General features: G+C 36.3%; 4 protein-coding genes across 5 annotated transcripts; 1 reads left to right on the forward strand and 3 right to left on the reverse strand.

Annotated features, from left to right (window-relative positions):
• Positions 1–8,818: 8,818 nt before the first annotated feature.
• On the reverse strand, positions 8,819–50,332 carry LOC126815864 (transcription factor LBX1). Its single transcript, XM_050541860.2, has 2 exons — positions 49,164–50,332; positions 8,819–10,315 (listed from the first exon to the last, which is right to left on the reverse strand). Exons 1-2 carry the CDS (start codon positions 49,645–49,647, stop codon positions 9,843–9,845), a joined length of 957 nt encoding a protein of 318 aa, XP_050397817.1. The 5' UTR covers positions 49,648–50,332; the 3' UTR covers positions 8,819–9,842.
• A 64,435-nt stretch (positions 50,333–114,767) lies between these two features.
• Positions 114,768–122,066, reverse strand: LOC126815861 (uncharacterized). 2 transcript variants are annotated; one of them, XM_050541858.1, is made up of 4 exons: positions 121,978–122,066; positions 120,399–120,484; positions 119,030–119,079; positions 114,768–116,991 (listed from the first exon to the last, which is right to left on the reverse strand). In XM_050541858.1, exons 2-4 carry the CDS (start codon positions 120,472–120,474, stop codon positions 116,065–116,067), a joined length of 1,053 nt encoding a protein of 350 aa, XP_050397815.1. In that variant the 5' UTR covers positions 120,475–120,484; positions 121,978–122,066; the 3' UTR covers positions 114,768–116,064. The 2 variants fall into 2 exon arrangements, with proteins under 2 accessions (XP_050397815.1, XP_050397814.1); XM_050541857.1 differs by having other exon boundaries at positions 121,964–122,050.
• A 920-nt stretch (positions 122,067–122,986) lies between these two features.
• On the forward strand, positions 122,987–129,560 carry LOC126815860 (uncharacterized). Its single transcript, XM_050541856.2, has 4 exons — positions 122,987–123,154; positions 123,736–123,821; positions 124,949–124,998; positions 127,051–129,560. The coding sequence occupies exons 2-4, from the start codon at positions 123,746–123,748 to the stop codon at positions 127,975–127,977; spliced, it is 1,053 nt and encodes a 350-aa protein (XP_050397813.1). The 5' UTR covers positions 122,987–123,154; positions 123,736–123,745; the 3' UTR covers positions 127,978–129,560.
• Positions 129,561–133,883: 4,323 nt separating this feature from the next.
• On the reverse strand, positions 133,884–135,037 carry LOC126815302 (uncharacterized). The gene has a single exon (XM_050540871.2). It carries the CDS (start codon positions 135,029–135,031, stop codon positions 134,273–134,275), a length of 759 nt encoding a protein of 252 aa, XP_050396828.1. The 5' UTR covers positions 135,032–135,037; the 3' UTR covers positions 133,884–134,272.
• Positions 135,038–144,179: the final 9,142 nt, after the last annotated feature.

Consider the following 144,179-nt stretch of genomic DNA (forward strand, 5'->3'; position numbering starts at 1 on the left):
TTGGGTCGAGTGGACGTTAAACCCTATTTCTCTCGCTCGCTCTCCCTCATCAGTTCGGGGAAGATTAATTGTGACATTTCTACGTGTTGTCACGTACCATTATATCTGTCTTAACATTTTAAGTTTTTTTCTAGTCACCTTCCCTGGCGACAAACAAAAACTTAATTAGTATTTAATTATGATATTTTTTAAAGAAAAAACTATCTTTTTTTATTTTGAAAAGCACATTTTTCAGTCATTAATATTTAATTATTACCATTGCGTAAGAAAACACATCCGTCTGGGTCTTTTTTTTTTTAAATTTCTAGAATCATTACATATATAAAAATCCCAATATGTTGGATAATCATGCCCTGGGGATAAATGTTATAATACTCAATTTTATTCTTAAAGATACATTATGCAAGAGCGGAGTCTGAAGGGTTTTTTTTCTGACTTTAAATGGTTTATAAATTATTATTGAGAAATGTATTCACATCAAAAATATCCATCTATCAACTCTGTATGCTCATAATAAAGTAATTTGACTTATAGGAACTATTATAACAAGAACGGTTAGCTATTTATCTAAACCTTACATATTGCGTATTCAATTTACTCCCAGGTAAGGTTTTCGTCGTTTTACTCGCGTCACTCGAGTCGACTCCATTGCCGAGTTTACCCGGGTGAAACATCCCGAACGGTCCGTGTAGTCACGTGACATCAAAACAGCTACGACGTCAGTATGTAATCGAGAGACAGGCTTTTTTGCGTATAGGACGCCATTTTGTCACGTGACAAACCCTTTTACTCTCCGCTCAACGGGGAGTAAACGGGTTAGTCACGTGATGCGACTCGAGTCAGTCATGTGACCAACTCGGTTCAAAACGCAAACGGTCTGGTGTCGACTCGAGTGACTCGGGTGAACAACGAAAACCTTACCTCAGTGTAGTAAAAACAAGTAAAACGAAATTTTGAACTATAAAAAACGAAACGAAATAGAATCTGTGTTTTGATCAGATTGATATTATATTGTCTTGAGTATAATTTTGGTCCATAACAAATGTCAAATTTAAGAATTCTCTCAAACAATTTTTTTTTTTTTTTTTTTTTTTTTTTTTTTTTTTTGTGACAAAACGCGAGCATTGTAGTAGTCCAAATAGAATATTAACATAGCATTTGAAGTCCAAATATAATAGTTCAGTTAAAAATATTTAGATCTCAATATTTCAAATTATATCAATATATCTACAGTGGTTAGGAACTGTGTGGTATGGTTTTATTCAATCTTGAGTGGAAGCAATATTTTTTTAGTTCGAGGATCACGTGGAGGGCCTGACAAGGACAGCTGTCTAGTCGTTCGGAAAAACCGAGGTCCCTTGTACACATTGGCGTGCACGTAAAAGATCCCTTGGCAGTTGGAATTCGATATAAGAGTAGGCCGTAGCGCCGCTGCCCGGGCAAAATTTCCCTCATAGCACACTGTATGGCGTATGCCCGTCTTCATTAGCCCAGGTTAGGAGCAGAACAGTAGGACGTCAAACCCGATTTCATTTCATATTTTTTTTAGTTCCGAACTCCCGAAAATGATAGTGAACTGGAAGATGAATTGTACAAAATTTGAAACAATTCATCTTATATAGCTAAGCTAGTATTAAACTCAATGTAATCTCCAAATATTACAGATATTTGTCACAACAAAAATTTACTCCGAGTTGATATTTTTGCTTTGATGTTAAAGAAAAAAGCTATAATATATAATGAATAAGCTACGACAGGCGAGAGAGAGAGAGAGAGAGAGAGAGAGGGTTTAACGTCCATTCGACACAAACTAGGTCATTTCGAGACTAACACATGGTTCAATTTTATTTCAATTATTCGCTTGCGCGTAGGGGTCTTTAGCAGTGGGAGGAAACCGGGGGACCCAGAGAAAACCCACGAGATTGGACAGGCGACCATACTCCTTGTCGTGTACAACTGGGGATTCGACTGATATTCCTTTAAGAGATTCAACTTTCACAATATTGTATTTTGCAATCCCTGAATTGGACTGATACATTTTTCGATAAATATGGCGCATCCTGGATGTGTCCAAAAACAAATCGTCGCAAACCGATTTATTTACGGACGATAGAGTTAATGTCTCAATGATCGCTGAAAATCTTGCAGGGGAGATTTTCATATTGGTCAATATGACAAAAGACCATTAAATTTCTTAAAATATATTTTTAATTTCATAAGTATTGTTAACATAATATAAGTCATTTGTAGACATCCGTCTTCATTAGCCCAGGTTAGGAGCAGAACAGTAGGACGTTAAACTCCATTTCATTTCATTTTGTAGACATTTTTAAATGATTTGTAATGCACACAATTCTCTTTCCATTGACTTCAATGTTAAATCAATGACATTTTTTTTTCAAATTTTCCGATGAACACAATATGTCGCAATCATCAGATAAAATATTGAAAAGGTGAACGTATTAGGTTAAAAAGCACAAGCGGTATATGTTTCCCACACGAAAATGTCCATTTTGGATAAGAATTTTCTCTTTTGCTTTTTATTTTCTACTTTCTACTGCAGATCGCATTTTGAACCTGATACCCCGCCATAGGGGTTGACCATTCCGATTTTTTGCTAGGCGATCATCCTCATTCATGTATTTTTCTTTCTTGATCTTTCCGCTCCAAAATCATGATATTCACCACCTATTGCAGCAGATGGAAAATCATGATATTCACCACCCATTGCAGCAGATGAAAATTCAAGCATTCTTCTTCGATTTTATACCAAAATTTCAACAAAAATGCTATGCAAAAGGGAAGAAGGAAGAAATACTATATCTAGACGCACGTACAAATCGCCAGATTGAACTTGTTCCACTTATCCTTAAGCGAACATTTTTTTCTGTTGGGCTAAGCGTATCGTACCTAATAAAGCGTGTAATTAAGTCTAACGCATCCACAGGGTGCTGACGTGCTGGTAATTTATCTGTGAAGCAGTTTGTCTATTTACAAGGCGTCTCTCTGATAAAATTGAGACAATAAAGAAACATGGATGAATATATTACTCTATTAGCGATAACCAACTACCATCATACTCTGTCCCGAGCGACAACAACATAATTTAAAGCACTAAATCCGCACAAAAACATCGACTTCAAAACGACGCTATCACCACTTCCTGTCACGATCCCAGCATGCACGAGACGGGAGATCGACCTTTGACCCCTATATCTCGCGTTAACGATTCATGACGTCATGACTATTAGGCGATCAAAAGAGAACGTAATTCTTTTTTCTAATTTAGAGGAAAAAATTTGAAAATACGAAAATATGATGAAACGTCTGAATGCGATTGTGGCGTGATATTCTAGATGGATGCTGACAAGTATTTTAATATTTCAGAAGTTATTTAATTTATCTATAGTGCTATCTTTGTTAATATCCATTAAGGAATAGTTTCATGGCGAGCAGAGGGCTTGTTTAAATCATTTCACCCAAGTTGATATCCTAACAGCCAGATAAAAGAACAAGATTTCTCTCGCAAAAATTGTTTTTTATAATATAATTATTGAAATTTGTGGAGTTATTTCAAGTTTCTTATGAACATATTAAATATCATCTAAAATAGCGGATTGTGTTTATATGATATAAAGCGATGGGGGGGGGGGGGTAACGTCCTAACATGGCTGGGAGCCACGGGGGCTACGTGAGTAAGACACTGGCTCGCTAACCTGGAGGTCGCGGGTTCGCTTCCAGTGTTGGCCGAGTCAGTTCGTCAGGATTTTCCTGCGTGTTTTCCCCTTGTCAGTGGTACAGGCTGACAAGTACAGATGTCTAGTCGTTCGGATGGGACGAAAAACCTGAGGTCATGTGTAAATAATCCCTTGGCAATTTGAATTCGATATAGGAGCAGGCCGTGGTGCCGCTGTCCGGGGGCAAAATTTCCCTCATAGCACACTGTATGGCGTATGCCCGTCTTCATTAGCCCAGGCGGAGCAGATCAGTAGGACGGTAAACTCCATTTTATTTCATTTTTTCATAACAGGCCATATGACATGCAGTGTAGAACGCTGTGCCTTAACAGCTCGGTAATCAGAAAGTTCCGGGTTCGAACCCGGTGTTGGCCGAGAAAGTTTTGGGCGATTTTCCAGTCAGGGTTTCTCTTGTCAGTGATGCATGACGGAGAGCCTTAAGACGAAGAGCGTCTAGTCGTGCGGATAAGGGGAAACACCGATTTCCTGTGTACCCCAGTCTGTTTGCCCTAGACCATCAGAACATAATGCATGGCACTTGCCCGGCTTCATTGGCCTGACTTAGAGCAGAAAACTAGGAGTTAAATCCTATTTCATTTCACTTCATATATTATTTATGAGATATCGTTCTCCATTTTTAATGCTTCTGATCACTTATGTGCCTGCCTTTATTTGTTCAACTGAAAGGCAGTAAGAATATATATATATATAGGTCTATGGTACTCCCATAAAACACCTAAGCTTCATCCCAACTACTTCATAAACATTGACAATATTTCTCTACCGTTTGATGTTGATTGGTTAATTACCAAGGAATCCTACCATCAAAGTTTACCCCCCTATTAGTCGCTTACGATCTTAACGAAAACTACATTTAACACCGCTTATAACATTAATAAATCTATCATTAGTGTTTTGGGCTAGATTATGGCCCTATTGAAATTGATGGCTGACAAAGGATGTGCTGTTAATAAATCATTTAACGTCTCGCACTGCACGGCGTAGACTTTAAGTGTTATTGGTCTGTTGATATTAAAGGGAGAGAGAGAGAGAGAGAGAGGGGGGGGGGGTTAACGTCCACTTCACACAAACTAGCTAGGTCATTTCGGGACTAACACATGGTTTAATTTTATTTCAAAAATTCGCTTACGCGTAGGAGTGTTTAGCAGTGGGAGGAAACCGGAGATCCCGGAGAAAACCAACGAGGTTGGACAGGCGACCCTACTCCTTGTCACGTACAACCGGGGAATCATTAAAGGAAACATTTATAGAAAAATAAAGAAGTGAAATTGGGTTTAACGTCCTACTTTTCTTCACCAACCGGGTTAATGGAGACGGACATACGCCATTTGGTGTGCTATGAGGGAACCTTTGCCCGGGCAGCGGCGTGTCCGCATGCTCTTTATTAAATCTAAGGGTTCTTTCACTACATGCCGCCGTGTACATGTGTCTTCTGTTTTCGGTCCATTCGAACAACTAGACCCTTTTCTTGCCGGAACATCAATGCTCTACCACTGACCACGCTGAAAACCCTTCGAGAAACTTTCTTGACCAGCCTCCTGGTCAGTGAGACAACGCCTTACTCGCTGAGCTAACATAGCCCCATCTACAGCGCACATGCTACACCATACTGTCATTTAAAACGTTTTAGAATGGACCGTATAGATGGACAGGCAACGGGTCCCTTTTCTGCCGCTCGCGCGAGACACGACGAGCTCTCCATGTCAACTGTAAACCAACCGACGATAGCAGGAAAACGCGTTTGCGGCCGTCCAATTTCCAAAATTGCCTTGGTGGGGTGGGGTGGGGGAGGGATCCCTACATCGAGCCTGTAAGTGATTAACGATAATAAACGATCTGCGCCACATATTCAAACAGTCATATCTTCGCCCAGAATAAAGTAATTTGAATGAAATTTTCAAAATATTAATTTTAAATTATCTATTTTTGAACTATTACAACAAGAAGGGACAGCGCTGCATCTAAATTTGGCATAATGCACCTTTAAGTTTCTGAATTTCACTTTAAGTTTTCTGTCTTTATAGAAATGGTTTAAAGGTTGATCATGTAAGCCTGGATGTAACTGTATATAATAATATGCTGTAATTAAATAGCCGATGGTGTAATTTAATTACAAACCAAACAGCCCATCAGCCCTTTTTATACGCCATTGTGTGTGTGGTAAACTAGACCCCATCATAACACAGCTGCCAATGACTTCCACGCTCTTTATTATCAACTCAAATCCATCCACTAGGCGCATAATGATAGGTTCATGTTACATGTAAATACATCTTTTATGACAATGATTTCTATTGGCTGGAAAGACAAACTCAAAATCACACTATAAGGAATTAAAGTGCTATATGTTTGCGCGGTGTTTTCGATGAATTTGTTTGTCATTAATGGAAGCCATTTAGAAATACATAATTCAAAATTTGTTTATCTTCTTGAAATCATTCCCCATAAATATTTTCTGATCGCTATTCTAAATCTTCTCACATAAAAGAGCAGTTTGTCCGAATAACAAAGGTAAAGATCGTACGTCATTTAAGATGGCGGTGTAATAAAAGAAGTACAGTGAATAAACAACTCCGCAGTAAATTAAAGGGAACAGGGAGTGAATTACAATTGCCGTGGCTATTCTTTTCATCTCCTTCTCCACATAATAAACCAAGGGTATAATTTGAAATCATTATACTCCTTTATTAGCCACGGTTCATTTCCACAATAACTGTCGTTCCCCGCCCGTGACGGCTGTTTTAACTGGTTAAACGATTGTGATGTCATAGGGTGGGATTTATGGTTGACCCCTGACCCCACGTGTATGGTGTAAAATGGCGTTGATTGTATTTTGACGTGACTGTTTGATGTTTAATAAAAGGAGCCACATATTAGAGAGGAAACCGATCCGCCCAACACGCGTGTCTTAAATAATTGCCTTTAAGGAGTTATCAGTTATTAGTGTCGTTAGAATCTTGAAAAGTTTTCGTACAGAGAATGGAACGAGGTTTAACGCCTCGCCAATACGTTGTCATTCTCAAACATAGTATCCTCGTACCGGTTTGCGTGCACGTTAAAGACGGCTTCACAGATGTCCAAACTAAACTTCAAGCATAATAGTAATTGTGTTCTCAATGTAGTGCACTTAAAAGAGCCTTAACAGTTGGAGAGAGAGAGTGGGGGGGTATTTTCACTCGACACAAACTAGGTCATTTCGGGGCTAACATATGGTTCAGTTCAATTTTATTTCAATAATCCGCTTGCGCGTAGGGTCTTTAGCAGTGGGGGGGGGGGCGGAAGACCTGGAGAAGACCCACGAGACTGGACAGGAGATCCTACTCCTTGCCAAGTACATTCGGGATGTAACGAGATATTGCAGCTCTTCTACTTAAAGGAAGAATTGGAAGTTATACAATCAAAAATAAAACTATCTTTTACTAAATAAAAAAATAGCACAACCAATAGAATACAAACATAATAAGAACACGTGATGAAATAGAATTAAATTATTTAACCATCACGAGAAGAAAGAAAACAAGAGAATAATCATCTTTCCTATTGAGAAGAGTTCAAGTTGGATATCTGTTGAAATATTTTAATTTTCTAAACAGCTTTATGTGGTGAATAACTTCACTGCTTTATAGCTTCGTGGGTCATCGCGTTGATAACTCGCCTTAAATCATAGAGTAAGTTGAGAACTTTTAGCTGTCAAGTTAAGTGAAATAGCAGAGATTTTAAGCCTCGTTACTGACATAATTTAGACAATAATACTCTTGTTGCATGCACACGGTTTAATTTAATTTACTTGCCCATTCTTTAATAGATTTACCATTCATAGCAACCAGTCACGCGTTAATATTCAGCTCATAGTTACATCCACTTCCGGTTATGTTTAACGTTACGAGAGAGATAACGTTTTGTTGTTTCATGAAGAGAACTGATGTGTAAGGATTGGTTCGGTTTTATTAACTGTGGTGAGATTGTTTTTAGACTAACATGTGAATGTTTGATTTCCTGCTACAGCCAGATTCCAATTACAAGATAAGTCCCAACCCTCCTCCCCACTCTTAAGAAAATTTAGAAAAATTGTAGGTACCGGTCGGCTACCCCATCCGAGTCCCTTTGACATTCTGAAAACTTCTTAAATTGGGCCGAATATATTCCCCTTTCAGAATTTCTTCAATGATTTTTTTCTTTGGCAAAATTCTATGGTTAATATGAAAGTTTACGAGGGTAAGTAGTGGGGCAAGAGATAGGAGTGGCGCATGAGTATCTGAACTCGCAAACTCACTGTCACCACGGCTAAATCTATTTATCAAGGCCAGCGCAATTTTGTCAAGGTCGCTGAGATGTATATATGAAAAGTTGACAACAGCCAGTCAGTCTTACTAGAAAATATTAGATTCTCTGAAAAACAGCCACGGGGTGTGCAAAAGACAAATACGTGCGGTTATCCCTAAAAGGCAGCCTCGTGTGGCGTAAGGGGAGCTTGTGTGTTGATCTAATTTTTAACGGTTCTGAGAACATTGAGAGAATGAAACGTCCTGAAGATTCTGCGATTAAACGGCGGAAAAATAACTTGACAAAAGATAATCTAGGAATTGCTTAGGCTTCGACAAATACCAAGTGATAAGCACGGCTGATAGAAGAAAATCTCTCGGCATGGAGAGGGATTTAAAGCAAACCTTATGATATGGGACGGTACACTGAGGCCCTGTGCACATGTTGGTGTGCATTAAAAGATACCCAGACAGTTGGAATTTGCCGCTGTCTGGGCAAAATTTCTCTCATCGCACACTACACATGTCTGTCATCGTTAGCCGGGTTGGTTGCGGAATAGAAAGCCGCAAAACCCCATTATATGTTTATATCGTCTGTATTTAATCACAGAAGCAGACGACTTCCAAATTATGCCCATATCGGGAGTTGGAATATCGTTTTATTATGCTTTTATGCTTATTAGACACATTTTGTTGACACCCGGGCAGATTATAGTCAAGTCCAAGGCATCTCCACACCCCGGCGATTCACCCCACTCACATCTCCCACAAAAACAACAAAGACAATTATTCTTTTAGTTTATACTATTATTTCATAAATACTAGTTTACCCATAATACACTAAACATAAGTATCAACGGCTACAGTTTTGGGATTTACATGTAGGCATACTTGTGGTGGTACTCGATTCAACGTTCCAGGAATTCGATTGGATCAATTTCTCCAATATGACATTCGAGACAACAAGCATGCGCTAACTGAACAACCGAATATCTCAACCAATCAGCGAAGCTGAAACACGTTCAACATGTTTCACTGCGTTACGACTCTGCTCAAAACACTTCTACTGGGACTGACAGACCTGTGTCATTTGATTGAAATTGTGTCAGTTCGGAACTTTCGGCTATCTCAACGGTAACCTAAGTCTACACACGTGCCAAACTTTCAGGGAAACAAATCGGCTATCTTGCTAACATATTCGATTATTTGAACCAACTGCAAATAATTGAGTTGATCATTGAAAATATTTTTAATTTAAAAAATGAGACTTGTTTAATTACTTCACGTCGATTGACAAGTGCAATGTCTATACACAGTTCATAAAATACACCAAGTCTTATTTTTGGAGACTCTTCGCTCCATTCCATTGATTTACGTTTCACTGCGATAAACCTCGACACAATTCCTAATATAAGAATTGTCATTATTTGGTCGGGCTTTTATGGTTTGTTTATATTTCCAGGATACACACACGGTTTCCGTATTTGACATCAATTTCTTTAGTACATTTCTAGAAACTAAAATGAATAAATAGTCATCAATGCCCTTATCATTGGTCATTTTAAAAACACAAACCTTGGCTCACAGTTTTCAATTTGACCTTGAGTCATAATGTCAATAATGATAACACAATTTTTGATCCTGACGTCATAGTATTCATCTGATGAATATTCTTAAACATTCTTAACCCACATCGAAATTAGCCAAGTTAGATGCTAGTTAGTGGTCGGCACTTTAAAAGGTCGACACTTTAAAATTCAACGTCATCACTAATTGTTACTATAAATACACTATGCACAATGTCACATGATTAACACGTGATTCACGTTGTTTGCTCGTCACTCATATCAATGTCTTCCTCATCATCTTCAGAGGCTTCGTGGTGTACCTTCGAGGGACTTTTTTCAGAACATGGGTTACTGGATGTAGGCGAGCGACTACTATGACTAGGACTACGCGACGCGATTATCAGGGTATCAGTAACTTTAGAAATATCAACATCTAACGGAAGTGACGGGTCTATAGATTTAGTAGCTGTGACGTCATTCTTCAACTCTTCCAAATCTCGTTTCAATTTTGCGCGCCTGTTCTGGAACCACGTGATCACTTGCGCATTTGTTAGTCCAAGGTTCTGCGCAATTTCATCCCGATCCGCAGGTGTAAGGTATTTTTGATATAAAAATCTTTTTTCCAGTTCATAAATTTGTTGATTTGTAAACGCCGTTCGTGATTTTCGTCGTTTTTTCGGGGGTTGATTTTTCCCAAACAAAGCCGACTGTTCTCTTCTTTTAGCTTCTGTAATGAGAAAAAAATATTATAAGGTAAAGTTTTCATCGGAAATAAACACAACAATCTATCTTAACATGTTGAAAATAGGCCTATCATGTCGTGCAATAGGCCTAACATACAATTCAATCTTATTAGGCCTAATCCGGTATGATAGGCCTATTGGGGTTGAATGGTGTATTAGGCCTATTGGGGTTGACTGACATGTCAGGTCTGTACGTGTTAGGCCTATTGTGTTTGAATGGTATGTTAGATCTATTGACGTAGGCCTAGTGTGTTTGAATGGTGTGTTAGGCCTATTGGGGTTGACTGGATTGCTAGGCATATTAAAAGCGGGATTAAGTACACTTTGTTTTTTTAAAAAAGGAGAACAAAATCGACATAAAAACAAAATAAATCTGACAGGAACCATCACGTTCTTTCTAAAAAAAGACACGTAACACGTCATAAACTTTACATAATTATCTACCACTTGTTTGTTTTGCATGTTAATTAATTCTAAATTATGAATTAAAAGACGGCGTTGAACTAAATAATTCATAGTTTTGTCTTTAAGAAACGCGTGTACGTCTGTGGTAATCACCATTGTCGACTAAACGCCTAATCTATCATCCTACACGTACAAACAAACATGGCGGCTCCTTAGAACTTGAAACAGACGTGTCATGTAGGACATGCGCAGCGGGTAAAAACGACTGTTAGGATCTGTCAGAGATGAAAGCGGTGTATTGAAGCTCGCGGGTATAATCTGTCAGTAGATATTGTACTTATTATACACCTATCATGACTGTAACACGGTGAAACAACTAACAGGGATATTAAACACGGTTCTGCGTTAAATAATGCATAACTCGTAGATAATTACATCGTGAGATGCATCTTCATCTTGCTTTACCGAACCGCAGTAGTTGATTAGCTAAGGATAAGAATTTCGACTAGATGTTTCTGTTCAAGTCCCGGCATGGATCGAGAACATGTCGCGGGAATTTGCAACTCCTGTTGCCAAATAACCCTCTTATCGGTGGACAGTTTCCGTCACAGAGGTTAAATATGTATGCTAACTATTGCTAATAGAAGCCAACTGCTAGGTTCGGGGATTAAAACACTGTGACTGAAACGTAATAAATTTCCTGTTATCATTGTCTATAAAATCGAGCTAGTTGAGTGGATTGGGTAGTACATTCTCCACTAGAATGAATGTCCCAGCCCAATTTCAGCGTGGATCAAGAATAACCTTAGTCCTGTGTTTTATGCAACCAAAACCTCCTGGTTAGCGCAGCTCCCCACAAGTTAGGGGTGACTGTCGTTAGACTAGGACGAGAACCGAGGTACCGTCTTTAAATTATACTTGCAACCAATTGCTGTATTAATGCAGGGTTATGATATGATAAATTTGGTCTTAAATATGTTATATTTTTCTATTTCCATGTGAATATTGTTTTCTGTTTGCATGCAAAATTTTTTTGTTGTTTCCATGTGAAAATTTTTTGTTGTTTCCATGTGAATATTTTCTGTTGTTTCCATGTAAATATTTTATCTGTTTCCATGTAAGTATTTATTGCTGTTTCCCTGTGAATAATTTTTTACTATTTCTCTGAGTATATTTGCTGTTTCTATGTTGTACAGTTATTTTTTTTTAATTATATTTTTTTATTTCCATGTGAATATTGTTTTCTGTTTCCATGTGGAATTTCTTTGCTGTTTCCATGTGAATATTTTGTACTATTTCCATATGAATATGATGTGATGTTTCCATGTAAATATATTTTTGTTGTTTCCATGTTTCAACTTCAAGGTGAATATAATATACTGTTTCGGTTGAATATTTTTTACCGTTTCCATGTGAATATCTTTTTAATATTTCCATGTGAATATTTTTTTTAATATTTCCATGTGAATATTTTTTTTTAATATTTCCATGTGAATATTTTTTTAATATTTCAATATGAATATGTTGTGGCGTGTCCATGTGAATATTTATTTTCCTATTTCCATGTGAATACTTTCTACTGTTTCCATGTGAATATTTTGTACTATTTCCATGTGAATATTTTGTACCGTTTCCATGTGAATATTTTGTACTTTTACCATATGATTATTTTTTTTTTTACTGCTTCCATGTTCCAGATGAATAATTTTACTGTAAACATTTGAATATTTTTTATTGTTTCAATGTTCCATGTGATTTATTGTTTACTGTATACATTTGAATACTTTTCTTTCTGTCACTGTTTCCATGTGAATATTCATTTTACATTGTCCATCCGAATGGTTCCATGTGAATATTCCATGTGAGGTCTCGAGTACACATTGGTGTCCACGTAAAAGAACCCTGATAGTTGGAACTCGGTGACATGACGTATGAAATAGCACATCAAATCAACCCACGTTAAAGGGACAATAACAGTCTTGCTGGCTTGACAGCTCCAGAAAATAAAAAACAGCCTTATTCTAAGTACTAGATGTGTTAGTGTCCTACCTGTTGTGTAAATTATCAATTAAATCCTATTTTACTTGTCCAGAGGGTTCAAAAATATTTTTAAATTCAAGTCACATTTGAAAAGCTTTACGTCAGGTTTTTAAAATTATTTAGTTGAATTTTTCCAATTTTTTAAATTAGGTGTGTTAAGATGAAATTTGTATCATCAATTAATTGGAATATTGTAAAATAGTACAATTTGTTTACCAGAATAAAGATTGGGACATATTATTCAGTTACAACAAGAGTGGTATTGAGCCTTTAATAGTTTATTTTGACACTAAATGAAACAGGTGTAGTTCTTTTAAATCATTTCCAGAAGAAACCATTCACAATTAAAAAATCATTATTCTGAAGACTTATCGTTTAGTTCGAAAGATTTAAGTGTGTACCGGAAGTGATGTACTGTAGGCTACATATTTTATTCTTTTGCTGTCTACTTCAATTTGAAAAGTGTGTAAATGAAATCATATTCATACGCTAATTGGAGAAAGCATTTAGAATATTTTCTGTTACTGAGCCAATTATCCGCAATTATAAATTCGGTGTCAGTCAATTAATAATTAACGACTAATGTTTATTTAGATTGCTAAATTGGTTCTAAAAGCGTCTGGGTGTTCAGGGTGATAATCTATGCCATTAAAATGATAACACCCCAATTCCACGTGGACTGCACGAGACAAACTCTCCCCGGGGCTCCATTATGACGAATGCAGTTTTCAGTTCAATTTCATAGTTTCGCATTAAAATGGCAGATTAATAAATATATATAATATATACCGAATTAAAATCAAAACGTCCCATTTTATTTGGTTTATGATTAGCACGGAAAAAAATAATGGATTTTAAATACTGTAATTCTAAAATACCCAAACTTACCACTCTTCTTATAACTGAATAATATGACCCAATCTTTATTCTGGTCAACAAATTGCACTATTTTACAATATTCCAATTAATTGATGATACAAATTTCATCTTAACGCATCTAATTTTAAAAAAAATGGAAAAATTCAACTAAATGATTTGAAAAGCCTGACGTAAAGCTTTTCAAATGTGACTTGGATTTAAAAATATTTTTGAACCCTCTGGACAAGTATAATAGGATTTAAAGGTTAATTTACACAACAGATAGGACACTAACACATCTAGTACTTAGAATAAGGCTATTTTTTTATTTTCTGGAGCTGTCAAGCCAGCAAGAGTGTTATTGTCCCTTTAATAATCAACAAATGTAAAATCTGACAAATCTAAATTAGCCTTTTGCTTTTCCATTCTAAATTAACTAATTTAATCTCGCTGAAATCTTTTGATGGCCTTTTTCGAATTCGTTTAAACCCAAGCTGGGAGATTATCTATCTTCGATGTTTTGAGTTTCTTTTATTAAATAAATTATAAATAATAAAAGTTTACGTCCATTTTCGCATTGAAATGAAATAAAATGGGGTTTAACGTCCTACTGTGCTGCTCCGACTGGGATAATGAAGACGTACGTACACCATACATTGTACTATGGGGGACATTTTGCCCGGTCATCGGCGCTATGACCTACTCTTAAATTGAATTCTAACTGCCAACGGTTCTTTTACGTCTACGCCAATGTGTAAGCGGGTTTTCGTCCCATCCGAACGACTATACGTTGTCCCTTACCAGTCCCTCTGTCCTGCGGCCCTGACAAGGAGGAACCACGCCGTAAAATACAGATCAATCTTTTCGGCCAAAGCAGGGATCGAACACGGGACCTCCCGATTAGCGAGCCTACATATTACTGACTGCGCCACCGTGGACCCCCTTCGCATGGATTAAACTGTGAAAATTAGAAGTTTTCCGAAAAACGCAAATGGAGATCAGCAACTTTAACTAATAAACTATAGCATGGGCTTGAGGACTTTTCATTCTAAATTAACTTACACATTTTCAAGACCACCACCCCCCACCCACACAAAAAACGATTGTAAAACTATTAATTTATGCCATATTGTAATTTAGGGGGGAAGTTATTGTAAAAATATTAAATTATCCCATGATGATTTAGAGGGAGAAGTTATTGTAAAGCTATTAAATTATACTGTATTGTGATGAGAACATTCTAGGGTAATGTAAATTAAGATTGATGGGAATACTGGCCCGCCATATTTTAATAAAATGTTGAACTATGCTGACTATTAACATGATTTATTATATTTTAACACGAAATATCAAACTAAAATGGTGTCCATCCTTTTATTTATTATAGTGATATAGTTGTTGTAAAATCTGAACCCAGATTATGTTGATGTCTAAAACTATGTAGACCAGTGGCCTTCAACTATCTTCGTCGCGTTTACCTCTGGCAAATTTAAGAAAGTAAATTTACCCACTCTGTTTTGTTCAGTATTTTGAGTTCACACTTCTACCTTTATAAAGCAACCGATAAAGGTTGGAATTTTAAAATACTGTTTTAAACATTATTTTTTTAAGTTCAGTTTATAATAGAGGGCTAAAAATATTTTCTTCCCAAATTTCCTTCCTTTTTTTTAAAATTAAACATACATCATTAAGAGCTAACTCTGCCTTTTGCGTGTCTTTCTTTAGGCCTCAACTGTTATTTAAATTATTAGCCAATCAAAACTGAAGTATCTACTGAAATTGGATTTTATCTTAGTTAAAATTTCGTTAAACAGGCCCCTAATTTTATCTAATCTGTGCAACTGACCACCACAAGACGAAACCCTATTAGGAATCAGGAGGCATCGCTATCTTACACGGTTGTCTTATTTTCGAAGCACGGACTTTTCATTTCGAAGCACGGACTTTTCATTTAGAAGCACGGCCGAGCTCCGTGCCACGTTATTTTGGGCCCTGAATACCCGAGGGCCTCTGTACGGATTCGACCGTGACTTTACCAAAGTTAAAACAATTAAACAGTCTAGACCTAAAAGAAATCGTAAACTAAGTTTTAATTTTCACGTTTTACCTACTAAATTTTGATTCATTGTAGAAATAATAGCTCGTAATGTACCCATTTATCATTTATAAAATATCATTTATCATTCATAAAGTATCATTTAAAATCTCATAAAATATACTTTAAAATACGTATTTGAAGAATACGTGTTTTGTTCTGTGAAATGATCTATAAAGGTATTAAACATTTATTATCGTCATGGTGTTAGTTATAGCAAGGCAGAATCTCATTTGCAATGATAATATAAAAATAAATAATAGATAATACCTTTATGTTAAGTTTGATTCCTTCTTATATACATATAATTATTTGTTTTTTCTACAACAATCATTGTTCTCTGCTATCTTTTGTTTTTAAGTTGTAATCTTATAATATCTCAAGGACGAGTTTTATATTTTATTTCAAATAACTTAAATTAAATATATCTAAACAACTGTAATATTTACATAACTGTAGTTATGTAGTATATAATGTCAAACAACTGCAGTCACACAGTTGGTAATATCTAAACAACTGCAGTCACACGGTGGGTAATATCTAAGCAACTGCAGTTACACAGTGGGTAATATCTAAACAACTGCAGTCACACAGTGGGTAATATCTAAACAACTGCAGTTATATGATGTATAATAACTAAACAATTGCAGTTACGTAGTATATAATATTAAACAACTGCAGTCACAGAGTGGGTAATATCTAAACAACTGCAGTCACAAAGTGGGTAATACCTAAACAACTGCAGTTATATGGTGTATAATAACTAAACAACTGCACTTGTTCCGTGTATAATATCTAAATAACGGCATTTATACATTGTAGACCTATAATATTTAAACAACTGTAGTTATACAGTGAATGATATCTAAACAACTTTAGTTATTCAGTGTGAAATATCTAAACAAATGTAGTTACACACGTAAGTGTACAACAGCTAAACAACTACAGTTCTACAGCGAAATATGTATAAACAACTGCAGTTCCACAGTGTATAATTACTAAACAACTGCAGTTATACAGTGTTAGCGGTAGACTTTATATACGTCAACCACAATCATGCTTAGTAATGTATTAAATACTTTAAAAAGATGACAATTAATAGTATACTGCCCATGGCCATACCAAACGCGATAAAACGATGAATAAATTTACATAAGGTGGATAATAAAATCTTTTGTCTAGTTGACAGAAATAAATACCATATTATGATGTGTAGGAGAAAGTAGGAAATCTCTAAAACTACATTCACGATTTTTAAACATAAACACATAAAACAGGTGTGAGAATATAAAAATGTTTTTTTGAATTTATAAAGAGGCTGCTACGTAGTGAAATAAATTAAATGTTAAAGGGAGTATTGCTCTATTCTTTGGAATATAAAATATAATAGGCTGCTAGTGAAATAACATAAACGTTAAAGGGCGTATGGCTCTATTTTTGGAACCGTAAAATAGACGAAAATGGGTCTAAAAGCACAAAATAATGCAATATGAATGTACATAAAGATATATATATATTTAATTTTTAAAACATGTATTGTAATTTCTAATCTATTATGTTCGGTGAACTACGTGAACAGTAGAAATTGAACGACAGTCATGTCATTTACGTCTACTTCAACATTTTTTTAAAATTATTGTTTTGTCGTTTGTGAATCAGCCAGTACTAATTCCTTCCGCGTTGTCTTGTAGGATATGTTTTTCGTTGTTTATTACAAATGGTGCTCGAAACCATAGAGTATACTTGTCTGCGATATCACTTCGGTGGAAGCGGGCGTTAAATCAAAGCCATTTCATACACACACACACACACACACACGCATAGAGTAAACGACTCTTGTGGGAAATACTGAGTTAGGGGTTTAGCTCCTTTAATTGAATGGAATGAAATTGTGTATAACATCCAACTTTTATGAAGACGGGCCTACACCATGTTGTTTGCAGTGAGAGAAACGTTGGTTGGAAAGCGGCGTTACGGCCTACGCTTATTTCGAATTCCAGCTTTCAATGGTTCTTTTGCATGCAGCCACCCAAACGACTAGAAGTTGGTTTACCCTCCCGGAGATCCACGCTGCACCACTGCTAAGGTGAAGCCATCCCGGAAAATCCCAATGAACTTTTTCGGCAAACATGAAGATAGAACCCGAGACCTCCGGCTTAGTGTGCCGACGCCTTACCAAAAAAAATACAAATTTGAATTTAACATATATACAAAAAAGAGCAGGTGTTATAATGGTCTTCAAGACATGTTGACAATCTCCCGCCTCTAGCATCTTTATGTCATATCATAGACACCAACACCAGATTGTCATAGATCGCATTACAACTTTAAACCTTAAACTACAACCAACCACTGTTCCTTTATTATAGGCAACTTAACACAGACAATAACAACGTTTGCTTTAATAACTCATCACTATATTTACTAATTAATTGACGTAATAAGCATTCCATACACAACTTGTAGTCTATATTTAGATATAAACTTATCTGGTTACTTCCCTTGAGGGCGCCAAATGACACGTGCAGTTTTCCAGCTCGCGAGCGACTATTTTGATACGCAGCTAATGGATGCTAATCGTCCAATAATCTGATTGACAGTAATGACTACCTGTCAGTCTAAATTCAATTTAAACAATGCACCGTTTAAAATGGTCGTCTTAAATTTAATGCCATTTAAAACTGTGTGTAATTCTGTGATACTGTGTCTCTTGTTTGTCCGTCTGTCTTCTCTTTTCAACTTCGCTTCTGGAGCTCACCAAAATAATCCACCGTAAACCTGTCAGTCGACACAATTAATTTGAGAGAAATCTTACTAAATTAAATTATATGGTTTGAGATTCAATTCCAACAACCATAATTTAGTCTACACCAAATACGAATTTTCTAAAGGTACATATTCTAAAGGTAGAAAACTAAACCTTTCTCAGACTCCCACTCAGTGGAGCTACGTTGGTTCCGTCAGTAAACCACTGGCTCACTACCAAGGAGGTCCAAGGTACGGTCCCGTTGTTAGCAAAGAAAGCTGCTAGTTTTTTTTCAGCGGTGGTTTACCATTGTCTGTGGTGCAGAACGGAGGGCTTGGTAAAAAAAAAACAAAAAAAAACCCCAAAGTCTACCTGTTCGGATGGTACGAAAACGTTGATGTGCACGTAAAAGAACACTTCATAGTTGGAATTCGACGATGAGTAGGCGAAAATGCCACTGCCAGAGCATAATTGGCCTTCATAGTACAATGTGTAACGTATACCAGCCTTCATCATCCCGGTAGGGGCAAATAGGTGGGTCGTTAAACTCCATTTCACGCCCCACCCCCACTCTATCTTAGCGCTAAATGCTTTGGATATCTTAGCTGTAGGTCTAAATAGTTGACAAGTCTGATGTAAAACAAGAAAGCGATAAAATTCAGTTAGAAATTAAAACCGGCTACATTACAAAAGATTAAAAATCCCAACGATTTCTAGATCTGACGTGAACAGCTTTTATGTGACTTTATGGTCGTTTAAACATTTAATCACCATTTCAGACAAGTCATTCGTGTTAGAAATGAAACAGGGCTAATGAAGTCGAGAAGTGGTATGATGAAATGAAATGAAATGAAATGGGGTTTAACGTCCTACTGTTCTGCTCCTATACTGGGCTAATAAAGACGGGCATACGTCATACAGGGGCGATGAGGGAAATTTTGCCCGGAAAGCGGCACTATCGCCTACTCTTATATCGAATTCCAACTACCAAGGGATCTTTTACGTGCATTCCAATGTATACACGGGACCTCGGTTTTCCGTATCATCCGAAGGACTAGACAGCTGTTCTTGTCAGGCCCTCCGTTCCGCACCACTGACAAGGGGAAACCACGTCGGAAAATCCGGATGAACTTTCTCGGCCAATGCAGGGATCGAACACCCGCTCTCCAGACTAGAGAGCCAGCGTCTTACCCACTTAGCCACCGTGGCTCCCAAGTGGTATAAGGTGTTCTATAGAGAATATAATGGAATGGGGTTTAATGTCCTGTAAAAACAATATTCAGCTCATTTTGAGACTAACTCGACCAGAATGTTCCGAGTTCGAATCCCGCCGTGGGTCTAGAAGTCTGATTCTCACTTGCCACGGGTGGTGTATCAATGACACTGACAAAGAAGTGTAACGAGTCGTTTGGGAGGGACAAAGTCCGAGGAACAAATTTGGATTTTATCTTAGTTAAAATTTCGTGAAACAGGCCCCTGTATTCGTCCCATTTTTTTTTTTTTTTTTTATATATATAAATAGTTTCATTCATAGATTTTAAATGCTGACCTCCCTTTTTAAAGCTCCTAAGTTAAAAATTTGCCCTGTCATTTTATTCCATGAAAGGTAATCTATGATAGCCATCAGTTATTATAATTTATGTATTCAAGTTTGAAAATTTCACAATAGAGTATAAAGTCGTTGTATTATAAACGTCTTTGCAAGCGTGAAACTACTTGAAAATAGACGTGAAAAGATTTTATGATGTTATATTAGATAATAATTACATACTAGTAAATCTCTGTAAATAATTATATATCACAACATATGATCATTGTATAACTAGTAAATCTTTTCATATCCTGTAATTATCATGATTTGACGCCATTTTCCACGATAAATCGACGAGAATAACAGATCATAGAACAAAAACCAAATATTGATGCAACATTAAATATACATTATGTAAGATTTAGATAAAGAACTGGCCGTTCTTGCTATAATAGTTCAAAAATAGATAATGCAAAATGAATATATTGAAAATTTCATTTAAATTACTTTATTCTGAGCGACGTCATCACTGTTTTTTGTTTTGACGAGATGTGTGCATTGATTTTTTATTATCTTAACCACGGTGTTGATTATACGATGCTTACTTATTCCCCCCCCCCTTCTCCATTTTTAAATTAAATCATTAAATGGCCGAACCTTTCTAATCCACTTAAAATCGGGGCCATCCGATGGCACCGAGAGTTGATAATGGTCTTGTCATGTTAACAAATATATGCCCAATTATTAATTCATATAACATTTAAGGCCTAAAACAAGACTTGCAATAGGCAGATTTAGCTCTTACATAATGTATGTTTAAGTGATGCCTCTTGATATGGTAATATTAAGGGATTTATTTTTCAAGACCGCGATCTAGAATCAATTCATATAACTGTATTGAGGGGGACTCTATTTCCTTCCAGCGCTTCCTGTTTGATTGTAATACCACTGCGATGTATGTTAATATATTAATGGTTTTAACGACTATGATTTTTACAGATGTAAAATCGCTTACGACCAATCCGGTCGTTTGATGTAAAAATTATAGCTCTCCAGTTGACGGGTAATAAAAATAATATTGCTCTGGCGATATGCACAGGCGTGAAATATTGTTGATAACGGCCCAGTACAGAGTCTAAAAGGTGTTGATATAACATACTGGTTTCTGACAAACATCTTTCAATATGTACATGTATATATAAATATTTTCTCTGGTCATCAAACAGATTTATTGGTATGCTGATAGTCGACTTTAAGGCCACGTCAACTCCTCCAGAGTTATTCATTTCTAATGGTGGTTTTCGTCCACAGAGGTCTCGACCACATAGGTTAAGGCAACAGGATAAATGGGTGATTATCGGTTAAGGTTTGAGGATACGGTTAGGTTTTGAGTTAAGGTTGCAAAATCTCGGTGGGCGAAACGTCGTACATTCCAAACGTTATTTGGGCATCCAACCAATTAAGAATTAGAGTTTTCGAACGTTGTATTTGAGAAAGGCTTGCGGAAAGATTTAATAGGTTTGTAAATAACTATACTAAGTATAATACACATTGAATATAAATTACATCATAATACACAATGAATATATCCCATATTGAATATAAATTGCGTATACAATACACATTAAATATATTCCATATTGAATATAAACAGCATATCATAATACACATTGAATATATTCCATATTGAATATAACTTGTGGATATCATAATACACATTGTATATATGATACAGTCAGTTATTGTATAATTATAACACACACTGACACCTGCATTATTATTATAAATATCACATTTTATTTTATGATCAGTAGTGGAATACCGCGTTTTATCAGTGAAATAAAAGTGTTATTCCACTGGCTAGCAGTAGCCCATGTTGTTTTTACCTAAAATGGTTGTAAAATCATAAAATAAATAGAACATTTGTCGTTTTGTCGTGAATAACATATTTTATTTCATCTCTAAGCAAGAAAACGTTTATATTTTCACTCATGCTACGCATTCGTGAAAATATAAGTTTTCTTGCTTCTCGATGAAATAAAATATGTTATTCACTCTAAAACGACAAATATCCTCTATATATTTATTATCTTGCATAGTGTATTTAAATATACATTATATATCACAGTACAGTTTGTTCATATTATAATACACATTGTATATAAATACCACGTGTTATACATTATATTATAATACATTATATATATTATATTGCATATTGTCTTTTAAATATACGTATATCATAGGAAAGTTTGTTTATATTATAATATACATTGTATATAAATATCACGTGTTATACATTATATATTATATATCGTATATATAAATTATAGTATAGTATAATATAATACAATTGCATAGATTATAATATTGTTTAAAGTCAGTAATTGTATCAAGTATTATAATACACATTGTATATTATAATATTGTTTAGTCAGTAAAATATGATTTAATCTACGACATCCTCCTTAACTCCATCACTTCATCTCCATCATCATAAATCTATCAGCCTCACATCATCTCACCTGTATTAACTACATTATTTATCCTACCTGTAAGCCTACCTGACGTATCAGCGTTAACATCAAAGAGAGGTCGTGGACGGTACCTTGTCACTAGGTACACGCTACACGTATTAATATAAACATAAGACAAGGTATTTAACACCTCATTTACATAATCTTGTTTCACCCTTGTTTTTTTCTAAGACAGTTTGTGCTTGCTAACTGACATCTTTTCGCAGTAATATTAAAGACAATGGGTGTTTGCGCTATACACGCTAACATACATTTACAGTAACATTAAATACGTGCCTGATAACATATATTTACAATAATATTAAAGACAACACGTGCTTGCTAACATCTATTTGCAGTAAATGGGATAAAGTGATAACAGCGCACAACTTTATACATATTATATACATTTTGTAACCTATTTTAAGAAAATCTTATAACTTGGCAGCTATGAATGTTTTGTTTTGTTTTGTTTTGTTTTGTTTTGTTTTGTTTTGTTTTGTTTTGTTTTGTTTTATTTATTTTATTTTATTTTATTTTATTTTATTTTATTTTATTTTATTTTCCCTTTCAGTTATTATATGTTAAAAATTAACATACTAATTTTAAAAAATGATTTTTTTTTAATCCAATTTATACTTAATTTTATTATTTTATGAATAAATTAAATTTGTTTACATTATTCATAAATAATTCCACCATTATAAGGACTTTATAGTGTTTTTCTAGGGAGTGGAACCAAACGGGGATCGAAATTATAGATGTTATTGAGTATATCTAGACCAATAATAGTAATACGACAGAGTGCCTGGTGATTTCAGTGGGATGCTGAAATGTTATGTTCTTCCGAAACTTTGAAACCCGTTTTCTCTGAATCGACTTTTGTGGTGGACACAGAGCAGTCTAGTTCTCAGGGGCACATCATACGCAGTGTGTTTTGAAAATATTATAACTATTTTAAAGCACGGGCGACATTAAACATATTATCTAAATTATCAATTATACATTAATTAACTTATCCAGACCATAATCAACTCTCGATGGCTTCGCTAGCCTGCGATATTTTCTGGATTAGAATCCTATCTGGTGCTTAAGGCTCATTGATAATTAAATCAAGACTATTTTTTTATCGTACAGACTTTAGTAATGATGATCGAGGCTAGAACCAAAATTCAATCCCTAAAATCTCGGTTCAGAGTGGATCAATTTGACTGAAATTTTCAGCAAATTCCCGTTACATTATCTAGTTTTTTAATTATTATAGTGAGAACTGCCAGCTCTTTATTAATCTCCCATAATGTATCTTTAATATGCAACATTTGAATACACACTCAGGAGTTTTAGTAACTTTTTACATTTTTTTAGAGCACATGAAAGTTAATGTCAACAATTTGTCGTGTATTTTGTATTTATGCACATTTCACTAGATGACAGACCGGACAGAAGATGGACACGAAATGAACAAAACAACGTCATAAATATCCACCCGTCAACGAGCCCAACAGTCTCACCTATGTCGGTTGAGGTGTTACATCTCTTTGATGTCCGTAAACAAGGTATTAATTTATATAAATGCTTATAATGTATAATCATATTTCATTCTAACTAGACCTACTTGTCTTTCGTTTTGTTTCTTTTCACTAGGATATGTCAATCATAAACTTGCACACAACCCGTACAAAGAAAATGGCGAGCCTTTAATCTTCCCTTTGTTTCCGATTATTAGAGTAATTTATTTAGACTATAATAGGGTTCGGTGATATTTATGTACTTGGATTTCCGTTCCTGAATTCACAAAATTCTTTACGACTTCTTTTTTAACTGCTTGTGCAAATTAGACTTTCGGGAAATACACAAATTTGAAATGAAATTGGGTTTAACGTCGTACTGTTCTGCACCAACGGGCCTAATGGAGACGGACATACAAGGGCTATTAGCTGGTTCGTTCCCGGTGTTGGTCGAGAATGTTCCTCGTGGAGGACGAGGAGACTGGCAAAGACAGTATCTAGTCGTTCGGATGTGACCAAAAAAAAAAGGTCCCGGATACATATCAGCGTGCAGGTAAAAGAACCCTTGGCATTAGGATGAGGTCCGGGCAAAATTTCCCTCATCGCACAGTTTGGTGTCAGTCCGTCTTCATTAGCCCAGAAAGGTTAGGCTTTAAATCCCTTTTTTTTCGATCCCTGCTATGGCCGAGAAAGTTCATCCCGATTTTCCGGCGTGGTTTCCCCTTGTTAGTGATGCAGGACGGAGGGCCTGACAAGGGCAGCTGTGTAGTCGTTCGGATGGGACGAAAACCCGAGGTCCCGTGTACACATTGGCGTGCACGTAAAAGATCCCTTGGCAGTTGGAATGCGATATAAGAATAGGCCGTAACGCCGCTTCCCGGGCAAAATTTCCCCCATAGCACACCGTATGGCGTATGCCCGTCTTCATTACCCCAGGTTAGGAGCAGACCAGTAGGACGTTAAACCCCATTTCATTTCCTTTATTTTCTTTCCATTTGCATCCCACGATTGCCCATTGCCACGAAAACTGTTTACAATTTGAGTTCTAAAAGTGTTTAAAGGGCATGTTTACAATAAATGATCGTGGTAGCACGTCGCATGTTTTACCACGGACTGACAGCCAGTCTGTCAAACTCAGGAGGAATCTGTACCCAATCGGCCCCTACCAGATGTTTACCTCCAGATTTCTGGGACATTTTTAACATTTTGTATTTCCACCTCGCACGAGTACAACCTGGTTGTAACTGATTTAGTCAGAGAGATAACATTACTAACAGTCAATCATGTTTATATACTAAACTATGAAAAATGGAAAATGACAACTTCGTTAAGGTTCAGTAAAAATCTGGACTTGTGGAACCGAGAAACGAAACAGTAGTGAAATACTCGTGTCGATTGTGGGTTGTTTGTGTCGGCTACTTTAACAGAGTAAATAAACTAGAGGGAGAAGTTTGGAATCGTTGGAGTTTGAAATGAGTTTATATGTTTAGATAAATAAACAATCAAATATCTAAACGACAGAGTCAAGTTATCTAAACACAATTGTTGACTATTCGAAATATCCAAACGTATCAAACGTTCTTGAAAATAAAACTCGTTCACTACTTAACTTATTGTATGTTAGATAGCAAGATGACAAAAGCTGTTAGCTATTCATGCTTTCCAAATGAACGAGGAGTGGTATTGAATGATCTTGAAAAAATGGAAAGATATTTTGTTGAATATTACAATATTAAATTTCAATCAAAAATGTTTTAGCTATGCGAATTACCCAATCTGATTAAAACACAAATCCTATTTCGTTTCGTGTTTATAATACAAAATGTCGTTTACTCTTCTTTAATTCATTTTTCTGCTAATGAAGATGGGCATACACCATGCAGCAGCGCTACGGCCTACTCTTATTTCGAATTCCAACTTCCAAAGGTTTTTTTACGTGCTCTCCGTCCTACAGCAATATTATCAAGCGGGCACCGGAACTCCCCCCACCGCCTTTCAAACAGTCATGAACACATAAATAAATGGTCATACTCAGTTATAACCGTTTAATTCCCCCAGTCAAAACGATCCCGGGTGGTAAAAGAAAGCTAGCAGTTGTTTACAACTAAACGCAAAGAGCAGCCAAATGTTTCCACTTATCAACAACTAGTATATGGACAACTCATCTTAAAAGACAAAAAGGGGAGTTAATTAGCGCGCGCTAATTTGTCATCGTTGATTGGATATCAAAGTCGATCCATCAAACATGTTCAACCTTTAAGCATGTTTTCTTTCCGGAGTCAAATAAACGGAACGAAATAACTCCGCCATTGATTAATTTTCGCTCAGTCGACGTCTGATGAGTTTCCAATATGGCCGTCAGACAAATAGCGCGTTTAAATTAGCTTCACTTAAAAGGAGTTCTAATTACCAGGCATTATCTCCCTGATTAATTTTGACAGTTGTTGAGCGGTGATCAAGGTAAATAAAGAACGAGTTACTTCCCCCGGATCAGCAATGGGCCTTTGTTAAGTATCTGAGGTTGTGATTAGCATCGGTTCAAGTATCGCGGACTAATACTCCCTACCAGATTGAATATCATTAACCGGATTTACTTGTCGTTTCGTTTCTTGTCAAAGTTATATTTTGTAATTGACCATATCAACATGGCGAATGTAGTTGTCACTCATTGTTTAAAAACATAGACACATGCTTTTTTTCTATTCTCAACGGATTTTTGTGTGGCTTCGTTTGATATTCCATATTTCATTTTCTCGCCATATGAAGAAGGCCGAACATATGCGTCAATCATGCTTTCAAAAGTGTATTTTCCTTTTTGAGTAGAGATTTGCTTGTCTTTTTGGAAGGTGTTTTGACGATTTCAAGTAGCCTTTGTTCATGATCTGATCCATAGCTACAAATGTCTAACATAGCCTAACAAAAGTTACTGTATTTCTCTGATTGTACGAAAATACAAGAAGTTGTCCCCATTGTGATTTCGTTAATTTAGCTATAATAAATGACTTGGTTCTTACACTGCAGGGCCTGGTAAGGAAAAGTGTCAAGTCGTTTGGGTGGTACGATAAAACAAGGTACAGGGTACATGTTGGCGTGCACCTAAAATATTCCTAGGCAGATGGAATTCGATAAGAATAAATACTTCCGTCTTCATTATTCCGGTTGGTGCAGAAAAGTATAGAACGTTAAACCCCATTTCATTTCATTTATTCTTCCTCTTTTGTAACTGGTACCTCTTCTCGCCGTTTTATAAGTTTACATGTAATCCAGTTTAAACAAACAATATTCCGATTAATCAATAAAAACCAAACATGTCCAGTATTTCCAAGATGTTAAAACATTACTATATTATAAGCTTATTGAATCTAGCTGACCTCCACATTTTTTCTCAAAAACAACATTTGAAAACTCTTATTCTTAAATTGGTTGGCTACCAATAATCGCGTTTGTTTACAACAGGTAACACTACATTCTGCACACTATCTACTTTATTCTTCGAGAATAGATCTCTGCCCTAAATGGCCGCCATATTCAAAAATTAGTATGTTTTGTAATGCGTTTCACATCTGTCACACACATGCAAAAACTAAAATAAATTTTTCAATTATATTAAATGGAAGCAGAAAAAATACCCATCAAAATTTCTCGAAGTATACATAGTATACAAGTATTTAGGATTTAAAATGTCGGTCAACTAGCTTATGCCTGTTCGCAAGTGGAGCTAACTGCAGACAGACAGTCTAAGTTTAGTATGGTAACGCTTTAGAGAGATACACAATGCATTATTCAAGACTGTTGAATTGTTAGAATTTCTTAAATCTTAGAATTTCTTAAATCTTAGAATTTCTTAGTTCTAAGAATTACTTAGTTCTTAGAATTACTTAGTTCTTAGAATTACTTAGTTCTTAGAATTCTTAGAATTACTTAGTTCTTAGCATTATTTAGTTCTTAGAATTACTTAGTTCTTAGAATTCTTAGTTCTTTGAATTACTTAGTTCTTAGAATTACTTAATTCTTAGAATTTTAATTCTCAGAATTTCTAGAATTTTTAAATTAATATAAATATTCAACAATAATAATTAAGTTGATTAAAAGCTGATAAACGACAACAAATTTTAATCATTCCGGCAGTATTCCTGAGATAAATCAGGCCGTGTAATAAATTTACTTTTAAAATAAGAAATAAATAATAAAGATTATATACTCGACAACCAATCAAAAAACATTTTATATATATAAACAATTTTCTCTAATTAAATTATTAAATTAAATCCGTCGCAATTAACCCGGCTCTGTCGGAAAAGTAGGACGTAAAACCCCATTGCACTTTTTTTTTCTTTTTTTTCCCATTTCATTAAATTACCCCCCCCCCCCCGTCGTTATAAACATAACAGAACCCTTGACAGTTGGAATTCGATGAAGATTACGCGAAAATATCGCAGCCCGGGCAAAATTCTCTCATTGCGCACTGTATGGCGAATGCCCGTCTTTATTACCCCGGTCTCAGTACTGTAGGAACATAAACCCAATTTAATTTCGCTGGAGTTCACGTGTTATATAAACTCATTAATTTTTTTGTCTTCATCAATAAATAAGATATCATACAGGTGAAAACGTCTGTTTGATGTTACAGAAATTGATAATTTAGTTTCAGGTAAAAAAAAATATAATAATTTAAAAATCATTACATAGATTATTTCAATTATTAGACGTTGATTAGATGGAACAAAACTTAATCAATTTTCAGATTAATAAAATATAGAATTATCTTTCAACAAAAATATAAATAGGTAAAACATTTCAACATTTAATATTTGGTGTTAAACGAGACAATAAACAATTATAAGAAATGGAATGAAATGGGGTTTAACGTCCTACTTTTCTGTATCAACCAGGGAAATGAAGACCGGCATACACCACTGGTGACATGTTACACGACGTCGATTTCCAACTTTACGTGTACAGCCACGTAGAGCGATGTTTACGTTTACTTTAAGTTCGTCTAATTCCAACTGCCAAAAGTTTTTCGTCCCATCCGAACGAATAGACCGTGTTCCTTGCCATGCCCTTTGCCTTGCACCTCTGAGCCACCGTGGCTCCAACAATTATTATGAGAAGATTCTTTAAACATACATTATGCAAGAGTTAAATATGCCTATTGCCGGTCTTTCTTTAGGCCTGAAATGTTATCTAAATTATTAATTAGACATTAATTAACTTATCCAGGCCATAATCAACTCTCGATGGCATCGGATTTCTCCGATATTAAATAGATTAGAACAGTTCAGCCATATTTTGATTTAAGTTAAAAATGGAGGAGCGAGACTTAGCTTCGAACAACCAGTACGGCGGTTGAAATTATTGCACACGTCTTGTCAAACCTTCAAAGGCTAATATCTTCGCTCGCAATAGAGAAATTTGAATGAAATATTCAAATTATTCATTTTACATTATCTATTTCGATCTATTATAGCAAGAATGGCCAGCTCTTTATCTAAATCTTACATTATGTATCTTTAATAAAATTACGAGTGAATGCTATCATAGAACAAAAAGAGAGAGAGAGAAATGGGGTTTAACGTCCACTCGACACAAACTAGGTCATTTCGGGAGTAACATATGGTTTAATTTTATTTCAATATTTAGCAGTGGGAGGAAACCGGAGGACCCGGAGAAAACCCACGAGGTTGGACAGGCGACCCTACTCCTTGTCACGTACAACCGGGGATTCGAAACCACGCCAGTTGACTCAATGACAGGCTTTATGATACAGCGCGCGCACGTGCTAACCATTCGGCCATCCAACCCCCCCCCCCCCCCATAGAACAAAAAACATCAATAGTAAAATGTAATATGACAACATTTAATTATTCATATTAAACCTAGATACCCGACAAGGTGAATCACCACTTAGAAATGAAATGGGGTTTAACGTCCTACCTTTCTGCGCCGACTGGGCTAATGAAGACGGACTACTTATAAGAAGATTTTCTAATTAAAATTAGAGGTGAAGTGGGAACAGATTTTGACGGTAAAAATTATCTAAAAGGTAATTCTGTTCGCTCAAGTGGGAGAAAAAAAATATTTGTTATAAATTGAACATCCATGACCGGTTGGCTTGGGTATAAATGAATTATGGTTAAATATAAACTTTAAGAAGGGAAGGGGAGGAGTCCTTCTATTCATTTAGGATAGTAATTTAGAAAAGCGTCTAAAGCTAATAGAAAATCTGCGCAGGCTTTTAAATAAAATGATAAGTTGTTGTAAGTAGTAGTTAATAGGTATTGGCTGGTAATTAATGTTTTGAGAAAAAGTTGATGAAGTGAATCAACAAGCTGTCTATTCATTAGATAGATATGGTAAGTAATAAGTGGGGTATATACAGACTGTGATATATGAACTGTGGTATATAAACTGTGGTATAAGTAGGTATATTAATATGTATGTAATTAACGTATATATATCAAGTAGAAAGATGATATATTTAATTATCAGAATCAAAGACGAGAAATTTTCTGTGTTAATTACACACGGTAAAAAACACTAATGAGTTAATTAGAGAATTTTGTACTCATGATAAACGATGCTTCGTCGATATTTTGGAGACTAACACATGCTTATTTATTTTAAAACAAAAAACAATTCATTCATTCTTCCATGTAAAATAAAGTAATCTCTGTAAATTACCATAGCTGGGAGGGGATTCCCCCACCCGTCCGACTAATGGAGACGGGCATACGCCATGCGGTGTGCTATAACGATGGATATTTTGACCTGACCACGGCGCTACTGTTCTTAACTTGAAGTCTAAACTCCGGCGAATCTTTAACGCGAAACCTCCGGTTTTCGATTTTCAACCGTCATGAAATCTTTAAAGTTATGTCAATGGTATACGCGATATCTCCGGTTTTCCGTCCTATCTAAAGAACTAGACGCGCATCACTGACAAGGGGATACCGGGCTTTTAAATACCAATGCACTTTCTCGGCAAACACCGGGTTCGAACCCGATACGTCCTAGTTAACGAATCAGCGAATTATTCACCGAGCCACCTTGGTTCCAATAACTGTATATTAATAAGACAGTAATTAGTATCCGTTGAAGAGCAGCGATGATGTTTCTACTTACAAAATCTAACACGAGATAAGTTTACTTTATACATAGAAAGCTAAAACCAACTCCACCGCCATCTTGTCAGTGGTAAACTTCGAAGTGAATAGACGTGTAATTTTCCGCCACACTGATAATGGCTTTAACATAAACGTTGTACCTAGAGCTTTAAAGTAACAAGTCAGAGAGAGAGAGAGAGAGAGAGAGAGAGAGATGGGGGGGGGGCTAACATGAGGTTTAACATCCACTCGACATGTTTAGGTAACATAAATGTTGTACCTAGAGCTTTAAAGTAACAAGTCAGAGAGAGAGAGAGAGAGGGGGGGAGAGAGAGAGAGAGAGAGGTGGGGGGCTAACATGAGGTTTAACATCCACTCGACAAAAATTAGGTCTCGTTTTGGGGCTAGAAAATGGGATCGTGTGGGGGCGGGAGGGGCGGAATGAAACAAATATGAAAAGTGGCGAGAGAGCAGGCGAGAGCTATGCAAGCACTAGAGTATTTTAAAATCTTAAAATCTAAAGACGGATCTTTACCGTACGCCACGTGATGCCCGTGTAGATACAACTAGGTGTTATAACAAAAATATACCACAGTCTGTTAAACACTCACTTTTAACATTTTTCTACTAAAACTAAAAACTATTTTCTTTTTTGAAAAAAATATCTCCATTTCACTAATTACAACTTTTAACACACGGCTCCTGTCGACTTGATTCTTAAAAAACACAACTAAACGATATGAACCTCCTGACCTAACAAATCAGCTTTATTTCATAACTCGACAGAACTCATTAACACTATTTTTTTCTTGGGGATAGTTATAGCAAGGATGAAGGAACCGAAAATACAAAAACACACGTGCATTCGCTGTTCGTGTTGTTGAATTATCAATATCGCATGGAATAAATTATTTGTTATTCCCTAATGAATTTTTATTAACATTTGAAAAGTTTATTTTTTTCTGTAAATCCGTATCCTCTATATTCTTTATTCAGAAAACGATATGATCTATACTAATAAGCCCCCCCCCCCCCCCAAAAAAAAAAAAATAAATAAATAAATACCCAACAAACAAACACGAAACAAACAAAACAAAAACAGAGAGACAAAACAAAAACTAAAAGAGACTGAGACTTCTAAATAAATACCAAACAAACAAAGCCGAAACAAACAAAACAACCAAGATAAAAAAAAAAACCAGGGAGACAAAACAAAAACTAAAAGAGACTTTTCAAATAGATTAAAATATTTTTTTCATTTATTTATTCCTTTTAAAAAATAATAAAGAAAAGTTAAATATTTATTTCACTTAAAGCAGAAATATTTGTCAGCGATAATTACATCATAACCATCATCGTTTTTAGTTAAGTTATATCTTTTTCTGTTACTTGTCGGTTTCAATATGAATTATGACATAACTCCGTTGTCACTTAATTTCTATAAACTTTCTGTTGAAACATAATATATAATCTCAAATCAGATTAGGCTGTTAAATGTATATTTATGTTTTAAATCTCGTGTCTTTTTCTTGTCAAAACTCATAAAAATTTACATAAATCAAATAATTAATTCCCTTTACTCTGTAAAATATTAATTTAGGTTGTCTTCGCGGATTTTACATTTTTTAAGGCTTTGAGTGTATAAATCATTCGGCTAATTCTAATATTTTGCCTGTTAGGATATGAAATATGTTTGTAAATCGGCAATCTACGAGATTTTTGTACTCAGAATAACAAGCTCGTTAATAAGTGTTCGGTCTCTTATCGCTCTCTGGAAAATGAAAAATAAATTTTCAAATGAAGTCGTCTTTGTAGCTCATCAAGATTCCTGGGATTGAAAGTAAAAATGCGAGGAATTCTGAATGTTGTTGTGTTTGAAGTGAGTTATATTATAGAATATGACAGCATGGAATGACAGTCGACTGCCACTCGGTACAACCTCGTCTAATATACCACATGTGGTAGACTCATGGTATATGCCCATTTAAAGAACTTCTCTTACTTAGAATTTCCAAACAAATAGAATATAATTTCCAGTTTTCAATTATGTTTACAAAAATTAAGGTCTATAAGATAATCTGTAAGGTTAATTGGATAAAAAATAAATCTGAAAATAAAGTTATTATATTTCAAAATGTATGCATTATATCACAGAAACTATTCACTGCATCATTGGTGCAGAAAGCAGAGCGAAAGTAGGACTTAAAACCACATTTCATGTCAAAACATTCATTTCTCTTCAAATCGATAATGGCGGCCAGGGTACACGTTCATTACATGTTAACCATGAGTCAGGAACCCAAGTACCATCAACTCTACGTTTGCTCACCAACATACCAACATCTTAGATCTCAAAATCCCACTGGAGGTTAAAATCTTTTGAACTTTGATAATTAAACGCCATTTTCTTCCAGGCGTGTCATCACAGACTAGTCTATAACCACTTCAAGAACGTGAAATTTATTTCCAGAAAGACTGTACACCCCCCTCCCCCTCTCTCTCACTTTCTCTGGTTAATTTGATCAGTAAAATACTTAAAACAATTAATTTCTGGTTCCACCAAATTCAATAATGATAGGAATTACACAATCACAAGATACGTATTCAGGATATGAAAATTGTATGGAATTTCACCTGCAAAAATTGTATGGAATTTCACCTGCAAACATTGTCCTTATTTCTTCTGAAATAAAGCTTTATTATCTAAATTCAAACATACTTGGCTGCATGGTTCAAAAACTTTTAACTCCAAATTTTAAAGTTTTGAAATTAAAAAATCTTCCACACATCTTTTATTTGGTTATTTATTTATTAAGAAATGAAATGAAATGAAATGGGGTTTAACGTCCTACTGTTCTGCTCCTATACTGGGCTAATGAAGACGGGCATACGCCATACAGTGTGCTATGAGGGAAATTTTTCCCGGGCAGCGGCACTATCGCCTACTCTTATATCGAATTCCAACTGCCAGGGGATCTTACGTGCATTCCAATATATACACGGGACCTCGGTTTTTCGTATCATCCGAAGGACTAGACAGCTGTCCTTGTCAGGCCCTCCGTCCTGCATCACTGACAAGGGGGAACCACGCCGGAAATTATTTATTAAGACCCTGAAGAATAGAAAATTAATTCTGAGGAACTCAACGATCATTTGGACTAGGCATCATGCTTCAATCATTTGGACTAGGCATCATGCTTCAATCATTTGGACTAGGCATCATGCTTCAGTAATTTGGACTAGGCATCATGCTTCAATAATTTGGACTAGGCATCACGCTTCAATAATTTGGACTAGGCATCACGCTTCAATAATTTGGACTAGGCATCACGCTTCAATAATTTGGACTAGGCATCACGCTTCAATAATTTGGACTAGGCATCATGCTTCAATAATTTGGACTAGGCATCACGCTTCAATAATTTGGACTAGGCATCATGCTTCAATCATTTGGACTAGGCATCACGCTTCAATAATTTGGACTAGGCATCATGCTTCAATAATTTGGACTAGGCATCATGCTTCAGTAATTTGGACTAGGCATCATGCTTCAATCATTTGGACGAGGCTTCATTGCTAGGTAAAGCCAAAAGAATTACGTCGGTCCGTAATAAACAGTGTCTTGTATTAATCCAGGCCAATGAAATTATACCACTGAAGTCCATTGTGTCGAAATGAAAGAAAAAATAAAAACTCGGTTTTAACGCAAATTTATTGAATTAAGGGTAAAAGCTAATCTTCTATAAAAAAAAAATAAAAAAATAGAGAATAAAATACACAATGAAGACATTTTAAATTTTATTTGTCTAAAAAGAATGAAAATTAAAAAATGGAATCGATAAGCTCGTTTGTTTTTGTTTTTTTTCAGTGTGTGTTTATCCTGCAGTCTCAATTAATTTGAAAAGGTAAGACAAACTATGTGAATAGTTACAATAAGAAGTGATATCGGGTGTTCACTATTTATATATATGTATCTAATATATATTTTTAAAAAATTTGTCAGCAATAATTGAGGCGGTGATCAAATGAGACATCAAAGCAAAAGACCATTTTGATTTTGCTAAATATTTTCTAAGAGATGTGAAATAACAGTCATGTTAGTGTAAATTATTTTCTAGAAAATGGGAAATAACCTTTATGTTAGTGTAAAATAATTTCTAGGAAATGTGATATAACGGTTATGTTATTGTAAAATAGTATTTAGTAAATGTTAAATGACGGTTAAGTTATTGTAAAATATGAAAATACCATTTTGATTTCGCAAAATATTTTCTATAAAATGTGAAATAACCCCCTTTATATTAGTGTAATATATTTTCTAGGAATTGTGATATAACAGTTATGTTATTGTAAAATAGTAATTAATAAATGTTAAATAATGGTTAAGTTATTGTAAAATGTGAAATAATGGTTGAGTTAGTTTAAAATATTATCTAGTAAATCTGAAACATCGGGAAATGTCAGTGTAAACTATTTTCTAGTAAATGTGAAATAACCGTTATGTAATGTACAGATATTTAATGAAGTGACTATTGTATCACCATGGTGATTAATCTCAATATCATAAACATGTGAATAGCATAATATGTTTATTTAGCTTTTATCCTGATTATATCAGCGCAATAACTTCCATTTAATCGTCTACAAACAAACTCATACACCGTTATTTCCTTTAATCGGTAGTACATATATTCACAGACAAGCTACAGGATGATAAAAACATCTGATCATTAACTCCTAGTTTCAAAACATAAATTATTCATAAGAATATCTTTCTAACATCTGATTACGACTTCATATTTTCTAAACGAACACGAACTCAGAATTTCAAAAAGCAATTTATAACATGAAAATCTTTAAAACATGTGAACAGGGGAATCATAATTTTCAAAGTAAAACACGTGTTTTAAAAATTATCTCATCTTCATAAATTATGACTTGCTATTTAGACGTCATTTGTGACGCAATAACAAGCGCGAGAGAAGGAGATTTAAGTACTGGTAACACTGTAGAATTTTAATAAGCTGGTGGGGGGGGGGATTATTTAAGGCCTGCTCGACCTGTACGATTTTGAACACGAAGTAAAGTAAACAGAGATTAAGGTACCGGTTACACCGTGCGAATTTTAATAAACAATTAAGATGTCGAAATAAAATTAAAACCAGTTCCTACTACAGAACTTGATCCTAGACAAATTTATTCACTAATTAAATCATACGACATTTGACAAATCTATACTTGTTGAATATTCTGTTTTAAATACGCGAAAAGAAATTACAAAATCGGAGACGAAATATCGTACCGTGTACCCAGAACTTAATGCTCACGTTTCTAAGAGATCTAAAGTAGAGACGGAAAATACATCACGTTCTAATTTACAACAGATGAATTCATTACATCTACACTTCTATTATGAAACATTCTTTGAGAAAAAACATGGTCGTAATAGATCAACGCTTTTTCTGCCTCGTTTTCGATTAAGTACACGCGAGATTTTAAGAGAATGTAAGAGAATGTAGATTATGAGGAGGGGTGATTAGTTTTCAAGCTGATCTCCAGCAAGTTTTTAGCCAACCTTTCATCAATAAAGTGTAGAAAGGAACTGAAGATTTCGGCTATGTTTTGCTAGTCAGTTGAGAATAGTTGTGTAACAGTATACCACTCCATCAAAGAGTTGTTACAAAGCCTGTCCTGATTATAACATTAGAAGACAGCATTCCACAAGATTTTAGAAAATTAATTTAGCGTATCCCCACTTTATCAGCTGGTGTTTCATGAGGGGTTATTCTTGTCAGTGAGTACAAGTTGGGTGTAAATTATTTACTTGGATTCGCACCAGTCTTCTATAAACATATATCCATGTACAATTAGTTGTGAAAGGGAAATTATTAGCTTACCTATACGTCACAACATCGGTATAAGTGATTCGTGTATATTCGTAAAGCCCAGAGCGTAAACAGGCCAAATTCATCCCAACGTAAAACAAGATTGGATTTTTGACTCAAGAAAATAAAACCTACATCACTTTGCCTCGCCCGAATTCGGTTCTCGGTCGGATCATGTCACACGAAAATCATGTTGCTGGAAACGCTCGGAACAGAAGAGAGAGTTTAACGTCCACTCCACACAGACTAGGTCATTTCGGGACTAACATATGGTTTAATTTTATTTCAATAATTCGCTTGCGCGTAGGAGTTTTTAGCAGTGGGGGGGTAGCCGGAGGACCCGGAGAAAACCCACGAGGTTGGACAGGCAACCCTACTCCTTGTCACGTACAACCGGGGTTTCGCAATATCAAAGGTTTCTGAAATATAGCCTACCCATGAGGTAGAACGAATAGTCCGATTCATACTCCAAAGCGTCAATTTCTTTGATGAAAATTATTTTTTAGTTATGATTTAGTTCATGCAGTTAATAATTATTTTCTAATGTTTCCGTAATTTTTGTTAATATACTTATGCCTTCTTATGGGCCCTATGCCTTATATAAAATGTGTAAACATCATCAAAGGAGTGATAACTGCTGATTTTGCACGAGGAACAAAATCCAGTGAGGTTCACAAAAACTCGTAGGTATATTGTTTTTCATAAGGGCGCCAAAAACTCTAAACTCATGTCACAAAGCGCGCCATTGGGTCCCCCACACTTTACCCTGAACGTCACTGAGAACATATCAATGCTGGATTTTAAGCCCTCTGTAAATTCCTATTACTTTCTTACAATCGTAATTTTATTTGATTCGTAAAATAATCAAAGTGGCAATAAAATCATTAACGAAAAACTAATGTTTTTACTCTGTGATTCCTGCCGTAATACGTCATCAAATCATTCAACAATCACTGCGCTGCCAAATAGGATGTGACGTAATATCTGTCATGGCGTTATGTGGTTGTAATTTGTTAATTAGTGTTTGGCAAGCCGGTTGATGGATGAGATTGATATGTTAATGTGGACCCAACACGAGTTAAAATTGGCGTTAAATTACTTAATAGTTTTATTGTTAGACTATAAAGTAAAATCTTCACCCAGGAATTTAAGCGTTCTACATCAATGAAATAAAAGCAGGCGTGGAATTCAAGACGAGGCTACCAGTCGTCTGCCCAATAAAATCAAGTTTTAAATATCGTTTCTACTTGTGCTAATCTTTGTTTGTATTTTCATTGTTCACTGCCAAGACGACGACCAAGGATCGGTGAAATGAAATGAAATGAAATGGTGTTTAATGTCCTACTGTTCTGCTCCGACTGAGCTAATAAAGACGGGCATACGCCATACAGTGTGCTATAAGGATAATTTTGCCCAGAAAGTGGCGCTACGGTCTACTCTTATATCGAATTCCAAATGCCAAGGGACCTTTCACGTGCAAGCCAATGTGTATACGGGACCTCGTTTTTTTTTGTCCCATCCGAACAACTAGACAGCTGCCCACTAACAAAGTCGTGGCAATCAAAGGATCGGTGATTAAGGCAGTTGGAATTCGATGAAGAGCAGAACTTTCTCGACGAATTTTCCCCCATAGCACACAACATGGCGTAGGCCTATGTGCGTCTTCAGTGGCCTAAACTCATTTTATTTCATTTCTTTGTCATTAAAATAGATTTATTCGGGATTCTATATTTCGGTTATATTTAGAGATTTTGGTCTGGTTATTTGCTAACCTGGGTCGATACCAGTAACAATACTAACTGACATAAATATTATAAAATCCCAACTCCAAATAACCCCAACGGAAAAAAACGATTTTCCGACTAACCGAACCTATTTCATGTGGAAACTAACCGTAACCACAGGTATTCTTTCTTTGGCCTAAACAATTTCGGCTATTTGAAAAATCTCAATTAAAAATATTAATTATCTGGTATAATTAAGATGACGAATTGAATTCTGGCCTAATTACAGGTAGACTTCAAACATGCCGACAGGATGATTAAAATATCATAAATAGACTATATCATATATCAATCTATATACAGGTAAAATTACTCAATCGATCAAATAAATCGGAATATGAGTGGGGTGTATTGAAAATGGATGGGGGGGGGTAAATATATTGTATATTAATAATAAAATACACATTTAGAAGTAATATATACAACTACGATTATACCGGGAAGGAGAACTGTACAAGAAAGCCCAGACAAAACAAACAATACAAAAACATGGCAACCTTAATAAAGCTAAATTTAATATGAACTGGTTATCTGTCTACATTTCAAAAATATTTTGGGTTCATAGATGCAAATAATTTTGAGATTTGAGATACAACTGATTTTGTTCAACAGTCGACAGTACGAAACTACAAATTATTAATTGATTTCTCAATACAGAAACAATACATAAATTAAAATCTGTACATAAGGTTTTAAATAAATGAGAAGTGTTATCAGGTGTTCGTATGTACTAATGTCTGTATTATTGTTAGCGTCAACTCCATGGTCTATACAAATACCTAATTACTTACATTATTTAGCTTATAGATCACGTGCACTGCTCGCGCTGATTAATCACGTGAAAATCAGCCGTCAATGAGACGCATCAATCTCAATTCTGTCTTAATTAGTGGATTAATTAGCAAGCTGGTGTTTCATCGTTCAAGTTTGTGTGTTTATTATTAGCTCGGGGGTAGAATATCATCATTCCATCTGGGAGCTACACAATACAGCCTACCTAAACAACGGTTTTCAACAAAACCACAATTTTCAACAAAACAACGACTCTAGCGAAAGGTTTTCTAAACAAAAGAATCAGAATAACATGGATAACTACCAGCTAAGAATAAAGTCAATAAAGTTAATAGTTTAAGCTCCAGTAATTGCAATATGAACATAAGACATATATTTTATGCGTGTGTGTACATTTTGCGTATTCATTGTTATTATTGTTCATTTGCCTGTTTTTTCATATCATTTTGATATAAAGTTTCCACTAGAAAATATGTACACATATATTGTTAGAAGTTATATGTAACTTTTTGTAAGTTTGTACCAGTCCCTTTGTATATCTGCTGTGTGATAACTTATGTTTCTCATCCCCGTCTCCATTAGCTCAGTCAGTACAGAAATATAGGACGTTAAATCTCATTTCATTTCATCCATGTTTCTCATCAACGATTTTCAAACACAGAGAGAGAGAGAGAGAGAGAGAGAAATGGGTTTAACGTCCACTCGACACAAACTAGGTCATTTCGGGACTAACATATGGTTCAATTTTATTTCCATAATTCACTTGCGCGTCTGGGGTCTTTAGCAGTGGGAAGAAACCGGGGGGCCCGGAGAAAACCCACGAGGTTGGACAGGCGACCCTACTCCTTGTCACGTACAACTGGGGAATCGAAACCACGCCAGTTGACTCAATGACAGACTTTATGGTACAGCGCGCATGTGCTAACCATTCGCCCCCCCCCCCCATACATTTCAGGACGTCCTTGTTACCTTTCCAAAAGCATGTACTATTTTATTGCATGGTAATATACTCTGAGAATCAAATATAGTTTCAACAAAAAAACATGGAGAATTTCACTATTTTGAACAAATTTGAAATAAAATGCATTTAAAGAGAGATACCCCCGCTCCAAAAAATAAAAAAAAACAAACAAAGCAATTGAATACAAATGTTGCATCAAACTCAACCACACACCATTTAAATGATGAAACAGTCACTCGCCATCTTTGATCAAAGATGACGTCATAAATTGATGACTATCCAATATGCCATAAATATATTAATAATTGATTGATTGGCACGTGCTATTTTGACAGGTGGTTGTAGAATATTGATTGACAAGGATGTACATAATATTTTCTATCTTTGATTTCTGGTGAAATCACCGCTAAAACATCCATCATACCCGTAATAATTATATTCAACATAATATGCTGACTGATCGCCCTAATATCTCATTGTGACAATTCAAACGTCACATAGAAGCCGGCGTGTTTATCGTCAGTTTCTAAACGAATTATTGGTTCGAAAAAGCAGTATTTAGGCGATAATAAATCGCCATTCTTACTAATAACCTTTTGAAATAAACATGTGATAGAGAATGTGTATCGAGGCGATAATAAATATCAAATATTGCCGGCAAAAATGTAAAGTTAGAACGAAACGATTAGGTTTTATAAAAACTTGTTGTATCGGGGCGATAATAAATCCCTAATATTCCTGGCCAATATAAAGTTAAAACAAAACGACCGTGTTTTAAATCAGTTTTTTTAAATATAAAAGTTGTCTCGGGGCGATAAAAAAATATATCAAATGTTATTGACGATATTGTTAAAAAAAAAATCGTATTTAATATAATAAAATTCATAGCTGGTCTTTCAACTGGCATCATAACAATGTTATCAAATATTTCACTTAATACCAGTCAAAATAACTACCTTCACAATGATAATATCATCAAATATTTCACTTTTTACCAGTCAAAATAACTATATCCACAATAACAATATCATCAAATATTTCACTTTTTACCAGTCAAAATAACTACATTGTATATTCACAATAACAATATCATCAAATATTTCACTTTTTATCAGTCAAAATAACTATATTCACAATAACAATATTATTAAATATTTCACTTTTTACCAGTAAAAATAACTATATTCACAATAACAATAATATTAAATATTTCACTTTGTCCTGTCAAAATAACTATATTCACAATAACAATATTACTAAATATACTACATTATGGTCATCTCCCCATGGTGTCAAATACAACATTTGAAAAGTTAAAATGTTAGAATTTCGAAATTTCTAATTAGTCACATTTTAAAATAACTACAAAACAATCATTGTTCAGAGTTGCTCCTGTTTAACTCAGTACTTGTATAGTCCATAAAGTTGTGTGTATTATAGAACTATATTTATCAATCTATTATATTTACAACCTACGCCATGATAGAAGTATAAATAGAATAATTTTCATGATATCTTTCAATAAAGGCATTGGTTGTAAGAGCTAAATCGGCCTATTGTCTGTCTTTCAGTTTGCCTCAAATGTTTTATATAAATTATCAATTACATATTTATTCACATGGCATGCCCATAATCAACTCTTTAGGCCATCGGATGGTCGCGATTTTCATTGGATTGAAACACGGTCACTATTTAATAATTTAATTTAAAACTGGATACCCGAGACTTTGTTTATCATTGTAACAATAGTAATTGACAATCGAGACTATATTATTGTGGACACTTCGAAGTCTGAAAACGTCGCTCAGAAACGAGAAATTTGACTGAAATTGTCAATATAGTCATTTTCCATTAATTGTTTTTCAACTATTAAAGCGACAACGGTCAGCTCTTTATCTAAATCTTACATAATGCATCCTTAAGTATTAACTTCGACGTTTTTCTGTCGCTCTCACGCCTTAAACGGGATGCAACAACGTAAAAACTATTACACGATATGTCGAATTATTATTTTAAAGAGAGAGAGAGAGAGAGAGAGAGAGAGAGCGAGAGGGGGGGGGGGGGTAACGTACACTCGACACAAACTAGGTCATTCGGGTCTAAAACATGGCTCAATTTAATTCAATAATCCGCTTGTGCGTAGGGGTCTTTAGCAGTGGGGGTAAACCGAAGGAATCCAAAATCCCTCAAATGACGATTATCGGCTATGAGTTAAATACTTGGGTTTACGTTTAAGACTTAAATCTCTGTAATGATAAGTCTTAATATGGCCCCTAACAGGGATCATGACACATCTAAATGGCAGCACTTATTAACGGTCCTTATTTGCTTATATTAACATCTCAATGGGAGGGACCGAGTTGACATTATATCAACAAGGTGTTCAAAAAACAATTAACAACTTCAATACAAAAACCTTAATCTAGAGACATGTTCTAATTTACCAAGGTGGTTTCTAACTTAGTTTTCACATATTTGACACAATTATTACTTGACATAACCGTAAAAGAAAACCCTAATTTTATGATTTTTGTCAAATCAATTTTAATTCCGTCTTTGAATGAAGCAAAGAAAGCTAACATATTTATTCACAAGTCGATTTTTGTAATAAAATATTAGAAATTATAAAATGAAATGACAGGAAATATGCAAAATTACTGCCATCTTAATTCAATGTCTTCCAAAAACGAGTTTGGGGAATTTATATAAAATACGCTAATAAAATTGTTTCACACAAGCTACCTAGTGTGAAACCCTAATTATATCAAAAATATATTAACTGTACAATACACAATGTGTATTTATAAATCAATTTCTGCTATAACACTCGTGGGCTGTGGATTAACTGAACCTATCTTCATATTTTACAAAATGAAGAGAGAGAGAGAGAAATGGGGTTTAACGTCCACTCGACACAAACTAAGTCATTTCGGGACTAACATATGGTTTAATTTTATTTACATAATTCGCTTGCGCGTAGGGGTCTTTAGCAGTGGGAGGAAACCGGAGGACCCGGAGAAAACCCACGAGGTTGGACAGGCGATCCTACTCCTTGCCACGTACAACCGGCGATTCGAAACCACGCCAGTCGACTCAATAACAGACTTTATGATACAGCGCGCGCACGCTAACCATTCAGCCATCCAACCCCCCCACAAAATGAAGAAATGGGATTTGAAATTTGGCCCCATCATATAATATCATTTGCTTGATAAAGAAGAGAGTATCCTCGTCGAAACGTCGCTTAGTATTAAACTCAGTAATTGTGTATCCATAAAATTGTACCTTGTGTTAATATGTTCAATTACTAAATGCCAATCAAAAAAGATATAATATATTCCAACCATTTTTTCTCGGATATGTTATATTTAAGGAAGTTTTGAGCATTTAAAGCGAACATACTATACAGTACTGCCAATGGTAGAATGATTTTATGCAGATGATCTGGGAACATGAAAATGGAGATAGATCTTTGTAGTTCTCAAAATGTCATGAATTCACAGGATTAGATTCAAAACACTGAAAACACGAACAAAATATAATTGAACCGACTAATTTCAATATGTTGCTCTTGGCGAAGATACATGCATTTTCTCCTATAGTCTATTCTGTCTGTGATTTGATGTACAGTTCTCTTGTATTGTCTATTTATTTGGAGAATAAATTTAAGATGTCTATATTTGCAACATTAATTTTATTTTGAGTAAAATATAAACCCAAGAATCAATATAACCATTAGATATAATTTATCTAGATCCTGATAAAATCTAGATATAAACATATATCTCATTTTAATTTTTTTTTCCAGAGGGTGATAAATTAAACAGATGTTCCACACACGTGGATTTTAAGACGATAATGGAGAAAATATACAAAAAAACATGGCATTTTAGGATAGGGTTTAAGGTCTACTCGACACTAACTAAGTCATTTTGAGACTAATAATCATATGGTCCAATTTCATTTCAATACTTCGCTTGCGCGTAAGGGTCTTTAGCAATGGGAGGAAACCGGGGGGCTGGAGAAAGTTCACGGGGTTGAACAGGCAACCCCATTCATTATCAAGTACAAGCTGGAAATCGAAACCAAACTACTTGACTCAATGACAGATCTTATGATCTAATGCGTACACATAAGACCATTCGACCACCCACCTCCTTCAGTAGAACGAAATTTAAAAAAAATACCCCAATTAGCTAGCGGTTGTGATAGGTGTCGTGCATGAAGTAGACTACCTGATAGCAGTTCTTATTTATAGGACCAGCGTGGTTTCCCCTTGCCAGTGGTGCAGGAGGGGGTGGGCTTACAAGGTCAGTGTCTAGTCGTTCGAATGAGAAGAACAACCGAAATCCCCGTGTTCAGCGTGGTTTCCCCTTGTCAGTGGTGCGGGGCGGGGGGGTTGGGGTACAAGGTCAGTGTCTAGTCGTTCGAATGAGACGAAAAACTGAAATCCCTGTGTTCAGGTTGGCGTGCACGTAAAATAACTCCTGAAATACGAGTAGGAGCTTAATATCGAAGTCTTGTTTCTACCTCATTTTAAATACAATACAGCCCTTGATCCTTCACCACCGACAAGGGTGAACCACGTCTGAATATCCCGATGAACTTTCTCGGCCAACGCAAGGATCGAACTCGGAACCTCCAGGTTAGGGAGCCAACGTCTTACTCACTGAACCACCGTTGCCCCCAGTCCTTATCAAGCAAATGATTGAAAGAAAATACCACGACCAGTTATTTAACCACATAAATTTCTCAGAATTCGCCACAATTATTTTATCTGATACATCACTCAAATATTTATGTTATTTCACATTGATGTTGATTTCATATTAATTGATCTGTTTTTGTTAATGAAGATATCAAATATCTAATTGGTTTATCATCAATAAATTGATTAATTATCGATGACTAATCGAACTGATATATCATCGATAATCTATGTATGAGTAATTATACATTTATTTAGATACATCCGATTTTTACCATTTTTATCTCATGGTCATTACGATTTCAGATTTATAAATAAACAAAATTGCATATTAAGGTAATTTATAAAAGTAAATTGTCGCAGTTAACTTTTCATTCTTTTATGATTTTCTGTTAAAAAATTAATACTTATACATATACACCCCTCATTTCATGTGGCGAGTTCATTTGTTATTTCTCGGTTTTGTCGAACTCGTCCATCGGTTTGACTCTTGGTTTAGGATCAACCGTGCTTGATATTTTAATACAAGCGTTAATAATATTGCTGTACATTTTATATAATTTTGTTTCAATGCAATGTATGTATCATTTTGATCAGTTTCATAAAAAGACATGATTCATCATTTTGATCATGTACATATAAAATGCAATTCATCACCGATGTATTATACACAATTGTGTTTTAGTACAATGTATGTTTCATTTTGATCATTTTCCCACAAAGATATAATTCATCATTTTAATCAGTTTAATACAATTATGACTAGAATATTTACTGTGTTTTATGTAATGTTTATATATAATGGAGGGTTATGTGTTTTTTTATGAGGTTCAATGTAATATGTATACAATGTTTTATTATTGAAGAATATATATGGTATATGTATAAACATTGTAAAAGTAATATGTATACAGTGTTTTATTTTGTAATTCTATATCTCTAGTATAATGTTATAATATATATTGTCTATATGTATTATACAGCAACATTGTTTGTATTATTTATATATTAATGTTTTAATGTTTGTAATATGTATACAATGTTTACATTAATATTGTATTGTATGTAATATGTATACAATGTTATACATTATTATGATATTGTTTGTAATATGTATACAATGTTATACATTAATATGGTATTGTCTGTAATATTTATACAATATTTATCACTAGTACTTCATTGTTTGTAACATTTATACAATATTTTACATTGGTATTGTATAGTTTGTAATATTTATACAATGTTTCACAATAGTGCCAAATTGTTTGTAAGATGTATACAATGTTTCACACTAGTAGCAAATCGTTTGTAATAGTTATACAATGTTTCACACTAGTAGCAAATTGTTTGTAATATTTATAAAATGTTTCACACTAGTAGCAAATTGTTTATACTATTTATACAATGTTTTACAATAGTACCACACAGTCTGTGATATATATACACTGTTTCACTATGTAAAATATAGTTTACCCTAATTTGTAAATACAATGTTTATTACGTTACATAATATATGTCTTGTAATAGATAGTATATTGTATTGTACAATATGTCATAGATTATTTTATAACCTATAAAATATACTTTAGAAAGGAGTAAATTTAAATATGTAACTATAATGTATACATTTAAATTTTGTAATATATATCGCATGAATCTCAAATTCGAGATGCAATCAGTCATAAATTGTACAATAGGTATATACAAAAACCACTTTGACTAACATAGAAATCTTTGTATTATCATTATTATATTTAGTATTTACAGAAGCTGATACTTCTATGTGTTTTATGATATCGTCAATCATTTGTCTCCCAGGTGTATTAATGTACATAACTGGGGTTTTTTATAGAGAAAAACACGGAATCACCAATGGTTCGTATTAAAAACAGCAATAATTTGTAAACTAATAGAAAGTAGAGGAGAACCGCACTACACACAAACAAAATCCATAAGACAAATATACGGACAAGACAGAAATTACACGGGCATTAATTGCAAGCAATAAACAAAAAATATCAAATCAAATGAATGGATCCCGGGACCAGCAGTAAGCGTTCGATTTCTAAGAAAATATACCCAAAACTGATTTAACATAAACTATTATATGTATACAGTTTATTCGTTTAATTTGCATTGTAATAAAATATTTCTTGGTTTCCTAAGTAATCGCATTATCCATTCACTTAGTTTGATATTATCTTAATCTTTGAACGGCATTTAGCGATCGGGAAACACATTAACAGAATACAGTTTTTATGGTATACAATTACTACTTTTATTCTAAAAGTACGATGTGTTTGATAACATAGGAGGATACTTGTCGAAACGTCATGCTTTTAGGATAAAACTAGTGATTGTATTCCATAAAAACTGTGTTCTATTGAAATTATCTTGTTGTTATGTGTGCGATGTGTCTTCTCCGTCGGCTTATCTGCTGTGTTTCTTTTGGGTTGTTGTGTGTGATGTAGTTCTCCTGCATTACAATTATACTGTATTATTACATATAGTTTGAGATATAATATTTTGTTTTCAAGTTATGAAATGTAACTCCCCAGATGTTTGGGGTTTGTTGATGAATTTATAATTTATTATGCTTAATGCGATAATAATGATATTTGTATGTTTTACGCCGGTTTCATTTTTTATCTGTTGAGACATTTATTGTCATATTTCGACAAAATTATCCCATTTTTTAAAGCACATTAACTGCTAATAGAACAGTTATAATTCACGAATACTCATGATGAGATAATATTTGCATATAATATCCATTAAGTTTTAAAGAAGACGAGGGAGGAAGTGACATATAATATATTAATTAAGACAATTTATTATTTAATCAAATTCTTATAGCTTTTAAAACGTGGACAATAAAATCAAAATAGGCAGCCACTTTTTTATTTTCAAGGGGAAATATTTATGTTCTAATCAGGATGAAGATATTGTCTTTAATTCGACATTGTACAAGTTTTTAAAAATTTATAATAACAACAAAATGGGGGGTTAGAGGGAATATTTAGGATATAATCTTTAATTCGACATTGCATAAGATCTAAAACGTTTATAATAGATTCAAAATACGGAGTTAATTCATTTGGGGGGGGGGGAGATATTTAGGATATTATCTTGAAATAGACATTGTGTAAGTTTACAATAAAATAAAAATAGTCAGTTAATATAGTTTGGGGGAAAATATTTAGGTTATAATCTTTTAATCGACATTGTATACGTTTTGAAACATTTATACAAAATTAAAATAGAGAGTTAATGTAGATTTGGGGAAAAATATTAAGGCTATGACCTGTCTTGTAATTTTCTCTCTTTAAATCTACTATGAATAAATTTTTGACTTTATTTTGTACATGTTTGTGTGCATGTGTGTTTCTTTATCCGTTATCAATTATTGTGTATCCATTGATAATTATTGTGTATCGAGTGTTAATTATTATGTATGCATTACTGATTATACTGTATCCATTGATAATTATTATGTATTACGTTTACTTCTGCAGAACACAATTTAATGTCAGAATTTAATGAAGTATACATATCTTCTACGTTTACGGCCAAACTCCCGGATTCACTCAATGATTTGCTAGTCTTCTTACTGGGGTTTACAATGTCCGTGTTTTGTCGGATTATGGTCGTGTGTTTGTGTTAAGTAATTGTTACTGTTTGTTGTGTGTTTTTCTCCTGAACTTAATTAAACGAATCGTCTATTTACCTCCAGGTGATTTTGTGACGAACTGGATGCGTGCGAACTCTTCACATCAACGAAAACAAAAAAAAACAGATCCAGACAGACATCAATTTTGATGTTTAACACGTGCAAAACTTCACATGCACAATAAAAATAGGTATTAAAATTATAATCAATAAAGGTTTTCCTACCTGAATTATCAGAATGGTCTAAACCTTGAAATGTTTTATTTGTCATGGCCATTAGGGCATCAAGTGGGGACACGGATTTTAAACAGGGACTAGGGGCTTCTTCATCATCATCGTCGTCATCAACATTTATCTCCTCGTCCGACGAACTTTCTGATTCTGCGATGTTATCCCATGGTCGAACGATCCTGGAATTACTTAGAGACACGCTTAACCGCCCCCGACTGTAGGGCCTGGAGTGAATTTGACGAGGTGAGTTACCCGATAATCTGTCTCTAGGAGAGAGCCTTTCCCTCGGGGAGGGTGTGTGAATTACCTCTTTGGGAGAGGGTGAAGCTAGAATGTCTCTAATACTGAAGGAAGTGAAAGGTTTGTTGGGATTTCGGGGAGGCTGTAGTTGGATCATGGCGAGTTTGTGGATGGAATCGTAGGCCTCTCGGTTACAGGAACTATCGTCACTATCAGATATACAACTCGACACGGACATATCCTGTCACATACAACTCAAATCGGACATCTTACTCGGATAATCCTTTTTTTAATTCATTAACCGGTTAACCGTTCTTTTACACACGGCTAACTTCCGCTTTAGAAGTGTAAAAATGTCCCAAAATTGTCAGAGATCAGATGCACTAAGTTTATGTCTTTTGATTGAGGTTATTAAGTCTGCGGAAAAGAAATCGGGTTATAATTTCAGAAACAGGAAAATGCACATAAATAACTGATCACAAATTGTCTATGGATGCTATAACATCCACGGTTTTAGCAGACGAATAATGTTTATTGTTTGTTGGCTACCGTAACACATCCACAAAGCATGAGACACTTCGTACACTTATTAATATTATGCTAATAATACCTGGGATAATCCGTAACGCAAAACACACAATGTCGAAGCGGTCAAAACAGTGTTTAGCAGTCCGCGAAGTGGAATGAAAAAGTCCTTGGCGATATTTTAGACGAATCAGATATACATGTGCACTCTTGGTTGCGTCCTCTTGGAAAGGTAAACGAGTAAACACACCAAGTTCGCTGTCTTGACAAGATGCCGTCGCTTAAATTCACTCAAACAGATTCTCCTCGACTCCTGCTAACTAATTATAGTTAAACACTCTTTTAAACTGTCGTATTTCTGTATGATGTTAAACCGCCATGCTTGAAGAGCTTGTTCAAGCCACAGCCATCAAGTTTCGTGCCCTAGGGCGGGTACTTGCTACAATCAACCAATCAGAAAAGCGGTGGGCGGGGCTTAAGTGACGATTTCACGCCTGGAGGTGTTAAGACGCTGTACAGCGAAACGAATGATTTTTGGTGATAATTAAATTAATGAAATGTTTCGGACGGATCGGATGACGGATTTGAAAGGCATAAGAGACTTCAATAATTGGTTTTAATGAACTTTGAAGAAATAAAAATCTATTTAAGGAACTATACGGGTTGTCGTTTCAATCTGAAAAATGACAGCTTGCCTGGAGTTAGGAGAATTATTCGCTTGACCGGGGAAGGTTTCATATGTCGGTGTTCATGGACTTCATAGAGTATTTTAAGTAGTGATTACTTTTGACAGGCCGTTTCAATACGCAAATCACTTGTCATTAGTTTTTAGCACTTATTATATCAAGGGAATTGTCAATATTTTTTTGTTATTCTCGGGAAATAAAAAGCCACTCCGTAAAAACTGGGAAAACGAGGTACTTGGCTTTCATTTAAATGACATACATCAAGCTTAACCTTGTTAATGTAATAAACACAGAGCGCCTGAAACCCAACACGAGATATGCAACACAGTGTTACATGAAATCTGCCTTGCACTATCAAAGGAATTGTCAATATAGAACTGGGAATAATATATATTAAAGATACATTATATACGATTTAGATAAAGAGCTGGCCATTCTTGCTATACCAGTTCGAAAATAGTTATGTAAAATGAATAATTTTAAATTTTCATTTAAATTACTCTATTGCGAGCGAAGATATTAGCTTTTGAAGGTTTGACAAGACGTGTGCAATAATTTCAACCACCGTACTGGTTGTTCGAAGCCAAGTCTCTCTCTTTCATTTTTAAATTAAATCAAAATATGGCAGAACCTTTCTAATCTATTTAATATCGGATAAATCCGATGCCATCGAGAGTTGATTATGACCTGGATCACTTAATTAATGTCTAATTAATAATTTAGAAAACATTTCACGCCTAAAGAAAGACCTGCAATAGGCAGATTTAGCTTTTGCATAATGTATGTTTAAGACGGTCATTCAATATAGACATTATTTCACTACGCGGTTTCAGCACCCCATCCTACCCCCACCCACCCCATCACCCCACCGTTCTCCACAACCGGTGAACTTAATAAATTCATGTATATATTTTTTATTCGAGGTCATGGTTAGCGCGTGCACGTTGTATCATAAGGTCTGTCGTTGAGTCAACTGGCGTGGTTTCGATTCCCTGGTTTTAAGTGACAAGGCAGGGTCGCCTGTTCAACCTCATGGGTTTTCTCCGGGTCCTCCGTTACCTGCCACTGCTAAAGACCCCTACGCATGAGCGATTATTGAAATAAAATTCAACCATAGTCTCTCTCTCTCTCTCTCTCTCTCTCTCTCTTACTAACCCAACGCGGCTCCCGAAATAGGGTTTAACGTCTTAAATTTCTGTACCAACCTGTTTTTATTATTTTAAATAGATAAATCGTATTTAATTTACTGACATTAATGATTAAAGATACATTATGGGAGATATTTATAGAGAGTTGGCCATTCTTGCTATAACAGTTCAAAAGTAGATGATGAAAGAAGAATATATTGAAAAATTCAGTCAAATTACTTTATTCTGAACATAGCTATCATCGTTGTAATATTTGCCTAGAAATGGTAGCGAAATGTGTCTTCACCTTCGCCGAACGTTTGATTGACAGGCGTTAACTCCACCTACATATCTCGATTATCAAGTAAAGTTTTCAATGGCATACGGAAACGCTTTACAGCGGCCTCGCTAAGTACACTTTATCATTTAGCCTCGATCTAACTGACGTATTTTCATCAGGTTACCCCTTATCTGATTTAATCAATTAGTGAAATCCTATTTAAATCCGAGCTGTAGCCGAGCCATCCGTGGGTCTACAGAATTGATTTTGGTCTTGTTGTTGAAATAAAGATCTAATTTATAATTTCTATAACATCTGAAGCCTAAATTAAGACTTGCAATAATCAGATTTAGCTCTTGCATAATGCATGTTTAATGGCATTTGTTTGGGTTTTTTTTATTATCTTCAACAAAAAAAAACAAAAAATAAAAAATGCAATGGGTTTCTACACCAACCCTGGATAAAGACGACGACCATACCCCATGCAGTGTAAAAGAGGAAATTTTGCCCGAGCAGAGGCATTCCCTCGACTCTTCATCGGATTCCAACAGAGAAGGACTCCTTTATATGAACACCAGTCCTGTAAACAAGTCTCGGTGTTCAGCCTCTCGAAGGATTAGACACTATTCCTCTCCAGGGCCTCCATCATCCACCACTGGTAAACAGAAATGACGCTGAAAATCGCGCAAAATAACTCTTCGTTTTTTTGTTTGTTTGAATAATTAAACCATTCTGTTAGTTTTTCACAATAATGAGGTGGGCCTAGTATGTTGTGGTATTTTGTAGTATTTAGTTAGTATAATCCTCGAGGGGCATTTAGCAATTGATTTATAATACTAGAACACTTATAGTATGGATTCAATCACCTGGCGTTTTTTACACTGCAACGTTTCAATAGATTTCACAAGTCGTTTTCAAGCAAAAACATAATGTACATTAGTTGAAACGTTGCAATGTAATAAATAAACCAAGTCTTTATCCAAGGTTGGTGTAGAAGCCCATTTCATTTTTTTATTTTTTTAAATAGTAAGATTCTATATCAAGAGTAATTGTATTAAATAAAACAAAACATCTATTGTTGAAAATTTTAAAGAAAACCAAATGCCATTAATCATTATTGTCAGTAAATTAAATACAATTTATCTATTCAAAATAAAAAAAAACCAGGTTGGTACAGAAATGTACAGAGAGAGAGAGAGAGAGAGAGAGAGAGAGAGAGAGATGGGTTTAATGGGGTTTTAACGTCCACTCGAAACAAGCTAGGTCATTTCGGGACTAACAAGTATTCTAGTATTATATTATTTATTTAGTATTGGGTAGCATTGAATAGTAATTGGTAGTTTTGGGTAAATCGTCCCATACTCGTTAAGCTATCCTGGTCAGTGCGCCGTCGCCATTACGAGCCATCCTGGTCAGTCTGGTCAGTGCCCCACCCCCATGACGAGCCATCCTGTGTGTGTGAGTTAGTTGTATTTTACGTCTGCTTCCACCGAGGTGCCATCCTGGTAAGTGCGCCAGCTTTGTACCCACCGATTTTCAGGCGTGGTTCCCCCTTGTCAGTGATGCAGAATGGAGGACCTGACAAGGACAGCTGTCTATTCGTTCGGATAGAACGAAAACCGAGACCCCGTGTATACATTGGCGTGTACGTAAAAGATCCCTTGATAGTTGGAATTTGATATATGAATACTCCGTAGTGCCGCTGTCCGGGCAAAATTTCCCTCATAGCGCATTCTATGGCGTATGCCCGTCTTCATTAGCCCAGTTCGGAGCAGAACAGTAGCACGTTAAAGTTGAAATTTCATATTTTTAATTTAATTTTTTATAATTTATTAAAATAAAGCCTTAAAATAGATGGTATCTATAAACAGTCCTACCTTGATAAAGAATAATCCTATTAATCCTATAATTCACTATTGCCAGTTGAGAAATTGGCAAAAATATCATTTTCCACTTCAAATTCAAACGTTTGAAGATAGCTATTCCATGGGGGGAATAGAAAAACAAGGGAGGTAATTGTGTTATTATTTCCGGGGTCAAAGGATTTTTAAGTGGGAGAATAATACCTATGATCGTATAATAGTGAGTTGACAACCTATTGAGCAAAAGACATAGAAATAATTATGTTTTGACTTTCTTAGAAAATATGAAATTATCGCTTTAAAGGCTCAATACCACTCTTGTTGTAACTGAATAATATGTCCCAATCTTTATTCTGGTCAACAAATTGCACTATTTTACAATATTCCAATTAATTGATGATACAAATTTCATCTTAACACACCTAATTTAAAAAAATTGGAAAAATTCAAATAAATGATTTGAAAAGCCTGACGTAAAGCTTTTCAAATGTGACTTGGATTTAAAAATATTTTTGAACCCTCTGGACAAGTAAAATAGGATTTAATGAATAATTTACACAACAGGTAGGACACTTAAACATCTAGTACTTAGAATAAGGCTATTGTTTTTATTTTCTGGAGCTGTAAACCCCATTTCATTTCATTTCATTCCGTTTCTATACCCACTGAGACACCGTGTCTCCAGTATCTTAAACGTAAGAAGAAATAAAAATACGATTCTCACATTAACGCCAACCACACCTAACAGTTTTAATAAATGAAGAATACACAATACATCATCCCATAATTAAATGTACTGTATGTAATTTGTTTTTAATTCGTTGTTTTTAAAATACAGAAAGTAATTTGTAATACTGTATTTAAATACGATATATCATGACAACGATTAGTATATTTATACAATAAAAATGAAATCATTTATCAAAATTCAGTTAAAACGAGAAGTCAGCACGTTCAAATATAGAAATCATAATCTGTCTTATTTTTTTAAAAAAAAAGAAACTGAAGTGTACCATCGGGTTAAAGATGGGTTCCCAGAAAAGTATTTATCGGGTGGTTATTTCCAATAAAAGTATGGTAATTTTGGTATTTTTGGAAAGTATAGATATCCAATCTTACTAGAAAAATACTGGATTCCCCGAAAATCACTCATGGAGCGTATACAGAATAAAAATGTAAGGGTTCCCCTAATCAAAAGCCCGACGATTAGGAATTTCTGCACGCGTGATGTCAAAGGTCACACGCGAACATCGAGCGCTTGATGTACAAGTTGATAAACTTTATGAAGAGTTAGACGTACAACACTTTCTGAGATAAAAATGATTGAAAAAGACGCGGGTAGTGGATAATCCGTGAATTTAATTAGGATTCGATATTTGTAATAAATAGTAAGAGATAAAAGACAACATCGTCTTATGTATGCAATGAATTCTCCTCTGACTTCCAAGAGAGGTAAGTCACGTGACGTAAACATGACCTGGTTTGATCGAATTTTTATAGCAGGACATTCCTTCGCAATTACAAAGTTTGAGAAGGATTTGAAGCAAAGTTATGACAAATTACTTAGTTTGAATATGTTTTTAGTCCATATATACCATTAAATCACCCATTTTGTACGCGGGAACCCATCTTTAAAGATACATTCTCACGAAAGTATTTATAGGGTTGTTATTTCCAAGAAAATATGGCAAATTTGGTATAAACTGAAAGTAGAGACGCCTAATCTTACTACAAAAATACCGGATTCCATGAAAAACACCCATGAGGCAAGCACTGGGCAAAAATGTCAGGGTATCACTAACTGGCAACCCGACGGCTTATTGTCTTCCAGTTTGACTTTGGGGGCGCTTGTTATTTCTTGATCCAATGGTTAGGCGTTTTTGGGAACATTAGGCACTAGGCTTCAATATGTATGGCAAATAGACAGTAAGTAACGACAAATACATACTGAAATGGGCTCTCCCTCAATCAAGTTACATGACAAACATGGCTTTTTTATATCTTGGGGTATTTCCTCGCGAACACAAGGTTTGTCATTGAATCAACTGACGTGGTTTCGATTCCCCGGTTGTACGTGACAAGGTGTAGGGTCGACCGTTCAATCTCGTGGGTTTTCGCCGGGACCTCCGGTCCCCCCCCTCTCTCTCTCTCTCTCTCTCTCTCTCTCTCTCTCTGAGTTAACAAGTAATTTGTTGATAAATTTCGCATCAAGGTGTTAAATCACCCTGCACGTTTCAAGTCAGTAGCTTGAAGCGTATATATGGTATTAGTGTCAGTGGCTTGTGGCACGAAGTAACAGTATATTGTCGCATACATAATATATTATGTCAACGCTTGGGCGACATAATATATTGTGTTGACGCTCCAAGCGTGTTAGCATATTAAACCTGTAGACTCAGTGGAATGTACGCGTCATCAGAGCCATAGAAAGTGTCCCTGTAAATAAAAGAGGGCATCCTTATCAGAAAAAGGGCACCTGTGATGTCAGAATTTCAAAAAAGGGCACTTTTCTTTCGGATTAGGGTTAGGGTTAGGGTTAGGACACAGAAAAGAGAGAAAAAACAGAAAAGAAAAAAACAAGCATTCATTGGTTATCAAAGCGCCAATTAAATCTATCGTTGCAAGTTCATGCCTAGTCACCTCCATCCTAGTTCCAAGCGTTGACATAATATATTATATCGCCCAAGCGTTGACATAATATATTATGTATGCGACAATATACTGTTACTTCGTGCCACAGGCCACTGACACTAATACCATATATACGCTTCAAGCTACTGACTTGAAACGTATCGCCTGGTTAAATTGTATTGAGATGAGAAGTTGTTATCACCAAAGTCAGCGTAAGTCGCTCTAGGATCACACGAAGAATGTATATTTTAGAAGCACATAAGTAGTCAAGATGGAGTGGAATTTGATTGGTCAAAATTAGACTAACGTGCGCTTTTTTGCTTACATTTTACTCCGCGGTGATAGCGCCATACCAGTTTAATCGCCACTCGCGGTCTCTTGTTCTCCTTTTTCCCTTAAAGTAGCTAAGTCTCTATCTCGATATAATCCAAAGTCTTCGACATAGGGACACGAATAACTAGGCAAGACATATTTCACAAGTCATGTCAAAGGGTGACGTCATATTCTTATCTGGAGAGCATGCGCAATAAATACTATCGGTGTAGATTGGAATAACCAGCGCTAGATTCCATTGAGACTTCTGGCGCATTTCACTGAACATAACTGATTTGAAATTGGAGTAAAAACTGAAACGATTGAATGTAAATCAGTTATTATACAATCATATTTCATCATTGTATGCGTTGCGACCCATTTGTGCCAATTTCTTATGTCCCAAATATTAGCGATTTAGCTCCTTTAATGTGGACAGTTCGTTCAGGACCGGAATCAGTCGTTCATGGCCGGAATCAGTCGTTTATGACAGCGACTTGAGGAAGCTCGCATTCTCTTCTTCTCGGGACCGGAATTAGCCGTTCAGGACTAGAATCAGCCGTTCTGACGAAGCTCCTTGGAAACCACGGTGTTTTGTTTTGGTTTTGGTTTTGGTTTTCTTTGATTTTGTGTTTCAGAATTAATTATTGCTGAGGTAAGGTTGATCTGTGTGGAGCGATCTCCGCTAAGAGGCATGGCTATAAATGTCAACAATTGGTACAAATGGTTTCCGTTCAAAGTTTATATATTCTCATGTTTTAATGAATTCTTTTGCAAATATTTCGTTATTTAATTTTACTAGCAACCACTCTACATGTGACTAGGAACAGACAACACTGGATAGAGTGTTATTGGTCAATTAACTTTTTAGAACAATTACATAAACAATTCATAGTACCATCGGATACTACCCCATACCACCCAAAAATACTACACCAATACTACTCAAAACTACTTAATGCCACCAACTACTACCCAATACCACCCAATACCATATCAAACTATTTAATACCACATATCACTCAATAGAGAGAGAGAGAGAGAGATTGATTTACCGTCAACTCGACACAAACTAGGTCATTTCGGGATTAACATATGGTAGGGGTAGGGGTCTTTAGCAGTGGGAGCAAACCGGAGGACCCGGAGAAAACCCACGAGGTTGGACAGGCGACCCTACACCTTGTCACGTACAACCGGGGATTCGAAACCACGCCAGTTGACTCAATGACAGACCTTATGATACAGCGCTCACGTGCTAACCATTCAGCCATCCAACCCCCCATCACTCAATAGCCCCATGTATTACCCCATATCACCCAATACCACCACACACCTCATTATAGTGACAATGTGACAGATTACTTCAAAACCAATCAACATATAAAATCCACCGATTTTGACCCACTTTCAACGAGGTCTAAGCATTTTAATTGAACTCGAACTTGGAGTATGTCGCATTATAAATATACCTATAATTATTATTATTATCTTGCCTCGCGTTAACTTAGTTATTATTGCGAGTATAATTTAATCTACTCGCCTACTCCAGGACTCTGGTGTAATTTTAAATATATTATTGACTGATATCCTGGTAAACAAATCTGTTTTCTAATCTCTTTCTAAAACCAGACAAATCAACCAGTAATTGTCTCCCTTAGGTGTCGAATTAAACAGAATGCGACGACTTAAAAAGACATTTAAATTACGTTCCCTGCATAATTAAAGTTCTGTATTTTGATCAACACGGACAAACCCCTGTCTACAATATCATCCCCAAACCCATGACAAACCATTAATATTCCGTCATATTTAGGCGATAAAAACCGTAAAAAGCCGAGCTGGAGTGAAGAGTAGATTTTTATCAAATTAACCATCCATTAGCCGGATAATATCAATTCAGGCGGGAATAGAGAGATAGAAAATTAGTCTCAGTACGACTCAATCTGAAGATTTGTAAATTAAATTAAAGATTCCTAATGTACGTCTCTGGTTGACAAAGTAAAGTGTTAGAACTCGAGGGACGTTAACAAGATCAGATCAGAGAGCTCATCTTCCATCATCAGCCGCCATGATGGATGGTCAGATTACAAGATGGCGACCGACGGTGATCAGTCATAGAAATCGACTAAATTTGTTAAATGTCACAATACCCTGATATCCCCTTGTTCTATTATCTCACGTGTCGATCCATCATTATCATAATATGGGATTAAATAATCCATATATAATAGAACATTGAAAATACGCTACGTGCCATTTTCCGCACGGGAGGGATTGGGGAAGAGGCGAGGCGGTATAGTGGGTTAGAGTTAGATCTAATTGATAAGGCCAACATCAAGCTTGGTCAAAGGTCACGAGATGTAAACAGCGCTAGCGCTAATCCCAACCCTAACCCTGGACCTAGCCCTAATGCTTACCATAACCCTAACCTACAATCTCACCAACAATCACGTGCTCTAACCTTATTTACATCTCAGCGACCTTGACGAAAATTGAGCTGGCCTTAACAAATAGATCTAACCCGGTGTAGTGGCCTAATGCGTGCGCCATATATACACTGCGTGTTAGACCTTCTAGCTTTAGCTGATAGTGTATATTTTTGATAAATTCAAACTTCAGGAATAAATCCGATAGTAATTTCATAAAACCGGTAATCAGAGTAGACAATTCAGGGGAACTGTCTAGGCCAACTAATGGGAGGAACTACAAACTGGGAAAGAATAATATTTTGACTGTGTTTGAAATACCATTATACATAAACTAAAAGGTCGATCAAGAATTAACAGTTGACAAAAAATACTGCTGTTTTAGACCTTTAGGATTATTCTATTAGTAAGCTTTGAAAAGCTTGCTCATGTTTTATATATGTTCGTGTGGCATTTGAGATATGAAGGTAAAAGTGGTCACATTTTTTGGACCAGGGACTGTCCCCAAGCGCTGCTCACCCTGTTCTTGTTCTTGTTGTTGTGGGGGGGGGGGCGACTCTCTTCGCAAACAGCCTATGGCTCCTTCAATGTATGTACGATTAACATGACACTTGGCATGCGGTTCCCGTAGACCAGTGGTACTCAACCTTCTATTGCCAACAGCACACCTTGGAACACATGAAGAAATAGCGGCACACCTGGCTAAATACTCTTCAAAAAAAGTAGGGGATATTCGGAAACAATACAAAACTGCGGAAATGCTCAGCTGTTTTTATTAGAGGTAACCGGTGTGTGTTAATAACAGGCCTACACGTAAACAAGTCAAAATGGAGGTTTATCTGACGGCCCCATTTCACTCGCAGAGAGATACACTGTCAAAAGTGAAAATGGACGTTTTTGATTTTTGTCTTAATAATGAGTAATTGCTCCACCAATCCTTAGACATTCAGCATTTCGTCGTGGCAAGCTCCTAATCAACCGTCCAATCACGATTTGGGGCAATCTGACCCACTCCTCTTGCAGTGCCACGGCCAATTCTTGCAGTGTTGTCCGTTGACGTCGACGTCGACGAACACGTCTTCCGATCATGTCCAAGACATGCTCTATTGGGGAAATGTTAGGACTCACGGCTGGCCAAGGCATGTGGACAATATGGTGACGCTGGGGGTAGTCATTCACGACACGAGCGCGGTGGGCACGGGTATTATCATCTTGATAGAAGAAATGTCGACCTGCACGTTGAGCAAAAGACAGAACTATCGGTGCCAGGATGTGGTCACGGTAGTACACACAGTGACCTTTCCTTGAACAATACGCAAGTCCGTTCTGCCAGTCATGGTGATTCCTCCCCACACCATGATAGACACACGCCCGAATCTGTCATACTGTCTGACGTTAACGTTAGCATGACGCTCATTTACACGCCTCCAAACGCGAGGACGTCTATCGGTGAAATCCAGAGTAAATCTGGACTCATCTGAGAACATTACACGCGCCAACCGACGATTACCCCAATTTCAACGCTGCCTACACCATTGACGCCTGTTTGCCATGTGCTGGCGAGTTATTGGAGGCACAAGACGCCAATTATAACCTTCGTAATGAAAATCAGAACCCCAATCCACCATTTTGTAAAACCAATTCGTATTCTAATAGCTTCTTTCCCCGTACAATTAAACTTTGGAACAATCTACCAGAACTTATTAAAAACTCACAAACGTTAAGTGCATTTAAATCAGGCCTTTCACGTGTATATCCTTTAATTAAACCACCCTTTTATTATAATACTGGAAATAGAAAAGAGAATATTATTCATTGTCAATTAAGAAATAAAGCTAGTAACTTAAATAATCACTTATTCCACCAATTTCTGAGTGAAACAAAAGTGTGCCCTAACTGTAATTCTATAGACGAAGATAATTACCATTACTTTTTCATATGTCCAGCCTACTCTGCCACAAGAACATTTCTCCAAAATAATATACACCAGCTTACACTAGATGTTACAATGGATCTAATTTTATATGGCAACACCGATCTTTCAGATGATACCAATTCTAACATATTTGTAATAGTGCAAAAATTTATAAAAGATAGCAAGCGATTTTGAAGCTTTGATTACGAAAACTATGTCTACATTTAATTATGTAATATTTTTTCTATTTTCATATATCTAAACATTACACTCCAAGAAATGTATATATGTTTGTAACTCACTACCTATACATATGTCCACCATTGTCTATTGTTAACATAAGATTAAACTATTTTATATGTTTGGAGAGAACATAGATGGGCCTTTGCCTGTTGTTCAATCCATTTCAGTTTATTGAATAAAATATTGTTTAAACTAACACGCGGTCGTCGCGCATGCAAATGGGCTGCATGTAGCCGATTTCTAATCGTTTGGGGTGTAACTCGGTACAAGTTTACAGAAAGCTGATTGGCTGTTTGTCCTCGATTTCGCAGGACCTGCGTACGAATGTATCGATCCTGGGCTTGTGTAGTGGCTCTAAAACGACCTGAACGAGGTCTATCATCAGCATTGTGTGTTTGCTGGTACCGGTTTCCCAGTCTGATGATCACAGACTGTGACACTTTAAGCATGTTGGCTACTGTTCGCTGTGTAAAATCAATTCGAAGCATACAAATAGCACGTAGACGTTCATCATGTTGAGTTGAAGACGTCTCATTGCAAATTAAACGTAACACACTAAAGCAAAGATACGCTAAACAGTAAATCTTATGCAAGGACTGATCGAAAGCAAACATGGATAGGATAAACCAGCACGCGGTAGTTTTCATCAACCCCTCCTTGAAGTGTCACATTTGACAATAACCCCCCCCCCCCCCACACGTGTATGGCGCTATTGTGAGTCGCAGTGGTTCTGTTGGGGCGATAAGTTCTTGATTTGTGAACATGTCAATTGCTATGACTATTTATCATATCACAACTTGCATAGGTATTTGCATCTCAATATCGCCTAAGGCGAAAATTTGAAAATTGACAACTGCAAACCCATTTTCCAAGCATTTCAGACCAAAGCAGAATTCCTATTTTTTCTTTCTCCTGGTCTCTTCTTCCTTCTTTCTTTCTTTCCTCCCCGTCTATTTTCTTTTTTCTTTTTTCTTTCTCTTTTTTCTTTTTACTTTATAGGCTTAGGCCCACTTTTTTTTTTAATGAGCTTAGGACAGGTGGGCCCAGTCCGGTACTCGTTAAGTCAGATGGCATGCAACCATAGACAGAGACTAGTCATAGACACTTAGAATGACTCAAACTAAATGAAGAAAAACACAGCTATGAACTTATCATTGGATACTCAATTGGGATCACTTATTTTTTCACATTTTCTTAGTGCACCGTTGATGTATATTGACGTATTTGATACATTAAAACAACAAAAGTTTTTTAAAGAGCTATATTTTAGTTAAAGGAGCTAAATCACTAATATTTTGGACCTAGAAATTGACACAATTGGGTCGCAACGCATATTATAATGTAATATTAATGTATATAAACTGATTTACATTCAATCGTTTCTGTTTTACTGTAATTTCTAGTCAGTTATGTTCGGCGAAATAAGCCAGAAGTCTCAATCGAATGGCAATCTCTAGCGTCTGGTTATTCCAGTCTGCACCGATAGCATGTTCTCCAGATAAGAATAGGGCGTCACCGTTTGACATGACTTGTCTATCCTCGTTCTTCGAGTCTGTTGTTACAAATGGCACAGAAACGTATTATGGGACACGATTCGTGTACCAATGGCAAAATGTTTATTTTGTCTTAAATATTGGATTTCAGAAGCCCATCTTTTCCCGGTAAGATCACAACATCAATGTTGATTTAAATTGACAAATAATTCGTGTTTTCAATGTCGAAGACTTTGGATGATACTGAGTTAGAGACTTAGCTACTTTAAAATAATGGGGAACAATTTTGAGTAAATTCTTAACTTAAACATGCATTATGCAAGAGCTAAATCTGCCTATTACAGGTCTTTCTTTAGGCCTGAAATGTTTTCTAAAGTAACAATTAGACATTAATTAACTGATCCAGGCCTTAATCAACTCTCGATGGCATCAGATTACTCCGATATTAAATAGATTGGAACGGTTCAGCGATACTTCGATTTAATCAAATATGGAGGACCGAGACTTAGCTTCGATCAACCAGTACGGTGGTTGAAATTATTGCACACGTCTGTCAAACCTTCAAAGGCTTATATCTTCGCTTGCAATAGAGTAATTTGAATGAAATTTTCAAATTATTCAGTTTACATCATCTACTTTCGAACTATTATAGCAAGAATGGCTAGTTCTTTATCTAAATCTTACATAATGTATCTTTAAGTCTGAGAATGCTTTGTGAACTAGGGGCCTGGTGAACTAAAAATATGAGCGGAATGTGACCTGGATGTATAAAAGAAGTTTGAAATGTCATCTTGTTTTTTGGTTTTTTAATTTTAGTACTATAATAATAGACTCGATTGTACTGTACTGTAGATATGACAGTGACAAATCTATGTGTAATTTATTATACAATTATAATGGCAATATAAAGTAGTTTGCAGAGAGTCGTCCAGGGGTGCGGTTTTTCTACATATTATTTAGTGAAATTGAATGAAATGGGGTTTAACGTATTACTTTACTGCATCATCCGGGCTAATGAAGACGGGTATCCGACATGCAGTCAACAAATAACCTATTACACTCTACTTGTATCTAAAATATACAGATCATATCATAGTCAACCAATAAACTATCATAGTTTACATGTATCTAACAACACAGATCATATCGTAGTCAACCAACAACCTATCATAGTCTACCAGTATCTAACAACACAGATCATATCATAGTCAACCAACAACCTATCATAGTCTACCAGTATTAACAACACAGAGCATATCATAGTCAACCAACAACCTATCTTAGTCTACTTGTATCTATGTATTTAAAACAATACAGATCATACCATAGTCAAGCAATAACTTATCATAGTTTACTTGTCTCTAAAAAAATACAGATCATATCATTGTCTATCAGTAAACTAAACTATCCTAGTGTACATGTATCTAACAATACAGATTATAGTCTACCAATACAGATCATACCACAGTTAACTGATAACCTATCATTGTCTATATGTAGCTAACAATACAGATCATAACAATTCATAGTCTACCTGTATCTAACAAAACAGATCATATCATAGTCAGCCAATAACCTATCATTGTCTACATGTATCCAAAATACAGACCATTATCATAGTCAACCGATGACCTATCCTGGTCTACATGTACAGATCATATCTTAGTCAACCAAAGATCTATTATAGTCGACAGAAAACAAAATATACAGATCATATCATAGTCGCCCAAAGAAACAGATCTTACGCAGATCATATCATAGTCAACCAGCCATGAGTATTTTATATTAATTGATGTGCGATTTAATGAGACTCGACAGGGGTTATGATAATTGGAAATGAATCTCTTTTACAAAAACTGATTACATTGAAGTCGTGTCACTGAGTTTGTTCCGTTCTAGCTGGTGTATATGAAATCAACATGTATATAATTAGTATGGTATAACACAGTGGGGTATATCTAGATGTGGTATAACTTGGTATGGTATATGTGTCTATATAGATTATTATACTAGTCACTTAAACCAGGTGTTAACCAGTACAGTAGATGTCATGAGTTCGATATTCTAATGACCTTTCTAACGATATCCCTTTACTTACATAGGGGTTGGATGGCCGAATGGTTAGCACGTGTGCGCTGTATCATAAGGTCTGTCATTGAGTCAACTGGTCTGGTTTCGAATCCCCGGTTGTACGTGACAAGGAGTAGGGTCGCCTTTCCAATCTCGTGGGGTTTCTTCGGGTCCTCCGGTTTCCTCCCACTGCTAAAGACCCCTACGCGCAAGCGAATTATTGAAATAAAATTAAACCATATGTCAAATGACCCAGTTTGTGTCGAGTGGACGTTAATCCCCATTTCTCTCTCTCTCTCCCCCTTTACTTACAAATGACTACAATATAATACTTAACTGGGATTTATATGGCGCCACCAGGGTTTGGTCAAAAACGTCGTTCATTCCTTCAACCCCCAATCTCTTTTCAGAATGCACACTAATAAAATTGACGGCTTTGTGCAGAGCATACGTCAAATTGTTTTTCAATGCAAGTCATTTTTATTTAGTAGGCTGGGTTTTTATAAAGAGTTCATTAAGGCCAAACCAGATCACCTATCCTGAACTTTTTTTTCTCATTTTCCAGGTCCTATAGATCGGTTTTGACATGGTTTGCTACAGATGCTGAAATTTGGGTGTTATTACAGTTCGAATCGGCATTATTTTACTGAACCTTATCCAGTAATTAAACTAGGAAGCTTTAGGAAATAAATAATAAACACTTTAGGGAGAGGGATTTTACATAGGCTAAGCCTGTTCCCTAATCCCATTCAAATATCCTGAATAAAAATATTGTTTCTAAAAAAAAAGAACTTTACGGTAATTAAAATGTCATCACAAAGGCTATAGACTACAGGTATCAGTGTAGTTTTTTAAAAGATTAATTTATTAATTCCCTTAGTTCATTCAGTCTTAACCCACAAACACCACGAAGAAAAGGAAAAAGATTTTCCAACCGATCGACCAACTGACCGTAGACATAGGTATAACAGTTTTATTTTATTCATATTTTCGATGGAATAATGTTAATAGGATCATTATCACTTGATGTCAGGATATTATCAATCTGGCTGACTGTTAACTTTACAAGCTGGTCTGTTAATTAATAATGTCAGTTATTGTCAGTACACCATCTTTGGTTTTCCGCCATCTTTGTGGTGTCAGTGCTCAGCATGGGTTTATATTCCATGATGACCGTACTAATTATTAATACGTTATCATACTAATAATAATCAGTACTGGGTAACCGGGTGTTAATAATAATGACGTTTTTACTGTCCAATGATGGATAATCTTTACAATTTACACATAACCTCGTTTTATTATTTTAACAAATATTTAAAATCTGGTTTAAAATAATCATTTTTGACCGTTATTAATCTGATTTTAAAAAAATATTTTTTTACCGTTATGCTAATTAGCCATTTTGATCGTGTAAATGCTAACACGGGCGTTCAATATAAACCAGACACCGAACATGACGTCGTCGCAGCCATCTTAGAATTGTGACGTCATATCACAAATCGGACGAAAGAGAGCGAAATGGGGTTTAATGTCCACTCGACACAAACTAGGCCATTTCGGGACTAACGTCTTTAGCAGTGAGAGGTAAACGGAGCACCCGGAGAAAACCACGAGATTGGACAGGCGACCCTACTCCTTGTCACGTAAAAGTGGGGAATCGAAACCGCGCCACTTGGCTTAATCAGAGACTATTAAAATCGCATACACGTTAACCCATGCGACCACCCAACCACCCCAAATCGAACGAACAAGTATACCAAGAGGGTAGCACCATCATCAAGATGATTATCAAGTGTATGCAACCAAGGCACTATCTTCTCTATACGCCCTATCAACGTTTCACATTATGCTCTTATTAAGCAAGTCCGTTTCGATCTATACAAGTTTTGGGGGTTGGTTTCTTGTTTTTGGGGTTTGTTTTTTTAAACTGTTCTAAACATTTAAAATCACTTGTTAAACGGGATATAGGTCTTTTAGCCGCGAGCCTTTAATTTTCTAAATTTTTCGAGACGCTTTAAATGTCCCCTCACAACAACTAAAATAAATATGCCAGATCTGACCTTTCCATAGGCGACATTTTAACATTTTTATGAAACGAATTTATCAAATTTGTATTGATTTTTCCCAGAGCACAATCGGGAGTCAATATCATTTCAGTCAGTACACTCCGTCTGTTAGTCGCTCAAATTCATTTCTGTTTACATCGCTTCAATGGTAATTACACGAAATGTAATTGGTAAAAGAGGTGTCAATCAGTCACGTGATCTCAGAATAAGATGGCCGCGTCAAACGATGTTAGGTTTTCAATCAATCAAAGAGATAATATAATACCCTCGCTCAACCAGACGCTTATAAGAATTTGGCATTTAACGAATATTGCTTAGTCTGGTTAATTGAGATTAATACAATGCCAGAGAGTTAAAACGAGACAGATGGTTGGTTCACACGTTACTAGGTGACAAACAAGATGGCGGCTAGATTGATAACCAACAGAGCAGACGACGATATGGCCAGACGTTTTAATGGTATGGTGAACAGAAAGGGTCATTTTTATATTTCCTAAAGTAAACACCTAACTTTTATTAATAAAGGAAGTTAAGGAAGGGATCGGATACCGAAATAGGCTAAGTCATTCCGTCATGATCCTGCTGTTTTTATACCCACACTTTCTGTATAGCAGCGGATTAAGGAGCCTCTTTCGTGATTGTGACGTTCACGATGCTTGATTACACTTTTTAGCCTGGAGGTCGGGTGTTCGATCTTTGCATTGGCCGATAAAGTTCATCCAGATTTTCTGGTGTGGTTCCCCCTTGTCAGTGCTGCAAGATGGAGGGCCTGACAAGGACAGCTGTCTAGTCGTTCGGATGGGACGAAAAACCGTGGTACTGTGTACTCATTGGCGTTCACGTAAAAGATACCTTGGCAGTTGGAATTCGATATAAGAGTAAGCTGAAGTGCCGCTGTCCGGGCAAAATTTCCCTCATAGCACACTGTATGGCGTATGCTCGTCTTCATTAGCCCAGTTCGAAGCAAAACAGTAGGACGTTAAACCCCATTTCAGTTCATTTCATTGATTACATTTTGCCTACTCGTATTCCAATTTCCAATGATATTACATGGGACTTTGGTTTTCTATACGACTAGACACGTATATTTGCCAATGCGGTAAACCAAAATGGACACAGGTAACCAAATATTCCTACGCTGGTTACCGACGAAACAAGGGTCAAAGTTATTTTTAATCACCCCCCCCCCCCTTTTTGCATGGCGATCTTTGTTGACTTTATGAGAGAGAGAGAGAGAGAGAGGGGGGGGGGGGGTAACGTCCACTTGACACAAAGTAGGTCATTTATTTCAATAATTTGCTTGCGCGTAGGGGTCTTTAGAAGTGGGAGCAAACCGGAGGACCAGGGGAAAACCCACGAGGTTGGACAGGTGACGACCCTACTCCTTGTCACGTACAAGTTGACTCAATACCAGACCTTATGATACAGCGCGCACGTGCGGAATGATACGAGGGTTATGTTAAAATGTAGGGTGAAAAGTTGCATGTATACTTTTCTCTACTTCCAGTTTGTGCATCTCAAGTTTCCAGTGATAAACCTCACACTTACTTGTGAGCAAGAGGTAGTCACATCTGGTTCTATCTGCGGTAGAAAAGGTTCTACCCGACGAAAATTTTAGGAAATGTTGAAGCTGGTCTAATAGACGAGAATTAACGTTAAACTCAACGGGGGAATCGCTGGTGGTCTGTGGCCAAATGGAAATCCCGAGTACCTTACTCGGCAAACACCAGGACCGAACTCGAGACCGTCTGGTTAGTGAGGCAACGCCATACTCACCGGATCATAATGGCGCCTTGAAAATGACAAGAAGTATAATTGATATATTGGTCAATGTCTTTTTATAGACCACGTTCTACCAGTATATTTTAACAGCATCTGGTGAAAGATACCTCATCGGAAGTGTTCCTGTCGGGTTTCCGTAATTTTCCGGGTGACTGACATTTTAAACTTGAGTGAGTAATAATCAAGACTAATTGACAAAGACTTGTGAAGGTGTTAACTCCATCAGACCAGCCTCTTGATTCATTCGTTTACGGCTCAAAAATAGAGTGTGTATTGTTTAAAGCCTGTCCAATCCCATTAATATTTTTCGTTACTTCTAAACCAGGGGGTCTCACTTTCGATCTCAGGGTTGGTCGAGAAAGAGCGCCGGGATTTTCAATCCGGGTTTCTTCTAGTTAGTGGTGCAAGGTGGAGAGCCTGGCAAGGGAGGGTGTCTAGTCGTTCGGCTAGGGCGAAAGACAGAGCCCACGTGCACATAACGACGCAGAGAAGGCGATGTCACGAATATTCCAATGGTAGCACCTTAAAGTAAAGATCCCCTAGCAATTGGAAACAAGAGTAAGTTCCCACCCAGGACCAAATACCCCCCATAGCACACTGTATGGCGTATGCCGGAGTTCATTTTCCCGGTTGATGCAGAAAAGTAAGAGGCGAAACCCATTTAATTCCGATGAATTTGAGTTTCACTTGGTTTGTAGCCTTGTTCTGTCACTTACATTCTCTCAAAGACACCCCCACACCCCATTAGTTCGCATACTAAAACATCTATCAAGCGGAAGGTGAGGGTGTTTGGTTTTTCTTTATTCACATCACTGATTTAAGGTCTATGTGCGTGATTTGCACTTTACGGGGACAAAAATAAAAATTTTGACGATAAAATGTAATAGATTTGATTATTTAACATTTTTTGTTGGACCAGGAACTGATCGCTAACCGCTATTCATCTTCTTCTTCTTCTTCTTGGGGTGACGCTCTTCGAAAAACCTTAAAGCTCCGTCAATTCTGCATTGATTTGGTGAATAAGATTTTTTAATTTCATCCAACAACATGGTCAGTTCCTGGTCTATAGTACGATCGTCCTTGTTAATTAAAATTAAGAACAGTGAAACTGCCCGTCTTCATTAGCCCAGTCAATGCAGAAAAATAGGACGTTAAACCCCATTTCGTTTCAACTGACTGACAAGGGGAAACCAGACTGGAATATCCCGGGTTCGAACCCGGGACATCCTGGTTTGTGAGCCAATTCCTAATTCACCGATCCATTAAAATATTTTTTTTTTAAAATGTCTGAACGAGACATGTGTTTATCATTTCTGATGGAGGTAAAATATTATATCTTAAAATTTAATATTTTTGCTGTGTGATATTTATTCTTTATTACCACGTCTTTATCACCGCCATTTAATGTTGTTATAAGTTAGACATTCTAATCAATCCTATCTCGTTATTCCATCATGTTTTATAAAAATAATTCCCAGCAAGTTAATATATTATCATCTTACAATTTACAACATTTGGAAACTAAGTAGTATTTTGTCAGATGCTTCCATCAAGGGGGTTGATCTTTCAGACATTACATAACTAATGAAAGAATTTCAATTTCGTGTCCGTTACTATGGTGGGTTATTTCTGCCATCTAAATGCAGAGGACTAGGTCTTATGTATACGTGAAAGGAAATGACACTAAACGAAATGGCGTTTAGCGTCCTGCTTTTCTGCGTCAACCTGGATAATGTAGTGTGACTTTTTGCCCAGGGAGGGGCTTTTTTTGGCCTACTCTCCATCGAATTCCAATTATCAAGGATTATTTGTACATGTGTGTTAACGTGACCTCGTGGCCAAGCGAACGGGTCTATTTAGGTGACGTATGGCAGTGTATGTATGACGCAGGTTATCACGATTTTCTGTTAATAACAAATTTTGGCCAGCACCTTGACATTTATATTGTGTCATTACAGAACACGGATAGTGGATGACGTGGCAAACATTTTGATATGTGGGTTTTCTCTGGGTTGTCCGGTTTCCTTCCACTGCTGAATATCCCTAAGCGCAGGCGAATTGGGTAGTCCTCAACTGATCTCGTTTGTGTTGTGTAAGAGTTAAACCAATGTATACATGGCTGGACATCGCAAATTATAATCCTGTTTGCCTTCACTTTAATTCATATCCTTCAAGGGAGCTACGGTGGCTAGGTGGTTAAGACGCTTACTCGCTAGCCTGAAGGTCGGGTGTTCGATCCCTGCATTGGCCGAGAAAGTTCATCTGGATTTTCCGACGTGGGTTCCCCTTGTCAGTGGTGCAGAACGGAGGGCCTGACAAGAACAGATGTCTAGTCCTTCGGATGATACGAAAAACCGATGTCCCGTGTATACATTAGAATGCACGTAAAAGATTCCTTGATAGTTGGAATTCGATATAAGAGTAGGCGATAGTGCCGCTGCCCGGGCAAAATTTCCCTCATGGCACACTGTATGGCGTATGCCCGTTTTCATTAGCGCAGTATAGGAGCAGAACAGTAGGACGTTAAACCCCATTTCATTTCTTTCTATATCCTTCAATTTACCCGAACATTTAGGTCCTCAACACAACCCAAGTGTCTGCAACGATCCACCATAGTTTTAAGTTTAATAATTATCAATCTTGTCAATGCAGTAATGAATAATGACGTAAATAATGTGTTTAGAGGCATGCTGGGATATCATCTCTCGACTGCCTTTGATGTTTGAAGAAATATGAAGTGGTGTAAATATAAAACTATAAACTAATTTAAATGGCTGATTACCTAGACAACATATCATTTCCTGAGTTAAAGTAGAATCTTGTAAAATAGAACATAAAAAAAATAGTCTTAATAGGTTTAATACACTGAAGAGAGAAACGCTAAATATGTAAAATTATGTTTATCATTTTAAAATATTTGGTGGTCCAACTTCGTGATATCTTTATCTCCAACTCGGCGTGTTTTTTTTTGAATGTTACTTTACAATATTATAGCTAGAAATTTAATTTTAATATTTTCACAACAACGACAGATGGTCTTCAAATATGTCCCAAGGCAGTCTTAAGCCTACTAGTCTAGCCTTCAGGCAAAAATATAGGCCTACTAGTCTAGTGTTGAGTCTACTAGCCTATAGCCTCCAGACGGTTAATACAATATATACTATTCAAAAAAAGTAGGGGATATTTGATTTTGGGGGCATAATACTAAAATATGCAAATGACTACGAAAAAAGTCACTATAGAACCTAACAGAAGAAACATTTCCAGTTACATGTGACGCCCAAACGCACCAATAGCTACCGCATGGAATACATGTGATGCTTGGGATCATCATGGGGGTCCAACCCAAGATTTGCGCGACTTTGAATGTTACAGTCATTGTGGCATTGAATTCCAGGGTGGAAACATCAGTTTAATTGTTTTAGTGACCAGAAAACAAATTTTGATATGCGTCGACTTACCCAAAATGAAAGGTTACGTGCCCTTGGCATGCTACAGATCGGCACAACACAGGCGGTTGTGGCGCGGACGATGAGTGTTTCTCAGTCTGTCATAAGCAGGCTATGGTCCAGATACCGTGATACACAATCTGTACAGGACAGACCACGCTCAGGTCGACCAAGGGCGACAACTCAAGCCCAGGATCGATTTATCCGTACCTTGGCCTTGAGAAATCGTGTCATCACAGCAAATCAGATCAGCGCTCGTCTTCAAACAGACACTGGTTTGAGAGTGAGTGGCCAGACAATTCGGAATCGACTGCATAGGGGTCACCTTCGCGCCCGACGTCCTCACGTGATCCCTTGTTTGAGAGATCATCACATTCAGGCAAGACGTCGTTGGTGTAGGGGTCGTCAACACTGGGATAATCGACGCTGGAGCAATGTGATGTTTTCAGATGAGTCAAGGTTCACTGTTGATTTTTTGGACAGACGTAGGAGGGTGTGGCGTCGTCGAAACGAGTGCTTCCAAGACGTTAACGTCATCAGACATGATCGATTTGGGGGTGGTTCTGTTATGGTGTGGGGAGGCATCACTGTTGCTGGAAGAACGGCTTTACATGTTGTTGCAGGGCGTGTTACAGGCCAGTACTACCGGGACAACATCTTGGCAGTCCATGTTGTGCCGTTCGCACGACGTCATGGCCGCCGTTTCATCTTCCAGGATGACAGCGCAAGATGTCACAGGGCCAGGATCGTTACAGGTTACCTCCAACAACAGAACATCACCACATTACCTTGGCCAGCACTGAGTCCCGACCTCTCCCCCATCGAGCATGTCTGGGACATGCTTGGACAGAGGTTACGTCAACGTCAACAACGTCCTGCCAATGTCCAAGAACTTGCTGCTGCGTTGCAACAGGAATGGGACAATCTGGACCAAAATGACCTTAGACGTCTCATTAGGAGTATGCCACGTCGGATCAATGCTTGTTTGGCAAACAGAGGAGGATTTACCCGTTACTGACTTGGTTGTGATGCTGTGGTAACTTTGCTGTTTGACCCCGGGTATCATTTTACCCTTATAATGGTCAGTCTGTGCCTTACTTAGTCTAACAATCATTTGGAATAAATCGATGAATGTGAACTTCATTTCATTTTGTCATTTGTTTCTTCGTCAGTTTCATTAGGTGACTTTAATAACACTTAAAAATCAAATATCCCCTACTTTTTTTGAATAGTATATAAGTCTACTGGTCTAGTCGTAAGCCTACTAGCCTATAGCCTCCAGACTGTTAATACAATATATAGGTCTACTAGTCTAGTGTTGAGCCTACTAGCCTATTGCCTCCAGACTGTTAATACAATATATAGGTCTACTAGTCTAGTGTTGAGCCTACTAGCCTATAGCCTCCAGACTGTTAATACAATATATAGGTCTACTAGTCTAGTCGTAAGCCTACTATATTATAGACCCACTAGTCTGGCCTCCATACTGTTTTATTTTAATTATGTATATAGACTTACATAAATAGATTAATGTCCTCGACTGTATTCCATCACCGTGGTTTACCCATGTCAATGATGTAGGGCGGAGGGACTGGCAAAGAACGTAACAGAACCCTTCACAGTTGGAATTCGATGGCAGAATCTTGTCCATTGCAACATGTATGGTGTAGGTCCGTCTTCATTAGCCCAGTTGTTGTAGAAGAGTAGACTTCAAACTCCATTTCATTTTATGGAACGATTTCCAAATTAATCTTATTTAGATGGCGGCGTAAAGTAGACACCATGGTTAACCGCAAATGATCAGAAGCGTTTGGGGGCCACGATGGAGAGAGAGAGAGAGAGAGAGAGAGAGAGAGAGAGTTTAACGTCCACTCGACACAAACTAGGTCATTTCGGGACTAAAATATGGTTTAATTTTGTTTCAAAAATTCGCTTGCGCGTAGTGGTCTTTAGCAGTTGGAGTAATTCGGAGGACCGGGAAAAAACCTCACGAGGTTGGACTGGCGAACCTCTTACCCCGCCAACCCACCCCCTCTCTCTCTCTCTCTCCCTTTCTCTCTCTCTCTCTCTCTCTCTCTCTCTCTCAAGTTTCGTGGGTGTGGGTGGAATGGGTTTTAAAGTCCCGTCCTCGTGACTGTACTTGAGTCAAGCGGGCATAGTCTCTAATACTCATCGAACAGCTTCTCCTTTTGACCACAGGAAAGTGAACAGTTGCTCTACAGCAAGTTTATTGGTCAGTTTTCTGCTAAGATCATCATGGCTCCTTTATGGACGATAAAAGACGCCATGTTAGAGATAACTTTATGGGTCTGGTTATCACCAACAGAAGTCATATCGTCCAGAACTAAAACAACCACGAGTATGTTTTAACGAGGTTGAAAGCGGGTTTAGCCTGCAATCAAATCAACTTGTCAGGTGATCCTGAGACGAACAAAGTTTATGAGGCTGATTATCAACAACAGAAGTTATATTGTTTAGAACTAAAACAACAGCATGAACGATACTTAAAAAAGGGTTAGGGTGAAGTGGGGTGGGGAGGGTGCATGACATTTTACTTCTTGCTGCTGTCTTTTTATTGAGTTCATAGGCTACGACCTACTCTTATTACAATTCCCACCTGCCAAGGGATCTTTAACATGTCAAGTGGGCCAGGGGTGGGAAATCGACCACCTCAAAAAAATCTGGAAGAAAATATATGTTATTGTAAAAACTAGAAACAATGCAAAAGTTGTGGTCTGTAGTTAGATACGGGCATTTGAGTTTCATGAGTTACCCATGAGTTTTCGAAACAAAATATGTATCAATAATTTACTTTAATTTCAGATATCTTATTTTTACGTCTCTCTAGTGAAGATATATACAGCTCACATTTGATTGTCTTAAAGAACTTTTTGTGTAGATTGAGTGGTAGGGTTCGCATGGTACTTGGTCATAAAAACAGAAAACAAATTGATGTGATTGTATATTTTCTGGATTTTGTAGTGCTCCAAATATATATAGACCCATATTTTTGCCGGTAGTACTACATAAGAAACATATGAGAACGCATCAATCTTCACTAGATTGCCAGAAAATTGTTTTTGGTTTTCATGGCCAAGTAGCATGCGAACCCTGCCACTCACCTGTCATCTACACACAAAGTTCTCTAACACTACCAAATTTGAGCTGTATATCTTTACTAAAAAGGTAAAATCAAGATATCTAAAACTCGAGTAAATTATTGATATACACGGGACCTTTTTTGTCCATTCAAAAGACTAGCTGGTTTTCTCTCTTTACAAAGCCCTCTATTGAGGCATACATTGCGAGAATATTTGGTCTACATTTAGTGTATTCAGTGTAAGTTTTTCTGGTTTTCTTGCACTACTAAAGACACCTACGCGCAAGCGAATTATTGAAAAAAATTCCCGACATTTGTGTTAAGTGGACGTTACCCCCATTCGCCGCCCCCCCCCCCTCTCTCTCTCTCTCTCTCTCTCTCTCTCTCGTTACAAAATAGATTGTAATATTATCTACTATAAAACATCAAACTAGAACCTTGTTGGTAAACACGACACTTTAAATCTAAATAACTACATATCATTTTTCTTGTCTTGTTTCGTCTAAAATCACGTCTAGGATCCGCTAACAGTAATTATCCCACTGGTCTCTTTGATCCGCCATCTTAATGGCCGCCACTTAAGATACCACGCCTCTTTCATACCTTTTGGTATCGGAGACGTAGCTTATCTTTACGACCTTGTGGATTTAAACATCGACTGTTTAGCTTCGTGGCTGGGGTCTTCTCATGTTTATGGTCGACTTTGAAAACACACCCGATCGTTTAAGATGTGACTTCGTATCGTTTATTTAATATTAGTGGTCTATAAATATGGGAATATACGACGTTTCGGCCACGCTTTTAACCCTTTCCGTAACAAGTTAGCTCTTATTAGCACCAGTTACCACATATTTAACTTCTGTGACCGAAACGTTACTTGCCGAAACGTCGGTCTGCCAGGTCAAGACATTTTAACGCCATTTTGTAACCAGAAACGGCTTGCATAGCCCCTACACTTGGTAATTTTGTTTTTCTTTATGTTCTAGGGGTGATGCTCTTAAAACACTTGAGTACCATCTACATGATACTTGTCATGCTTGGTTGGTTTTTTTTCTTCCGGGGTTGGGGGGGGGGGCATTTATTGTGCAAAGACTGACGCTACAGTTTCAAGATGGCGGCGTAATTTTGTTTTTCTTTATGTTCTAGGGGCGATGCTCTTAAATAACTTGAGTACCATCTACATGAAACTTGTCATGCTTGGTTGTTGTTTTTCTTTTCTTCCGTGGTGAGGGGGGGGGGGGCAGTTATTGCGCAAAGACTGACGCCACAGTTTCAAGATGGCGGTGTACTTATTAACTTCAGCGCTATTTACTCTTGATATCATCTGAGCACTGTTGGCCTTTTATAACCCGATTTTAATTAAAACGACTTAAACATGGATATGGATTTATATGAACTGTCATTTTTTTAGTCTCAAATGTTTATAAGTTACCTTGAATTCCAACTAGATCACTTAACCACTAATTCTGATCCTCCTATCTATTTTCAAAAAAAACTTCAAACAAAAAATCAAAATTCCGAAGACGCTAATGCACGTGAGAAACGTGACTATTAATGATCCAGAAACGGCAAAAATTATTTGTCTATTTACATATGTGTATATAAAAATGCACGAGCCTTTAATTATTTCCGGCAAAAATCAAAGGCTAAAAAGTTCCATATAAACTTCAAAGTGAAATCAATATTTGTCAATAGCGATAATCGCGACTAAATAAACAATAAAAATAGCCTCGGTCTTTAATTATATTTATAAAGCAATAATAATCACTACAAAGAATACAAATATGTTGTAGTTATTTTTAAATATGCTTTAAACTAATGTGAACATTAAAGACTAAATGACCACATTAATGACGCGCTTCATTAACCAGTCCAGTAAATGGACACGGAATATTGACTACCGTTAATGGCCCTGATGTTCAAAGCAACGCTAATAAAAATTCTGCATCGGTATTTAGGTATTATTAAATATGCATTATAGTCTTTTGATAAATACTATGTAGATATAAGTCAAATAAAAAGCCATTTTAGTAAAACACCGACGTTACAAATTTTGAATTTGAAATAACCCGGAACGAAAGATTAAAGGAGCAAATTTTAGTGAAATAAAATTCCATTTGAGTAAAAACTGTTAAAGAGTTTTAGATTAAAGACAGTATCAACATTAGCCACATCAATGAGATGTTAAAAACATATTTTATCTTAAGTGTAACTTTGATCTGTGAATGTTTAAGTGGTTAATGACCTAGAAAAGATAATATTAGTAGTTCCCCGTGTCATTTTAATATATTTTCTAAAATTTTATTCAAAGGACTTGAAAAACGTATAAAAAATGTTGAAAAATTTTAAAATGATTTTGCCAAGAACGCCATCAAAGCAGCTATTTAGTTCATATTTCACTTTCTATGTAAAAAAAATCAATTTTGGGTTAACACTGGAAGTTTTAAAAACACAATTTGTTCTTAAACAAAAACAAAAAATGTATTTAAATAGATAAAAAAAATTATTTTTGTTTGAAAATAATTTTTCGGGGAGAGTTGTATGATTTATTATTCTTTATTTTTTAATCAATTTTATCAAAAAATAAAAAACAAATATTTTTTTATTTTTTTCATTTTTTAAAAAAAAATTTAAAGTTTGAAGAAAGCAATCGTGCTATCATAGAAATATACAAATTAAATGAAATGGGGTTTAACGTCCTACTTTCCTGTACCAACAGGGATAATGAAGACGAGAATATTGTGTTAGCTGTGAGAGCTCCGTAAGTCAGAAGTGGTATCGGGTGTTCTAGAAACAATAAGCAAACTTTGGAGCGATAGGTGGAACCAATATTTGAAATATCGAAGGCCACTGAAAACTCTAAGACCACCCACGAAGTAACCACGTTTAAATTGAAAAAGTCAGAGGCGGATTCAGGAATTTTAGCAGAAGCAAGTTTTTAAAGAAGAAAAAAGACCCAGTCATCAACATTCCGCACCCCTGTATACCCATAACAAAGTCAAATTTGTTTCTATGGGAACACAACAATATTAAATTTGAGACATTTTTAACTAGCAAACGGTACTACTACAATAAAAGATTGTTATGTCGTAAAGGTATCTTGGATGGTGGGACGAAAAACCGAGGTCCCATGTACACATTGGCGGCACGTAAAAGATCCCTTGGCAGTTGGAATTCGATATAAGAGTAGGCCGTAGCCCCGCTGCCCGGGCAAAATTTCCCTCATAGCACACTGTATGGCGTATGCCCGTCTTCATTAGCCCAGTAGGAGCAGAACAGTAGGACGTTAAACACCATTTCATTTTATTTCTTTTATCGTGTATGGTTTATGAGATATACTCCGGAAACAAAACGGGAACTGAAGGTGGATTGAACCCATTTCAACATCCCTCCCCTAAAAGGTGATCTTCATTTGTGCATTCGGTGATGTCTCGGGTAACGTCCCGTTACCGACAGTATCACCTGGTGTGGTAGCCAATATATGGTACCTGTGATTTATTAAACCAACATCAAACCAATAGATCACTCCAATCTTTACACCACGTGAAGTCCAATTAGCAATTGATACCTGAGCGACACCTCTCTTTAACAACAATATGGCGGCTTTAATTGAAGGTGAAGGGTCATAAAAATAGAAAGACGAACGATTGTCGTAAATATCAATTAAACCTAATAGCTTCCACATCCAGACCTTTAATCAATCGAACCGGGGCGCTGCACGCGCTCTACTTCTAAACATCATCATCACGTGAAGTGCTTCTCATTGTTGTTAAATAACCTTTGACCTATTGTAAGATGGCGGGTAAGGGAGGTAATTGAATTTGTTACCTGCTGAGTAAAGGTGTTAAATAGCGCAGGTATAATTAAAGATATCTTGTAATGTTTGCAGTAATTGACTCTACTGGTTGTTTAACAAGCACAAAATGTCCCCAATAAAAATTTAATTTGTGAACATTAGATGTTGCGCAATATTTAAACAGTCCTCGGTGAAAGCCGCACAAATTTAATCGTCCGTACAGTTAGTGTTTATTTGTTCGTCTGGTTTTCTATATGGTATACAGGTCACAATTATTTTGGTCATAACACAAATCAAATCTCACCTTCGTGGGATGTTGTCATTATCAAAACCTCATCAAATCGTTGTAAATACTCCACAACAATCTATTCTTTTACCATTTGTATTTATTTCAGTGAAAGGGGTCGTTGATAACATTTCATCAATTTTCATTTTCTTGCAAAGTTTTGTATTATTAAAACCCACTAATCATTGTGTATACTCCACAACAACTTATCCATTAATCAATTAGTCAATTTTTTAGGTTAATTGGTATTATTACTTATTAGCGTACAATTAAATCAGATTACCATTAGGTACACGTAATTAAGTTACATCCCTGGTTTGTCATCATTAACTTAGCATTGTGGTGTACATGTATATATTGTCCTGTCATATTTTCAATTTTTATCATAGCTTGATAATGACTAGAGAAGCCTAGTCGAAACGTCGCTCAGTAAAAAGCAGTAATTGTATTCCATAGAATTGTGACCTGTATACTCTAGTTCAATTACTAAATGCCATTGAAACAGTTCTATATGGTAGCCATTGCCGCTCGGATGAGATTGTCGCTGGCTAACTAGCCAGGAGGTTAGCCAATAAATTCCCCCTGGATTGTATTGACTGGATTGTCCAGACTGGCATAATTGTCTGCGATATCACCCTAGGTGGAAGTGGACGTTAAACCCCAGAAACGAACGATCCAGACTGATTCCCTAGTGTCAGTGGTGAAAGACGTCAAGTTTTCCAGATTGGACGGAAAAACAAACTAGAAGCACGTGCCAATCATAACGACTGTCTGTCATAGAATATACGGAACAGGACGCGAATATTGTGAAATAAGAGCCCGGACTGTCGGTCGCCAAAGTCGCAAAAATATGCAAGTGGGTATTAAAATTTGATTTTGGCGATAATGTTTTGCGGTACTGGCGATTCTTTTTGAGAACTAGCGGAAAAAATCTTCAAATTCTAATCGTATTTATCGTTGATTAACCATTAAAGTGGCAATCACATGGCGGCATACTCTAATCAACTGGCTGATAATCCGGATCGCGTCACTTAGTAATACTAATCAGTTGTCTTGGATTAAATGATTAGTTGATTCCACAGTGGAATATTTTGATTTTAAGAAAATCTAATTCAAGTAATATTATACACCCCTATACACAACCCAGTATCAACAAAATTCAGTCAAATTAACTGTCACCATCAGCCATTGAAACAAATATGCATTATGTAAGAGCTAAATCTCTAAAAAAGATCATTTTTCAAGCTTCAAATGTTATATAATTTATTATTAAGACATTCATTGAACTCTCTACACCATCCGATAACCGAGATATTAAATAGATTTTAATACATTTAATGATTTAAAGTTACAATGGATAATCGAGGTAATGGTACCTGACAATCACGTCTTTTTTGTCAAAATTTCAAACACCCATAACTTAGCTTAGAATAGAGTGATTTGACTTAAATTTTCAATACATTCATTTTTCATTATTTATTTCAGAACTAGCGAGTGCGATCAATGAAAGATATATTTAGATATGCTTAATCTACACACCCAAAACATGAATAAATTCATAAAAATATGACAAAACTATGAATAAATGAAACTGACAAAAAAACGAACTTTGTATTTAAAGGAGCTAAATCGCTAATATTTGGGATCTAGAAATTGACACAGATGGGTAGCAATACATATAATAATGTAAAATGAATGTATATAATCTGATTTACATTCAACCGTTTCTGTGTTTACTGTAATTTCGAATCAGTTATGTTTCGCAAAATACGCCAGAAGTCTCAATCGAATGGCAATCTCTAGCGTCTGGTTATTCCAGTCTTCACCGATAGCATTTATTGCGCATGCTCTCCAGATAAGAATATGGCATCTTCGTTTGACATGACTTGTGGAATATGTCTAGCCTCGTTCTTCGAGTCCATTGTTACAAATGGTGCTGAAACGCATTGTGGTACACGATTCGTTTTCCAAAGGTAAAATGTATATTTTTTCTTAAATATTAGATATCAGAAGCCCACCATTTCCCGGTATGATCACAACATCAATGTTGATTTAAATTGACAAATAATTCGTGTTTTCAATGTGGAAAACTTTGGAAGATATTGAGTTAGCTACTTTAAACTTTTTTCAGCCATGTTCAAACTTCAATTCGACATTCATAGTTTTAAGTTTTCATAATAAATATTAGTAATCCATTATTTTGTAATAAAATTAATCTTCTTTAAAATGTTTCAAAAATGTTTGAAACGTGTGAAACGTGTGTTTTATTTTAATTCTTGACCTCTGACCTCCAGACAAAACATAACCCCAAAAGATCATATAACCCTATATTAGACTGTCAATTCCCATAAAATAAAATAAGTCGTGGAGATTTTACTAGAAAATAAAATATTTTATCAGATGAAATAAATCTGTCGGAGTTAATCCGTTGTTGAAAACCCAGTAGATTTTTAACTCCTTTATTTACTGGAGAATTTTAATCCAGGTTGACCCAGGGCAATAAACTATCCTCCTTATAGTCGAATAATTTAAAGGGGGCGCCAACTTATTTTAAGAATAAATTTTCTGTTGGGAAGGGGGGGGGGGGGGTCAAGCCACATCAGCAACGTAAATTTGAATTTGATATTGAGCATAGTGTGGCGTTGATTCATTTTAATGCTCACCAAAAAATTGTGAAAGAAAAGTGTTAGGGTTTAACGTCTCTTCAACACAATTTGAAATGGTGTACCTGTATTATTATTGTGAAACACCGTTTCATTTTTTACCCACGGAAGAATTGTGAATTAATAGGGTTTGACAATATTGCATACAGTTTGACGCTAAGATTACAGCCAGTATTGAGATGAGCGAATTTACATCCGTCAAGGGATCTTTTACTTTCCATACAAAACCACCCAGAAATCAAAACCGCAGGTTTTCTCCTTCGCCAGTGTTAACCAATCTCGCTCTGTACACGTGTAAAATAGTAGAAATTCTAAGCAAAAGTATAAGCGCCGCTGCCCGGGCTAAATTTCCCTAATAGCAAACTGCCATCTTCATTAGTCCATTGCAGAAAAGTAAGAAGTTTAACCCCATTTCTTTTTATTTCCCTTTAAACCCGTATCTATTGGAAACTAACGACATCTTCATCAGATTGTTTCATCATATATCTAGCTTAATATCCCATCTCTTAAATAATATACACATTAAAATTTATTATCTTTCTTTCAAAAAAAAAAGAAAGAAAACACTGGGCGTTAAAAATGGCGTTAGTAAATAAATTATAACCCACATATCCACGATCATAAAAATACCTTAACGATGAAATTTCAGATTTATAAGAAATTAACGTAAGAAACGACACCATTTAAATATTGTTATTACTTGAGAATTATTTTAATAAAACTATTAACTTGTCAATGAGATGACAATTATTATGTCAGCTTTATCTCGTGAAGATAAAAATTACATTTCAAAATGGCCGATAAATCTTCCTTAATTTACTTTTATGATTTATTTTACAGACTTTGGAAGGATTAAAAATAAATTTAAACAGGCGTCAATATAGATACAATCGCAACACAGATGTGTAATCCGTTTTTGTGCGTCTTTATGCAGTCCAATACGCTATAAGATCGCTGTTGCTTTGGCTGTGTAAACGTGACCCACGTTAACTAATGACTTGGCGTGATTTGACAGGCTGGCATCTTAATTTCTAGGTGCTGTTCTGAATAAATTAAAATTAAACATGATCAAAATTAACAATTAAAACTGTGTTATTACAACATTTCATTGTTCTGCGAGAAAACGATAAAAAGCTCTTCGCCAGCATTTATTTCACCGTTTGCCCCATTTCAGATACTTCCCCATGTCAAAAGATAGTCAAATTATTTTTAGAGTGTGCCCCAAACCCTATTTATTCGGCAATTTGTAATTGTTCACGAATTCCTAGTATTTTCCTCAACTATGTCAGTTTCACAAAATACTAAACTCTTCAAAGTCCCCCTGAACCAGATGAAATGAGCTTATTAATTCTGAAAAGAAAAACATACCTTACGCCATTGTAAGTTCATTAACTTAACTTCCATCTGTGTCTTTCAGCTATACAACTTCCAGGCATGCCACAGCCGCTTTTAAATGAAAGGATAATCCACAATTACCACAAAATTGCCCCATTAAATTAACGTGCTCTATTTGTACGATCCTTGAAAAAATTATCCTAAAGCACAAATACAATTTATTTAACAATATGATTTTTTAGCTTAACATTAAAAAAAAATGATTCCAAAGTAAACTTCTTGAGATATATAACATAATTATAAGTAATCTAGATAAAGAAATATTTCTACAGCATTTGATCATGTCTGGCACATGGGACTTCTTTAAGCTGCGAAAGTATGGAATTAGTCCAAATTTATGTATTTGGAAATACAACTATTTAACAGGTCGTAAACAATGTGTTGTCCTTGAAAGCCTTCTCTCACCATATTTGTCAGTTGAATCCAGGATGCCCCTGGGATCAATACTAGACCCTTTTCTATTTTCAATCTACATAAGCGATATTTCAGACAATCTGAATACCAATGTACAATTATTTACTGACGCTACCTCCTTATTTTCAATTATATATGATAACCCGTTGGAAACTGCTAATTCAATTAATTGTGATCTAAATTAAATATCAAAGGGGGGCAAAATATGGCAAGTAAAATTTAACCCAAATAAAACTAACAACTTAATATTCACACGTAAAATAACTAATCATCCTAATCTTATGTTTGCAAATAAAATGGTCGATAAAGTTACTTCACACTGCAACCTAGGACTAACTTTCATCCAAATATTTTTAGAATTGTAATGGACTCAACATTAATATTAAAATTAAATAAAGCTGCATTATGTACAATATTTACTTCATTTATACGTCCTGTTATTGAGTACGTAGACATTAGATGGGATATATGTAGTGCTAAAGATTCGAAATTATTAGAGAATATCCATCTAGAAGTAAGAAGAATCATAACAGGTTGTGCCCCGATAATGAACTAGAGTGGGAACCACTGATTAAACGTAGACAAAAGCACAAAGTCGTCTATTTTTATAAAATCGTTAATTGCTATTGTCCCAAGGATTTGTCCGAAATTCTAATAAAACGAATTATTACAAATCAAGAAATCAAAATTTGAAAATACCACAATGTAAAACTTCTTCTTGTATAGAGAGGTTTTCCCGTACATAATAAAACTATGGAAGTCTTCCTGCACTCGTGCAATTATCACCGTCTCTAAATATACATAAAAGACCTAGTTACTTTCATTATGGAAACCGTAAGGAAAATGTCGTTCATTGCCAACTAAGAAATAAATCTAGTAATCTCAGCAATCACCTATTCCATAAATAGCTTAATCAAATAATATGTTTCATAAATGTAATTCTTGATGAAGAATTACCACATCTTCTTCGACTGTCCAGTCTATTCAACTTTTGGAATCGAACTACTAAATTTGGTCTAATTTTGAATAGCTCTGAAGATCGTTTTGAACAACTCTAAAATTTTGATATTCGAAGCAGTCCATAATTCTATAAACAATACCTTGTCGTATATATTAAATGAAGATGATCGGTTTTACAACTTATTATGTTTAATCTTAACTTTATGTATATGTTTATATTATACTATTAACTATTTTCCGTATCCATATGAAAGAACTTATATAGTTGTTCAATCCCTTTCAAACGAATGAACTATTGTTTAAACTAAGTTTCACAAGTCACTCAAGAGGCTTTAATCGAGGAGACATGAATTTGATCCACGGGTTTCGAGATGGTACCTCGGGATTTTCAAGCGTGGTGTCCCCGTGCCAGTGGTCCGTGTACACGTCGGCGCGCACGTAAAAGAAACATTGAATTTCGAAATGATAAGGCGGAAACGCCGCTATCCGAGCAAAAGTATCCTCATAACAGGCTAGACGGTGTGTGTCCATAGACATTAGGCTGAGCGATGCTGAACAGTAAGAAGTAAAATCCCACTAATTTTCATTTCATTTACATTTTTGTCAAGAATTCAGTGCCATAATCCCTGCTACTATATGAGGGTAGATAATTCTGTCTTTATGGGCCTTTAATCCCGCACCTACACCGATCTATCGTCTAGTCTAGTTTTTGCTAGTAGCTGTATCGGATATACCTTTAGGGTTTGACACGCTTAACAGGGACTCGGAATCTAGGGAGGCCTCCACCCAAAGTGTATAATGTAACAAGTGGAAAAGCCTGCCCAGTACCTCTCCTCATCTAAATCCGACACTGTCTGACCCCCCCCCCCGGCACTTCTCTCATACAAATACAAATGACCATGACCATATGTTAGTCTGATGATGACGTTTTATGTTGACGAGAAATTAAACCCCCACAATCCTTGACATCTATCTGCTTGTGTCTCAACGGTTCAATAGAGGGATCTATATACATATCGTGTTCACAAATTGCAAACAAACCTTTTTTTTCATTTCACACCAAAGTTTGTTTGTCTGGTCACCGTTGTCCATCTGTTTGCCTCAAAGATAAATGAGAATAAATTTATGGTCCGGTGGCTATTTCGTTTCGTTCCATCTCCGATGTGCACTTTAGTTTCACGGTTAATTTAAATTCGCTCTAAACAGGTCCAGTAAATGGCACAATCGATAAATTAGGAGCAGTCGTAAATTTTGTAATTTCTGAAGATTCTGTGTGAAACTGTGTATGTACTGTAAGAATAATATTTTATTTATGGTTCAGACATTCGTTCCGTTGTAAGAGCTTTCACACGCATTGCCAATCTGTGCCCCATCTTAGAGGTCGTTGTCTATCGACATGAAGAAATTACATCTAGTTTAAAGTAAATGTCAGAAGTATGGTTTTTTTTTGGGGGGGGGGGGGGAGAGAATATGAACGTAAAAAATTAGTTTTAATTTAACTGTTAAATTTAATATTTATGCCAATTTTAATTTTTTTAAATTGACAACAGGAAATGACGTAGTTTATATCATTTCTTGATAATATTTAAATAGTTTAAAATTAAATGAAATATTATAATAAATATTTAGAATTTGTCTGCATCATAATAAGTGCTATTTAAAAAAATTGTCAATTTTAATCTTATTAAACAGGAAATAACGTAACTTTTGTTACTTCCCGATAATATTTAAACGAAATATTAAATTTTTACGTTAGATATGTAGAAATTTGTCTGCATCATTAAACTGTCCCTTATGGTCATTGGGGGGGGGGGATTTCGAATCCCTAACATATTGTGAAAGTCGAATCTGTGAAAAGGGGGGGGGGGGAAATGGGGTTTAACGTCTACTCGACACAACCTGGTCATTTCGGGACTAACATATGGTTCAATTTTATTTCAATAATTCGCTTGCGCGTAGGGGTCTTTAGCAGTGGGAGGAAATCGGGGGACCCGGAGAAAACCCACGAGGTTGGAGAGGTGCCCCTACTCCTTGTCAAGTACAACCGGGAAATCGAAACCACGCCAGTTGACTCAATGACAGACCTTATGATACAGCGCGCACGTGCTAACCATTCGGCCATCCACCCATTTCCCCCCCCCCCCTCTCTGAAAAGGAGTATCAGTCAAAAAATGCTTCATTTCAGTACAGTATTCATATAGATATAATGAACTGAAAATTTGTCAATATTCGGCAATCACTGGAAATAATATACACGGAAAACGATCAAATCAAGTCAACGCCACCCATAATCTTCGCGGAAATCTTTTGATAGGCCTCTTTTAATCCTATTTAATCATGTCGGGAAGATTTATATTATTAATTGCTTTTGGATTCAATTTGTCAATATTCGGCAACCATTGCAGATAATATTAACGGAATATGATCAAATCAAGCCAACGCCACCCATAATCTTCGCGGAAATCTTTTGATAAGTCATTTTTTAAATCCTATTTAGTCAGGTTGGGGGGATGTATATTATTATTTGTTTTTGGGTTCAATTTGGGTACATTTTACCGTGGATCAAACCGTGAAAAATGGGATATTTTCCGAAAAATGCAAATAATGCACACATTAATTATTAGACTAACCAAATGTAAGATTAACAACCAGTTTGAAATCGGGACTTGGGAAGATGAAGAAAATAAAATCAAAATATTTCAGTGTTGTAAGTGATATAATGATTACGAATATAATCGCGTGCTATATGAGTTAACTATGATATATAATGTAATATATCCCGACAGCCTCCCTGTGGTTTCTACATTAAAACATCAAAGAACGACCGCTATATATATATATATGTATGTACATTACAAGTTAATGTGATGCTTTTAAAATCATCCAGGGGAAGATTACATTTCTACTGACTGTAAATCTAAATGTAATTCTAAAACATTACACTATGCTTCTTACCGATTTACTCATGATTGGTTTAATTTCTATGGTTGAAATAGATAAGGAGTGGAGAGGGGGGGGGGGAGATGTATAAAGCGTTGTAATCTGGTTTTTATGTGTCTTTTTTTCCTACAGATTTATGTTTTGTTTTGGCTACAAACTGGTTCAATTTAATTTTTTGAAATTGGCACAGTGCTTAGACGTTGTTTTGTGTATTCTAAGGTGTTATAAACCTGTAACGGCAAATCTTTTGATCTTTGGGGTATATTCTATGCCCAGAATAACTTGCGGTCTGAAAGTCGGAGAGGTTTTGGATATTTACAGGAAAATTTGGGGTTATTCTTCTGAAAGTTTTTTTTAAACCTGTATCAGGTTATTCTTCCAGGGTAGGGTTTTTGTCCATAAGAAAACATGATATAAGGTTTTTCGTGCGGGAATTCTGGGATATTCTCATCTTGCGTACATGTAAACAGATGGGGAAAGAAAGACTTCAGAAAAAACCCTCGACAGAAAAACCTCGGCCTACCCGCATAGGTTTTTCTTTTTCTTGGGTTATCTTCTTCAGTCTTTCTTTCCCCAGCATAACCTCAGTCTCGTGCTTTATCCTACAATATAGCAAGTCTAAAAAACGAAAGGTAGTGGGGCTCTATAGGGTATTTTATTTGAAGGTGATTAGGCAGTCCTAAGGACATTCAATGACATCGGACAAAGCAATTTATTGAGGGGACCCTTTAAGATCTATTTTTGTTCAAGTTAAATTTTTGGGACCGCTACACTGGACTCCTAGAGTATGCCAAAGTCATAATACGGAGCCTCGTGATTAGGAGAACATATAGAATGTAAGCTGAGTAGAATCCTGTAGAATGAGTTGTAAACGATCGTACGTCTTTTCACACTTGTAGGGAATCTGTCATCAGTCTTGTACAGAAACAAGGTAAAGTCATAATTCTCACTCAAAATATCAACCTTATCATATAACACCCTGTCATGTGATCCGTTACGTCATTTCAACATTTATTAACCATTCTATCCCATAATCATCTACCCATTCTCGTCTGCTTAACAAAAACACATTTATTTCAACTTGTAGCGAAGGAAGAAAACAGTCTGTTTTTTGCCGCCATTCAACAGTGGAACCTGCACACTGTACGCTGTGACCTGACCTATGACCTTGCGAGCTTCTTTTCTTCTTAAGATTGATTGGACGATTTTGAATCGATTTACCACGTGCCTTTGATCTTTACGGTAGCGTCTAATATAGGAACGAGGATTGCATGTAGAGGAAAGGGAACCCTGAGGTGTTATTACTTCACGGCCTGCGATATGCTCAGTGACTTTAGCGCTCGTTAATCATTCAAAAATATGACAGCTGAGATAATTGGACTCCCAAAAGTTGTTGTTAATTTCTGGTTTTATTACATAAACATGTCTAAAACTTACACAAAAACATCAGTGAGCTTTTAAAGAGAGTCTTTTAGTGCAGAAATTAAATGATATTTTAGCCAGACACTCTGCGAGGTTACTCCCCTTGTATAGGGCAGATACAAACGTTTCATTTAACACCGGAAGTCAATTCTGACCCCTACAAATAAAAAAAAATCTTGTTGAAAATAAATTATGTTTTCAAGATGTTTTGAAATTAAACTTTTTAAGTTTTTTAAATCTGAAGTAGGTCTAATTAAATGCCCTCTGTGTGGCGGGCTTCATCTTTCAGATGAAACGGGGTTTAACGTCCAACTCCAACCTGGCAAATGAAGACAGACAAGAAATGGTAGGTTTAATGCTCAATCCGGGCTAATGAAGACGGGTAATGAAGAACTACATACAGTGCACAGCGCCGCTAAGACCGATTCTTTTTTCAAGTGTTCAACCAATCTGTTTCACAAGGGTATTGCATGCGAAAGTCTTCTTATAACTGTATATGACTGCCTTCTATATGTGACGTCACATCACGAGGCGTCGATCATTGGCCCTGTGGCGCGTGCATTGTTTACATAAGACGTAGTAACGTAATCTGTTCCGGACAGATTGGTACTTTTTACTCATTTTATATACCCATTTACACTAAATAAGAAATACTTTTTATCCAGATATACTTCAAACACCTTTATTTATTTTTCCAAAACTTCAAAAATAAAAAATGTTCTAGAATTTAATTTGCAGAAGGATAAAAGTTAATATTGGGAGCCCATTAAGCCGCACCGATGTCATCCCTATCGTTGATTGTAGCGGCTTAGCAAACATTCACTGCAGATCAGTGTGGTGCACCAACATGTATAGGGGACCTCGGTTTTTCGTACTACTCCGACAACTAGACTCTGCCCCCCCCCCCCCTCTCCCCGTCCTGCACCTGTACAGTAAGAAGAAACCATGTTGGAAAATCATCACGATGAACTAGCCAGGACGCCCTGGGTTCGACGCAGCTGTTGGCCAAGAAATCTTCCCAAGATTTTCCAGCGTGGTGCCCCTTGTCAGTGGTGTAGGATTATTTGGTGAAAAACCGAGGTGCTGTACCCAACCTGTACGTGACAATGAGTGGGGTCGCCTGTCCAAACTCGACAGGTCCCTCGGTTTCCTCTCGCTCTGCTAATGACCCCTAAGCACAAGCGAGTTATTGAAATAAAATAAAGTTGTACCATATTATGTTGGTCCCGAAATGGCTTTTACTAAAACGAACGTTCACTAAAAGAATGGATTAGTTGAAATAATGATTCACATTTTGATCTAGTTTACGGTTATGGAGAGAGAGAGAGAGAGAGAGCGGGGGTTTAACGTCCACTCGACACAAACTAGGTCATTTCGGGACTAACACACGGTTCAATTTTATTTCAATAATTCGCTTGCGCGTAGGGGTCTTTAGCAGTGGGAGGAAACCGCCAGAGAAAACCCACGAGGTTCGGTTGGAGAATTCGATAAAGAGTAAACGGAAATGACACTGTTCCGGCATAAGTACCCCACAGCACATTGAATTACCCCAGTTGGTGCAGAAAAGTAGGACGTTAAACCCCATTTTATGTCACCGTAAAGTAATTATAATACCTCTAAAACCCAGAGTAAGAACTTTCAGTCGTACTAGCTAAAGGGAGGTAATTATGTTTATTGTGGGGGTTTCAATTCTCATTATCGGTATAATTTTCTATACACTTGGCCAACTTTAGTATTATAGTCATTTGAACCGCGAGGTCAGACATCACGTGCCTAGATACAGTAATGTTCAAATATGAACCCTTTAAAAATAAAAGTATAACATAACGTGACAAAAATTCTTCTATGGGATAGAAGTTAAAGGGGGATAACTATATATAATACGAACAGCAGGATTGAGACTGGCAAATCTCTCTTCATTGATTTCAATGTTAAATCCGTGCTTTGACCTACAACTTTCCGATCATCATAATCTTTATAACCACAATGAACTTAACATTAAGGAAGCAGGTTGACCATCACAATTTTGTTTTCAACGCGAGGTCAAATGAATCTGTAGGCTGTGACGTGATATTCGTAGGTGATTTCCCTACTATGTTGATTCTTCCCACTCTAAATCATGAATATTCACCGAAATCAAGAAGAAACTAATTGCCAATAAATAGTTCCATGTCGACTTCCAATAAAACTGTCTAATAATTTAAGGGCAGAACAGATTTTCAATAAATGGTGCCAATCGATTTTGGCCGAGGAATTTCTTTGGGATTTTCTAACATCGTCTAGTGACTCTCGTCGTTCGCATTGGACGCATATCCGAGGTCCCGTGTACACGTTGGAGTGCACGCAAAAGAACCCTTGACAGTTGGAATTCAAAATAAAAGTAGACTGTAGCGACACTGTCCGGAAAAAATTACCCTCATATTACACTGTATGGCGTACGCCTGTCTTCATTAGCCCATTCGGTTCAGCGAAGTTGGGCGTTAACCTCATTTCATTTCATTTTTTCTACACCTTATTTTAATTCACTCATGTAACTTTGATAAAGCGTTAAACACGACTTCATTCCATTAAAACGACAAACGATCTCCGTTATAAAAGCGTTCATTTCGACAACAGGAAATGACGTAGGCTAGTTTGATATTTCTTGATAATATTTAAATAAAATTAAAGATACATTATGTAAGATTTAGATAAAGAGCTGGCCATTCTTGCTATAATAGTTCGAAAATAGATAATGTAAAATGAATAATTTGAAAATTTCATTCAAATTACTCTATTGCGAGCGAAGATATTAGCCTTTGAAGGTTTGACAAGACGTGTGCAATAATTTCAACCACCGCTCCTCCATTTTTAGCTTAAATCGAAATATGGCTAATCTTTTTAATATCGGCGAACATCCGATGCCACCGAGAGTAGATTATCGTATTGTTTTGCTAAAAAAGAAATGTCTAATTAATAGTTTATATAACATTTCAGGCCTAAAGAAAGACCTGCAATGGACAGATTTAGCTCTTGCATAATGTATGTTTAACCCATTTATTCTTCTAGTGCTTAATTATACACTTTGTAAGAGGCACCCATTTACTAGGATAATATTCAGGCAGTGAGTTAGAACCCCGTTCGTCATCACATACATTATTAAACACAACGTGTCCGTTGGACAACCACGCAGCCCACCAACCAATCGTATATCCTGTTACAATTGAACCACTGCACTGTGACAGGACAGCCAATTGTAAACCAGGTTTCAAAACAGACATAACAATGATATTATCCAATGGAAATAGTTGCTTGCACCACGTGACATCATCACTCGCAACAAGGTAGACAACTCTACCAAACATGTGTTGCATGCACGTCATGGCGTTTCTGTAAATCCTAATTAGATTTCTTAATCCCGCCTCGGTTTTTAATGGGCCTCCTTTTTTAATGTAAATCCCCACAGCCGTTACATTTTTATCCATGATGAGCGAATGAAACAAATTATTAGCCTTGGCCAAAATATCGGCTCGAAATGTCAGCTCACGTTTTAAAACATCCGAGATATTTCTAAAATATTTAAAAGACCTAAATTTCCCTCTCAGCTTTAGATGCTTGTTCGGAATCGATGCTTTATGTCTTTCTAAGCGATTCACTGTATCCTCGTCAATATTTTTCCAGGATTTCGATTGAAAAACTCCCGTGAACGTAACTTTAAAGATCGAACTTAAAGAACACTCACGTGGAATTATGGGTAGCCGGGAATATTGTAAAGCTATGCCCAGTAAAGAAGCGTACGCGAATAAAACGTCACTGAAATCACCACTAAAAATGACTGTTAACAATTTTCCACCGGCTTTCAAACTTTCATAACTTTTGAAATTTTGGGTTGAATTGTGTGTTTGTACGCCTACTGCCAAGACTTTGTTTTTATCAATATTATTACAAAATATCTCCCCCGATTTCTCTAAATTTGGTAATTTCGAAACGATTTTAGTTCTGTTCTTATTATCCTTCTCATTCATCGAATTTGGTCCACCATTAGGTCTAACGCTTGGGTTAGGGAACTTCGATTTCAGGTGCACGTAAAACCCCAGATTAAGATTTAATTTCATATCCGATGCTATTGCGCGGTTCCAGGATCGTCCTACATGTCTTGCGCTGTTCCCATATTGTCCAACGCTTTGTGCGCGGTTCCAAGATTGACCGAGTCGTCTTATTCGAACATTATCATCCACAAAATAAAGTTGTTCTAATTTATGAAACTGTGGGTTTTGATTTGTCTTGTTCACATTGAATAAATGAAATAAAAACTCAAAGATTATTTGTTGATGTTTTGAGACGAACGTAAAAAGTACGAAGATAATCAATACCTTCCATAACTTTTTTTTATTCAACATTTTTATTTTTTAAAAACAGTGATATCGTCTATTTAAATTTAGCTGTAATAAATGACGTTTGTCGTGCACGAGGAAATGAATGCTCCCTTTTATAAAACATAGTATTTTTTTAAAATTTTTAAATAGTGATATCGTCTATTTAGCTGCAGTGTTTGACGGTTGTCCCGAAACTTTGATAACACTTCTCACATTAAGAGTTCACATGTTTTGTTTTAAGATATCCGATTCTGGCTTCTGAAATCCACGTCCAAACTATCGTTGTAATGATGTCTCGTGCACACTACACAGTAGCTTCGGCTTCTGAAATCCACGTCCAAACTATCGTTGATAAAGTATAGTATGCTTATTTGTATAATTCACAGTACAAATTAATGATTTTCATTAAACGTTTGTATACGAAAAAACAAAGTTTGAAAGAGTACTGTTTTTGTTACGAAAAATAGTAATCCATGTTTTCCTTTCAATATCCTTTCAATATTCAGATTTAGATCCCAGTTTGGAAGACTATATTCACAAATAGAAGAGACATTTAGAAACACAAACATAATGTCTACAGGCAATTAGTTGGGTAAAGTTGACAATAAAATTCCAAGTAAAAAGGGATTGAACATGTCGATACGTCCCACAACAACTAAGCTGTACACATATCTTTGTTTAAAGGCGCTGTCACACAAAATGAAATGGGGTTTAACGTCCTACTTTTCTTCACCGACCGGGTTAATGAAGACGGGATATGCCATACAGTGTGCTTTGACGGCAATTATTTTGCCCGGACAGCAGCGCTAGGGTTTACGCTTAAATCGACTATCAGGGTTTTTTGGGGGTTTTTTTGCGTTGACGCCAACGTGAACGCGGGATCTTAGTATTTTGTCCCATCCGAACCACTAAAAGCTGTCCTTGTAGGGTCCTTAGTCCTTAACCATTCCGACGTGGTTTCCCCTTGTCAGTGGTGCAGAACGGGGGGCCTGACAAAGACAGCTGTTTAGTCTTTCGGTTGAGACGAAAAACCGATGTCCCGTGTATACATTGGAATGCACGTAAAATATCCCTTGGCAGTTGGAATTCGATATAAGAGTAGGCGATAGTGCCGCTGCCCGGGCAAAATTTCCCTCATAGCACACTGAATGGCGTATGCCCGTCTTCATAAGCCCAGTATAGGAGCAGAACAGTAGGACGTTAAACCCCATTTCATTTCATTTCCTTAACCACCAAAAAGGGGAACACACACTGGAAAATCCGCCTTATCTTAGACGAGGGTTCTTTTATGTGCACATCGGTTTTTCGGACCATCCGAAGGACTTGAAGCATGTCCTTGCCATGTCCTCCGTTCTGCACCAATTGCAGGTCTTTCTTTAGGTCTGAAATGTTATCTAAATTATTAATTAGACATTAATTAACTTATCCAGACCATAATCAACTCTCGATGGCATCGCTAGCCTGCGTTATTTACTGGATTATGATCCCATTTGCTGCTCGACTTACATTCATAATTTAATCATGAAATGGATGATCGAGAATATGTTTTTTTATCGTACAGACTTTAATAATGATGATCGAGACTAGGCCGAAATTTCAATGGCTTAATTTTCGGTTCATAGTGGATCAATTTGACTGAAAGTTTCAGCAAATTGCCTTTACATTATCTAGTTTTTAACTATTATAGTGAGAACTGCCAACTCTTTATCTTATCTCCCATAATGTATCTTTAAGTGAGTTTCAAATGGTAACCCACCTTTAATGAAATGTTTTGCTTTACATAAAATATTATTGATTAGTATTCACATTGTATCGCTCAGATGTATCCAAAACAAGTAATCCTGTGATTACAACTAATCATTAAATTATTATTAAAACCATCATGACAGGAGGTTTGATTGACAGAAGGAAACTAGTCTATTAAATATTCACACTTTAATAATAGTCTTAAATTACCAAAGAAATGAAATGTGGTTTAACGTCATACTGTTCTGCTCCGACTTGCATGGGCTAATGAAGACGGGTATGCGCCATACAGTGTGCTATCAGGGACATTTTCTGCCCTGACAGCGGCGCTACGGACTACTCTTATTTCAAATTTCAACCGACAATGGATCTTTTACGTGTATGTCAATGTGGACACGAGACCTCGATTTTTCCTCCCATCCGAATGACTAGACGTTGTCCCTTGCCAGGCCTTCGGTTCTGCACCACTGACAAGCTGGGATCGAACACGGGACCTCCAGGTTAGCGAGCCAATGTCTTACTCACTGGCATGGTCAGTTTCTAGTCGTTCGGATTGGACGAAACATCGAAGTCCACTGTGCACATATGCGTACACGTTAAAGATCCCTTGACAGTTATAAATCGAAATAGGCGTCTAACCATAGAGTTCTATGGTTATAACGTAGCGCCGTTGTTCGGACAAAATTTCCCTCATAGCACACTGTATGGCGTATGCCGGTCTTCATTAGCCCAGCCAGTGCAAAGCAGTAGGATGTTAAACCCCATTTCACTTCATTTTTTAAAGATACATTATGGGAGATTAGATAAAGAGCTGGCAGTTCTCACTATAATAGTTAATAACTAGATAATGTAAAGGGGATTTGCTGAAAATTTCAGTCAAATTGATCCACTCTGAACCGAGATTTTAGCGATTGAATTTTCGGCCTAGTCTCGATCATCATTACTAAAGTCAGTACGATAAAAAAAAAACATAGGCTCGATTATCCATTTCATGATTAGATCATGAATGGAAGTCGAACAGCAAATCGGAACCCAATCCAATAAACATCGCAGGCTAGCGATAACATCGAGAGTCGATTATGGTCTGGATAAGTTAATTAATGTCTAATTAATAATTTAGATAAAATTTCAGGCCCAAAGAAAGACTTGCATTAGGCAGATTTAGCTCTTCCATAATGTATGTTTAAAGATAACCAGATTTCCACTTGCTAAATATAAACATGAAATATCGATAAGCAGCTCGCAATTGCATTTTGATTTTTCGGTCAATATCTAACATGTTATTTAACATTTAATTATATAAAAAAAAGAGAGAGAGAGAGAGAAATGGGGTTTAACGTCCACTCGACAAAACTAGGTCATTTCGGGACTAACAAATGGTTTAATTTTTTTTCAATAATTCGCTTGCGCGTAGGGGTCTTTAGCAGTGGGAGGAAAGCGGAAGACCCAGAGAAAACCCACGAGGTTGGACAGGCGACCCTACTCCTTGTCACGTACAACCGGGGATTCGAAAACACGCCAGTCGACTCAATGACAGACTTAATGATACAGCGCGCGCACGCTAACCATTCAGCCATCCAACCCCTCCCCCCTATAAAATAAAATGAAATTGGCTTTAACGTCCTACTTTTTTGCTCCGACTGGGCTGATAAAGACGGATCATTGAATCAAGAAAACAAAACGAAAATATCAACGGTAGATAATCTCACGACTTGGATTTTATCGGATTAAAAAGAGTTCCATGAAAAATGTTTTCCTTTATTTTGTTAATGTAGAATGGTAATGAACTGCTCTTTTCATTTTCTTTGTTTTATTTGTTTCGTTTGAATTTGATTTATCTGTTTAGTTTTTGATTGTTTAATTTTTGTTAATGAAGTTGATTCTTTTAAACTTCGTTTATTATTTTTGAACTCTACTTGGTGTAGGTGTTCATCAGGTAATACGTCGACTGAGTTCAATGAAAGATTGGCCGGTTGATTTGTTGGATATAAACCTTTGAATAATAGCGCATAACAGGCAGCTGTGTTTAATTATGTTTAATTATGTTCTCCTGATTTTGATTGTTTCTGTGTGTTTGAAGTATATGTTTGTGATATGCGCTTAGAAACACTTCACGTGTAATGAAGCGCTATATAAATCGAACAATAATAATAATAATAATAATGAAATGAAATGGGGTTTAACGTCCTGCTGTTCTGCTCCTATCTAATGAACACGGGCATACGCCATACAGTGTACTATGAGGGAAATTTTGCCCGGGCAGCGGCACTATCGCCTACTCTAATATCGAATTCCAACTGCCAAGGGATCTTTTACGTGCATTCCAATGTATACACGGGACCTTGGTTTTTTGTCTCATCCGAAAGACTAGACAGCTGTTAGACAGCTGTCCTTGTCATGCCCTCCGTCCAGCATTACTGACAAGGGGGAACCACGCCGGAAAATTTGGATGAACTTTCTCGGCCTATGCAGGGATCGAACACCCGACCTCCAGGCTAGTGAGCCAGCGTCTTACCCACTTAGCCACGAGATCCCCGAGGTCCATCCCAAAAATTTTACCCAACAGTGGCACTGGCTTGTTTATGGCGAATGTTGTGAAATTTTCAATTCATCATCTGGTCGGAACTAAACCATTTTAGGGTCGACATTCTTTTCATAGATTCAACATTTGCACTATAATGTAATTTACAAGGGATTCAAATGAAGATCGGCGGATTTTATGGCAGCGGTACTAATTTTTCCTACATAAGCATGCCACATAAGCATGCCTCATTCATACAGTATGCTCGCTCAGTCAGCTGTTTCAAAAAGGTTTACGGATTTTAAATCACGGTACAATATACGAGGCTTAAAAGGGTGTGGGGGTGGGCGGATATTCTTTAAAACACGATTAAACTGAGTTGATCTTAATACCCTTTATGACCCTGGCTTAATACCAAATGTAACAGATTGTCAGATATCATGAATATGACGTCATACGCCATTAGTCCACCCGATCCCCTTATACGATTCGATCCAACTTTTACATCAGTTGGCGGGTTTCACTTGATGAGGAGGAAGGCCCGTAGCCAGTTCTAAACATAACCAGGTAGGATATTCTTATATTCTTAAAAGGCGCACCCGGATTTCATAGGGTAGGTTTAAGTCTTCAAGTCAAATGGCAAAATGCGACGATAGCCCAATGGTCATGTAAGAAAAATTTAGTGGTAACTCAACTGTTCAAAGGATTGTCTAAAGCCTGTCACTAAGTCAAGTCTCTTGGTTTCGATCCGAGGCATTCGAATTATTGAAATAAATTGTACCCCCTGATGAGTAGACGTAGGGTTTCACGATAATAGTACTGTCTAGGGCTGATTCAGGTATGATATTAGGCGAGTCTGGGGACGTTTTAGATATAATACTAGGCGAGTCTAGGTTCGTTTTAGTATATGATATTAGGCGAGTCTATATGGACGTTTTAGATATGATATTAGATGAATCTGGATGTTTTAGATATGATATTAGGCGAGTCTATGGACGTTTTAGATATAATATTGGGCGAGTTTAGGTTCGTTTTAGATATGATACTAGGCGAGTCTAGGTTCGTTTTAGATATGATACAAGGCGAGTCTAGGTTCGTTTTAAATGATAATACGTGAGTCTATACGGAACTTTTAGATATGATATGAGATGAATCTGGGTGTTTTAGATATGATATTTGGCGAGTCTATGGACGTTTTAGATATAATATTGGGCGAATCTAGGTTCGTTTTAGATATGATATTAGGCGAGTCTAGGTTCGTTTTAGATGATAATACGTGAGTCTATGGACGTTTTAAATATGATATTAGGCGAGTCTAGGTTCGTTTTAGATATGATATTAGGCGAGTCTAGGTTCGTTTTAGATATGATATTAGTTCAGTCTATGGACGTTTTAGATATGATATTAGGCGAGTCTAGGTCCGTTTTAGATATAACATTAGGCTAGTTTAGGTTCGTTTTAGATATGATACTTGGCGAGTCTAGGTTCGTTTTAGATATGATATTCGGCGAGTCTAGGTTCGTTTTAGATGATAATACGTGAGTCTATGGACCTTTTAAATATGATATTAGGCGAGTCTAGGTTCGTTTTAGATATGATATTACTTCAGTCTATGGACGATTTAGATATGATATTAGGCGAGTCTAAGTTCGTTTTAGATATGATATTAAGCGAGTCTACATGTAGGTTCGGTTTAGATATGATATTAAGCGAGTCTAGGAATGTTTTAGATATGATATTAGTTCAGTCTTTGGACGTTTTAGATATGATATATTAGGCGAGTCGTTATAGTTATGATACTGTATAAAATGTAATTGAATGACCCCTTTAATCAATTAAATGTATAACAATGCCCCTTTATTAATATCCATTCATTCATTCATTCATTCATTTATGATTGGTATTTCAGATATATCAAGATGTTAACAAGGTTTGTATGTAGTAGAAACTGGAGATATTTGTTTAAATTAACGTGTATATCTGTATTGGTATTATTGGTAATCAACAGTCTTACTATATTAGATGAATATCAGATCATTAAACCATTCACTAAACCACAACAAAAACAAATCAGGTAAGAAGAAGATTTATAATTGTTCAGGGCTGAGGTCACGAGATGCCGAACCCTATCGACATTCAGCGTTCTGTGACTTTCCGTTCCGGAGTTATTTCACCATTGCCGAAAACCTCGTGAACGTGATAGAGGTTATAGTTTTTAACAGATCCGTTTCAAGTTTGGTAGATGTATTGGGGTCATGAGCGGATGCACCCTATCGCTTTCTGCGACTTTAATTTCCGGAGTTATCCCCCTTTTTCCGAAAACTTTGTGAAGGTTACATGTTTTTATTCTTTTCAAATTTAAATGTGAGGCGTAGTTTTGTATTAAAGCTTATGATTACAGGACGAAATCCAATCCAAACTACTTTTATTTAAAAAAAAAAAAAATTAAAATCATTGTGGTCCAAATATTTTTCAAATCGAACTATTATAACTTACTAGAAAGTGCAGGAGGATCGCACCACACACAAGCAAACGCCCAAGAGACAAACCCTCAGACAAGATAATACACAGACATTGCCATTAATTAACAGCAAACGTGTATGTCAAAACAAGTGTACAGCTCCGTGCCGTGCCTACTTTGCTGAGAACGATGTAATTTGACTGAAATTCTCAATATATGCAATTTCCAGTATCTGCTTTTGAAGTAAGATAGCATGAACGCATTGATCGGTCAGCCCTTTATCTAAATCTCCAATTCTAAATCAAATCATTAAATGACGATCGTATTTCAATCCGTTTAAACCCCGCCACCCGATGGTTTAAAGAGTAGGTTGTAGGCATGTCATGTGAACAAATGTCGAAATAATAATTCATGCAAATTAAGATATTGCTCGAAAAATGAAAATCAAGATCAATGGTTTTAATTGAATAATGTTGAATATTTTCAGACAGCCTCGAAGTGAGAAATGGATCGTGATGGACAATACAGATATAAACCCTGATCACGTGACTTTATTAGATGACCACAAGGACTGGGAGGGTCTTGTGATGGATTCTACAAAATCTAGACAGAGAATTAGGTAAATATTACTCATTATTTCAGCCGTGAATCCAGGATTTTCTCCACGAAGGGAGAGGGAGAAACAGGGTTTAACGTCCACTCGACACAAACTAGGTCATTTCGGAACTAACACATGATTCAATTTTATTTCAATAATTCTCTTGCGCGTAGGGGTCTTTAGCAGTGGGAGGAAACCGAAGGACAGAGAAACCCCACAAGGTTGAACAGGCGACCCTACTCCTTCTTGTCACGTATATACATCTATTTTCTTTATCTTATGGTCGCCCCCCCCCCTTAGTTACGAGCCTTAACGTCTTACTCTCCTGCACCAACCATGAAGACATGGACACGCCATACACAATGCTTTTGAGAGATTGTCAAGTTGTCAAGGGATCTTTGCGAGTCATATACACGAGGCCCAGTGTCATACTCACCGAGTGACCCCATCTTCAATTGAAGGCTTGACCTCGCTTTAACTCCATACATCGTATCAAGGCCTTCACGTAATGATTTACATTTTTTTTTCGTCACTAATTTCGATTGTCCTTGGACCCAGCTCAAGCCCCCTCAGATTCCTCGATAGGAAATACCATCCCGAATACCAAGTTTCGCGTTTTCCAACTGAAATGTCGAGCAGTGATATTTAATGTCAAGTTTGCTGGAACTTTTACACTGTTCCGCTATGATTATGCAATGATCCACTTCACATCTTAGTCCAAACTTTACTAATTTACGTTTCTGTTCTTCCATTATGCTAGTAAGATTGCTTTTCTTGTTTTCCGTGAGTTTTTCAAGTAAAAAAAGCCCTCAACGGCTGTAAAGGAATCTATTCCGCTATCTGTGGTAAAGGGAGATAGCTACCTAAAAGTTTGGTAATTTCAGACTAGCTGTTGTAAAATTCCTAGTCGTTGATCCAGGAACATGCGAGTCACCCTGGCTTCCGTTCCACTGTGCGTGACGGTGTCGCAATATCCTCCAACTTTCAGAATCCCGCCAGATGGTTCGAATTTTCTTGAGTTTACAGAATCTCGACAGGTGTTTGTTACGGTATATCTTTAAGAAATTGTATTTGTTGTTTCTTTTAGGTGTCAAACATGTCGAGGAAATCAACCGATGGATGGAATATTAGAAGCCGTTAAAAACCAGGCGAAATTTATCTACTATGCTGATGACGTGTTTTCCCTTCATAAGGACCTGCCCGAACTCAAACTAAATCCGCTATCGTACGGTTTAGACTTCAATGGAAACAGCTCGCAGTTTGATTTAGAAGCTCATTTTAAATCCGGCAAGGCGAAGTCACCGTTGAGTCAGAATTTAAATAGTCACTACCGACTGGGTGGGTGGAGGACTTCACTTATTCAAGCTTTTGTTCCCACAGAAATGTTGCTCCACCCATCCGAAAGCGCAGATAATATAGACAACAGAGTCCCTGGTATAAGTCTTCCTAAAAGCTATTATCACCCATTTGCTCAAAAGGGGAGTTTGTATTTTTATGAGGCCTTTTGGGCCTTGGCGCCTATTGACCAGAACTACTACACGGCCTGGTCTCTAATGACAGAACGTCTACTGGAGGAGCTCAGTAATGAGGTCATGTTTAATGCTCCCAGGAAAAACACACAACGGCGCAAATACGAACACATGGAGGTGGAAAAGATCGCACGTCTTAGCGCCATGTTGAAACAGTGGATTTGTCTTCCTGGGCTTCAGTTTTTCCAATGTGTGGAATTATTAACAGATGATCTAGTCGCTAATCAACATTTACCTAAAGATGTTGGTAAACTGATTAAAGACTTCCTACAGAAGTTGAACTCTATTGGGTATAAACAGCCTGCTAGACTTCTCAGCTCCCTTCCCAGACCATTTATCCCACCTGTAAATAAACTCATTTTCTGGCCCGGTTACACCACGGATCGCAGTGAAAAAGGTTTAAATAAATCCCTCAAGCCCATGTGTAATTCAGGATTGGGGAAATGTAAGGAGGTCGGATATCAAGTAGAGACATCCATTCCCTATTATGACAACCTGCTTCTGGTTGTGGTGTTTAACCGTCCTGGTCACTATGGAGTTGTCGACTACCTCGAAAGGATGTACCGACCGTTTTTTCCTAATATGCTTTATTGTGGACATGACATGAACAATTTTTTATCTGTTTACAATCTCCTTGATAGAAAGGTTTCTTTTATTGAAGTCGATTTTAATTTAGGACAGTATGGATACCAATGTGTCCAAAAGGCGATACAGATGAACTATGACGTAGAGGGATACATCCATCTTAGTGACGATGTTCTATTAAATGTTTGGAATGTCCAGGATCTTCCCAAAGATAAAGTGTGGTTCCAGGGAAATATGAGGATAGCCCATTTCATCCAGCATGTTGTCCCGGATATATGGAAACATCCTCATTGGGGTCCGTGGGTATCACCTTTTGGACGCGCAGCAGCTAAGAGAGCTGTGAGTATTTTACAAAACTTGGCACTGGTGGAAGAGAAAGTCAGGGATTTTATGTTTATGCTGTCTACGAACGTCGGAGGCCAGGATCGTGTTTATTACCAAGCATCTGATATTTTTTACATCCCGAAGCGCTTCGCGGAACTCTTCGCTTATATCACAACTGTGTTTGATTCACATCAAGTTCATCTTGAGATCGCGGTACCGACAATGTTAAACGGCTTGGATCTGAATGAGAACATTGTGTTTATGAATGGGTCTTATCTCTGGTATCAAGACCGTGGGTTATATCAGTTGAAATATAATTATCAACATGTTTTTATGCATTCCGTAAAATTAGGACCGTGTATTGCTGATCCCACGTGTCAAAAGTTTATCTGTCATCGTTATTTACCTTGTTTATATTCTTCTAAATAAATTAATTGTTCGGTTTTTATTTCTTCTCTTCAGACCATCGGGACAAGGACACAAAAGCCTTATGTCACACCCCTTCCCACCCACTTCTGGGCGTGGTTTACATTTTCACACATTTTCGACTCATTCTCAAGAATAACCTGCTGGATTTCAACCAGAGGGGTATGTACGTTGTTTGAGTAATGCTTATTCATATTGGGTAATGCTTATTCAGATTGGCTTAAACGGAGTTGGTCTTCCCCGAACGACTATATGCTGTTCCTTTCCCGGTAATCCGTCCAGCACCGCTGCCAAGGGGTTACCAGTTACCACCGTGGCAAATTCCGAGGAACGTTCTCGGCCAACTCCAGGATCAAACCCTGGAACTGTTCCAGTATCCTTTGGTCGTCAAACGAGAAAATGTTTGAAATTCTAGTGACCCGTTGAACCATCCCAACATCAAAGATTTGTAAATATATTTACTCGGCAAAATTATAGGGACAGTGGGACAATTACCCGTTCTTTTGAAGGCACTGCATCATTTTCACCCATAACCCGCCGACATGGCGCCCGTGTGGGTAGTGTTTATTCAGATTGGTGTCCGTATAGATTAGTCTGCGATATCACCCTAGGTGGAAACGGGCGTTAAGCCCCACGAATGAACAAACCCTCAAGTTAGATGGCCACAAACGCGTTTTCTTTGTCATTCGGAACCGTAAGAACAGCAACTATTTATGTGCCCACATCAATTCCAGATTTTTTTTGATTTTTTTTTTGGGGGGGAGGGGGAAATGAAATGGCGAAGCGCACTGCCAGGGATATAGGGATAAGCGCAGGAGCCTGGTGATAATGAGTATACTCATGCGCAACTTTTGTTATCATTCTTCACACTCAAAAAAAAACAGCGGCTGCCAGGCAGGATACGCCCACATTTTCGAGAGATGGATAGAAAACAAGCTAAAACGAAAGTGATTTTTCCTACAATCAAGGGCCATAATTCAGGAAATTACAATTCTATATGCGCATATATCGGCAGGAACCAGGATCTTTGAGTTATAAACTTACATTTCAAGTTTCAACAAAATCGGATAAAAATTGTGACCTGAATAGAGTCCACAACCTTGATATACCATATTTTTACGCAATTTGAGAACGAGGGGCAGCCATTTTGTCTGTCAGGTTTGGGCCGATTTTCTCGAAATTCGAACTCAGTCGTCCTTAGGGTGTAACGGTGATATAATAATACATTTTTTTAAATCGGATAAAAATTGTGACCTCTATAGGATCCACAAGCTAAAACGCGATTTTTCGTACAATCAGGGGCCATAATTCAGTAAGTTACGGTCCGATATGCGCGGATAATGAAAGGAACCGAGATCTTTGGGTTATAAACGTACATTTCAAGTTTCAACAAAATCGGATAAAAATTGTGACCTTTATAGGGTCCACAACCTTGATATACCATATTTTTACGCTATTTGAGAACGAACGGCGGCCATTTTGTCTGTCAGTTTTGGGCCAATTTTCACGAAATTCGAACTCAACCGTCCTTAGGTTGTAACGGTTATATATTAACATGGTCTTTTAAATCGGATAAAAATTATGACCTCTATAGGGTCCACAAGCCAAAAAACACGTTTTTGGGTACAATCAGGGGCCATAATTCATGAAGTTACGGTCCGATATGCGCGAATATCAAAAGGAACCGAGATCTTTGTGTTATAAACTTACATTTCAAGTTTCAACAAAATCGGATAAAAATTGTGACCTCTATAGGGTCCACAACCTTGATATACCATATTTTTACGCTATTTGAGAACGAACGGTGATATAATAATACGTTTTTTTAAATCGGATAAAAATTATGACCTCTATAGGGTCCACAAGCCAAAAAACGAGTTTTTGCGTACAATCAGTGGCCATAATTCAGGAAGTTACGGTCTGATATGCCTGAATATCGAAAGGAACCGAGATCTTTGGGTTATAAACTTACATATCAAGTTTCAACAAAATCGGATAAAAATTGTGACCTCTACAGTGTTCACAAGCCAAAAACGTGATTTTTCGTACAATCAGGGGCCATAATCCATGAAGTTATGGTCCGACAGATGCCAATATCGAAAGGAACCGAGATCTTTGGGTGATAAACCTATATTTCAAGTTTCATTGAAATCAGATAAAAATTGTAACATGTAGACTGTGGACGTCCGGACGGACCGACGGACAGGGGCGACGACAATATACGTCCACATGAAAATGTGGGCGTATAAAAAGTTAACACCTCTTTCATTTTCCCCCAATTGTAGACATTGGACCCCCCCCCCCCTCTCTCCCCATATCTCAAAACATTCGCCCACAGCAGCTAAATCGTCCGGGCGGTCGTCAAGGGTTGTCGCATATTTATTCCTTTGTAGGTAATTGGGGGCCTTTACAAGGCAGTTCCATACAGATCAGATTATAAATTTTGTCCTTTGAGGGTTTACAAGGTTCAACAAACTGAAATTGTTGAAATTTGACAGGATATTTAGTTTTACTAATTTAAATAATGCATATAAATTTCATAAATGTTCACAATCACCATAACTATTGACGGAAATTGCTGAAATTCAATAGACCTGTTTCACAAATTTAAATGATGCATATAAATTTCATACATATCGGATGATAACTATCATCAATTGAGCATTAATAAGGTTTAACAAAGTGAAACAAGGGCAATAACTCTAGAAGTAATTATTGTAAATTGCTGAAATTCAATAGGCTTTTTCGTTTCACTAATTTAAATCATGTATATAAATTTCATAAAGATCGGGTGATAATTTTTTTGCGTTAGAGCGTTCACAAGGATCAATAAAGTGAAACAAGGCCCATAACTCTAGACGTAATAAACGGGAATTGCTGAAATTCAATAGGCTTCTTCGTTTCAGCAATCTAAATAATGCATATAAATTTCAGAAAGATCCGATGATAACTTTTGACGTGAGAGCATTCACAAGAGTCAATAAAGTGAAACAAGGGCCATAACTCTAGACATAATAAACGGAAATTGACGATATTCAATAGGCTTCTTCATTTCAGTAATCTAAATAATGCATACAAATTTCAGAAAGATCAGATGATAACTTTTGGCGTTAGAGTGTTCACAAGGTTCAATAAAGTGAAACATAGGCCATAACTCTAGACGTAATAAACAGAAATTGATGAAATTCAATAGGCTTCTTCGTTTCACTAACTTAAATATTGCATATAAATTTCACAAAGATCGTATGTTAACTTTTGGCATTAGAGCGTTCACAAGGTTCAACAAAGTGAAACAAGGGCCATAACTCTAGACGTAATAAACAGAAATTATTGAAATTAAATAGGATTCTTCATCTCACTAATGTAAACAACATATATCAATTTTAAAACAATTGGATGATAACTTTTGGCGTTGGAGCGTTCACAAGAAATTGTGGACGATGGACGGACGGACCGACAGACGACAGAACTTCAAAAGAACACAAGTAATTTCTGTATATCAACAATATTCACATTAAAATATCTATCCAATATCTGGTTTTCTTCATACATGTATAAAATTATTATCAAGTACATATTTATCACTGATTTGAATCTGAACACATACATGTACCAAGCAAAATATACATAAACTGGTTTTATATGGAAGACCAAACAGCTCATTAATCAGAAAATGAAATGAAATGAAATGGGGTTTAACGTCCTACTGTTCTGCTCCTAAACTGGGCTAATGAAGATGGGCATACGCCATACAGTGTGCTATTAGGGAAATTTTGCCCGGGCAGCGGCACTAAACCCTACTCTTATATCAAATTCCAACTGCCAAGGGATCATTTACGTGCATTCCAATGTATACACGGGACCTCGGTTTTTCGTCTCATCCGAAGGACTAGACAGCTGTTAGACAGCTGTCCTTGTCAGGCCCTCCGTCCTGCATCACTGACAAGGGGGAACCACGCCGGAAAATCTGGATGAACTTTCTCGGCCTATGCAGGGATCGAACACCCGCCTTCCAGGCTAGCGAGCCAGCGTCTTACCAACTTAGCCACTTGATCCCCCTCTCATTAATCAGTGTTCATAATCCTTAGTTCTTAATTCATAATCCTTAGTATTATTTCTTCCTTTATTGTGTTATTTCGATATTTGTATATTTATGATATTTACAAATCAGACATATGTCATATCAGAATTGTTTCTTTGTTTAATTTATTTGTATTTTAATATGAACAACAAATTTCCAAATACTAATCTTGCAAAACCATTGTCAAAAAACATTTCTCCAAATTAATCTAACCTGAATATTATGACGAAAGTTGTCAAAAGGCGCTACCAAACCTTAAAACAGTAGCTGAACTATACAGTTCTTTGATAATATACATTATTCCTTGTAATTCAAAGCTTCATATAATCATTATTAAATTTTTATATAATTATAATTTTAAACAATGTAGTTATAATTTTTTAAATAATTTCGTAAGGGAGATGAATTATACTAAAGATCGTTTCAGATTGAATAAAGAGCTGTTTGGTCTTCCATAGTTTTGATCTCAATACATAGTAAAAATCAAATATACATAACTGGTTTTAATCTCATTATACACAAAAATTATACATAACTGGTTTTAATCTCATTATACACAAAAAATATACATTTAACTGCCTAGTGCCCACTAGACTGGTGAATAACTGATATTCTATAAGCGTAACCTACAGTTCATTTAAATGCTCAATTGATACTGGTTTTATAAAACCAGGCAATCGTTAAAACAGTTTAAAATAATGTCTGAACGGGCTTGAAAATTCTAACTTTTTGCTTATAGTATGTCATGTGTGAATGCAACACTACCCTGGTGATTTTTAAACTAGTGTAAAACCAACGTTCATCTTAACAACATATTATTAGTTAAGAGGGTTACTTCCATACAAACAGGAAAGTTTTAATCTCAATAAATACAGTACTAAAAAATATAAATACAATGTAAGATACTACCTTGATATACCATATATTAGTTAGAGGGTTACTTCCATACACACAGGAAAGTTTTAATCTCAATAAATACAGTACTAAAAAGTATAAATACAATGTAAGAAACTACCTTGATATACCATATATTAGTTAAGAGTGTTACTTCCATACACACAGGAAAGTTTTAATCTCAATAAATACAGTACTAAAAAATATAAATACAATGTAAGATACTACCTTAATATACGATATATTAGTTAAGAGGGTTACTTCCATACACACAAGAAAGTTTTAATCTCAATAAATACAGTACTAAAAAGTATAAATAACTCCACAAATACATACTTATGGAAAGATAGGTTGCCAGGCAATGAAACATACGCCCACAGCAGATATATCGTCCGGGCAGTCAACAAGAGTTGTCACATACTTTTACTTTTTTCGGTAATGAAATATTTATAATACACTAAAATCTGATTAAGAGTAACAACTCATTAAGTAATTATCAGAAAGCCATTAGAATTTGTTTGGTTTTTATAAAGTTCTACCCCATGCTAATGTTTAGTATACAAAACTTTTAACATCATGGATTTAGCTGTTCAAGTCATAAAGATTCTTTGAAAATCAATATACTTGTTCGTCTCAAGACCTTAAACACTGTGTATAAATTTAAAGTCAATCGGATATTAACTTTAGCCTCTAGAGCGTCCACAAGATTTTTCAAATCGCTGAAAATAACTAGGCTTCTTCGTCTCATGGTCTTCAACACTGTTTATAAATTTAAAGTCAATCGGATATTAACTTTAAGCTCTAGAGCGTCAACAAGAATTTTCAAAGTGATCAAGGGCCATAACTCTGGCAGTAATTATCGGAAATCATTGAAAATCAATGGGCTTCTTTGTCTCATGACCTTAAACACTGTGTATAAATTTAAAGGTAATCGAATATTAACTTTGACCTCTAGAGCGTCCACAAGATTTTTTGAAGTGATCAAGGGCCATATCTCCGACAGTAATTGATCGCTGAAAATCAATAGGCTTCTTCGTCTCATGACCCTAAACACTGTGTATAAATTTAAAGTCAATCGGATATTAACTTTAGCCTAGAGAGCGTTCACCAGCAATTGTGGACGCTGGACGGACGGACGGACAGGGTTGACATCAATATACGACCACATTTCAATGTGGGCGTATAAAAACAGCTACTTAATTTATTTGGGCGAAGTTTTGAAGAGTATTATTATTCTTGTATTACTGTATTAACTTGATAACGTTAAGAGAATACTCTTCGAAACGTCGCCTAAATAAATAAGTAGCTGTTTCTCCATAAGTATGTGTTTTTGTGTATTGCTCTATTCAGATCTGAAAGATTAAAAAAAAAAAAATAACTCCACAAATAAAATATCAATATATAATGGTGAAGAACTAACCGATAACTGTAACTCAGAGGGTTACTTCCATAAATGCAAGAATGTTTTAATCTCAATAAATACTTAAAAAATATACATACAATGTAAGATATACATAAAAAAAAATAAATATCAAACGGTGAAGAACTGATAGTCAGTGTAACTGTAATTTAGAGGGCTAATGAAGACGGGCATATGCCAAACAGGATGCTATGAGGGAATTTCTTCCTGGAAAGCAGCCCTATGGCCTACACTTATATCGAATTTCATATGCCAAGGGTACTTTTACGTGAACGCCTACATGTATGTGTACATCTGACTTCAGTTTTTCGATTAAAACTAAATAATAAACTATAACACAATATCAAAGAAAACAGCTACTAATATATTTGTATTAGCTTGATAAAGATACATTATGCAAGATTTAGAGGAAGCTGGTCATTCTTTCAAAAAGAAAAGTTGATCAAATTACTTTATTCTTAGCCAAGTTACTCCACTCGGCTCGAAACTTTAGAAGTCATTTCGAGACTGTCCTGTCTCACCAGCTCGACCGACACCGCAGATGATTTACTCGCCGAGACCCGGCTCCCCAGTTAGCTTATCTGTTTTGGTTGATCAATCTTGGGCTGCGGTAAACACTATTCAGCCACATTCTCTGCCTTGACATTGAAAACATTACGGCTCTTATGGCGAGAAAATAATACAAAATCTACTTCACATTTAATAATTCACATATAGATAATAAGATAGTATTGAATCACAATACCTTAAAAATAGAGAGAGACAGAGAGAGAAATGGGGTTTAACGTCCACTCGACACAAACTAGGTCATTTCGGGACTAACATATGGTTTAATTTTATTTCAATAATTCGCTTGCACGTAGGGGTCTTTAGCAGTGGGAGGAAACTGGAGGACCCGGAGAAAACCCACAAGGTTGGACAGGCGACCCTACTCCTTGTGATGTACAACCGGGGATTCGAAACCACGCTAGTTGACTCAATAACAGGTCTTATGATACAGCGCGCACGTGCTAACCATTCGGCCATCCAACCCCCCCTTAAAAATAAAAGGAATGAATGACCAGCTGCATTGTACAAATACATATTTAAACTATCAAACAGAAACACAAGCGGCTGGCAGGCGGGATACGCCCACATTTTGAAAGAGATGGATAGAGAACAGGCTAAAAACAAATGTGATTTTTTGTACAATCAGGGGCAATAATCCAGAAAGTTATGGTCTGAAATGCGCAAATATCAAAAGGGACTGAGGTCTTTGGGATATAAAGATATGTTTTATGTTTCATCAAAATCGGATAAAAATTGTGACCTCTAGACTCCAGAGGGTCTAGAGGGTCCACAACCTTCGTATTACATACTTTAACAAAATTTGCGTACAAAGAGTGGCAATTTTGTTGGGCACTGTTTCAATTTTCTAGAAATTCCAAGTCGCATATCAAACATGACAAAAGAGATGATAATATAAAGTTACATGATATAATTTAATATAAAGATGAGAGAAAGATTAATGATGTCATGAAATGATCAGCCTCTTGAGGATGACCCATGCTTAAAGATACATTATGGGAGATAAGATAAAGAGATGACAGTTCTCGCTATAATAGTTAAAAACTAGATAGTGTAAAGGTAATTTTCTGAAAATTTTAGTCAAATTGATCCACTATGAGCCGAGAACGAAGCGGGTGAAATTTTCGCATAGTCTCGGTCATCATTACTAAAATCATTAATATAAACAGCATAGTCTCGATTATCCATTGTTTTGATTTAATTATCAATGAGCATTTGCAGCGTATAGGATTCTAATCCAGTCGATATCGTAGGCTAGCCTTGACATCGAGAGTTTATTATGGTCTGGATAAGTTAATTAATGTCTAATTGATAGTTTAGATAACATTTCAGGCCTAAAGAAAGACTTGTAATAAGCAGATTTTGCTCTTGCATAATGCATGTTTAAATTAACACTTGGTTTATTAAACTAAAACTAGGTTGCTAAGTATCCTATTCTTAATACCTTTAAATTGTACAATATCTTCAAAACCAATAAATATAAGACTATATGTACATGTATATCCCATAGTTAATGCCATTAAATTGTACATACATGTATATTCTACACTCTACTCTCTAGAAAACAAACAAACATATAAGACCATGTAATATGGGTAGGATTCCATGTAGTTTTCATAAAACTAAGAGTGACTAGTTTTATGAAAATTTGAGTAGTTTAGTGAAAATTTGAGTGAGGTAGAAAATTTTTGTGAAAACAGATACTGACAATGTTTGTAAAACTGATACTGAATTTCGTAAAACCTCAGTACTTTTGTAGTATTGATTTTAAAGCTACGTTCCCAGAAAAGTATTTATCGGGTGGTTATTTCGAATAAAAGTATGGCAACTTTGGTATATATCGAAAGTAGAAATATCCAATCTTACTAGAAAAATACTTGATTCCCTGAAAAACACTCATGGAGCACAAACAGGACAAAAATGTAAGGGTTTCCCTAATCAACAGCACGACTATTAGGAGTGTCTGCACGTGTGACGTCGAAAGTTGCATGCGGAGATTGAGCGCTTGATGTACATTTTGATAAACATTATGAAGAATTAGACGTACAACACTTTCTGAGATAAAAATCACGGAAAAAGACGCGGGCCATGGATAATCGGAAAATTTAATTAGGCTTCGATATTTGTAATAAATAGTCAGCGATTAAAGACATCGTCTTGTGTATGCAATGAATTCTCCTCCGACTTCGCTTGTGTTGCTAGGTGCTGAGAGAGGTAAGTCACATGACACAAACATGACCTCTTTTAATCGATTTTTTTAATAGCCAGGGTATTCCCCAACAACTGCAATGTTTTGAGATGGATTTGAAGCAAAATTATGATAAATTAATTAGTTTGAATATTTTTAGTCAAAATATATCACCAAATCACCCAGTTTGTACCCGGGAATGTATCTTTAAAGTGTTGTTTTTTAAAAGAAAAATAAAAAAAAATAAACCTTGATCTATAAATGTGTTAAAATAAATTGTATAAAATATCAGGGACTAACATATGGATTTAATTTTATTTACATAATTCGCTTGTGCGTAGGGGTCTTTAGCAGTGGGAGGAAACCGGAGGACCCAGAGAAAACCCATGAGGTTGGACAGGCGACCCTACTCCTTGCCACGTACAACCGGGGATTCGAAACCACGCCAGTCGACTCAATGACAGACTTTATGATACAGCGCGCGCAGGCTAACCATTCAGCCATCCAACCCCCCTGTATAAAATATCAATGAGTAACTAATATAACATAACCATCAGATTCTTAAAGCTGCTGATTAAATATCAATTGGTAATAATACACTTGAGTAACTACATGTATGTATGGTTTAATGGTCAAGAGTGAGACATTAAGTAATATATTAATACTGCATGTGGCGTAAACCGAGTGTTGTTTCAATATATTACGCAATGTCTTTAGCTCGAGACCATTAAACAACTTAAAATACAGACACTATCCTGCACGTGCTTTTCAATGAAATACGTCACGCAAGTCCAATATTTCATCTAGTATTGATAATGTACGACTGGCAAGTTGCCCGTACATTATTGGACATAATGGTACCCCAACATCAAAGGATGACGTCACATCTGTATTTTAAATATAGAGAATCATCTACGAGTCATCTTTGATATCAAAAAATATCAACACAAGTCGATAAAGTAAAAAAAAACAGCGGCTGCCAGGCAGGATATGCCCACATTTTGCAAGAGATGGATAGAGAACAAGCTAAATACAAAACGATTATTTGAATAATCCAGGAAGTTATGGTCTGAAATGCGCAAATATCAAGAGGGACTCAGATTTTCGGAATATAAATATATGTTTCAAGTTTCATCAAAATCGGATAAAAATTGTGACCTCTAGAGGGTCCATAACCTTTGTATTACATACTTATACACCATTTTTTATTAAAAGTAACTTCTTTTTTTTTTTATTAAAAATGGACTATTTTTATTTGATTGACCTTCATGGAAACACTGGGCCAAAAGGACTTTGCAATGGTTGAATTGCTGTCAAAAAACTGATGTATCACTACACCGTAATGTAATCAAGTTCAGTAAAAGTGAAATCTATAGCAAAGAATTATATTTATTTATTTGTGCACGTAAGAAAGGATTGGGTGATAAATAAAATCTCCTACGAGTCTTTTTTGATATCAAAAAAGACTTGTAGGAGATTCTCTATACTAAACGGTTTTTAAAATGGAAAAAAATTGTGACATGTAGAGAATCCACAAGCTAAAAATGCAATTTTTCGACCAATCAGGGGCCATAATCCAGGAAGTTACGTTCAGCTATGTGTGATTATCAAAAGGCACGGAGATCTTTATGATAAAAACATATATTTAAAGTTTCATCCAAATCGGATAAAAACTGGGGTCTCTAGAGGGTCCACAACCTTGATATACCATATTTTTATACTATTTGCTTACAAGGGGCAGCCATTATGTCCATCAGTTTTTGTCCGATTTTCACGAAATTCGAACTAAACCATCATTAGTGTATAAATGTGATATATTCACATCGGATAAAAATTATGACCGCTATAGGGTCCACAAGCTAAAAACGTGATTTTTCGTACAATCAGGGGCCATAATTCAGGAAGTTAGGTTCGATATGCGCGAATATCAAAAGGAAACAAGATCTTTGGGTTATAAACTTCCATTTCAAGTTTCAAAAAAATCGGATAAAAATTATGACCGCTATAGGGTCCACAAGCTAAAAACGTGATTTTTCGTACAATCAGGGGCCATAATTCAGGAAGTTACGGTTCGATATGCGCGAATATCAAAAGGAAACAAGAAATTTAGGTTATAAACTTCCATTTCAAGTTTCAAAAAAATCGGATAAAAAATGTGACCTCTATAGGGTCCACAAGCTAAAAATGAGATTTTTCGTACAATCAGGGACCATAATCCATGAAGTTATAGTCCAATACATGCCAATATCGAAAGAAACCGAGATCTGTGGGAGATAAACCTATGTTTTAAGTTCCATCACAATCGGATAAAAATTGTGACCTGTAGAGTGTCCACAAACAAATGTGAACAGACAATGGACGGACAGGGGCAACTACAATATACGTCCACATGAAAATGTGGGCGTATAAAAACGATAGATCATATTGGTATATTCCTGGACAGCCCAAAACTACTGCACCTTAGACGGTTCGAGTTATTGTAGAACTGTATACTAGTTCTTGGGGAAACTCCATACTCCTCGCAGTGTTTCGTTTGATTAGAGCTAATCCCACTAAACACTGCTTTTTTGGAAGCAAATTTCTGTTCCAAATCAACAACCGATTAACAACCAATAGCTAACTGCGTAACAATATCGCTACATTTTAAACAAAGCTCCAAATTGGACCAAATATGTTTACATTACGTTACGTCATGACTCACGATTTTATTATGCCAAATTATCCAGTGCACAGCAGAATATTGCAGAAAAACTAATTGCGTGACAAACGAGGCTATCAACACGTAAACAATGCAAAACAATAGTGTATGGAGATGAACAAGACTTTCACCGTTTTTAATGCCTAAAATCACTGTCCAAAGTTTAAGGGAAGACCCCAGATTAAACAAAGGGCTGTCATGTTGCTGTACTTGGGATAGATTTGATTGAACGCAAAGCATAGACACACTCTCTCAAAAGCTCAGGTATCAGAAGCCAATCCAGCAATGGCCAGAGAGGGATTTCTCGAGCCATTGCCTCAGGAATATGCATATATTCATGTGCCTGAAAGTTGTATTAAATGCTAATGGGTTAAGTTCCACCTGTTGCCACACGAAGACTTTGAATGACTATATTTCTATAAATACTGTAAAAAATAAAAAGATAGTGTTTTGACTTGTCGTGTTTTGATCTCGTGGGTATCTTTGAGGACGTTTGCCAGGTGATACCAGTCATCCATTGAGTGGGTCGTATAAACCTGAATCTCCACACGAGGTCTGAGAGGAAAGTTTGGTAAATACATACTATAGAGAACTTGTTGATCTGTACTAATCCATTTTAACTCTAACATTTTTGTGACGCTCTTCATATAATCTATACAATGGACGTACATAAGATCCGTTTTACCAACAAACAGCCCCCCTCCAACCCACACTAAATTATCCGTTATAATATCCTCAATAGTAGACGAAGAATAATGGGCTTTGATTTCATTATAGGCAATCTTTGTTGAATCAAAATCAGGAGGTAAAGTTAACTTAAATTTATTCTTTTCCCATGCCACAAAACGATATAATCCAATATCCATCCAACTTATGAATTTGGTATCAGTTAAATTCTCCACAATAACTTTGGCGATTAGTTCAAATTTAACATGCATACATGAACTGTAATTCTCATTGACTGTATTTGGATAATGTTTTGGATAATTTTCTTGCGACATAACGTCTTTAATTTCCGGGGCTATTCTAAAGGCCCATAAATCATTCCTGGACACCAGATAGATCTGTGTTTCATTTTCACAAACACCTTGTCGGAGTTCTTTCACTTTTTCAACAATTTCTTGTGAATCTGTGAACGCTATTAGCGGATTTTCAATTCTTTTGATGCTTTCCATCCACCTTTTGTATTTAGTTGACGTAAATGTTCGAAGCATGCCTTTTTGAAAGGTACCGATATCAAAGTAGGCCGTTACTATGGTAATATCTGACGATATAGCAGGATTATTATATTTTTCATGAATTCTCCACATCTCTTTGTTTTCCATCCAGTTTATAATCTTCAGCTGTGAAAATACAAAGTGAATAATACAACAAAACTATCAATAAAAGAGAGAAAGAGAAATGGGGTTTAACATCCGCTCGACACAAACTAGGTCATTTCGGTACTAACATATGGTTCAATTTTATTTAAATAATTCGCCTGCATGTAACGATCTTTAGCAGTGGGAAGAAACCGGAGGCTAGACAGGTAACCCTACTCCTTGTCACGTACAACCGGGGAATCGAAACCACGCCAATTGACTCAATGACAGACCTTATGATACAGCGCGCACATGCTAACTATTAGGCCATCCAACCCCCCTATCAAAGATAGGTTGCCAGGCAATGAAACATACGCCGACAGCAGCTATATCGTCCGGGCAGTCAACAAGAGTTGTCACCTATTTTTACTTTTTTCGGTAATGAAACATTTATAATACATTAAAATCTGATTAAGAGTAACAACTCATTAAGTAATTATCAGAAAACCATTAGAATTGGTTTTTATAAAGTTCTGCCCCATGCTAACGTTTAGTATACAAAACTTTTAACATCATGGATTTAGCTGTTCAAGTCATAAAGATTCTTTGAAAATCAATATACTTGTTCGTCTCAAGACCTTAAACACTGTGTATAAATTAAAACTCAATCGGATATTAACTTTAGCCTCTAGAGTGTCCACAAGATTTTTAAAAGTGATAAAGGGCCATAACTCTGGAAATCACTAGGCTTCTTTGTCTCTTGGTCTTCAACACTGTATATAAATTTAAAGTCAATCGGATATTAACTTTAGCCTCTAGAGTGTCCACAAGAATTTTTAAAGTGATCAAGGGCCATAACTCTGGCAGTAATTATCGGAAATCGCTGAAAATCAATAGGCTTCTTTGTTTCATGACCTTAAAGACTGTGTATAAATTTAAAGTCAATCGGATATTAACTTTAGCCTCTAGAGCGCCACAAGATTTTTCAAAGTGATCAAGGGCCATAACTCTGGCAGTAATTATCGGAAATTGGTGAAAATCAATAGGCTTCTTTGTCTCATGACCCTAAACATTTTGTATAATTTCAAAGTCAATCGGATATTAACTTTAGCCTATAGAGCGTCCACAAGCAATTGTGGATGCCGGACCGCCGGACGGACGTACAGGGGCGACAACAATATATGACCACATTTCAATGTGGGCGTATAATAAAAGGATTGAAATTGAAATGAAACAATGATTAACATTCTACCTTTCTGAACCAATTGGGTTAATGAAGAAGGGATGCTACATGATATATGAGGGAAATTTTGTACAGGATTCCAACTGTCGAGGGTTGTTTTGCATGCACACCAACAGAATTCCAAATGTCAAGGTATCTTTGATATGCATGCAAATGTGTACCACCTGAAAGGCAAGATGTTGTCTGTTGTCAGGCCCTCCATCATGCAACACTAATATGGGGGAAACCAGGCTTTTTCGTCTCATGAACAAAGACACAACGGAATGATGAATTTAGCCTCTAGAATGCCACAAGATTTTTCTATAGGATGGAGAACAAGTGGTTGCCATGCAAGATATGCCCACATTTTGTAAGAGATGGGCTAAGAACAAGCTCAAAAAAGAAGTGATTTTTCATACAATCAGTGGCCATAATCCAGGAAGATACTCTCTGATATGCATGAATATCTACAGGAACATAAGGCCTGTCATTGGCAGGGTTTCGAATCCCCAGTTGTACATCACAAGGAGTAGGGTCGCCTGTCCAACCTCGTGGGTTTTCTCTGGTTCCTCCCGTTTCCTCCCACTGCTAAAGACCCCTACACGCAAACGAATTATTGAAATAAAATTAAACCATATCTTAGTCCCAAAATGACCTAGTTTGTGTCGAGTGGAAGTTAAACCCCATTTCTCTCTTTCTCTCTCTGTGGAGTAAGTACAATCAAGTGTGGACAGACACAGGCAACAACCATATATGACTACATTGACCCCAATAACACTAACACATGTACTGTCAAAGATCAGTAAACAATACAGAAATACAAAAAGGGTTAAAATGTGGATGTATGAAAATACTTACATTTGATTTCCTCTCATTCCAATCCTCTGGGGTCAACCTCATTATTCCATCTAAAATCATATAAAAAGATAGTTGCCAGGCAATTAACCATATCCTCACAGCTGCCAAGTCATCCAACCAGTCAATAAAGCTTATCACAAAATTTTTCAGATCGATCAGGGGCAATAACAATAGTAGGACATTTTGGACGACTGACTGAATTAAAAAATCTAAAAGACAGGGAACAAAACAAGTAGTGTACGCAGTCCACTAATACTTTATTTAAGGATACAACGATACACACAAAAATAATCGTGATTAATCAGGATTATTGCAAAATGAATAATCGTGATATCTTGGATTATCGTAATGAGATAATTTATCATGATAATTCAAGTAATCATGCTTGAACGATTCATTATCGCGATTATTAAACTGATAAAAACGTAAAAGAAATATTAATTGTACAAACAACGGTGCCAACTGGATAATCAATGGTCAACAATCGGGCTTGTGGAGTTGGTTTCTATGACAACAATACTCTTCTCAACACCGCATGCAGTGGGATAACTAGAAACTGTATATGTGAGATGTTTTATTATCCTACTGTCATTTTGACAAGATTTCAGCCAAAATAATACATATACTTTCCATACGTTATAAATTTGATTCTCCCAAATCATAACTGCAATTAATTTAAAAATAATCATGATATATCACGATACAGCGATTATTGAGAAAGTAGGTGATTATTTAATCACCTGACCCAATAATCACAATTAATCGGAATTCCCGAGCTATCGCTGCATCCTTAACGTTGTCACATGTGAATCTTTAGGTAAAATCCAACTATGCAGTAGTACAGTCAAATGTAGTAGTCTCCCTTTAACTCTATTGATCTGTGTATACCGTAAATGCTATCAAACATCCTACATGCTGCATGCATCAACCAGCCTAATCAAGACAGGCATATTTGCCATTCAGCATGTCTACTGTTAATGTTGTTTTTTTTTACAGGACATTGGTTTTCACCCTATCTGAACAATTTAAGACTCTGTTCCTTGCTGGGGGTTAGATGGACAGAAAGTTCTAAGTAACTAGTGAAATGAAATGAAATGAAATGAGGTTTAATGTCCTACTGTTCTGCTCTGAACTGGCTTGAACTCTTTTAGCAGACATCTATATTTTCTGCTTGTCTTTAAAAAGGACTGGCTAGGAATACTACCTTGATTAAAGTTTAATACAAAAAAAAATGTTCAATATTTCTATTTTATTTAAATATACCTAAGAATTAACCCAGACCGGACTTTCAAGCTATATTCATTCAGAAGTGGTAACAGGTGTTCTTGAAAGAGTTACCACTTTGTACAATCATTTAACAGATACTTACATATTATATAGTAGACCACTGTTAGACAACTAATATACAACACATAGTCTACGGGTTGTCGATATAATTTAGACATCTTTTAAAATCTAAAATATACAAAATACAATACAATTCTCAAAATATAGCCTATAATTGACCATTTTAAAATAGAAATGAAATGGAGTTTAACGTCCTACTATTCTGCTCCGAATTGGGCTAATGAAGACGGGCATACGCCATACAGTGTGCTATTTGGGAAATTTTGCCTGGACAGCGGCACTACGGCTTACTCTTATATCGAAATCCAACTGTCACTTGAGGGATCTTTTATGTGCACACTAATGTGTACATGGGACCTCAGTTTTTCATCCCACCAAATGACTAGATAGGTGTCCTTGTCAGGCCCTCCGTCCTACATCACTGGCAAGAGGAAACCACTCCGGGTCAAGATATACAATTGATTAATAAAACATATCAAGATATACAATTGATTAAAACATTTTAAGATATATAATTGCATGTTAAGATATACAATTAAACCAAACAACTAGAAGAGCAGCTGTTCCTTGCCTGGCCCTCCGTCCTACGAGGGGGGAACCCATTTGTGCCAATTTCTAGGTCCAAAATATTAGCGATTTAGCTCCTTTAAGATTCATGCCCAGGACGCTGGTGAGTAAAAGGCTGATCGTTGAATGATACCTCCCTATCTGGTCGGATAGTGGTTAGGCGACAGGCGGTATCTGGTCACCTCTATAGTATTTGTCTCGGCAATTCGTGCCTGAAATTCAAATACTGCCAAGCTGCATTTTCAGCAGTCTATTTTTCAAATTTTACTGGGGGGGGGGGGGAATCGCCGTAGCCGTAGGGGAAATATTTTCCGTTATGTTCATGCAATGCATTGTGCTTACGGTACTGTTATACCAGCGTATTCCATTGGCAAGTTTAAAGGAGCTAAATCGCTAATATTTGGGACCTAGAAATTGACCCAAATGGGCCGCAACGCATATAATAATGTAATCTGATTGTATATAAACTGATTTACATTCAATTGTTTCCGTTTTGACTCTAATTTCAAATCAGTTATGTTCAGCGAAATACGGCATGTGTCTCAACCCTATAGCAATTTCTAGCGTCTGGTTATTCCAGTCTATTAAGCAGGCTCTCCAGTTAAATATGTCTAGCCTCGTTCTTTCTGGTCACTAGTTGCAAATGACGCTAAAACGCACTATGGTACACGATTCGTGTACCATTGGTAAAATGTCTATTTTGTCTTAAATATTGGATATCAGAAGCCTGCCTTTTCCTGGTAAGATCACAACATCAATGTTGATTTGAATTGACAAATATTTTGTATTTTCAACGTGTAAGACTTTGTATGATATTGAGTTAGACTTGACTTAGCTACTTTAATAACATGTACAATCCTAGGTCAGTAACGATCGATCGCCTACAACCTCACAATGACATTACAGTAATGTACCGCTCATTAACGGATACAGATGGCAAGATGTTGGATGCAATTCTACTGTAATTTCGCATTAGTATACATTCTTTTCATGAAGACTATAACATAACGTATTTATTACCGTTATCAACTCACATCATACAACTTCCTTTCGTTCGCCATCATTACCCTTCACGCCAATAGAGGCTGTTGTTTACGTTCACCACAGTGCTACTCTCACCGGGAGCACTCGGCAAACTCCGTTAGGCTACGGAGAGTGAGAGAGAGAGAGAGAGAGAGAGAGAAATGGGGTTTAACGTCCACTCGAGACAAACCAGGTCATTTCGGGACTAACATATGGTTTAATTTTATTTCAATAATTCGCTTGCGCGTAGCGGTCTTTGTGACTTTAGCAGTGGGAGGAAACCGGAGGGCCCGGAGAAAACCCGCGAGGTTGGTCAGCGAGCCTACTACTACTACTAGTACTCTTGAGTCCTTGCCACGTACAACCGGGGATTCGAAACCACGCCTGCAGTTGACTCAATGGCAGGCTTTATGATACAGCGCGCACGTGCTAACCATTCGGCCATCCAAACCACCGTTAGGCCACGTAGTTCCGAGCCAAACTAATTCCTGCTGTGGATAGAGCGTGGTGGTAAATATATGATAGGTCAAAAACTCACCTGCAGTCTAATTAAAGGCTCAATACCACTCTTGTTGTAACTGAATAATATGTCCCAACCTTTATTCTGGTCAACAAATTGTACTATTTTAGAATATTCCAATTAATTGATGATACAAATTTCATCTTAACACATTTAAAAATTTTGAAAAATTCAACATAATGGTTTGAAACGTCTTAACGTTAACCTTTTCAAATGAAACTTCGATTTAAAAATATTTTCGAACCCTCTGGACAAGTAAAATAGGATGTAATGGATAATTTACACAACAGCGTAGGACACTTAAATATCTAGTACTTAGATAGAGATATCATTTATTTTCTGGAGCTTTCAAGCCAGCAAGAGTGTTAAAATTATTGTCCCTTTATTAAGTCACTCAACCTATATGTGTATATAAAGACAGCTCAGTTAAACGGTATTTCAACTTGTATGATGGCCCAACCCACCTCAATAACAAAGTTAACAGCTACTCTCTTGCACGGGTGACTAAACATGCTCTTAATAATAATATTAATCTAGGCCTACCCTAGAGTAGATAACAAACACGAATCTTACTATAACTATAAGGTTAAATCCACCGGAACAACATACAATTACTTAGAGTCCAGAGTAGAGGATCGTATAGAACCTGATCTGGAAATCTACCATAAGTAAGTAACAAACATCATCTCTCAACTCTCCATGTTTCGAAGCACATCAGTAGGCCTAAGTATATCTCAACGTTTTTAGTTACGTTCTCGTAGCTTATTAAATCTACCCATATATATGGAATAATACTGCACACGGGTTGGAACATTCTAAGTTGCCATATTACCGTATCAAAACTTCCAGCTTCCTGATGTAAGGCGCCGCCCCGCCCCTACTGTCGCTCTCCATGCTTCCAGTACTCCCACTGCCTTTCCACTTCACAACACAACCGTTTTTACCTAAGTTAAGATTTCAGCCCACAAGAAGTGATGATAAAATATACAGATAATGAATGGTAGGCCGTATGTATTTACTTAAATATTGTATGCTTAAACGTACAATACCAACTTGTGATTGTTACATAATTACCTATAGTAAATCCATAATCAAAATTTTCCTGATAGCACACGTATGGCGTATGCCCGTCTTCATTAGCCCAGTTCGGAGCAGAACAGCAGGACGTTAAACCCCATTTCATTTCTATTTTAAAATGGTCAATTATAGGTTATATTTTGAGAACTGTATTGTATTTTGTATATTTTAGATTTTAAAAGATGTCTAAATTACCTCGACAACCCGTAGACTATGTGTTGTATATTAGTTGTCTAACAGTGGTCTACTATATAATATGTAAGTATCTGTTAAATATATTCTACAGAGTGCTAACTCTTTCTAGAACACCTGTTACCACTTATGAATAAATATAGCTTGAAACTCAGGTCCGGATTAATCTTTTTCCGAGCCCGGGATGTTCAATAGTGGATGGGGAGGGGGGGGCAGGGATTGAATGCAGAAAAAAAGCATACTGCGGCACATAATATATTCGAGTTGTTGTATTCTTGGGTATATTTGTATTAAACGCCAATCAAGGTAGGATTCCTAGCCAGACCTTTTTAAAGACCAAAGTCAAAATTACCCACAGAGCCCTTTTTGGTAGACCTGGTACGGTAAAAACGCTCACTCTTTCTAGAACACATGGTACCACTTCTGGTGTGAGGAGTTCTAAAACTACTCAAAGATGTTATTGAAATGTTATTGAATGTTAATAGAAATATATAGTTGTGTGCCACAACCTGAAAAATATATCCAAATATATCTATAATTAAAGACACATTATGGAAAATTAGATAAAGAGCTGGCAGTTCTCACTATAATAGTTAAAAACTAGATAATATAAAAGGAATTTGCTAAACATTTCAGTCAAATTGATCCACTATGAACCAAGATTTTAGCTATTGAATTTTCGGCCTAGCCTCGACCATCATTACTAAAGTCGGTAGGATAAAAAAAACATATTCTCGAGTATCCATTTCATGATTACATTATGAATGGAAGTTGAACAGCAAATCGCTGATTAATCACGTTAATCTTGAACCAAGATTTTAGCTATTGAGTTTTCTGCCTAGCCTCGATCATCATTACTAAAGTCGGTAGGATAAAAAAACATAGTCTCGATTATCCATTTCATGATTAAATTATGAATGGAAGTTGAACAGAAAATCGCTGATTAATCACGTTAATTTTGTATGTATCGTTGCATCCTCAGATAACGTATTAGTGGACTGCGCACACTACTTGTTTTGTTCCCTGTCCTTTAAATTTTTTAATTCATTCAATCGTCCAAAATGTTTTACTATTGTTATTGCCCCTGATCAATCTGAAAAATTTTGTGATAAGCTTTATTGACTGGTTGGATGACTTGGCTGCTGTGAGCATATGGTTAATTGCCTGGCAACTATCTTTTTATATGATTTTAGATGGAATAATGAGGTTGACCCCAGAGGATTGGAATGAGAGGAAATCAAATGTAAGTATTTTCATACATCCACATTTTAACCCTTTTTGTATTTCTGTACTGTTTACTGGTCTTTGACAGTACATGTGTTATTGGGGTCAATGCATAGAGGTGTATGTAGTCATATATTGTTGTTGCCTGTGTCTGTCCACACTTGATTGTACGTACTCCACAGAGATAAATTCTTAATTGTTTGGGAGCCACGGTGGCTAAGTGGGTAAGACGCTGCCTCGCTAGCCTGGAGGTCGCGTGTTTGATTCCTGCATTGGCCGAGAAAGTTCATCAGGATTTTCCGACGTGTTTTTCCCTTGTCAGTGGTGCAGAACACAGGGCCTGACAAGGACAACTGTCTAGTCGTTTGGATGGGATGAAAAATTGACGAGCCATGTATGCATTGGCGTGCACATAAAAGATACCCTGGCGGTAGGAATTCGATATAAGAGTAAGTCATAGTGTCGCTGCCCATGTAAAATTTCCCTCATAGTACACTGTATGGCGTATGCCCGTCTGCATTAGCCCAGTCGGAGCAGAACAGTAGGACGTTAAACCCCATTTCATTTCATTTCATATCTTAATTGTTTGGAATAGTTTGTATTGGAGTAAATGTAGTCCCTATCGATTTTTAGCTTTTTATCAAAAGTAGTTCTAGAGTTATAACTGTTATCAATGTATTACTGTACTCGTAGTTAGTCCACGCATTGACATTTCTTCACTGATATTTATACGCCCACATTTTCATTTGAATGTATTATGGCGTCGCTCCTGTCCGATCACAACTTGTTTGTTGACACTCTACAGTTCAGAATTTTAATCCGATTTTGACCAAACTTGAAATATAGGTCTATCTCCCAAAGATCTTGGTTCCTTTCGATATCGGCATGTATCAGACCCTAACTTCATGGATTATAGTCCCTGGTTGTACGGAAAATCATGTTTTAGCTTGTGGACACTCTAGAGTAGCGATTCTCAACCAGTGTGCCATGGCACACCTGTGTGTCGCGAGATCTACCTAAGTGTGCCGCGAAATAATTTTCAACGGTACACTATGTAAATGCGAAAAACCACGTGATCCCAATGTTCATAGCTATGTTTTTCTTCTTTTTTTTTAGTTTGAATCATGCTATGTGTCTATTACTAGTCTGTGTCTGCCGTCTATGACTTGTCATGTTTTATTTTACAAAATTCAAATATTTTTCATATATATTTAGCCAGGTGTATCGCCATTTTGTTCATGTGTTTCAAGGTGTGCCGTGGGCAAAAAAAGGTTGAGAACCACTGCTCTAGAGGTCACAATTGTCATCTGATTTTGATGAAACTTGAAATGCATGTTTATAACCAAAAGATATTGGTTCCTTTCGATATTCCTGCATAACTTGTGGTCCCTCTAGAGGTCACAATTATTATCCGATTAATAAAAAGGTTCGAATATATCACCGTTACACCATAATGTTGGATGAGTTAGAGTTTGTGAAAATCGGACCAAAACTGTTGGACAAAATGGCCGTCTCTAGTACGGAAATAGTGTAAAAAATATGGTATATCAAGGTTGTGTACCCTCAACAGGTCACAATTTTGATCCAATTTTGATGAAACTTGTCTATAATCTAACGATCTTGGTACCTTTCAATATTTGCACATATCGGATCGTAACTGCCTGAATTGTACGAAACATCACATTTTTAGCTTGTGGTTCCTCTAGAGGTCACAATTTTTATGCGATTTAAAAAAACGTTTGAATATATCACTGTTACACCATAATGAGGATCAAGTTACCTGTCTAACCTTGTGGGTTTTCTCCGGGTCCTTCGGTTTCTTCCCACTGCTAAAGACCGTTATGTGCAGGCGAATTATTGAAATAAAATTGAACCATATATTAGTTTCGAAATGACCTAGTTTGTGTCGAGCGGATGTTAAACCCCATTTCTCTCTCTCTCTCTCTCTCTCTCTCTCTCTCTCTCTCTCTCTCTCTCTTTTATTGATAGTTTTGTTGTATTATTCACTTTGTATTTTCATTGTCGAGTGGACCTTAAACCCCATTTCTCTCTCTCTCTTGTATTTTCACAGCTGAAGAATATAAACTGGATGGAAAACAAAGAGATGTGGAGAATTCATGAAAAATATAATAGTCCTGGTATAACGTCAGATATTACCATAGTAACGGCCTACTTTGATATCGGTACCTTTCAAAAGGATGGTCGTGGAACATATACACCGAATAAATTCAAAAAGTGGATGGAAAGCATCAAACGAATTGAAAATCCGCTAATAGTGTTCACAGATTCACAAGAAATTGTTGAAAAGGTAAAAGAACTCCGACAAGGTTTTTGTGAAAATGAAACACAGATCTATCTAGTGTCCAGGAATGATTTGTGGGCATTTAAAATAGCCCCTGAAATTAAAGACGTTATGTCGCAAGAAAATTATCCAAAACATTATCCAAATACAGTCAATGAGAATTACAGTTCATGTATGCATGTTAAATTTGAACTAATCGCCAAAGTTATTGAGGAGAATTTAGCTGATACCAAATTCGTAAGTTGGATGGATATTGGATTATATCGTTTTGTGGCATGGGAAAAGAATAAATTTAAGTTAACTTTACCTCCTGATTTTGATTCAACAAAGATTGCCTATAATGAAATCAAAGCCCATTATTCTTCGTCTACTATTGAGGATATTATAACAGATAATTTAGTGTGGGTTGGAGGGGGACTGTTTGTTGGTAAAACGGATCTTATGTACGTCCATTGTATAGATTATATGAAGAGCGTCACAAAAATGTTAGAGTTAAAATGGATTAGTACAGATCAACAAGTTCTCTATAGTATGTATTTACCAAACTTTCCTCTCAGACCTCGTGTGGAGATTCAGGTTTATACGACCCACTCAATGGATGACTGGTATCACCTGGCAAACGTCCTCAAAGATACCCACGAGATCAAAACAAGACAAGTCAAAACAGTGTCTTTTTATTTTTTACAGTATTTATAGAAATATAGACATCCAAAGTCTTTGTGTGGCAACAGGTGGAACTTAACCCATTAGCATTTAATACAACAGCAGCTAGTGCTCCTTACCAACTAAGAGGCCAAAACCGTCGAAGTCATATGAATTGCCATTCAAATAGGACTACTCACGTATTTGGACGAAAAATTTGATTAACGATTACAATAAAAGTTTAAAAAAAAGAATAGAGAGATGAATAGAGAACAAGGTAAAAACAAACGCGATTTTTTGTACAATCAGGGGCAATAATTCTCAAATGTTATAGCCTGAAATGTTCAAATATCAAAAGGGACTGAGATCTTTGGAATATAAAGATATCGGATAATAATTGTGACCTCTAGAGGGACCACGGGCTAAAAACGCGATTTTTCGTACAATCAGGGGCCATTATTCAGGAAGTTAAGATTCAATATATACAAAAATCGACAGGAACCAAGATATTTGGGTTATAAACATGCATTTCAAGTTTTATCAAAATCAGATGAAAATTGTGACCTCAACCATCCTTAGGGTGTAACCGTGATATATTCAAACATTTTTTTTAAATCGGATAAAAATTGTGACCCGAGTGTAGTAGTATCAAATTAGATGGGTATGAAAACTAATCTTTAGCGCTGGTTTGTGTAGTTTATTTCATTTTATTTATTTTTTTCTATGCACGCTGTTTACGATAGACTCTGAAGTAGAAGCCTCATGCATTCAGTGACTAGACTATCTGTGAGATCAAAAATTGTTACCCCTACTGCTAGTTGATAAACAAAAAAAAACAGCTAGCAAAAAACAATTATTGTTTGAAACATTCCAAATATTATTATATACTCTTCAAAAAAGTAGGGGATATTCAGAAACAATACAAAACTGCGGAAATGCACTGCTGTTTTTATTAGAGGTAACCAGTGTATGTTAATAACAGGCCAATTGCCTACACATGAACATAAACAGTTCATATGGGCGGCTTATCTGACGGCCCTATTTAACTCGCAAAGAGATACACCGTCAAAAGTGAAAATGGACGTTTTTGCTTTTTGTCTTAATAATGAGTAATTGCTCCACCAATCCTCAACCATTCAGCAATTCTTCGTGGCATGCTCCTAATCAACAGTCCAATCACGATTTGGGGCAATCTGACCCACTCCTCTTTCAATGCTACGGCCAATTCTTACAGTGTTGTCGGTTGACATAGACGTCGACGAACAGGTCTCCCGATCAAATTAAACGTAACACACTAAAGCAAAGATACGCTAAACAGTAAATCTTATGCATAAACCGATATATAGGAAAGCAAACATGGATAGATAAACCAGCACACAGCAGTTTTTATCACCCCTTCCTTGAAGTGTTAAATTTGACAATAAACCCCTCCCCCATGTATGGCACTATTGCGTGTCGCATGTGCAGCTCAGTGGTTCTGTTGGGGCGATAAGTTCTTCATCTGTGAACATGTTTCGTAGGATGAAACTTTAAAAGCCTTGTTGTTGTTTTACTATTTTATATCTATTTTCAGTTTTCAGCTACTGGTATAACAAATCAGTTGCATTAGGAACAAATTTTACTTTCTTACAATTTCATGTTTCACAAATGTACATTTTCGTTCTTTCTTTTTTTTTTTTTTTTTTTCAATTAAAAAAAAAATGTTAACTTTAAATAAATCATATTAAAAGTATTATGTGTTTAGATTCAGTTTCCAAGGAGTAATGTCAACTGCCCAACCTCATGGGCTTTCTCTTTGGCATCCCCACTGCTAAAGACCCTTACTGACAAGCCATATAAGATGAAACGAAATTGAGGTAAGCCTAATGGGGCGAAAAAATTGGGATTTTTGAAAGAATTTGATTGTAAATTATTGTAATTTAGCTAGGCAAAGCAATAAATCACTGAAGATTCTCAACTTTTCAAAGATTTCATTTTTTTCTCCCAGGCTACGTTCAGAGCTGAACTAGTGTAAAATTCGTACCAATCTCCCAGTCTTTGTACATGCAACTATGCCTGTTAGGGCCCTGGATGCAAAGACTGATAGCACTAGCATGTACCAACCCAATTTTTTTTTTTTTTAAGCAATTGCTTTGAAACCTGGCAGAAATAATTGCCGAAAAAATAGAATTTCAAAACCGTTTAAATTTTTAGAATCAATTTTTATTAATTTTGTTTTTCAGGTTCGAAATCTGGTCAAAAAGGGGTAATTTGACTTCAGTGCAATGTAAAAAAATTTGTTTTTCAATGAATTAACATGAAGCTTGGTAGAATAACAGTTTGGTTACTCCTTATTAAATTCACAATCATTCAGATAACAAATAAGACCCCCTTGTTTGCTATTCCTCCTTTTTAAACATTTGCTCCCATCACACATCCTAAAATATGCAGGGGAAAAAGACGATATTATGGAGAAATAGAAAGAAGGATGTGGAGAGATGGTTTTAACTCCACTTAACACAGTCTATGTCATTTTGGGACTAACATACGCCACCGTAGTGGGGATGCCACAGAGAAAGCCCATGAGGTTGGGCAGTTGACATTACTCCTTGGAAACCGATTCTAAACACATAATACTTTCAATATGATTTATTTAAAAGTTAATTATTTTTTTTAATTGAAAACAAAAAGAAAGAACGAAAATGTGCATTTATGAAACATGAAATTGTAAGAAAGTAAAATTTGTTCCTAATGCAACTGATTTGTTATACCAGTAGCAGAAAATAGATATAAAATAGTAAAACTACAACAAGGCTTTTAAGGTTTCATCCTACGAAATATTCAGTTCAATTCAATAAAATAAAGAAAGAAAGAAAATAAGATAAGATAAAATAAAATAAGATAGATAGATAGATAGATAGATAGACAAATAGATAATTAAATAAATAGATATTGGTTATTTATATAAAATAATAACAATATATGGTATTATATAATAATATTTGGAATGTTTCAAACAATAATTGTTTTTTGCTAGCTGTTTTTTTTAGTTTATCATCTAGCAGTAGGGGTAACAATTTTTGATCTCACAGATAGTCTAGTCACTGAATGCATGGGGCTTCTACTTCAGAGTCTATCGTAAACAGCGTGCATAGAAAAAAATAAATAAAATAAACTAAACCCAGCGCTAAAGATTAGTTTTCATACCCATCTAATTTGATACTACTACACTCGGGTCACAATTTTTATCCGATTTAAAAAACCGTTTGAATATATCACGGTTACACCCTAATGATGGTTGAGGTCACAATTTTCATATGATTTTGATGAAACTTGAAATGCATGTTTATAACCCAAATATCTTGGTTCCTGTCGATATCGAATCGTAACATCCTGAATTATGGCCCCTGATTGTTCGAAAAATCGCGTTTTTAGCTTGTGGTCCCTCTAGAGGTCACAATTATTATCCGATTTAAGAAAAACGTTGGAATATATCACCGTTACACCGTAATTTTGTCTGAGTTTAAATTTCATGAAAATTGGACCAAAACTGCCGGACAAAATGGCCGCCCTTCGTATACGCAAATAGTGTAAACATCTGCTATATCAAAGTTGTGGACCCTATAGAGGTCACAATTTTTATCCGATTTTGTTGAAACTTGAAATGTAAGTTTATAACCCAAACATCTCGGTGCCTTTCGATATTTGCGCATATCGGATCGTAACTTCCTGAATTATGGCCTCTGTTTGTACGAAAAATCGTGTTTTTAGCTTGTGGTCCGTCTAGAGGTCACAATTATTATCCAATTTTAAAAATCGTTTAAATACATCACCATTCCACCAAAGCCCAACTTAACCGGAGCGGGGCCCTGGGCCTGACTATAGAATCGCGGTGCGACGAAAAGATAATTTCATATCCTTTGGAATGGCACGCATGTGTAACACACAATTAAACGGTCTGTAATACAAGAATAATTACATAATATCTGATCACATACGAAATCTATTCAGTTCTGAATGGTATACAAGTCTAGATCGATCACCCAGTGGAACTTCACAGAGAAGTTTGAGGGATATCTCAGTCTCCGCCCTCGCGCCGCTAGATAGATGACCGTGAAATTTTCATCTGGAATTTTGAAATTTTTCTCTTTTTGCCATGAACGTCGGGCCCCCTAAACCGCAGGGCCCCGGGCTTTGCATTCCACCATAATGAAGGTTGAATTCGAATTTCGGGAAAATCGAAATGAAACTGCTCGACAAAATGGCCGCTCTTTGTACGCAAATTGTGTAGAAGTGTGTAATACGAAGGCTGTGGACCCTCTAGAGGTCACAATTTTTATTCGATTATGATGAAACTTAAAACATACCGTATCTTTATATCCCAAAGATCTCAATCCCCTTTGATATTTGCACATTTCAGGCCATAACTATCTGGATTATTGCCCCTGATTGTACAAAAAATCGCGTTTGTTTTAGCTTGTTCTCTATCCACCTCTTGTAAAATGTGGGCGTATCCTGCCTGGCAGCCGCTGATTTTTAATGAATTTAACCTCATTGAAATACAAAAATAGTCCATAACCTACAATAAATAAAGGTTTTAATTTTCAAAAATGAATACATGCACAGGTATATCAATGAAAATATTACATGAGAATTTGGGAGTAAATAAGTCTTTAATATAAAAAAATGACGCACACAAATTTAATATTATGATAATTGTTACTATGAAAACCCTAACAAAATGTACGAAAATGGGAACTAGATATGTTTTAAATAAGACAGAACACACAAAAATTAATTTAATAATATTGGCTAAGCTTATATTAATTATGCAAGAGCAACAGCTGCTTATTACAAGTCTTTCTTTAGGCCTGAAATATATGTTATCTAAATTATCAATTAGACATTAATTAACTTATCCAGGCCATAATAAACTCTCGATGTCAAGGCTAGCCTTCGATGTTGGCTGGATTAGATTCCTATATGGCGCTAACGGCCACTGATAATTAAATCAAATAAAAGTGGATAATCGAGACTATGCTGTTTATATTAATAATTTTAGTAATGATAACCGAGACTATGCAAAAATTTCACCCGCTTCTTTCTCGGCTCATAGTGGATCAATTTGACTGAAATTTTGAGCAAATTACCTTTACACTATCTAGTTTTTAACTATTATAGCGAGAACTGCCATCTCTTTATCTTATCTCCCATAATGTATCTTTAATAAACTAAGAAAAACCCAATCCATAAAATGAGTCAAAAAGCACACATATTAAAGATACATTATGGGTGATTCGATAATGAGTTGGCAGTTCTCACTATAATAGTTAAAAACTAGATAATGTAAAGGCAATTTGCTGAAATTTCATTCAAATTGATCCACTATGAACAAAGAAATAAGCGATTGAAATTTCCGCCTAGCCCCGATCATCATTACTAAAGTCAGTATGATAAAGAGCATAGTCTCGATTATCCATTTAATCATTAAATCGTGAAGGACAGTTATGCAGTAAATCGCAGGCTAGCGATGTCATCGAGGGTTGATTATGGTCTGGATAGGTTAATTAATGTCTAATTAATAATTTAGATAATATTTCAGGCCTAGAAAAGAAAGACCTGCAATAGACAGATTTAGCTCTTGCATAATGTATGTTAAATGTAAATAAACTGTAAATAAATATAGTGTACTAATCCATTTTAACTCTAACATTTTTGTGACGCTCTTCATATAATCTATACAATGGACGTACATACGATCGTTTTACCAACAAACAGCCCCCCCTCCAACCCACACTAAATTATCTGTTATAATATCCTCAATAGTAGAAGAAGAATAATGGGCTTTGATTTCATTATAGGCAATCTTTTTTGAATCAAAATCACGAGGTAGAGTTAACTTAAATTTATTCTTTTCCCATGCCACAAAACGATATAATCCAATATCCATCCAACTTATGAATTTGGTATTGTACGATTGTACGAAAAATCGCGTTTTTAGCCCGTGGTCCCTCTAGAGGTCACAATTATTATCCGATATCTTTATATCCCAAAGATCTCAGTCCCTTTTGATATTTGAACATTTCAGGCCATAACTTTCTGAGAATTATTGCCCCTGATTGTACAAAAAATCGCGTTTGTTTTTACCTTGTTCTCTATTCATCTCTCTATTCTTTTTTTTAAACTTTTATTGTAATCGTTAATCAAATTTTTCGTCCAAATACGTGAGTAGTCCTATTTGAATGGCAATTCATATGACTTCGACGGTTTTGGCCTCTTAGTTGGTAAGGAGCACTAGCTGCTGTTGTATTAAATGCTAATGGGTTATGTTCCACCTGTTGCCACACAAAGACTTTGGATGTCTATATTTCTATAAATACTGTAAAAAATAAAAAGACAGTGTTTTGACTTGTCTTGTTTTGATCCCGTGGGTACCTTTGAGGACGTTTGCCAGGTGATACCAGTCATCCATTGAGTGGGTCGTATAAACCTGAATCTCCACACGAGGTCTGAGAGGAAAGTTTGGTAAATACATACTATAGAGAACTTGTTGATCTGTACTAATCCATTTTAACTCTAACATTTTTGTGACGCTCTTCATATAATCTATACAATGGACGTACATAAGATCCGTTTTACCAACAAACAGTCCCCCTCCAACCCACACTAAATTATCTGTTATAATATCCTCAATAGTAGACGAAGAATAATGGGCTTTGATTTCATTATAGGCAATCTTTGTTGAATCAAAATCAGGAGGTAAAGTTAACTTAAATTTATTCTTCTCCCATGCCACAAAACGATATAATCCAATATCCATCCAACTTATGAATTTGGTATCAGCTAAATTCTCCTCAATAACTTTGGCGATTAGTTCAAATTTAACATGCATACATGAACTGTAATTCTCATTGACTGTATTTGGATAATATTTTGGATAATTTTCTTGCGACATAACGTCTTTAATTTTTGGGCCTATTCTAAAGGCCCATAAATCATTCCTGGACACAAGATAGATCTGTGTTTCATTTTCACAAAAACCTTGTCGGAGTTCTTTCACCTTTTCAACAATTTCTTGTGAATCTGTGAACGCTATTAGCGGATTTTCAATTCTTTTGATGCTTTCCATCCACTTTTTGAATTTATTCGGTGTATAATATGTTCCACGATCACCCTTTAGAAAGGTACCGATATCAAAGTAGGCCGTTACTATGGTAATATCTGACGTTATATCAGGTCTATTATACTTTTCATGAATTCTCCACATCTCTTTGTTTTCCACCCAGTTTATATTCTTCAGCTGTGAACAGGGAACATGGATAATAAAACACTGTACATGAATGAAACAATCTGATTAAAACACAGATCCAATTTCGTTTCGTTTTTATAGTTCAAAATTTCGATTTTACTTTTCTTTACTACACATGGATCTGGAAGCGTTGTTATTTAACTCGTGTTCCGCTTGAAATGAGGGGTCAGCCAATCAAATGGTCTGTCGAATCGAGCTTTTGACCTTTTTTGCGCGGAACTGTGGGTAGACATTAGCGGCTATAGAAATCGAAACAAAGCAAAAGTAGATACATGGCGGTAGCTAATTGGTTAATCGAATGACTGACGTAATCGGGTCAAATGTCGCTTGCTTGGTACCTGACGTCAAAGAACGTGAACTCCCACTATAACTTGTTAGATCTACATGTAGTGTAGGCCATCGAAAGTATAGAAAACGAAACGAAATATAGATCTGTATTTTAATTAGATTGATGAATGAAATGAAATAGGGTTTAACATCCTACCTTTCTGTACCAAATGGGCTAATGATGACGGTGTGCTATTGGGAACATTTTGCCTTCTCTTCGTCGAGAGAGAGAGAGAGAGAGGGGGAGATAAATTGGGGTTTAACGTCCACTCGACACATATGGTTTAATTTTATTTCAATAATTCGCTTGCGCGTAGGGGTCTTTAGCAATGGGAGGAAACCGGAGGACCCGGAGAAAACCCACGAGGTTGGACAGGCGACCCTACTCCTTGCACGTATAACCGGGGATTCGAAACCACGCCAGTTGACTCAATGACAGGCTTTATGATACAGCGCGCACGTGCTAACCATTTGGCCACCCAACCCCCCTCTCTTCGTCGAATCACAACTACAACGTATAGATGAGGCTTCGTTTGTTGATCCAATCTCCACAGAAACTAACCCAGGAGCAGCAACAGTGTATGATCACACCGACCCTTTACCTCTTGTATATTCCTTGACGTTTCCTTAATTAGCAATGTCGATTCATGTGAATAATTGTGGTGTCCCCAAAGGTTAGTATACGGTTTAACAATGTGGAGAGCTATTCATATATACCTGGCTGTTTGGGGCGGTCAAGGAGCTGTATTTTCGTATGGTTTCGATCTGTCCAGGAATACCAGTATGCCAGTATGAATTATTGACATATTGTGCTAAAGGGCTAACATGTGGGTGTATGAAAATACTTACATTTGATTCTCTTTCATTCCAATCTGGTGTAGACATTATTCCATCTAAAATCATATAAAAAGATAGTTGCCAGGCAATTAAAGATATACTCATAGCGGCCAGGTCGATCGTACAGTCCATTGCGTTTGTCACAAATATTTTCAAAGTTATCAAGGGCAAAAACTGTAGCCCCACCAAGATAATGTGGGCGGTGCATGGGCAATGTTTCAATGTGGGTGTATTGAAATACATAAATGCCAGAGAATAAAAATCACCTCCACAGCAACCAAGTCATCCGAGCAGTCCATCATAGAGGTTGGCGCCTTATGAATCAATGGAAATATTCTTCGTTTTATGAAGTTAATTACGGTGTTTAAGCCAGTCAGATAACTTGTGTCTACAAAATTATTAAAGAACCATAGCTCCGACAGCAATTATCGAAAATTATTGAAAATCAACAGGATTCTTCGTCCGTCTCATAAACATTCCAATCTGATTAAAACACAGATCCTATTTCGTTTCGTTTTATATATTATATATTGAAAATTTCGTTTTACTTGTCTTCACAACACTTTGATCCGTAAGAATTGTTATATAACAGGCGTTCTAGTGAGAAATTAGTCAATGAAACGGTCTGTTAACGCGAGTTTTTGGCATGCTTTGCACGGAACTGTGGGTAAACCCCTAGAAACGTCAACGCTGATTGATTCATCAATGCCTGACGTTATAGGGTCAAAAGCTGCTCGTATGACCCCTGACGCGACCTCCCAGTGCAACTGGTCAGATATTCATGTAGTGTAGGCTATCGAAAATATAAAAAAAACGAAACGAAATATAGATCTGTATTTTAATCAGATTGATAAACATTCACAACATGTATAAACTTCAAGCCTCTGGAGCATAAGAAAGGGGGCAACGACAATATACTCCAATCACATTTGTGATCGGGGATCACGTGGCTAAGTGGGTAAGACGCTAGCTCGCTAGCCTGGAGGTCGGGTGTTCGATCCCTGCATTGGCCGAGAAAGTTCATCCAGTGATGCAGGACGGAGGGGCTGACAAGGAAAGCTGTCTAGTCGTTCGGATGGGACGAAAAACCGAGGTCCCGTGTACACATTGGCGTGCACGTAAAAGATCCCTTGGCAGTTGGAATTCGATATAAGAGTAGGCCGTAGTGCCGCTGTCCGGGCAAAATTTCCCTCATAGCACACTGTATGGCGTATGCCCGTCTTCATTAGCCCAGGTTAGGAGCAGAACAGTAGGACGTTAAACTCCATTTCATTTCATTTCATTTCACATTTGTGATCACATTACGTTCAGTTTATTTTTCAGTATGCCGTTTTATTGACTATACCGTTAGGGGCCGTATCTTTTGATTTAGTAGAATTTATATCTCTGAAGATGCGCTATTGGCAAGAATAGAAGGGGGGGGGGGTGGCTGAATGGTTAGCAAGCGCGCTGTATCATAAAGTCTGTCTTTGAGTCGACTGGCGTGGTTTCGAATCCCCGGTTGTACGTGACAATGAGTAGGGTCGCCTGTCCAACCTCGTGGGTTTTCTCCGGGTCCTCCGGTTTCCTCCCACTGCTAAAAGACCCCTATGCGCAAGCGAATTATTGAAATAAAATTAAACCATATGTTAGTCTCGAAATGACCTAGTTTGTGTCGAGTGGACGTTAAACCCCATTTCTCTCTCTCTCCTCTTTCGCAAGAATAGAATAGCCTACTAGTATTTGCTTAGCAGGGTTCCCAAAACCGTGGAGAACGGTCAATTTTACTGATTCAGTAGACTGGTTTTAAACATACAATTTTTTTAAACCAAGGGCACTTTAAAAATTCAGAAGTGGTTACAGGTGTTCTTGAAGGAGTTAGCACTCTGTAGAATATATTTAACAGATACTTACATATTATATGGTAGACCACTGTTAGACAACTAATATACAACACATAGTCTACGGGTTGTCGAGGTAATATATTATAAAATCTGAAATATGAAAAGTACATCAAAATTATGAAAATATAGTCTACAATTGAACATGTCAATATATACATTTGCACGTTTCAAAATATTCAATTCAATATCTAAAAATATAGTCTGCGATTCCATATATTATAACATATCAAAATATACAGTCCCGGCAAAATGTCCCTCTACATTATCCCAGTTGGTGTAAAAAAGTAAGACATTAAACCCCAATTCTTTTCATTTCTTTATTCTCCGGTATGTCGGTTGTGAAGATTTAAAGATACATTATGGGAGATTAGATAAAGAGCTGACAGTTCTTACTATAATAGTTAAAAACTAGATAATGTAAAGGTAATTTGCTGAAAATTTCAGTCAAATTGGTCCACTATAGATATCAGCTTTGTAAATTTCCGCCTAGCCTCGTTCATCATTACTAAAGTTAGTACTTTAAAAAACATAGTCTCGATTATCCATTGTTTTGGTTTAATTATCAATGAGCGTTTGCAGCATATAGGATTCTAATCCAGTCGATATCGAAGGCTAGCCTTGACATCGAGAGTTGATTATGGTCTGGATAAGTTAATTAATGTCTAATTAATAATTTAGATAAGATTTCAGGCCTAAAGAAAGACTTGCGATAGGCAGATTTAGCTCTTGCATAATTGCATGTTTAACATATGGTTAGAAAGTCACGCATGTCTGCCAAAATGTGTCTTGTTATGTAACGTGTGTCGCATATTTTCTTAACGAGCAAGTTATACGTCAAGTGTTTGATGGACGTTTCAGGTAGATGTTAATTTTATATGGGTCTACACCACTCAAACTCTGAAGAAACGTTATTAAGCATTTAGTTTCGGTTATTATTTAATATATATTGGCCATAAAACGGTGAAATGGTTTAGGTCCAAACTAAAATATCACCAAGGATATTTGTCTTTGAAAGACTGATGGAAAGAATATTATATGATTACCACAGAAAAAATTGTGTGAATTATTGATGGAAAGTATGTTATGATTACCACAGAAAACCAGATGTCTATTACTGATGGAAAGTATATTATGATTACCACAGAAAACCATGTGTCTATGACTGATGGAAAGTATATTATGATTACCACAGGTATCCACGTGCCTATTACTGATAGAAAACATGTTATCATTAACACAGAACACCATGTATTATGCATTACGGATGGAAAGTATTTTATGTTTAAAACACACAAACCAAGTATCTGTTACTGATGGACAAAACCACATGTCATCAGTATATTATGATTAACACACAAAACCACGTGTATATTAGTAACTAGTGGAAAGTATATTATGATTTACACACAAAACCACGTGTATATTAGTAACTGATGGAAAGTATATTATGATTAACACACAAAACCACGTGTATATTAGTAACTAGTGGAAAGTATATTATGATTTGCACACAAAATCACGTGTATATTAGTAACTGGTGGAAAATATATTATGATTAACACACAAAACCACGTGTATATTAGTAACTAGTGGAAAGTATATTATGATTAACACACAAAACCACGTGTATATTAGTAACTGGTGGAAAATATATTATGATTAACACACAAAACCACGTGTATATTAGTAACTAGTGGAAAGTATATTATGATTAACACACAAAACCACGTGTATATTAGTAACGCGTGGAAAGTATATTATGTTTAACACACACAGCCATGATTATGATTTAAGATTACACTTGATTAACATTTGAAAAAATGATAAAAAAAACCCTAAGAAATATTTCAGTAAGGAAGAATGCACTTCAGTGGTTGTGTCATTTCATTACTGAGGATTATCACTGTACAATAAGGTTGATCACTGCCAGGGATTGACTGAGAAGGAGTCTGTGCGTATGGTAGACTCGGGGCATCTAACGGGCTCTAATAGGCTCTAATATAGACAAGTTAATGTGCTCTCGTATTTTCGGGGGCCTTTTTATACGCCCACATTTAAATGTGAACGTATATTGTCGTCGCCCCCGTCCGGTGGAAATCCCGATTCTATGTTTTAAAAATAATTGATTATTAATGAAAGTTGTATCATATATAAGGTGTTATTGTAAAGGTATATAAAGGGCATTCTATTCAAGTGAGATGGGGTTTAACGTTCACTCACCACAAACTATGTCATTTCGGGACCAACATATGGTTCAATTTTATTTCAATAATTCGCTTGCGCGTAGGGGTCTTTAGCAGTGAGAGGAAACCGGAGGACGCGAAAAAAAACCCAAAGGCGACCCAGACTCCTTGTCACGCACAGCCGGGATATGTGCATTATAATAATAATTCATTGAGTCAACTGGCGTGGTTTCGAATCCCCGGTTGTACGTGACAAGGAGTAGGGTCGCCTGTCCAACTTCGTGGGTTTTCTCCGGGTCCTCCGGTTTCCCCCAACTACTAAAGACCCCTACGCGCAAGCGAATTATTGAAATAAAATTAAACCATATGTTAGTCCCGAAATGACCTGGTTTGTGTCGAGTGGACGTTAAAGGCTCAATACCACTCTTGTTATAACTGAATAATATGTCCAATCTTTATTCTGGTCAACAAATTGTACTATTTTACAATATTCCAATTAATTGATGATACAAATTTCATCTTAACACACCTAATTTAAAAAATTGGAAATATTCAACTAAATGATTTGAAAAGCCTGACGTAAAGCTTTTCAAATGTGACTTGGATTTAAAAATATTTTTGAACCCTCTGGACAAGTAAAATAGGATTTAATGGATAATTTACACAACAGGTAGGCCACTAACACATCTAGTACTTAGAATAAGGCTATTTTTTATACGCCCACATTTTCATGTGGACGTATATTGTCGTCGCCCCTGTCCGTCCGGACGTCCGTCCGTCCACAATTTGTTTGTGGACTCTCTACAGGTCACAATTCTTGTCCGATTTTGACGAAACTTGAAATATAGGTTTATCTCCAAAAGATCTCGGCTGCTTTCGATATTGGCATGTATCGGATCGAAACTTCATGGATTATGGCCCCTGTTTGTATTAAAAATCACGTTTTTAGCTTGTGGACCCTATAGAGGTCACAATTTTTATCCGATTTTGTTGAAACTTGACATGTAAGTTTATAACCCAAAGATCTCAGTTCCTTTCGATATTCGTGCATATCGGACTGTAACTTCCTGAATTATGGCCCCTGAATGTACGAAAAATCGCGTTTTTAGCTTGTGGACCCTATAGAGGTCATAATTTTTATCTGATTTAAAAAACCGTATTATTATATCACAGTTACACCTTAAGGAAAGGTTGAGTTCGAATTTCGTGAAAATCGGACCAAAATTGCCGGACAAAATGGCCGCCGTTTGTACGCGAATAGTGTAAAAATATGGTAAATCAAGGTTGTGGACCCTGTATGGGTCACAATTTTAATTCGATTTTGATGAAACTTGAAATGCATGTTTATAACCTAAAGATCTTGGTTCCTTTCGATATTGTCGCATATCGGATCGTAACTTCCTGAATTATGGCCCCTGATTATACGAAAAATCACGTTTTTAGCTTGTGGACCTTATATAGGTCATACTTTTTATCCGATTTAAAAAACCGTATTATTATATCACCGTTACACCCTAAGGAAAGTTGAGTTCGAATTTGGGGAAAATCGGACCAAAATTGCCGGACAAAATGGCCGCCGTTTGTACACGAATAGTGTAAAAATAGGGTAAATCAAGGTTGTAGACCCTGTATGGGTCACAATTTTAATTCGATTTTGATTAAACTTGAAATGCATGTTTGTAACCTAAAGATCTTGGTTCCTTTCGATATTGTCGCATATCGGATTGTAACTTCCTGAATTATGGCCCCTGATTATACGAAAAATAGTGTTTTTAGCTTGTGGACCCTATATAGGTCATGATTTTTATCCGATTTAAAAAAAACGTTTGATTATATCATCGTTACACCCTAAGGAAGGTTGAGTTCGAATTTGGGGAAAATCGGACCAAAATTGCCGGACAAAATGGCCGCCGTTTCTACGCGAATAGTGTAAAAATAGGGTAAATCAAGGTTGTGGACCCTATATGGGTCACAATTTTAATTCGATTTTGATGAAACTTGAAAAGCATGTTTATAACCTAAAGATCTTGGTTTCTTTCGTTATTGTCGCATATCGGATCGTAACTTCCTGAATTATGGCCCCTGATTTTACGCAAAATCGCCTTTTTTAGCTTGTGGTCCCTCTGGAGGTCACAATTATTATCCGATTTAAAAAAAAAACGTTTGATTATATCACCGTTACACCGTAATGAAAGTTGAGTTAGAATTTCTTGAAATTAGGACCAAAATTGCCGGACAAAATGGCTGCCGCTTGTATGCAAATAGTGTAAAAATATGGTATATGTCAAGGTTGTGGACCCTGCAGAAGTCGCAATTTTAATTCGATTTTCATGAAACTTGAAATGCATGTTTATAACCTAAAGATCTTGGTTCCTTACGATATTGTCGCATATCGGATTGTAACTTCATGAATTATGGCCCCTGATTGTACGAAAAATCGCCTCTTTTAGCTTGTGGTCCCTCCGAAGGTCACAGTTATTATCTGATTTTAAATATCGTTTGAATATATCACCGTAACACCATAATAAAGGTTGAGTTCAAATTTCCTGAAAATCAAACCAAAACTATCATAGCTTGATAATGACTAGAGAAGCCTAGTCGAAACGTCGCTCAGTAAAAAGCAGTAATTGTATTCCATAGAATTGTGACCTGTATATTCTTTTTAGCTTGTTCTCTATCCATCTCTCAAAAATGTTTGCGTATCCTGCCTGGCAGCCGCTGGTTATTTTCTGGAGCTAACAAGCCAGCAAGAGTGTTATTTTCCCTTTAAACCCCATTTCTCTCTCTCTCTATAATAATAATAATAATAAAAATCCAATACTATAGAGAGTCGTAGTTAGATAAAATTATAAAATAAAAGAAAATCCAATATTAAAGAAAGATTTAAATAAGAAATATCAATAACTTATCAGACTTACATATAAATGTGCACTTTGATAATACAAATCAAATTGCGATAAGACGCCATGTTATGAGATCCTATACGAGTGAAAACGTGTGAATATGACATGTCACATCTACACATATACATATAACTCAACCCTGAGGCTATACTTCACAAATTAAAATTGAAAGGTTACTAACTTAAGTAAAATGTTGTACCCGTTAGCGTCTTGGTTGAATATAGAATATTTATTTTTCTTTTTTGACTTTTTGATTTTAATGACTATAGCAGATTCTGTCAACCATGCATACCTGTCAACAAACTATAATTAACAGCCAATGTACTCTCTTGAAATCTGTATGGCCATTGGCTGAATTCAAAATTCAAAAGTCAGTGTATAGCAACTTAATATGTTAGTATTAACAAGAAACTGAAAAGAATGGTGGTGTTTTTTTCACAGATTCGATTAAAGATAGAAAGATAAGTATACTTTATTACTTTCTTAACAATAATATTAAATTACTTTAATTAGATAAGATTTATGTGATTTTGTTATTTATTTAACTTTATTACCTATTCTTTTCCCTATATTTCAGTTTTACCAAGAAAATAACTTTTCATGGTTCCGGCTGGTGAATCATCAACAGAATTCAGATTGATCCATGAGAGAAAAAATAAGCTTATCAATTTAGAAGAATCCATGAGAGAAAAATAAGCTTATCAACTTAGAAGAAATCATGGGCCAACTATATTTATTCCCAAAATAAGATTTAATAAAAAAAAAGGTCTATAGAATTCTATAGTACCCATTCCTACAGACAACTATAGTGGCCCAATTTCCAAACTACAGAATA

The sequence above is a fragment of the Patella vulgata genome, chromosome 3 (genome assembly GCF_932274485.2).
Source record: "Patella vulgata chromosome 3, xgPatVulg1.2, whole genome shotgun sequence".
In the NCBI taxonomy this organism is placed as follows: Eukaryota; Metazoa; Mollusca; class Gastropoda; family Patellidae; genus Patella; species Patella vulgata.

Excerpts from the sequence above, each read along its gene's own strand:
- LOC126815861 (XM_050541858.1), bottom strand. The coding sequence starts at position 120,474 with ATGTCTAAATTATATCGACAACCCGTAGACTATGTGTTGTATATTAGT. Across the intron at positions 119,080-120,398 it reads AGTGGTCTACTATATAATAT|ATGGAATAATGAGGTTGACC; the intron begins GTAAGTATCTGT and ends ATATGATTTTAG. Across the intron at positions 116,992-119,029 it reads GGAATGAGAGGAAATCAAAT|CTGAAGATTATAAACTGGAT; the intron begins GTAAGTATTTTC and ends GTATTTTCACAG.
- LOC126815302 (XM_050540871.2), bottom strand. The coding sequence starts at position 135,031 with ATGGAAAGCATCAAAAGAATTGAAAATCCGCTAATAGCGTTCACAGAT.
- LOC126815864 (XM_050541860.2), bottom strand. The coding sequence starts at position 49,647 with ATGTCCGTGTCGAGTTGTATATCTGATAGTGACGATAGTTCCTGTAAC. Across the intron at positions 10,316-49,163 it reads AGACCATTCTGATAATTCAG|AAGCTAAAAGAAGAGAACAG; the intron begins GTAGGAAAACCT and ends TTCTCATTACAG.
- LOC126815860 (XM_050541856.2), top strand. The coding sequence starts at position 123,746 with ATGTCTAAATTACCTCGACAACCCGTAGACTATGTGTTGTATATTAGT. Across the intron at positions 123,822-124,948 it reads AGTGGTCTACTATATAATAT|ATGGAATAATGAGGTTGACC; the intron begins GTAAGTATCTGT and ends ATATGATTTTAG. Across the intron at positions 124,999-127,050 it reads GGAATGAGAGGAAATCAAAT|CTGAAGAATATAAACTGGAT; the intron begins GTAAGTATTTTC and ends GTATTTTCACAG.